General features: G+C 35.8%; 1 protein-coding gene across 1 annotated transcript; it reads left to right on the forward strand.

Annotated features, from left to right (window-relative positions):
- The first annotated feature begins 31,772 nt into the window (after positions 1-31,772).
- Positions 31,773-93,217, forward strand: LOC149786997 (uncharacterized). The gene is made up of 12 exons (XM_089976014.1): positions 31,773-31,818; positions 34,621-34,806; positions 49,243-49,305; positions 55,509-55,542; positions 56,358-56,439; positions 66,787-66,918; positions 76,322-76,454; positions 78,558-78,707; positions 79,390-79,586; positions 80,370-80,484; positions 86,703-86,782; positions 91,727-93,217. The coding sequence occupies exons 1-12, from the start codon at positions 31,773-31,775 to the stop codon at positions 91,748-91,750; spliced, it is 1,242 nt and encodes a 413-aa protein (XP_089832140.1). The 3' UTR covers positions 91,751-93,217.
- The last annotated feature ends 50,962 nt before the right edge of the window (positions 93,218-144,179 follow it).

The raw sequence follows: 144,179 nt of genomic DNA on the forward strand, positions 1-144,179 counted from the left end.
TCTTTTTACCACCGAGAATCCTGAAACCAAAGCCAGCATCGTGGAACGTTTTCAACGCACTTTGAAAGAACGCATGTGGAAATATTTTACGCATCACCACACTCTGAAGTACATCGACATCTTATCACACCTGGTGCAAGCGTACAACCAATCTTACCATCGAAGCATTGCCCCGCAAGTAGTGACTCCCGAGAACGAAGTGTTGGTGTTTGAGCGCCTGTTTGGTACGTCCCCGACAAGGGCTGTCCCCAAGAAAAGTGGAGTGTTGGCCGTAGGAGCTTGGGTGCGCATTGGCAAAACCAAACACACTTTCGACAAAGGTTACTTACCTAACTGGACTACCGAATTGTTTCGTGTCACTGGACGAGTGCATGGCCGTCATCCTGCCGTCTATAAATTAGAAGACATGAACGGAGAAGTGCTCAAAGGAACGTTTTATTTGCCCGAGTTACAACGTGTCACCCAAAACGAAGACGACTTGTACGACATCGAAAGCATTCTCGAACGCAGAACCCGTAAAGTGGGCAAACGACGTGTCAAAGAAGTCAAAGTACGTTGGAAAGGATATCCACCCTGTTTTGATTCTTGGATCGACGCTTCGCAAGTCATCGACTATAAAAAGAAGTGACCATCATGCCTTTTCACACAGACGCAGCTGCTACTGCTACCACTCCTTCATCCAGTTCTTCTCTGCAAGATTTACAAAAACAACCCTTGTGGGTGTGGTGTGGAGAACGTGTGCCTGAAACGCAAATCGTCTTTTTCTGCCAAATCTTCGTGGTACATTGTGTCATCGGGGCAGCCATTGCCAATTTGAGTTTGCAACAAGGAGACAAACAATTGTGGACCATTTTATTGAGCAGTTGCATCGGTTACCTGCTTCCCAATCCCTCCCTGAAATTCTCTTCCATCGGGAACAACGGGAACCTTGTGTCCAGTTCCAGTGTCAGTCACCACTCCAACAACAACAATAACAACCCCATTTTGAGCGGAGACACGCCTCTGACGTCCAGTAACCCATCGGACAGCCACATAACTCTGGAATTATGAGTCACACTAACAACCAATTTTACTTAACCTTACCCAGTGACAGTTCCATGGAGGTGTTTCCCCACAACACGTTGTGCTGTTACACGGCCAAATTACCTCAGGCCATCCAGTTAGATCACGAAGCCCATTGAGAAGTGGCTTTAGTAGAAATCATTCACCAAGTCCTCAATGTCCTTCCCAGTCAAAATATTTTTACGGTGGAAGTTCATGACGAGTCATTTCAACTTTACTTGGAAACCCACGTCAAATATGACAAGAAAGCCCCTAACACAAAAAATCCAAAGTGGACCGACTATCACTTGTCCATTCCTCCAGGCTATTATTTTAGTGGTCGACATTTGGTCAGCACCATAGCCTCCAGGTTTAATGTCGTGTTTGGGAAAGCTTTGGAGCATTTAAAAAAATGTCACCCTGGAGTACCATAACGTAGCTCGTCGCTTCCTGATGAAATTTCCTGAGGGGGGTAAAATCATGTATTTTTTATGTTGTTCTGAATTGTTTGCCATGTTGGGCGGGGACGTGGAGATGAAGAAGAAAGTAGAACAACAAAAAAAAGAATTAGTAGTCATTTCCGACAACGATTCTTTCGCCAAGTATTTTCGTACCCCGGTAGAATCGAACCAAGGACTGAATTTGATCTTTGTGTACTCCATTGTGGTGGAGTACAACGTGGTGGGACACACCTCTGTGCCATTACTGCGTGTCATTCCTCTCAAAGTGGATTCTGCCACGACCGCTGACGAGGAAGGTGGAAACACCTATCACGTCCACCGCGAATTTGTACATCCTCATTATTTGCCTGTCAGTAAGTCGTATTTGGACACGGTCAACATTGCTATAAAAGGAGATTTGGGACAAAATATTCCATTCACCAAAGGAAAAGTCACGGTGAAACTCCATTTTCGAAAACGGTTCTCTCACGACTCGTAAGTCATGTATCCAGTGTACCGAGGGGTTGCTCGACAGCGAGGACACGGTTTAGGAGATATGTTGAAATCGGCTTTTCGTTCGGTGGCTCCGGTGTTGAAACCGATGGTGACACGCGGATTGCTCGCCTTGAAAGATGCCGCACTGACGCAAGGCAAAGAATTTCTCCAAAATGTCATCATCGACAAATAAAACCCAAAAGAAGCCTTCTTGAGGGCAGGCAAACATATATTGTTGCAGACGGGTAAAGACCTTTTGGGCCGACGAGAAACACCTATAAATGCCCTGCACGCTACTGAGTCAGGCATTCAGCAAGGACAAGGCAGAAAGAGACGACGAAGAAAACACCCTTTCACCAGACTTCACACGTCTAAAGCTAGAAAGACAAAGAAAAGAAGAACCTTTCGAGACTTAGACGTTTTTGATTATTGAGAAAGAGAAAAAAATGATGCACCCAGAGTCTTGCGCTTGTTCCAAGTCGGAACTGGATCTGTTTGCCATGCCCCCCACCATGATGACCATGCAAGAATCCCAGTGGGTGGAATTTCACCCCGTCTCCTCTTTGACGGATTCCGCTCCCATAGAGTTTGAAATCAAAGGACAGCCTGATGATTACATCGATCTGAATAGCAGTTACCTGTATTTGAAAGTCAAAGTGATCAAAGCGGCGGACAACACCAATCCTGGAGCCAATGATAGAGTAGCTCCTGTCAACAATTTCCTGCATTCCTTGTTCAACAAAGTGGAATTATACTTGGATAACAAACTTGTCAACAGCAGCACGGATACTTACCATTATCGTGCCTACCTGGCAAATCTCTTGACGTACGGAAAAGAAGCCAAGAATACTCATCTGGATGCTTGCCTGGTATGAAAACCTGACACAGCGGGTGAGAACACGTTTAACGATACAGCCCTGCCAGAAGATGGGAATGGTCACAATGTTTGGTTTAACACACGTAGAAATACAATTCTGCAAGGGCGAAGTTTAGAACTGATGGATCGTTTGCATTTGGACATGTGGCTGCAAGAAAAGTATCTGCTGAACGGGGTGGATGTCCGCCTGAGACTGAATCGTAGCAGTACCGCTTTCCATTTGATGGCCCATGCCAATGACTACAAAAATATCATCCAAGAAGCCAGGCTCTACGTACGACGCGTGGAAGTGTTACCTAAAGTGGAAAATGACATCAGTCACACTTTGAGCACAACGACCGCCAAGTATCCAATCCGACGCGTGGAAGTGAACACCTTCACCATTCCCGCTGGACAGCGATCTATGATCGAAGATCATCTGTTTCAAGGACAGTTACCCAAACGTTTGATCGTTGGTATCGTCAAGAATACAGCCTTCAACGGAGCCCACAACGAAAACCCTTTTCAGTTTCAACATTACAAAGTGTCCAAAATCGAAGTCAGTCGCGACGGCAAGACCTTGTGTACCCGACCCTTTGAACCTAACTTTGGTGACAGGAATTACTTGAGATCGTACTTGTCCCTGTACGAAGCCACCGGAGAGTTAGGAACCAACACCAGTCACGGGATTTCGTACGACGAGTATGCAGAAGGCTATGCTTTGTGGGGTTTTGATTTCACTCCAGACCAAGGCAGCGACGAGGGACATTTCCACCCTATACAATCCGGCCAGATTCGTGTGGAACTTCAGTTTGCAAATCCATCTGCAGATCACACAGTGAACGTCATCCTGTATGCAGAATTTGATAATACCATAGAAATCAACAGTTTAAGAGAAGTCATTCTAGACTATTAGAAACTATGGAAGACTGTTATCCCTCTTTACCTACTGGAGAAACTTTGGAGATGGAATGTGAGGAGACTGTGGAAGAAGAAGAAGAATCCCAAGACAAAGACGAAGAAGCCATCATGATGAAGTCAAGATGACCAGAACAAGAAACCCATTTAGTCTCCTGTTTTGTTACAGTCCTGGCAGATAAAATGAAAGAAGTGATCAACGAAGAGTGTTATGGATGTCACAACGATCATCCAAGTCAAATTCAACACGACAAATGTATGATGTTGAGTCAAGAAGAAAAATTGGACGAGTATCTGGACGAAGCTTGGGGTCACATCGAGCAGCAGAGGGGGCGAATCCGACAACTTTTTAGACAAAATTTGATTGAGGCTTTAAAACGACAAATAGAGCCTTCCTTCGAAATCTCACTTTTCGAACAAAAAAAAAATAAAGTCTCCGTTTGGCAAATGGAGCCTTAGCGTTTTTTGCTCGAAAACGCTATATTTCGCCACAACATCTCGTTGGTGTTTTCCCGTGGTAATCATCGGGCGTCCCGCGTCGATGTCATCGCCCCCTCTGCTGCTATGATCTTACAAACAGAGTGATCACTAACTCCTCCTCTTGTAGGTCAATTAGGTTATTTGACTGATCGGTAAGTCTAAAATTAATTCTCGTTAAAAACCGATCATGGCATCGCATATAGACCGGATTAATCGGACTCTCAATGATCAAAAATCCCGGAGGGGCTGTTGGTGAAAACGAATAAAGGATATACCCCTGTTGAGCTTGATTTGATTGCTTGGTATCCACCTGGTAACTCCCTTCGATAACATCGCACACTAGATTAATCGCTATCACCGATGCAATATTTACGTTGTATGGAGCAATATGCCTACCACCATCTCCGTTATCGTATCTGAGGATAGTTGATGGGGGGGCGTCCGCGGGTGGATTCTTAGGCCATCCTAGTATGGTTCTTATTGAACTGTTATAAATATTAACCATATACCCCGGTGTGCTTATTTCAATCGTCGACGATAACGTCGGTTCATGAACCGTAATAGCGATTTTTGATTCTTTTCCTGTGATCGATTTTATCCTGCGTTGAAATTCCTTATTGATTTGTTCTATTTGGTATGACCCAGTTGGTATTGTAACCTCCTCCCAGTCTGGGGTCCCATCGGGTTTATTTGTCCGTGCAAAAACCAGCGAGTTATTAGGTTGTTGTCCATTAAATGCGTCCGCTCGAATATTAGGCCAACTGTGATATATTCGCAATTTTGCCAGTGCTATTTCCTTTACTGGAACCGGCGATGGGAAGTTCACACTGAATTCGGGTTTCGTTGACGTTATCGATATCATATTTGTTTGTACCGGAGTGGTATTCTCCGCGATCCGCTGAAGTAATTGAGACCCTTCGGGGTTCAGCGACATTATTATTATTCGTTGTTATTAGTGTCTAATTTCAACAACCAGGTGGTTCCGGCTTCCAGTTAAAAATCCTCGATTTTTGACATCGCGGAGCTATACAACTGGACCATCGTGGAGAATTCAACATCGGATATGAACAAATTATCAATCGATAATGAGATCAACCCGGATAATTTCGAGTACGCGTCGGATACTATTTGATGTTTTACTGTATACTCGTTGAGTTTTTTCTGAAAACACGATGATATCTTTCTAGTGATTGCGTTGGCGACTCCAGCAACTGTTGTCATCGCGGAGACAGCGATTGGAACAGTGATCGGGGCTATCGTGGTCACCGTGGATAAAATAACACCGGTGCCAGCTACTATACCCGACACCGATTACACGACCGCGTCGATGGCGGTTATTTTACGACGGTATTTTTTTATTTTTGCGCGGTATTGTTCGGAAAGCGTTTTCAAATTCGCGGAGAATTCTTTTGCGGTATCGAATCGATATTGATGTGACGTCGGTGATACCTCTGATTCAATTACCCTGGTGGTCATTTTATTCTAAAAGAGCTAGTGTTTTTAATTACTTAGATTCGCTACAAATTCCACATACCATGTGATGTTTGCCCGGGCTAAATTTCCATCAACGGCATAAATTGTAAACTGTTCAGTTGCGTTCTTGTCTATAATTGTTGATATTGTATTGTTAAACCCGGATGAACTCGACGATAATATATTAAACTGCATCATTGAAACCAGTGTCAATCGATAAATGCCCTTAACAGTTGCGGTAGTATTTACTGTATTCTGTGTAGGAGTCCAATCGAATGATCCATGCCGAATTGTGTATACTGTGTTGATGATGTTCTCATGAGGGATTTTTATTTTTTCGAATTGCTCTGCTACTCTCGGTAGTCCGTCTTTAATCGCTTTAACATCAGTTCCGATTATTTCTATTCTTCGCAAATTCGCGTCTATATTATTCTTGTTCGCTGCAACCCTAGTAATGAGTATATCTATTTCCTGTATATGCGCGTCCACATTTTTTTTGTTCGCTGCAACCTTAGTAATGAGTGTATCTATTTCCCGTGTATGCGCGTCCACATCTTTTTTGTTCGCTGCAACCTTAGTAATGAGTGTATCTATTTCCCGTGTATGCGCGTCCACATCTTTTTTGTTCGCTGCAACCTTAGTAATGAGTGTATCTATTTCCCGTGTATGCGCGTCCACATCTTTTTTGTTCGCTGCAGCATCAGTTTTGACTGTTTCTATTCTCCATTCATGCGCGTCTATATTATTCTTGTTCGCCACAATATCAGTTTTGATCGTTCCTATTCTCTGTTCATGCACGTCTATACTTTTTTTATTCGCTACAATATCAGTTTTGATCGTTTCTATTTCCCCTGTATGCGCGTCTATATTTCTTTTGTTCGCTGCAACATCAAGTTCGATTGTTTCTATTTCCCCTGTATGCGCGTCTATATTCCTTTTGTTCGATGCAACATCAGTTTTGATTGTTTTTATTTCCTGTCCATACACGTCTATATTTCTTTTGCTCGTTGCAACATCAGTTTTGATCGTTCCTATTTCCCCTCTATACACGTCTACACCCTTTTTGTTCGCTTCAATATCAGTTTTGATTGTTCCTATTTCCTGTGTATGCGCGCTCATATTATTTATGATCATTGTAACATCAGTTTTGATTGTTTCTATTTTCCGTCCATGCGAGTCTACATTATTTATGATCGTTGCAACATTAGCGCCGATTATTTATATTTCCCGTTCATGCGCGTCTACACTCTTTTTGTTTGTTGCAACATCAGTTTTGATTGTTTTTATTTCCTGTCCATACACAGTGATATCATTTATAGTTGTTGTAATCTCATCCAGCTTGGTATTTTTTTTACCAAAGAATTTATCAAAGTTGTCATCGATCCTGTTAACATTTTTTCGCAACGTGTAAAATTGGCCCGACAGCGTTGCAAAATCCAAAATAGTATTCCTTATTGTTGTAATATTCGGTTCGGTTACCGTCGGGGTCCCGAAAAAACTAGCGGTAGTGAGCTGTATATCGGTGATAGATTTTTTCACCTCGGTGGCAGATTTTTTCACCTGCGCGTCGAGTTCGGTCACCGATCTATCCAACCTTATAAAACCGTCTTTGACTAATGTTACCGCCGATATATGTTCACCCGGTTTGAGTCGTCCGTCGCCGGTATACAGCGCGATAGTGCCCTCGGCGGCGTCACGCTGTCGTGTTAAAACGTCATTCAGCGACACATTACCGGATTTCAATTTACCCTGGCGGTCTTGAAATACAACTATTTCGCCTGGGTCAACACTGGTTAAATTCAACGTATCGGCGATTTCATCCTCGATTAGTTTTTTTATGTCATCGGTGGCGAGCGTTTCCGTGGATTCCTTCAGCGCCGAAACCGGTCGTCCCCAAATATCAATCATCGTTATTGTAAAAAAAACGGCGTTTCTAATTAACCCGCCGGGCCTCTACGACCCCACTAGTGTATTCGTTTACAACTACATGAGGTGGTTTTCGCGATGATGAAATCGCCGCAAGTACGTTTAATACCTCACGGCCACATATCGGCGGGTCGCTTAATCGCTGTGTTGGCAACGTGGAATAAAACGCCCGGGCTGAACACGCCCGGATATACCGCATGAACTCGTTTGGCGGGGCTAACCCGTATGAATCAAAATAGACGATCGCGCGCGGATCAATCGCGTACGCAACCCAATGAGTTCCCGCTCCGGAGGACCCATCGAGGTTAATTATGCCTGTTTCAATATTCCTTGGTGCCGCCGGTAATTGATCCCTCATAAAAACACCTCTGAAGTTTTTTATCGCTAGCGCGTTTGCGGCGTCTATTAAATCAAAATTAGACATTGGAGTCATTGACTCAGGAGTCATTGACTCCCGAGTCAATAAACGGTTCCCGGTAGTCTTAGACCCTTTCCCGAGTACCATGAATACGGGGTTCCCGGTAGTCTTAGACCCTTTCCGGCCACGGGTCGTTTTTTTTTGTAGCCTTTCCCGGTTGCCTTCTTCAATGCCATTCCCGCCGCGGTACCAACGGCCCCCAACGCCGCCGCCTTAGCCACTGCTGGTGCGGCCGCGGCAATCAACGCTGGAATCGCAGCTAACAGCGGAAATATCCCACCGGTCTTTTCCATGTCTTTGATCGCTGCGGCCGAGAAATCTATTTGAACACCCTTTTTATTCTTCATCGCATCATTGAAATGTTTTATTTGACGCGCCGTCAACGATATCTTATGATTACCACCCGCCATCTGTGACGGCTTCAGCGTTATTGTGGCCCCGCACTGTTTAGCCGACTTTGATCGTAATTTCTTGACTTGACCATCAGTCAACTCTACACTGACGACACTATACGACATTTTATTGTAAACGTGTTTGTGCTTTCAATTACATGTTTTCCACTGGTGCATCAACGATTCTCATTCGTCCACCAACGCCTTCTAGCAGCATTGATTTATCGCTGAGAATGACAGCAACCGCTCTATAATTAACACCAGCCGGGTCTATACGAGCTCGGAAGTGTATATCAACGACGGATTGTCTCGTTAAATCAAGATGTTCCAACGAAAAATAATAAATCGGATACAGCTTTTTAAAATCAAGTTGTGATATTTGCAAACCGGTGTCGACGTTTTGATCACGACCATATACGACAGCAATCGATGATACACACGTGCGATATGGTTGTCGCCGTAATTAAGCTGTATATCCTCGGATGGTTCCTGTTGTCCGTTTATTCTCAGCGAAACATCCCTGACTCCTAATTGATCAAATATCATATGGCTGCGTTCTTGACTACCCAATCGTTCCCTATTCTGTAGCGCTATGAATATATGACGAGGGGCTGAAACACCCTGTTTTGATGCCAGGTGCCATGTAAACGTATCGGCGACGTTATCCTCTTTAGCATCAGTTGTTACCGCTAGCCAACTCAACAACGATTTTCCTCCCTGTTCCATAAATGCTAACAATCGTGCTTCCGTGGTAACTGATGGAGTCAGCACCGGCATCCACAATGCCATTTTAGTTAAAATGACTTTACCGGCAGCGACGCCAGCAGCATGCCATATTGCATTGTTATCATCGCCCCTTCGCGTCAGCGCGATTGTATGCTTAGCCCCATAGATAACCCTCCTGACATTTCTGCAGAATCCAAATATGTGATGGAGTGGAATCGCGCATGAAAACTGTCGGCGTGGTCTTTGCAACATTGTTACTCGTGCTGCGAATCCCATATTGTAATTATCGTTAAGACTTTTTATAACAGTGAAATTATCGTCTGGTCTTGCTCTGCGGTCTGGGTTATTTGCTTCAGCCTGTGGGTCAACTGCGGTATCTCTTTCCACCAGCACGTTGATGTACTGAAGATGATCAGCGTTATTAGTGGTATCCTTTGCAAACATCATAGATGGGCCCGCCGATCTTGTATAATCATCCGAGTATCTCGCTAACCCAATTATCGTCGTTGCAACATCAACCTCGCGTTCTATTGATTCAATTTCTCGCCCGTCAATAAGATATCTGGCGCTCTCAAATAACGCCATGATACCGTTGTTAACGAAGCCAACTCGAACACGATCGTTATCTGCGTATGGTGCATTATCGGCGGCATTTGTCACGAGTTCTCCCTCAATTTCGATAAACGCTTCACATGGCAGAAAGTATCTACTGGTATCTTGGACTTGAAGTTCAATTCGCGATCGTAGGTCGGGTTGCGCTGCATAATAAGAATAATATTGATAATCACGGACAGAATCATCCCTGCGCACTGGGGCATCCATATCAAACGCGGGATCAGCGGTTCGCGCAAACATTTTATTATTTATCATGTTGATGTTTTCAATTGCGATTTTCTTTGAATTCTGTTTAAGACCACCCCCCCGCTATTGTGTTCATGGGCGCTTTGGTGGATGACTGAGCCGCCAACGACTCTAGTTTTTCTTCCACGGCGTTATTTTTTACTTTACTGACATTTGCAGGCATCACCGTCGTTGATGGCATCACCGGTGGTTTCTGTTTTTTTCTCCTGGATTTCACCAACGACATTAGTTTGTCCTTTGCTGCAGAAAACGCCCTTCCGGCAACATCTCCAATGGCACTAATACCCTTATCACGAATAACATCAATAGCCTTCATTCCTAATTGTTTGGCTAACGGTGCTACTTTTGGAGCCATTCTTGTAAATAACCCCGCAATGGTGCTACCGAGACCATCTCCATAGTACGCGCGGTAAACAGGCAATCGCGAGTTTACCACGTAGACGAGTACTGGTTTATCATGGTTGTAGTGTATGATCATCCTTATTAAAAACACCAGTTTTCCAATTAATCATCCACGAGTTCGTCTATGAGCGTTCGATATGAATTAATGTCTATGATACCACCTGCAAATAACCGCTTGCAAATATCAGCGGCCTCATTGATTATTTCCGTAGAGTTATTTCCGGCTCGTTTTCCTCCGATTAGTACCTCTAGCCGTGATATATCACTGAGAACACTACCAGGACAGGTAACACTAGCGTTTTCAACTAGACCACTACCACTTGGATACCCCTCTCCGCTTGTTTTTTTAGAACCAGCTTTTTTTTGACGTTTTTCTCGGACTTCTCCTTTTTGTTGTTGTTGTATATCATAATCATCAATTCCCCTTCTAAATTCTTTATATCCCAATTCTTTTGTATCCAAGCGATCAACCCCTTTATTCGTTTTATACAACCAATTAACCCAGTCATTTCGTTTTATATTACTGTTTTTATACTCGTCTTTTAAAAGGTCTTTTCTTGAATGATAGCTTTGAGCGGCAAAATTACCAAAAACCTTATAATCGTCGATTTTCAGTAATTGAGGTCGTTTTATTTGTGCTATAGCCCCTTCAGTGAGTTTATCTATAAAGGGGACTCCTTTTTGAGTGGAAATTTTTTGAAGTTCACCAACATCACCCTGTTCAGAATCATCAATATCAGCTAATCGTTCATACTCTCGTTGGGTTTTTATATCACTGGAAAGTTGTTTTATCCGTTGCTGTGTTTGTTCTGTCTCTGCTGCTATCTTTTCAAGCACAGGAAGAAGAGGCGCCTCTTTCCGTTCGCCCTCCTTAGGAATATCCCCGTATATTGCTCGTTCTGTTGCAGCTGTAACATCCTTAGTCGCTTTAGTTACCGGGGCAAACAGTTGTTCGCTTCCAACAGTAAAATCGGTTTGTAGTTGCTGCCGCGTTTGAAGTTGTTCTCGGACCCTGTCTCGTAACGGTATGAACTTTTTAAGCGCCGCTAGCCGCTCTCTGGCTAGCCGAGTAGTGAGTGATTCGCCTACCATTATTGCAATTGCGAAGCAATTTCTAATTTCTCGCCGGAGGCTCCGTCTATAATCCTTCTAATGTTTTTGATCTTACTAGAAATCTCCCGGCGTCGTTCATAAACACGTCCGAGTTTTTTTCATATTATTTCAACGGCAGTAAATAGTCCAATGAATGCATTTGCGTCATTGTGGTACAAGTTTTCATTAATCGTATGTTGTAATCGTTTTACAAAAAAATACTCGCGGGCCAGGGTAAAACGCCCCCGTTTCGACTGTTCGTTAATAATTTCATAATCGGATAATATTTTTTCACTGTCGAGACCATCAGATAATTCAATTCCTTGATTTTTTAATTTTGAAATCTCGGCTAATATATTATTGATGTCTTCGATATTCATTATTCTTATAGAACATCTTGTTTTTAAATAAAAAAAAAATGAAAACCCGTGTATCAATCCCGAGGTGTTTAATAATTCGTTTTCTTCCGGAATGGACAATTTATTGTCATGGCGACTTCGTCAGCGCCATAGGCGCCGGTGACTTCGTATCTACATATGAAAATCGAATTCTATGCCCGGTCTTTTTTGAGATTGCTGTTTGATATACTCGTTCTGCTACTTTTCGTATTGAGGCGATACAAATGTCAAAGTATCTACTGGCTTCATTCATCGACTGAAATATTTTTTCCTCGTGAGTTGTTGTATCAAATGACTTTACGGGTTTTGCTTTCTTTGGGTATTTACCGGTTTGGCCTTTTTTGGTATTTTGACTCTGCGAGACAGCTTGCAAGTTTATAAGAGAATTATCAGTCTTATTATTATTAATATGATCAATCACAAGTCCATTTTCGATTAATCCGTTGAATACCTCAAATACCGCCCTATGAACATGGTACTTCTTCTTTCCGGCACCAAACACCAGATACCCCTGATTACTTACGGTACCAACCGGCTTCTTCAGTTTGCGGTTTCTAACAATGCCGTCGCGAGATGCCTCGTAATTGACGAGCACACGATGCGGCTGAAATTCTTGGTCCATTTGTATAATAATACTATTTGTCTAATTTATTATTTGGTTTAATTATGAATCTTTCAACATAGTCTTGGGGGGTTTTGATGACGAAGTCAGCGGTGGGGTCAATGACGGCGTTTTTAATTCGCTTGTCATAATAGCGTTTTAGTTCCCTGTATCGCTTTCCGCCACAATTGATACACAACTGCGATTTTCCTCTTACACCGACGTGGCAAACCAAGCACGGGAGGGGGCCAAGAGAACCATTACGAACGCTTTGTAAATGATATCCGCAGAATTCACCTCTACATGATTTATTGCACGGGGTTGTCGACCCAATCATCAACCATTTGCAGTGATTCATTATACTATATTCTTTCATTTAAATACTTGTTTTAATTATATGGATGAGTTCGAGAGATTGGCAGCAATTAAGCCCCGGAAAAATATTAAGTTCAATCTCGATAGAGTCCTCAAGGACACACCAAAAGCGTTAATAAACGATAGAACCCTGTTGAGTAAAATACGCGATTGTATCGATGAATTCAAGCGTGATGGTGCATCTCATAGTTGGTCAACATTTCGAATTGATGGTGTTGTTGATGCTACCATGAACGACAACCGCGCAGCCACGATAATATCACAACTTGACGGTAAAAGGTATTTCTTCAGAGTAAAATTCATTGTCCGGGTGGAATCAGGTAATTGGATCATACGTGATAAATTTGAACCAGTTCTCAGCGACATGAAAACAGTCATTGTTAGCCGCGACTCCAAGCCGGGGCTGTTAACCGGAATTGACAGACCATACTATGAACGAGCGTATCCTGAAACAGCAGTTGTTTATGGAATATACCCGTTAAATAAGAAACCTGATATCGGAAAACTGAAACCAATGAAACAGTCAACGGGGATAAATTGTGTAGCAGAACGAGTAATAGAGCATTTTACAAATGCGTGTCGAGGAAACAAATTGACTGATTTACGACGTAGCAAAATCAACCAGTGGGAACTAACCGTAAAAGAGCGTGGAGCAACCATCAGCGACATAGCGAGATTAGAAACATCGCTGAGATTTCCAATAACCGTTACAACGATAACCGGTGAAGTATTATACGAATCAAAGTACAAATCAAATGGGGCCCCAATCAAAATTATTGATCATAACGAACACGCATGGACGCCCGCGATCACAATATTTCCACGGGATAGAACAGTAAAGTATATCCCCGAAGAATTCCTGGGAGAACAATTCTCCAAGGACGGTTTTCTCGCGGAGAGGAAACTATTTGATGCTATTGCCTACTTGTGTAAAAACGACCCTGTATCAGTGTGGTTACTTCGCAGCGCTGAAAACGATGCGGATACCTTTGATCAGTTTGTAAGACCAAACGGTGAATTATATCGCACTGAAGCATTTCACAACAGGATGAAAAAAACCGCCATGGAATTTGAAGAGCATGATGAACAACTGCTAACAAATTGTTTTACGATTCCATCGGTTGTAGCTCATGTTGCAGCAAGGAAAAATGCGTGGAGACCAACGCGCAAGGAATTTCTGCCGGATGTACAATCCAGTTGTTTGGAATACTATCACGGTGGACTATGGAACACTGAATACAGCCGCGACGCTATGATCTCGGTTGATATGGTTGCCTGTTATCCAGCGAGTTTTCTCGGGTATGGATCCGCCGCTAAGTACTTTAGACGATTTGGACACCCCAGACATGAAATGACTCGTGTTGCTATTAATGGACCACTGCCTGATTTTGATTTAACCGGATTCGCTCGCATAGTATCATTTGAATTCGCGGCAGGACTCCATCGCTGTTGTTATATTTGGATCGGTAGACACATGGCTGAAAAGAAGTGGCTGCCAATAGCGCTGCTACGGTATATGATTGATTGTAGCATGCTTGTATCGTTGATTGTCAGTGACGCGATTATATCATACCGGGCGCAGACTGAAGTCTGGTTACCAGAACCGGAGCGTCTAGATAGCATAATTGACGAGTCCAGAAAACACATTGATGCCGACGAGGAATATATCATCGAATGGTCCAGGAGGATATTCAACCAACGAAACCGCGAGGCAAAAGATCTCGGTAGAAGAATAATTGGTAAGTTCACACAAGGTGGAAAAAACCACGACTACAAACGATATTGCTCACGGCTGATTATAGATGACGCAGAATATGATTTCGTAATCAAGGACGCAGTGGCCAAAAATAGATACGTGAACTGCAAAACAGCTTTCTTGTCCAATGGAACAAGGTTGGGCACAGTTGTTACTTACAGCGATGGAGACAGCCCGGCATATCCACATTTGAGGGCGTCTATGCTGGGTTACGCCGCTATCAATTTATTCTCGATGATAAATAGATTTCCCGACACCGCGGTTAGAGTAGCCGTTGATTCGTTTTATATAGACGTAGCGTATAAGGGAAACGTAGCCGAGTTTACTAGTCCGGACGAGAGTTGGGGTATATGGAGAATTAAAAATGAAATACGACGCGATTATTCCCCGTCAGCAGATGTCACCGTTGAAAATAATTACTTACGCGGTGATAAATTGTCAGAATGGTCTAATGCACCACCGTGTTCTGATCCAATTTGTAGACATAAAACAGTTTATTTAAGCGGCTGTGGCGGGTCAGGAAAGACGACTCGGGCAATTGAATTATTTCGAACGCGGGCAAGTATAATCGTGCTTACACCGACCCATAGACTAGCGCGAGAGATAAAACAACGAAATGTTGACGCCGTTACTTATCACAGCTTTTTTCGATACAGCGGCGGTGAGTGGACTCCTGATCGAATGGGTGAAAAATTTATTCCTGGGGTTATCATTTGGGATGAGATATGTACTGTTTCGTTAGATGTTTTACAAATGTTTCTTGATTGGTTGGTGCTCGCGAATACAGCGGTGATCATGTGTGGCGACCATGGTCAACCACCACCATTTGTCGGCGAGGGTCCACATGATTGGTTAAAGGGTTTTGTGGACTATTATGAAGAAACCGATACTGATTACCGAGCACTTGATGAACAACTGCGCGGGGTTAAAAAATTAATCAGATTACAGCCGGATAGAATTCAGTGTGAAATAATCCGCGAGGTGATTCCGGAAACGCCGTTAAATGAATTCTGGGAAACATGGAGACCAAACGATTTGATTGTAGCGAGTAGAAAGATAGTCAGGGACACACTTCAGCGGAAGTTGTTTACGTTGCATAAGGAAAAGTTTCCAACGCGTCCAGTGCCGTTATGTTATAGACCCGCGGACACACGGCGGCAGAACATTGAAGTTGAAATCCCGGGCCCGACAGCGTCGGGGACAGAAAAACAAATTCTCGTGCTGAATGATATTGTGCTCGTTGATATCAGCGTCGTCGAGGACGCGCTACGTGCTGATAAATCCCCGTGGACGCTAGGATACGCAACAACAATACATTCCTCGCAGGGACTAACCATCACGGACACAATTGTTTGGATGGTTGATAATCGCATCGAATGGTCGAATCTAGTCTATCTTGCAGTGTCCCGAGTACGGAGGATAAATCAGCTTCGAAGAATTGTTATTGACGGAGTCAGTGACGGAGTCACCAACGACAACGACATCATCGATGCAAGCGTCATTGATAGAAAACTCTCGGGTTACCGCCAACAGGATAAAAAAAAAACAGCGGCGTTTTGATATTGATGCCGAATTAATAATTGAGTTACGACAACAACAGAATAATCACTGCGCGAGTTGCAATTGTGTAATGCGCTGGCGTTATTCGGATAAAGACGCTCGCCAATTTACCGTGGACAGGATCGATAACAGTCTCGGTCATGTCAAAAACAATGTGAGGTTGACCTGTCTTGAGTGCAATAGACGCAACGGCGCTAGTTAAGACCACGCGGGGGTAATTGAGTATCGTCAGGTATCACTTGTAGTTGCTCGCGTGTAAATCCGCGCTGAGGAGCAGTTGAATCCAGTCCATAGATCGGTGGTCTATTAGTTGATCGTGTTATCGTTGATATGTTATGCGTGGTAACACTCCAGATAGGATCAGTAGCTCTTTTTTTACCGCCTTCAAGCTCTCCTGGTTCATACAGATATCTCACGGTGACATCGCCGAGAATCGGCTTGGAAACGCTATCTATTTTTGATTTTCCGGGTATATACTCGTATTTAATCGCGTCGCTGGGCTTCATGTTGATTGCTCGGGTAATCTCGTTATTTAACGCTGCAATTACGCCTGGCAACCTTTTAACCCATTCACGAGATCGTTTTTCTTGGATGAATTCCTTCGCGTATTGATATCCAAATAACCGTTCAGCAAGAGTCCGATTGAATCGTTCAACAATTGCCTGATCACGATGTAGCGCAGTATGACCTCGTCGTATCGCGACGCTATGATGTTTCAGCATTGATAGAACAGCGCCGCGAAATTCACTACCGGGATCAACTTGTAATAGATTTGGCCAGCGCAGAGGACCTCTTCGATAAATTCTTTCAAACGCAGCGGCTACTTCAGTTGCTGACTTTGTTTTTAACGGCTCCGCTTGTTTGTATCGACTCGCAACATCAACTACGGTTAGCGCGTATTTGTAACCGTTGTCATGCGGCAAAAATAGTATATCAGCCTGATGAACTTCATTAGGTACGCTGACATCAAAGCGCGAAAAGTTGATTGGTTTAGGCGGTGGTAGATAGATTTGCCATATAGCCTGTTTGGATAACCAATTAGCCGCAGTGGCCTTTGTTACCTTTGCAGCGCTTGCAAGCTTACCAATTGCGGCCTTCCCCTTCCAGTATCCTCTCGGAGAATAATAGATGGATTCCATGTTGTTATTATAAACGCTAGCGTATTCAATTACCAGCGCGAGAAGCTCCGCTTCCAATCATTAATTTACCTTTCATAGCCGATTTTACCAACCATGAGGCCAATTTTTCCTTGAAGGATTTATCGGGAATAGCATTTAGCGCGTGAATTAATTTTACATCCGCGATATGACGCTGTTGCAGATCGCTACTTTTGTAAGCAACATCATGAGCATGACACGCCTTATCGATAGCGTTTATTGGGTACTCACCGGGTTTGGGCTGATTTTGATCATCGAGTCTGATATCTAATCGCGTTCCGGGGCCACAGTAGCTATATCCTGGGAGGTGTTTTTCTCCTGGATACTTTGCCCACGGGGTTCCGGGGAGTTTTGATAACTTGGCTGCAATATCACCTCCTCGCTTTTTTTTAAAACATCTCCGGGTCTAATAGAAATAAATCTAAATTTCTTTGTACCGCATTGTGCACACTTGCCAGTAAGCGCCGATCTGTTATTTTTTGTTGTAGCGGTTGTCATATCATTTGTGCCAGTACGTACTCTACACTTTACACAATATAGATCCATAATTTATGTATAGAGACATGAATATAATTGACTTTTCAGCGACTAAAACAAGAGAACCAGTTAAGCATGTTGCAGCGTTACCAAACTCGATCCGGATGATTATCATCGGACCATCTGGATCCGGCAAGACGCAATTGTTACTCAATTTAATAATGAGATGGATGAAGTGGGATAAGTTGTATTTGGTTGCTCCTAGCGTAGATGATCAACGATGCTACGAGGTGTTGAAAGATTTCAACGAGAATGCATCAGCGATCGCTAAAAAAAATGTGATCGAGTTTATTACGGATATCAATGATGCGCCAGGTATCGATGATATTGATGGCGAAGTTAACAATCTAGTCGTGTACGATGATGTTATGTTAGACAATCAAAAAAACCCAGCTAGGATATTTTCCAGAGGCAGGCATAAAAACACTGACGTGATATATGTCACTCAACGATACACTCAGATTCCAAAAGTAATCAGAGACAACTGTAATATTCTTGCTGTATTCAACGGCGTTGATACACACACGCTACGAAATATTTGGCAGACATGGTGCGGCGGTGACATGGACTTTAATGTTTTTCGAAACTTTTTTAGTCATGCTCAGTCGACCCCACATGGATTTGTAACGATAAATTTACATGATCCTCGGACACGATATCGTATCCGACTTGACCAAATATTCGGTTAAATTGTAAATAACCACTTAGCAGCAGAGGGGGCGATGACATCGACGCGGGACGCCCGATGATTACCACGGGAAAACACCAACGAGATGTTGTGGCGAAATATAGCGTTTTCGAGCAAAAAACGCTAAGGCTCCATTTGCCAAACGGAGACTTTATTTTTTTTTTGTTCGAAAAGTGAGATTTCGAAGGAAGGCTCTATTTGTCGTTTTAAAGCCTCAATCAAATTTTGTCTAAAAAGTTGTCGGGTTCGCCCCCTCTGCTGCTCATCGAGATAGAATTCGTGTTGAATGAGTGGTATAAAGGCTTGGATAAACATTCTTCTCCTCCATTAACGTATCTGGAGTGCCGTCGCATCGAATCTCTCTTTGACCAGAGTAAGAAGTCGGAGCTAAACGCTTTTTACTTGTCAGACATTTTCAAGCAAAAAGTCAGGATCGAATTGATCACATATCATTACCTGTGCAGAAGAAAAAAAGCAAAAAATGGATACCTGGGAACTTTATTATCTTGTGAACCACAGTTCATACACTGCTTCTTGGAATCCTGTCGTATGTGCTAAAGATGAACTCCCTCATCGCAAACCTCAAGACCATCAAGCTTATGTGATCAACACGGACGACAGTCATCTCCCAGGAACCCACTGGGTAGCCGTCTACTTTCCTCATGAAGGATGTGTGGAATATTTTGATTCCTATGGATTACCCCCTTTGGAGGACGATATCATTAACTTTATGAGAACAAATGCTCAGACCACCCGATTCAATAATGTTAAATTACAAGGCACAGATTCCTTGGTGTGTGGACAATATTGTGTGTATTTTCTGCATCATCGCAGTCGGGGCTATTCCTTAGAATATTTAGTGACTCAATTTGATCCTCGTTCTTCTTCTAGAAACGATGTGAAAGTAGATCGATGGTTTTGTGACCATTATACTGGTCTTTTGTCTCAAGCTAGGAAACGTAGTGTCCATCAATGGCCTAATGACTTCCAACAGTGGAAATCACAATTTCATTCACAACGTTGTCAGCCCTGTCCAAAATAAGGTGTTAGTTGAGAAAACAATTTGTGATTTGAAACAAAATGTTTGATGTTATATTGTTTGATTATTCTTAAAATGTTATAGTTGTTTGTTAGTGTTAAGTGATTTCGAATAAAAATGTTGTGTTTTGAAGAAAAAATTCCTTTGTGGTTTGTTTGGCTATTGGAATCTTGATTCATGCTTTTTGACGTCTTACTATCCCTCTCATGACACTCATTGAACAGTCCGACTCGAAAACCGTGTAGGGATGTTTTCCTTCACGTCTGTGCTTTGACTTTAAAAACCGGGGCAGTTTCCAGTCTAACCATCCATTGTCGACTCATCCTTCTACGATGATGTGCTCCAAACTAGCTACGCTAAACGAAGCCTACATGAATTTGCATAGGGTCAGACACAATCTGATACCGAAGGCAGAAGAGATAGAGAATGTGAGAATCTTAAAAGTCACTGAAGACCTGATATAAGAGCTCTTCAGAGAAGAAATTAACAAGGAGAAAGAAGAATGGACAGAGAAGTAAAGACTTCAGAAACAGCAGAGAGAGCAGCAACATCAACAGCAGCAGCAGCAGCAGCAGCAGCAGCAACCTGAACCTGACAGAGGATTTGTCGATTGTCGTATCGATACCAAAGAGTTCTTCTTCTCTTTCCGAAGAAGCAGACCTATCGTCAGAAAGCCTATCATCAGAGGACGTCGCATTCTTAGAATATACAAGATCGCCATAGCAAACAAAAAAACAGCCCTTTTCAGGGCTACCCATACCTCTAGAAAAGAAATAACAATAGATTTGCCAATGTGTGTATGTAGAGTAGTGTGAATATAAACACTCACTCTTTTCTGATGTGATTGTATGTGTTTGTGATTGTAAGCGATCAAGTACGTTTGTGTGGATAGTAGATAATGATAATGTTTTTTTGGTGTTTGACGTGTGTGGATATTAGATTTGGGGTTTGTTTATTGCTGCTTCGCGTATGTGGATAGTATATTATTTTTTAATGAAATTTTTAAAATAATAATGGGTAGTAACAAGTGAGTGAGTGTTTCATTTAGGTCTGCGCGTTATTTGGTCATAATCTTGGTAATATAAGTTTTGTCTTGGGGATGTTTTCCTTCACGTCCGCGCGTTTTAATTGATGATCTAGGTAATATAAGATTTGAGTCTTAGGGGGAGTCTGCAGCGAACATAGAAGCAGCAACACGTATCAAGAACAATTGAGCTAGCGACGGATGTAATCCCAGCACAAGTCATGAGTGCACTTCAAGGGTTAGGGCTTAAAGTTGCCACAGGATGGAGTATTAGAGCTCAGTCCAAGCGAACAACTTTACTCCTAATCTGGGAAAACGACTGAGAAAAAGAAAGTTACAAGACAGCCTCAAGTCGAAACTCGAGACAGAGTAAAAACGTGGAGCGAGAGTTGCCCTCGCAACCACGTGACCCCTGCCCAGCGGCTACACAGCTCAACACTCAACAGCAGTCTACACCCTCTACCACTACAACTACTACAAACATTCCAGAGGCCAGGATAGAGGGAAAATCTGCTATACTGACTACACCCGTGTAGTCAAAAAAAAACAACCAGCTGAGGAAAAGGCAATACTCGGCAGAAAACAGGCAACACCAGCAAAAACTCCCCAAACGAAGCCTCCAACCGCTAAAAAATCTATGCTGGAAGAGGATCTGGAGCTGTTTACAAGCAGCGATGATAGCGAACAAGAAGATCTACCAATTAGTACGAAAAATTTGATCAAGGAATTGGGTTTTAGCGCAGCAGTAACAAACATAAAGAAAGAAGGCCATCTCATCAGTGCTGTTCAGTACTTGACTTGGCGCTCCCTAGCGATCCAGAGACCACGACCGATCCAATGGCACTACGGCGTACGTATTTTGAGCCAGTACTACCAAGATGCCTACGACTACTACAACCTTGATCTCGTCACGAAAGCTGCTCGACACATTGCAACCATACACGGCTTCTACTTCCCTGAGACAACCAAACAGGAGCATAGAACAGCGGAAGTATGCAGAAAATACGAGGACCAGTGGGGGACGTTTGCATAAACAAAAGCCCTTTTTAGGGCTACAAAATAGCCTTTAATGCAATAGGGAACCATATTGGCTTGGTTCCCTCCTTGGTTAACTATTTTCACAACCTGATATGATCTGAATTGGTACCTCCGTCAAATTCACCTACTATTCTTTAACTTAGCGTGATTCAAACTGATATAAGTCGTACAGACTTTACCGATTGGTATTTAATTTTTATTTTTATGTACACTCTGTACACGAAATTCCAACTTGTTCGTTCATATTTATTCTAAATTTTACAACTTATGTGGATTTGACTCAATTGCACAGGTGGCTTACACATTATTGATATTAGGTATGTCCATTAGAAAAACTGGACTTAATTTGAAGTAAGTACGGGCTGGCTTTTCGGGAAGTACACAACATCCATAGCTGGCTTGCCGAGCACCTCGTCCTCCTTTACCACGCACGGATTTTGTACAACGTGGCAAGATGTGGAACGATTTCCACTTGCCACAAGCCCAGGTGTCCTAATGTGACGTCATACCTGACGACCAATGGCAGCTGGCGTTACATACTGCTTCGGTTGACACCTGGGGCAGCTAATGCAACTGAAAACATGAGTGTGGGTTTGTACTCTTCCTACTCATGACTAGGCCTTACATTTAGTTTTGTTTGGGCACATCACTACTGTCCACAAACTAACGGCCCAATTAAAAAGTACTCTATGAGTACATAAATGCTTGAGGGGTGTGGCACCATTCCTCCCCTCAGGAGTAATCAAAAATTGCACCGTGTGCAAATATACCAGTGGTACATTCTCATTGCGAGCGAACACCACTTAAATCCAATTCAACAACAACAACAACAGTTGGGCTACCCATCGTCGACCTGTTAACAGCAAGACAATGAATACAAGAATTGTAAAACTTCTAGAACTCCAGATGCACCTGGAATATGCCAGGCGTATAGTGAATGAGCTGGCTGCAGAGGCCATAGTCGAAGAGGGAAGAATAAAGAAGAAAGAGGAGGAGAGAAGACAGAGGGAAGAGGAGGAAAAGAAAATAGGAGAGAGGATGACTTACAAGATACCAAAGACAGAGGATTGGGGTGATGAAGCCAATCATCCTCCCTCTGCGCTCCCAGTCAAAAGAGTGAAAGGAGACTGGAGTCGGAGATGTGTTTGCGGTGCCAGGCCGGGGCGGTGCAACCATTAACCAGGTGCCCTGGAATTCAAAAAACAAACAGCCCTTTTCAGGGCTACCCAAACCTTTAGAAAAGAAATAGCAATCAATTTGCCAATGTGTGTATGTAGAGTAGTGTGAATATAAACACTGACTCTTTTTTCCTAGTGTGAGTGTATGTGTTTGTGTATATGATTGTGTGTTTGTAAGCGCTGACGTACGTTTGTGTGGATAGTAGATTATTGGGTTTTGTAATCAATCACGTATGGTTGTGTGAATAGTATATTTGGGTTTCATTTTAATGCTTTGCATGTGTGAATAGTACATTTTGGGTTTGTTTATTGCTGCTTCGCGTATGTGGATAGTAGATAATATGATATGAGAAAAGTAGGGGATGTTCTCCTTCACGTCCGCGCTTTTAAAGTGATGATCTAGGTAATATAAGTTTTGGGTTTGGGGGATGTTTTCCTTCACGTCCGCGCTTTAATTATAAGAACCCACAGTATTCGTCGTTCACACCAAATGGACTTGGTCTGAAGATAGCCTCCGGCTGGAGCTTACGAGCTCAACATAAGAGAACAACACTCTTATTGATATGGAAAGAAAAAGAAATAGAAGAACGAAGAATTAGGGCCAGGTCTGGACGTGGAGGGAAGAAACAGCAGCAACAACAGAGGGAGCAGCTATTGCAGACCCAGAATGTTAGCAATCCTACCACAACGAGTACCACAACCAACATAAGACAGCAGCCGACAGTCTTGAATGTACAACCTATACCCACGGTCAACATTAACAGGGCCCAGGACTCTGACCCAGCTGCAATCTCAACAGTAACCTTGTCGGACATGTTGCAAAGGCTTAACGACTTGTTAGGCACAACCACCCCGACCCCCGGCAACCATACCTGAAGAAACCACTACAACGGCCGACGACATTGCAGCCGACCTCGAGGTATCAACATCGACCGAAGATGAACAAAGTTCACCGATCGAAGAATGGGCAGCGGAGGTAGCAGAAACAAAGGAAGACGATATCGAACCCCTAGTTGAAAAGTATACGGAAATGGAACTTGATCTACAGCTACATAATACGAAAATTGGTGAACAGTTTGTCAGAGCAATCCAATATGTAGCGTTTCGATCCCTGGATTCTTTTCAACCTAGACCATCACAATGGGGCTTCGGAACCAGAGTACTCCCTCAGCACTACAGACGGGCCTATACCGGATACCCACTCGGCCAACTGACTGAAGCCGCTGCATACGTCGCCTCCCACCACGGAGACCTGTTTCCGGATATCATCAAACATGAAAAGAGAACAGCGGAACAAATCGTACGATGGGAAGAGCGGCGTGGCACATTCCAGGAGTAAAAAGCCCTTCTAAGGGCTCCAAAGATTACGTATAATTAATACATAGGGACCCATTTTTGACTATGGTCCTTTTTTGGTTAACTTTTTCAACAAACAAATTGATTACATTGGTACCGCCGTCGAAATTCATGACTAAACACTTACCTATGCGTTGAAAAACTGATACAATAAGTCACATTGACTTACCGATTGGTATTCTATTTTTTACAAGTATGTACACTACGTACACAAAATTCAACTTGTTCGATCAAAATTTATTCAATATTGAAAACTCTCAAAAAGTTGATTAATTACAGAGTTGGCTTACACATTATTGGTATTATTATTGTCCATTAGTACAACTGGACTTGATTTGAAATAAGTACGGGCTGGCGTTTCGGGAAGTACATAACATCCATGGCTGGCTTGCTGAGCACATCGTCCTCCTTTACCACGCTCGGATTTCGTACAAAAGTGGCAAGATGTGGAACGATTTCAACTTGCCACAAGCCCAGGTGTCCTAATGTGACGTCATAGCTGGCCAATGGCAGCTGACGTTACATACTGCTTGGGTTGACACCTGGGGCAGCTAAAGCAACTGAATACATGAGTGTGGGTTTGCATTATTCCTACTCATGACCTAGGCCTTACATTTAGTATCGTTTGGGCATATCACTACTATCTACGAACTAACGGCCCAATCAAATAGTACTCTGTGAGTACATAAATGCCTGAGGGGTATGGCACCATTCCTCCCCTCAGGAGTAATCAAAAATTGCACCGTGTGCAAATAAACCAGTGGTACATGCTCATTGCGAGCGAACACCACTTAAATTCAATTAAACAAACAAACAACAATCGTTCACACCATTCCACGGAATAAACAAAGAAGATGGTAGCTGTATCTGACCTTTTCAACAACTTAAAGGAAACATACTACTGGATGATAGACAGTGAATATGTAGTGGAAAGAATTGAAAGAGAATGTCTGGACTTTGCTAACAAACTAAAAGTAGCCAGGGAGAAGATAGAGGAGTTAATAGAAGAATAAGTGAAGAAGTTGAGAGGGTTTATTAATCCTCCATATGTCAAAATTGGAATGTTAAAAGAGGCCTTGGATAATGTTATAGAAGTAAGGTGTTTTTTTTTTTTTTTTGAAGGAATGGTGAGATGGTTAGGTTGGCACTTTGTGAAAAGAGGCCTGGAAAAGCTGAAGAAAGCTGAAGAATTAATCAGAAAAGTGATGGCGGAAGAAGTAAAGAAGATATAGGAGACATGGAGTAAAGAAAGAAAGGATGAGGAAAACAAAAAGAAACTGTCAGAGTTTGAGAGGCTGAATCAGAATTGGATAAAAGTTCAGGAAAAGTTCAGAGCTCTAGGACATCCTGACTGGATGCCAGAAACGGGGAAAAAGAAGACAGGAATAGTGGCAAAAGTGAGAAGATGGTTGAAGAAGTGGAGGAATAGAAAAAGAAGTAGAAGAAGAAGAAGAAGAAGAAACCCAAAGGCCCTTTTCAGGGCCCCTCCAATCTCTCGAAAAGATCTTGACTTTCATTGCCTAACCCCATTTTTATTTTTATTTTTTGTTTAAAAAAAAATAGAGACCCCTCCCTGTTTCAATTTTCGATTGTTCCATTTCCATAGACCCATCAGGTTGGAACCTGTTTATTATAGGGTCCCGACCCTATTCCATTTGACGCTCAACAGTCCCAAATTTCCAAGTTAAATTTGCATAGATCCTATACAGTCCCACGGTTTTTGTCCATGTTAAATTTACATAGACCCTATACAGTCCCAGGGTGGTTAATGTTAAATTTACATAGACCCTATACAGTCTCAGGGTTTTTGTCCATGCTAATTCCCATAGACCCTATATCGTCCCAGGGGTTTTGTCCATGTTAAATTTACATATACCCATTATCGTCCTAGGGGTGTTTTTAATGCTAATTCCCATTGACCCTATATCGTCCCATATTATTACTCTCCTTTAAAATAGACTTCTCAACTTCACCATTAATGTCAGTCTGTAGACATGTTTTTTCTTCCATGTGTTTGTCTCAGGATCTATATGCGACATTAGGTCATACAATCTATTGGATGTAACATTTCCTGTCCATATTATACAAACACTATTATGTGCTAGCACAGAATTTAGAGATTTTCGCTGACAAGCTTTGAAAAATAAAATCCCCCATCGCAACTTGTATATGGTGTAGGAATACATCGCTGCTAATAATGAGCGTCGTCTCCAACATATACGATTTCTGTGAATTTATGAGGAAAAATTCATTCTTAATTTTTGGGTAAAAATTAATTGCATTTCTAATTGATTTTTAACAATTCTAATTAATTATCTAATTGGTACAATCATTATACACAAGTTGTGAAATTTGAAGTTTAATCAATACCGCCCTGACATGACATAGAACACAATTAATTTTACTATATGTTCTCTACATTTATTTTTCAGTATTGACCGTTCCTCTGTGTGACGATCAATACAAATCGTATCTTAATCTAAAATACCTTCAAAGATGACTATACGATGAAGTTATTGTCAAAGCTTCAATTGCATTTTTGAGAGGTTCGACTGTAAACAGAGCAGCATGCAGAGGAACACAAATCTCACTTCTGGATCATCACCAAGGCCTTATTACTCACTGTGACTGTCGCCGAAATACACACAGACAACAACACCCTGAGCTCATATTCTCATGAATAGTCTGATTCTAAATGGCATCAGGTCACATTTAGTACTTCCAGTTCAGTACCCACAAATGTAGTCCTAGTCTATTTCTAGAGCAATTTTCTTCACTCATTTTGGTGGTGATACAAGAGTTAGATTTAGGCATTATTGGTATGGATTTAAAGGTAATTGTTCATTCTTTAGAATATGAGCGTCAATTATGGTTGTTTGTGTGTATTTCGGAGACAGTGCATAGTGGATAATAAAACCTATTGTTGATGATCCAGAAGTGAAATATGTGCTCCACTGCACGTTGCTTCGTTTATAGTCCAGCCTCTCAAAGAAATGCCGGTGAAGCTATGACAAGAAGTTTACTGTGAAGTCATAGTTGAAGGTATTTTAGATTAACATATGATTTGTATTATTGTATTGATCGGTACACAGTGGAAATTTGATAAACCAATGTAGATAATATATAGTAAAATTAATTTTGATCTGAGCCCAAGTAGAAATGATCGATTTTGAAAACACCGGAAGTTTATGTGTGCAGAGCGACAGTAGGAGTGATGAGGTGTCCGTTTATGTATATAGTACGCCATTCTACGGAGATGTACTTCTAAATGTGAAGTTTGTGATGAAATGTTTGGACAAAGCTGTAATTTGAATGAGCACATGGTGATACATTCTGAAGATAAAACATTCAAATGTGACGTTTGCTAGAAAATATGTACACACATTAAAAAGTTGAAGATGCAGAAGCGTATACCTGGAGATAAACAATTTAAATGTGAGCTTTGTGATGCAATGTTTGGGTTAAATAGCTGTTTGAAGACACACATGAAAATACATACTGGAGTAAAACCATCCAAATGTGAAGTTTGTGATAAAATATGTGGGCTAGGTGGTAATTTAAAAAGGCACATGACAATACATACTGGAGAAAAACCATTCAAATGTGAAGTTTTTGATCATGTGAAGTTGGCAATAAAACATATAGGCAACATGGTGCCTTAAAGGAGCATAGGAGAATACATACTGGAGAAAAACGATTCAAATGTGAAGTTTGTGATAAATCGTTTGGGCAGGGTAGTAATTTAAAAAAGCACATGAGAATACATACTGGAGATAAACTATTCACATGTGAAGTTTGCAATAAATCATATAGGCAAAATGGTGCTTTAAAGGAACACAGGAAAATACATACTGGAAAAAAAATCATTCAAATGTGAAGTTTATGATAAAATATTTGGGCTAAGTAGTAATTTAAAAAGGCACATGAGAATACATACAGGAGATAAACCATTCAAATGTGATGTATGCAAAAAAGTATTTAGCGAAAATAGTGTTTTAAAGAAACACATGCTGGTACACACTGGAGATAAACCATTCACATGTGTAGTTTGCAATAAAATGATTAGGGCTAGTAGTAATTTGAAGAGACATGTGATTATATATACAAGATAATTGATTGAAAGGTGAAGTTTGTGATAAATAGAGGCCCATGATAATACAATAACATACATCCATTTCTTTTGGGTTCCTGAACCATCCTGGTTTTGACTATCACTGTTGGTAATTGGCTTATTTGGCCCAGATAATTATGGGCTGATTCGACCCATATCCGGGGCTGATTTGACCCATATGATGGGCTGATTCGACCCATATGCTGGGCTGATTCGACCCATATGCTGGGCTGATTTGACCCATATGCTGGGTTGATTCGACCCATATACTGGGCTGATTCGACCCATATGCTGGGCTCATTCGACCCATATACCGGGCTGATTCGACCCATATGCTGGACTGATTTGACCCATATGCTGGGCTGATTTGACCCATATGCTTGGCTGATTTGAACTCTAAGAATATTATTAGGTTTTTTGTGGGATCTGAGTGTGACATTTACATTTGCTTAAAATATGATCCTTCTCATTATTTCCAGATATAAAATATGAAATGAAATAATGTAAGACTGTATATCTTGCATCAGAAATTTAAATTTTGTAATAGTTAAATATTTTTAAAGCAACCCATTCATCTTTGTACATTATTTAAATAGTTTATTTTATACACAGACAAAATTCATGAAATCAGGGCTCATGCATTATGTTTGTTTTGTCTATGAAAACGGGTCTGAATCTGTTAATCCCTCTGTGAAATTTATATCAAATTAATCCGTATCCCTCTACATTGTACTATATATTGTTAGTGATAAATGACACAGATATACTATAAAATTGATGACATCCTGTCAAAATTAACCCTGGTAGTGTTGAGTTGTTTTCACAAGACATCCACTGACATGCTGAATTGTTTGTAACTTCTTAACCTGCCTATGGTATATTGTTTTTAGAATTAATAGTGTTTAGTAACGCCAGGATGAACGCTTTATAACCAGTTATATTAAACAGAATTATATGACATTTGTACAGATAATACTGCGAAGTTTTCTTGTTCTGTACATGTATTTTACAATCAAATCATCAGACTTATTACAGTTGCCATGGCAACCAAATTAAGTAAATTTAAAAAATTGGTGACCATTGTTATAAATTCATATTGAAATTATTTTTTTATGAATATTGTATTTTCAAAATGTACATTTTTCCTCTCAAATTAAATACTTATCATAACTTGTTACTTGTTTCATTACCCCCAGACTTCCTACAAATAATAATCCAACAAGAAACACCACATATTATTCATTATCTGCATAAGAATGAATTTTAAAGTTCTTTTTGCCACTGCATAGAATAATTGAACTTTATGTGATGGTTCAAGAATTGTGTGATACTTTCCCATCCTTATATCTTATTGCAATAAATGATACATATTCATAGCAACAACAGTGGTCTTAAAAATGAACAAATTTTAAAATCTATTGGTTGTCTATTGGATCATTACATATTTTAAAAGTTATTGTATCCAACATTCTTTGAAACCCATGTTTAATACTTGTACAAGTACATTTTTGATAATGAAGCATTATTCTTTGGCGTGTGAGTGTGTGTGTGTGTGTGATTTGGATTTTTAATGTAGCTTTAACAATTTTTCAGTCATATTAATATGATGTCTGCAATGTCACAGTTTAGAGTGATGTCTAGCACTGTGGCGTCATGCCGCAGACATGTAGTATATGTCCCACCCAGTCACATTATCTTAACACCAGGCCGACCAGTCCTAACACTAACCTCTTAATGCTGATCACCAAGCGAAGGAGCTGTAAGTACCATTTTTGTAAGTCTTTGGTATGACTCTGCCAGGGATCAAACCCATGACCTTCCATTTCCGAGGCAGATGCTCTAACCACTAGGCCACCAGAGCGGTCGATTCTTCGGTCTTGATAAGTATGCTGTAGAAGGAATATTGTTAGATAATTAACAGAAAAATAAAAATAACATTGTTGAAACAGTAACATATTTTATTGTGTAAAATGTTCAGTGTTGTTAGAAATCAATAACCAATACAAACAACAACAAGAAAAACTATCTGAAAGGAATTATAAACATAAATGATGGTTTACACTTGAAAATCTATTGCATATTCAATAAGACAGTACTGACATGACAATGAATCTGACTTAATATCTTACTAAACTTATAAATATCTTATTGCATTTTTTTCCAGAAATACAATTCTGCTAATGAATAAATATAATGAGAAATCATGTATACTGTTACACTACATTAAAACTGAAACATAGAAAGCAGTTCATATCATATTTCAGGTGGCCGAAGACATGATATAGATAGTGGTAATATTGATATGATATAGACAGTGGTAATAGTGGTGCTCACTTTTTCACCTGTTTGTGTTACAATACATTGAAATATTTTATAACATTTTATATACTTTACTTTTTTTTCTTCATATTTAAGTGTCTTCCATATCTAAGATGAAATTGTCTTATTCATTGTTATTTTGTGTCAGTCTCATTTTCTTGTATTATATTATGTACTCCTTCTTTGTATGGTATAGTTCAAAGCAATGTGTAAGACAAAGTAATTCTCCCAGCTTGCCTTTTCTGCATCCTTTTGGAGGCATTTATTTGCTTTTCTGCTGGACCACAAACTGCACACACCTTTTCTGATTATAATCAGAATTTTGATTAATGATTTTGCATACAAAATGTTGACCCTCCAGCCTCATTACGACTTCTCAAGATGATCTGATTATCCCTCTTTTGATTTATGCAACAAAACCAGCAGTTTCAGCAATCTGAGATATTAAATTTCATCTAAAGACACAATGATGCGATTTTACATGTGTAGGTGATATTTTATATATTATATAAGCATTTAAAAATGTTGAATTGAGTATATGAAAGAAAGCTTTGAGTGTTCTCAAATTAAAGCATTGATACAATACCCTTTGATCTGATCTATCTACCCCCCCCCCCATATTTATCATAAAACTTGACTATATCTGGCCGTTCAATAGCTAGGCCAGTTTTCTGGTCACTTTTGCCAGTCTGAATATTCTGTACTGTCCCTGTTGTAACAAGGAGAATGACTTCTTTTTATCATTGTATTTCATGGCTACTAATGGACCAGTGTGCATTGTGTAAGTCTCTTGTTGAACTGTAAGTTTCTTGTCTTTAATAGTTTGTGGAATCACTCATCTAGTGCTTTGAACAGTCCCAATGGCACTTGTTCCTAATTCTCATAGGTCTAGGAACAGTCTGGGAGATGAATATTAACTGTCCATAAACAAAGTATAACCCTGTCCCAAAAGGTTGCACATCATGTCAATAGCCAGGTCATATGTTTTACCATTTTCACTTACAGGTGTATTACTTTTACCAACATACAATATAAAATTGGAGCATTAGTAGAGTTACGGATCATATAGGACTTAATCCCATACTGTATGGGTTTATCAGGATTATAATCCCAGAATGACAGTTTCCCTCTCCATGGGATCATCCCCTCATCCAAAGACAGGTATATATTTGGTACAAAAACACAACGAAATCTACTGATTATGTTATTAAAGATACAGCCAAGTTTTCTGGCTGGATTGTAACTAGAGACACCTGAAATAAACATTATACAGTATTCTACAAAATAATAATATTAAATGCAACATTCTTTTATTTAAAAATATGATTTTTTAAAAATATATATTCGTTCACATTTTATTTCATGTCATTCTTCTTGGGACAATGTTATAACATAATTTATATTTCAACCAAATCAACATACTTATGTATTATACTAGTTATCTAATAATTAATTTTTTATTATATAATATGATTCAGACATAACATGCTTTCAGAAGTGTTAAACATTTAATTTTGTTTATATTACCTGTGGCGACATATTTTGCATTGCTGCAAAGATGAAAGAAGCTCATAAGGATGAGAAATCTATCCCTTGACATCACATAACAGAAGAAATAATGCTGTTGACGTCACTGGATCTATGCTCCAATAGTCCTACATATACAGAGCACATGACAAATAAATTTTGATATATTACAATCAATTATCATAAACATTACATACTTTTGTTAAATGATAAAAGAAGTTGTGAAAATGGAGAAATATAATTATTGTTTTTGTTGGTATTACAAAAATTGGGGACCCGAGTGGCCGAATAGTCTAAAGCGCTCTCCGTTACGGATCACTGCCATCTCCCCTCTGTCTGCGTGGGTTCGAATCTTGGATTTGGTTAATGTGGGTATGTGAGAAAGCTTCCAGTAGCTTTTCATGGGTCGGTGATTCTTCCCGGGATTTTCTCGAGTTCTTCCTCCATCATTAATACTGGCTGCCATGCATAGTCTATCGTGTGCTGATAAATGGCATTAATAACAACAACAACAACAACAACAATTACATAAAAAAATAAGTTTGTTTTTATACATAAAAGATATGCATATAGATTAAGGTACCTTAAACCATATATATATGGCTTTTTCACTACCAGGGTTAAGATTTAACTCAATACAATATGATTCATCTTAATTATCATAGCAGTATGGACCCTGAAATAATTCAAATGAAGAAAATGATTAATGAACTAAAATGGTGGTATTGTCTCTCTTGAAAGATGAAATGCATTTTATGAATCTTTCTTTGAAGAAGAGAATGTATATATATATATATATATATATATATATATATATATATATATATATATATATATATGTGTGTGTGTGTGTGTGCGTGTGTGTGTCTTAGTGCTTTTCTTACATTTTTTTTTTGTATGTATACCATTCTGAGTATTGCAGTACCTTTATGAGATTTATATAAAATCTGTCATTTATTTCATATTGTACTGTATTCTAAAAATAACAAATAATGTGTAGAATAAAAAAATAAAATTGGGTTCCTTACAATATCACACTTTGATACCATACATCTATAGTCTTAATTTTATGGAACTTTAAGATATATATTTGATAATCTTTGTATAAAACACTGTATGTTAATATTCGTTCTCTGAATTCATGTTGTATCAGTTTATAGTGGATTATTTAATGCTTTTGTTATATGCTAACACTGAAAACAATTAATATAGTTAATTTGTTTTACCAATATATACTCAATATATACTTGTCTGAGTATGCTAATGCCTTCAAGAAATAAAATTGTGTAGAATATTTGTTTCTACTAAATAAGCCCTGTATACAATGGAACACAGATTTCAATTCCAGATCATCACCAATGCCTTATTACTCACTGTGCACTGTCACCGAAATACACACGGATAGCCACACCCTGAGCTCATAATCTCATGAATAAACAATTACCTTTAAATCCGTATCAAAACATGCATAAATATAACTCTTCTGTCACCACCAAAATGCCAACGGAAACAATGTTCTAAATCTAGATTATAACTTCATTCGTGGGTACTAAATTGGAAGTACTAATTGCGACCCGATTCCTGACAGGGTTAGACAATTTCACCTCAATGAACAAAACTGCCATCCATAATCAAATCAGTGTCTCTTAAACCTGCCGCAAAGTTTAAAGGAATTTCATCCATGAGTAGGACAGTTACAGGCTTTTAGCTGACACCACTGTAACACAAGTACAAGCTGATTGCAAATGATCGAATGAAAAAATGTACGAAACGTAGAGTTTAATTGTGATTTTGCTAATCAGGATAAACACGTCCAAAAATCTTTAGTTAGTTTTGAATCCGAACACCAATCTGGAAAGAACAAGATATTAAACTTGACTGTTCAACCTTTCTAGAAAATGTAATGTTAAAAACTGACATATATTTGTATTTAAAAATTTAAATTTAACTTCAATTTTAATGACAATTTAAAACTGAAGTTGACAAATTTTAGTATATGGCAAAGTTTTCTCCTTTTCTTTATTGTGAACATCAATGGTTGTCATTATCAGGTGTGGAGCAATTAAACCATAATTTGTCATCAAAGGTAGCACTTGAAATCTAGTAGCATCTAAATACTCTAGCTAGGGGTACTAACCAAGTACATGACACCATTTACACACATTAAGTGGAGGAGTCCTCAAATGCTAGGCTTCCAATAGTATTGAAGATTTGGTGTAGTTCTCTGAAACCAATCTAGCATGCCTTTTCCTAGTTATATAAGTCACAGAGAGAGGATGCTTCTTGTATTTACATGCAGTTATTGTAACTGAAACCATGAAGTTGTATAAGAAGAGGAAGACAACGTTTTTAATCCTGGATATATACCAAATAACAAAGGAGTCACGTATCTGACTGACAATATTATATCAAGTTCCAGTGCTACATCTGTTCCAGTGACCAGAATAACGGATGCAGACAAGATCTCTCTCATAGCAGTGACAAAGCCGACCAACTGTGGTCTCCAGCCAATTCAGGCACCAGACTGTAATGCAACACCTGGGTCTGCAATATTTCTACGACCATCATCCAAAGCAAAACTGGACATGAAAGAGACTGAATTGGATGAGTACGATGGGATACGTATGATCTGTATGAAGAGAAAACATGTTGAAACGTGGAATCATATCATTCTTCGCCATGGTATTCAAGTCAACATATATGGCAGACCAGAGTTCCAAATTGCTAATGAAAGAAAATGGGGACTTGCTTGGAAGTATATTATGATGTGTAAAAACTGCATATGTAAGTCACCAGAGTATACGTTGTATGAGGAGAAATAAACACGAGCGAAATCCTGCTGCTGTAAATATAATGTTTAAAGTTGGACAACAAAATACACCAATGAGCAACACTAGGGCTAGATACTTGTCATGGTGTTGCAGCCACTGACATTCCGCCAGCTAGCAGAACATATATGCAAAGGGCCTTCAACACTGTAGGCAAAACAACTGTGGAGCTCAATAAAATAGATATGACAGACAAGCTGAAAGTAGTAAGACAGGTTAATATCATGCTTGGTGTTCAGCATCCGGAGCAAATATATGTTGCTTTTGACGCAAGATACAATGTCATTAGCTTTGGACAGGAAAATAAAACTGGTCAAATTGCATCGCAAGCTGTTGGAATTACCTGTGAAACTGTTACAGAGAAACAATACATTGTGGGGACTACAATAGGAAACGAACTGTGTTGGACTGGAGTATAGCTGAAGGGGAAAGTTATTGATGTGCAATGTCCAGGAGGCCTCTTTGACTGCACTGCAAATCTGTCACCAGTTGTACCACATTCAAAGTATGAAACGACAAGAGAAATGGGCAAAACGTTTTTGCTGCAAACAAAATTTGATTAGACATGCAACAACATATGGAGATGAACAGACTGATTCTGGCTTCCAAGATAGTTATAACATTCTGCATCTAATGTGGGGAAAAAGAAGGACTGTCGTATCACCTCCATTTGGGGCGTTAGTTCAAACGGTATAATTCTGCAATATTAAGTGAAAACATGTTTCCATGAATAAGAACACGACAATGAAAAAGGTTCAAACAGAAAATTGTCAGCCAAGACATTGAAGCAGTCAGCTGTTTGATCTTCAAGCAAATGATGAAGGAAAATAGTGGTGATGTTACAAAAATGCAACGTTAACATCCCGAAGTACTGGATTCCATTCTGTGCTGTTATTCAGAAGACTTCTCGAAATGCCGGCATTATCCAAAGGTCTGTCGGGGAGGAAATATTATCAGCTGGTGGATGCGATCAGCATACCTGGGCCATCATCAAGTGACTCATCTCAAAATGACAGTGAATGATAAGAATATCCTGCTAAAAGTTCTGAAAATGAAACTCTCCTGCAATAGTGTAGAAAGACCTCGACTGAACACAAACACACAGAAATGTGAGGCTGTGATTCGACTAATCAATGTTTCATTACCTACAAATGTGAACTATTCCAGAAACTTCGAGGCATGAGTGAACTCAGCAATACACAGACTTAATACCAGCCTGGGATCATCCCTAAAAGCAAAAGTGACAGACTTGGGAGGTAAACTTTCAACAAGTACTATCAGATCACTGAATACGATGCATAAAGACTGCACTTATCATCAGTTGTATCAAAAGTGTCTACAAAGCAGACAACGTATTCTAGCAAGACGAGAAAATATGATCAAGGCCCATCTGAGGTACAGGACAAATATGATAAAGGCCCATCTGAGGTACAGGACTCGGCAAGGCAATATAAAGTCTGACTATTGCAACGGACTGCTAGACTCCAAGGGCGGTCAATCCTATGCACAGGTTTAGTATGAGTCAATAAACACTGCATATAGAAAAGATTATATTAATTCCATGTGCAAAATGACAGTATTCAAAGACACCATGAATAACACATGGTACAGAAGGGAAAACTGTAGTAAGGAAATTCGTAGGTAACACAACGTATGTTATGTGCAGTTGTGTTACTTAATACCATCTGACAAGACATATGGAGAGGTCGAAACAGTTTTCTCTGAATATGAAGACACAAATAACGAAATTAAATAGCAAAATAAAAAAGCTTAAAAGTTCCAAAATATAATAAACATGACAGGACTTGCTAGCTTAAGGAAAGAAAGAAGGAAGGAATGAAGGACAGTATTTAATACAGAACTGCCATGCCAGCATGGTCTACTTAAATAAAGACCACACTCTTTCGTTTCTCCTTCTTACTCAACACATCCATCCATCCATCTACCCATTCGTCCTTTCTTCTTCCATGCCAGACATATTTCGATATAGATGTGGTGGGTGTATATGATATATCACGACGCCTGTATTAATCCATGGTACAATTTCAACTTCATCATGCACTTTGGAAAGTAACCATGGCCAATGCAATGCCCATAACTTTTGCAGCACTGCCTATTATTGTTAACGGAATGAGGTTCTAGAATCAGGTGATCCACATTTGCACACAAACTATTGTGGCATAAATGAGATGCGTTGAGCTCCTTTAGAATAGTCAGACTTCTCAACTTCACCATTAATGTCAGTCTGTAGACATGCTTTTTCTTCCATGTGTTTGTCTCAGGATCTATATGCGACATTAGGTCATACAATCTATTGGATGTTACATTTACTGTCCATATTATACAAACACTATTATGTGCTAGCACATAATTTAGAGATTTTCGCTGACAAGCTTTGAAAAATAAAATCCCCCATCGCAACTTGTATATGGTGTAGGAACACATCGCTGCTAATAATGAGTGCCGTCTCCAACATATACGATTTCTGTGAATTTATGAGCAAAAAATTCTAATTAAATATCTAATTGGTACAATGAGTATACACAAGTCGTGAAATTTGAAGTTTAATCAATAGCGCCCTGACATGACACAGAACACAATTAGTTTTACTGTATGTTCTCTACATTTGTTTTTCAGTATTGACCGTTCCTGTGTGTGACGATCAATTCAAATCGTATGTTAATCTAAAATACCTTCAAAGATGACTATACGGTGAAGTTCTTGTCAAAGGTTCACCTGCATCTTTTGAGAGGCTGGACTGTAAACAGAGCAGCATGCAAAGGAACACAAATCTCACTTCCGGATCATCACCAAGGCCTTATTACGCACTATGACTCTTGCCGAACTACACACAGACAACAACACCCTCAGCTCATATTCTCATGAATATTCTGATTCTAAATGGAATCAGGTCACAATTAGTACTTCCAGTTCAGCACCCACGAATGTAGTCCTAATCTATTTCTCGAACAATTTTCCTCACTCATTTTGGTGGTGATACAAGAGTTAGATTTAGGCATTCTTTGTATGGATTTAAATGTAATTGTTCATTCTTTAGAACATACGCGTAAATTATGGTTGTCTATGCGTATTTCGGCGACAGTGCATAGTGGATAATAAAACCTCTTGGTGATGATCCAGAAGTGAAATATGTGCTCCATTGCACGTTGCTTTGTTTATAGTCCAGCTTCTCAAAGAAATGCCGGTGAAGCTATGACAAAAAGTTTACTGTGAAGTCATAGTTGAAGGTATTTTAGATTAACATATGATTTGCAGTGTTGTATTGATCGGTACCGAGTGGAAAGTTGTTAAACAAATGTAGATAATAAATAATAAATATAATTTTGAAAGTTGAAGATGCACAAGCGTATACCTGGAGATAAACAATTTAAATGTGAGCTTTGCCGTTGAAAGAGAAAAAGTAAAACATGAATTTTGGGATATTAAGAAATGACAATTATCTGACAATATCTAAGTATTTAAAGGTCGTCGTGATATTGCTTCTAATTGCTACATATAAGTTTATAGAGCATAAGCGTATATTGCAACCAAAAATGCGACATGAACTAACGCATCGTCACGATACCTGTTGTACCAAATGCATGATGCTTTGTTCACACGTTACAGATTTGGTGAAAATTTATAATGATTGACATAAACATTACCGTCTACGCATGTGCACTTTGCTGTTTTAGAGACCACAGAGGACCAGTCAACAAGCATGAAGATCATTTCCTATAGACTAAATTCAGGTAGAGTTTTCAATTTTCGCGGCTTACATCATTACGAAAATGTAAAAAAAAATTGTCTGATAGAATGAATACATTTTAAATAACATAATGTTCAATGGCACTCCAGATCTCATATCGATATTACGATAGAGCTAAATAAATATATTCGTAATGTTACAGCCGTAATCCAAAATAAACCAAATTTTGTTTTATGTATACTAACACTGACACTATACATTTAACTGAATAAAACCGTTATGGTTAATATAAAACCCCATTTCGTAAAAATTGGTCATATACTGCAAACTTTTTTTCCCAACTCAAAAGAGGACAAATATAAACGTTTAGATTGCATTGGTACCAACTGCCACTATCGTTATTACTTTTCAATATCTTCATTCTCAGCAGTAAATACATAAATAAATAAAAGATTTATAAAGCTCGTTTTCGTTGTTTGCAAGAGTATTTAACTTAGTAATTAGGGAACTTAATATTATTTATGATAATGAGTGGATTCTTATGTAATCCTGTCAATTAACCATCAACAGTACATGTTTAATGATTATTGGGTAGATTACATCACATTGATATATTAGTCTCTGCGTTTTGTAATATCTGATAATGTTAACAAGCACAAATTTAATATATCTATCTATCTATCTATCAATCTATGACTTCCGAAAAGGCAACAGTTCTCAACTATGCGTATGACGCACAGGCGCCCCAAGCGTATGATATATATATATATATATATATATATATATATATATATATATATACACACAATTACACCACATTAGTATGGATACCTCACTCATTAGTATGGATAACTGACTCATTTCTAAGTAATTTCAAAATTTTGTCAGATTTGGTGTAATTTATGACGTATTATCTTGTAATGTTTAATTCACATTTATTTTGGCTAAGTAAACAATATGCCTTCCACTCATATGTTTATATTTTCAAGTGCACAATGCTGAAATGAAGGAAAGATAATATAAATTGAAATTAACGAAATTTAGTAAAATGGACATAATATTTTACCATGAAATTAACATTATACGGAATACATCTTTCTGATAACAGGGTAGTCCGTTAGGTGGTGAATAATGTAGAGAAGGTATCACAAAATAGAGGGCATATTTTGATAAGCATGATATGGGTTTCAAACACACTTCTTGTCAAGTAAAATAGTACACTGTTACGTTTAAAAAAGGAGACATCTGACGATCATGAGCAGGTCAGTCCATCGCAGTGGTAATGTCGAGACTACAAGTTATATGGGTCCTTGAGATCAATGAGATTGTGCTGTAGAAGTACTGACTATGCAATGTGAATGTCAAAAAAAATCTAAAATTCCACTTATTTTCTCCATGTTCTCTGTTTTCCCTCACATTACCGAATGTAGGACATAAATGACCCGTTTAGTTTTGGAAGGAGTCATGAAGTGTCACATTTTATGCAGCAATCCGTATGTCAAATACACAAATAAAGATATTATTTCATTATCTTTGTTTCTTTCATCTAAGGTTTCTGATAGATAGATAGATAGATAGATAGATAGATAGATAGATAGATAGAGAGACTGACAGACAGACAGACAGACAGAGAGACAGAGGGAAAGAGAGACAGAGGTTGCTCACACTACGTGTGTTGAAGATGTGTTGAGAAAATGCTGCTATTCAAGACTTATGTTTGAACTACCATACGCGTGAGGAGCAGGAAGGAATTCCCACGTTGCTAGATTTTCGCAAATGTTTGTGCAAATAAGAGGGCTTAATCGGTTTTAATGACTTAGTCAACATATTCGTTTGTTCACATATTAGTTGGCAACATTATTTGTCTTAACTCGTCACTTAACGCCTTTATCTAATGTACACAGTTGGTCAGGATATAAACAAGACAACAGTGTCAAAATGAACCTTAGCATTAAATTACGGCATAACTAACTCTTTAAATCGAGGATAGATGCCTGCATTTGACGGTACGTTTAATCAACACACGTATGATTGCCAGTATTTATCTTTATAAAGTATTCCTCGATATGAATTATATTGTGTTGAAACATGCATAATATTTCATCATTGTATCAATATCATAATTATATTAAAACATCGTCCAATATATATGCAAGCCATCGTCTTATTACGATTTATTCTTCACTCTTACGTTGCATATTTTAATCAAGATCCATACATATTTAAGATAAATTTTACCTATATGATTTTATTTATATATTTTGACTGTGCTTTATCTCTCTCTCTCTCTCTCTCTCTCTCTCTCTCTCTCTATATATATATATATATATATATATATATATATATATATATATATATATTTGTGGGTGGGTGTGCGTGTGTGTGTTTGTGTGTGTGTGTGTGTGTGTGTGTGTGTATTATTCATCCTATGCAATAAAATTTATATTAATAAAGATAAAATTGCCCTTTACATTCCTATGAAATACAATTTGCTAATTTTAATAGTTGACAAAGTGTTCATTCTAAGTCTAAGAACTAAAACACACCTAAATTTAAGCTAGCTTTTCTTGTAGGAAATATTGAAGGCATATTCTTACTGAGAATATAGTTAACCAAATTAATAACACAGAAAGTATTATTATAATGGCAAAATAAATATTAAAAGTATTTAATATTTATAAATATTTATATACCATAGTCACTAAAGTCCCTATCCGATATATTGCTGAAAGAGAGATAGCAATTAAGGTTTAATATGCATGGTACGTTTCCATAAAAATCTGGCTATGAAATACATTCTGCTGAACTCCATTTTTGAACAAATGATATTCTATACATCAGCCGCCAGTATAATAGGTGGAGCCATAACTCGGAACAAAAATGTAAGAACCGTCGACACCCAGGATGCTACTTACAAACTTTCTCACGTAACGACATTGGTTAAGCACAAGGCTCGAACCCTGACTGACAGAGGTGAGATTGCATTGATCGGTAAAGGCGAGAGATTTAGAGAACTCGCCAAAATGTTGACCAATTTGCAATATGTATTCTTTATTACAGAATAAAAATTTGAATAAAAAGGAACTTCTATCTTCAAGTAAATCTTATATGACATAACATTTGAGCATTAAAGCAGTCAACTAGGATATATATATATATATATATATATATATATATATATAATGATTGATGCCGTGCCAACAGCTATAATCCAAAGTATGGGTCTTTATGCGTGAACATCGGTAGCACTACATATGATACATGACAATGTATGCAATATCAATCTGGTACCGGACATATCCAACGTCGACAATCTGCAAGAGCACGAGGGACACACACATTTGCAGCTACTCACTGGTCTTTAAATTTTTGTTGACGACGTATAATTGTTTGTGTACCTTTGCCGCAAAGGTATTGTAGATATCGAAGGCAATGTGCTCTATACAACCGGTCTGCCAAATCAATTGTCTATATCCTTTAATGACCACCTATACGTTTGCATTGTGTGAATAAAGTTGGTCTTGGAAGCAGCGGAATAATAGTACGATCGACAATTTGGCAGATATAATCCGATGGAAACAAACTTTTTGTGACATAGTTCCTTGAACAGATTGGTGAGGGGTATGCCTCGAAATATAGTTGATGCATATTTGTGGCCGAAGTACTCACCATCATAGATATCGACACTCTTGTAGTAATTTGTGTTTGTTGGCGCTTATACGTTCTGCATTTTATATTCGCAGTACGTCTGTAATATGGTCCACGGAGCCCACACGTTGTATTGCTGATTCGAAGATTTCAATAAGCCTGCATACATGTCCCAGTTCCTACTCTTTTGCTACTTCTACCTTCTTCCAAAATGTTTTCCCTCATTAGTTCTGGTGGAGCAAGCACAAACCATCATCTCTAGTAGGAAATGCCAGGTTGTTTGCGAGTTGATAATGTAGAAGATCGACGATGTATTAGGTTTTCTTCGTACAAACGTAGAACGGTTTCTAGACCTTTTGTGGCCCTAACTGTGTGTGTATACCACTCATAGTTCAAACCATAAACATATAGAAAAACTTTCGCAGCAGCAGTGCTATCCTTGTTGCGTCGCAATCCTCTTAGCCGTCCTTGCTTGATTGTTTGGACGATGTATTGTTTCTTTTTTGTCCACGGTGCTTCATATATCATTTCTAGAGCTCGTTTGGAATATATTTAGTTGTGATGACAAACAGGGTTTGTTCCAAGTCCTCTATCTCCTTTCTTTGTAATCGCGACTGAGCAAGTGCTTCTAATGTCTCGGGTTGCTATAATTACAACGTTCTTGCATCTGCAGTCTCCAACAACCCCTTATGTCTATTTTGTGTCAGAGAAGCAAAATCTTTCCATCAGTTGCGAATTCTTCTAGCAGCCAGACTGATACTTCTATACCGATAGCATGGCTCTTTCGATCACACCAAGTCGAAAATAAATGCGAAGAATATGGAAGTAGTCTAGAGCACCGTGCCTTTTCACTGGAGGATTTTAAACGGCCAGTATTGTTCATGCTTCTTGGTCTTTTGTATAGCGTCGTAGGAGTTTTAGCAATATATCATCGTCGTGCCCTGGAGGTATATTTGCTCGGTCAGTAGGACAGGAACTAAACAAAGCTCCGACAATGCTTATATCATGGCCTGTTCCAATTTGCTTTCGACTTCGATATCCGCTTCTGCAAGACCCATGCTTGTCTCCGAAAAACGGATGATCTTTTTATGTTCATTCGAGGCTATGTAGATTATGCAGTTGTGCTGATTGGCTAGCGCCATACAACAATCCAACGCGTTGGTGAGATTTTCCCACTGTCGCGATGGTAGGTGTACAACAAACTGTTTTTGTTAGGATATCAATTGCAATACCTCTTCTACAACAATTAATGAAGTTCTTGAATTGAGTCTGAGAGCGTATCGACACGCATACAGCGATACCCCTTGTACATGCTGGTGCAGAAATGCTTTTCGTAGGTGCACGTTTGGACAGTTGGCATATTCTGCTAGGTTGTCTCCAAATAATTCGCGAGTGTCTCGTAGATATGGAGAGATGTATTCTCCAACACCGTTTGTATTGTCCAGAATTGTACTTATTGCACTGTACACATGTGTCGTCGATTTTGCTTAATAAACACTTGACCAAGTATGTATTGTTCAAGACACTATCGATCGAGAACACCAGAAAAATCGGGTGTGTAGTCAATGAAGTAAAGTCCATATCCATGGGCGAGTAGTCGTCGTTCAAAATCTATCAAACACGTCTGCAGTTGTTCCATAGGGATTTCAGACACATCGCCTTTTGCTAAAAATACAGCAACTATTTGAGTACCAGAAATGGAGTTATTCTGAGATTCCATAAAGATCGAGCTCATTAGCCTGTATTTGTATTATATATGCTGTATTGTCCATTGTACTATAACTGCGCGTATGTTGTTCGTTCTTACTGTAACTGTGCTGCTACCAAGACTTGTATGCAGAATGCAAACGTTTGGTTGGATATTGTTGTTTGTTGTAATAGATTTTTCAACACTCCAGGATATCGGCAAAAACTGTTCTGGTACATCCACCAAACCATATTGTACAAATGCGCAGCCTTTGGTGTATACAATATATTGTGCTGCTAAGGTATCCAGACACGTCCACATCGTCGAAAAATGTAGAAGGACCCGCGAACGTGTACAAGTTTGTTTGACACTCTGGCCCTTGTATGCGTTTTCTTTTAGAATATATAGTGGTGCAGATGTTAGCACACGAAGACCCCTATTTTGGAAAACAGCTTATATATTTGGGGGATGAAAGTATTTGTATTTTATTACATTTGTGGTTTGTTCTATGAACTCGCATTGTATAGCTACTCTGTTTTCCCTTTTTGATATGCAGGTTACAGTATTTTTCAAGTTGTTTGCTTGTTGTTTTGTGGAACGAGGTTTGGATTTTAGGTGCTTGCTTCAATGTTTTTGAGTTGCGGTTTTGGATTCGAATTTTGGTTTTGGTGTTTGTGTTTGGATTTTAATATCGAAATTCTAGTTGCACCTCCGTGACAAAATGGTAGTCCAATGTCATGGCGGTTTCCGCAAAAATGCGCTCTAATAAATAAATATGTGTGCCACGTGTACATTACAAAATCGATTCTGCAGAATGAAATCTAACTTTCACTTATTAAAGAAAAATTTTCTCTGCAAGTTTGACTCGAATCAGCGGTGTTGTGTCTGATGGTATGGCATATTAGCTGTCATGGCTACCCTTCTGTGATCAGAGTGTAAATGAAGATACACGTATTCAACGTTAAGAAAAAGTTTGGAAAATACGTAATTGGCCCCTCCCATAATCAATTAATATCGCACAATACGTAGTTACTAAACATAAATATTAATTTTAGGTCAACCGGATATTTCATATTTTTTCACTATAAATATTTCAGTTATTTTTCAATACCAATAGCTGTTTTAACTCTGTGCAGATTAAGTCAAAATAACTTATCTTTCTCCGAATGTAATGCATGTAGGGTCGACCGGTTGGATAAAATGTGTGTCTGAATAGCATAATCACGCAGCGAGCTTATATAGCCTCGGAAGTATCGACCCAATACTGGCTACCGGCACCAAGATTTATAATGATACTGTACGCAGCCCCATAAACATGGATTATTAATGCTGGTTGCACATTGTATGCTTTATTTTGGCTAAGTCATGGATAATATAGGCTATGGCGATTAGTCTGATCCCAAAGGGGCAAAATGGGGCAAGACAACTAATCTGACAGTAATATTCATCTCTGTTTACACTTCTAATGTTTTGAATTGGTAATGCTTAATATTTGTAGCCTGTTTGGCCTTATACTAGTTTGATTCTGAACAAGGGAGGGTCCAAGGAACAATTCATGTATTTTCTATACAATTTTAACTTGAGTAATCTTGAAATAAGCAGTAGCAAGTAAACAAGACAATCAAATCAAAAGTGTTCTTGCAATTTTGCTGCCTGAGTAAAGAACACGCGGTTTTTAATCAAAGATTAAAAATCATCATGAATAACATTTGATCCATGTATTGTGAAAAAGCATCATATTTATAGCCAAGTTTTCATGATTGCAACAATAACTCCTTGTTGTGTAGACATGCTAGCCTTAATGACATTAATCAGACCTAGACCATTTCACCAGATTCCACAACTAATTGAACTTTTCCACTACCCAGTAGGCTGATTCTGGCTGGAGTTTGTAATGCATACATAGAAAGTGTAAACGAATTTCTTTCTTTAACCTTTTCTTTAAAACATTCTTTCACAAAGCGGTAGATTTAAAAAATAAACCATTTGTGCGGTACATGGTGTTTGAATATTGTGTGGTAGGGCTGATTAAGTCACATGTTATTTAAAACCGAGTGAGTGCTAATTGTGGGCAACTCCAGCAATCTATTTTCCATCGCTAGGTCATAGGTCTCACTTTGTACACAAACTTTGTCCTTTGATAGAAGCAAGACACGTAGACGATCTTTATCAGGTGCACACAAGGGAATAAATGTTAGTAACGTGTGGTTCTTCAGCAATTTAAACACAAATGTTCACATTTCATCAGCGCGATCAAAATGTTCAGCTGCAAATAGTTATATATTTTCAACAAGCCCAAAGGGAACATCGTTTAGAATATAGGAGGTGCCCGATCTGAAATTAGAGGGTCCCAGTCATCAGGCTATTGAATTCGTTAGCACTGGGTATGTTGTCCATCCATATGCCTGTTTATATTTTAGTCTCAATATAAAAGCTGAAGATGTCTACTGTCTACTGGTGTTCATCGGTAGGAAATAATAACTTTAGGTAAAGAATGAACCCTGTCAATTTGAGGGTTAGACGTTCTGGAGTCAGGGTCTCTATGACACAAACAAGAAAATGTTTTCCGTACAGTAACAACTCGAGTTTTCAAAATCTGCAATTAAGAATTGCCGTAAATGGCTTGCATTTTGGACAGGTGATAACCTTCTATGATTGTGGCATTAGCTGATGAAAGGTCAGCGTCATTTGCGATTGAAATAAAACAATTTCACTCTTTAATTTACGTTTTTATCACAGGCTTGCATTTCGCATAATTAATAATCCTGTTGATTTTGGGGCATCGAATGAAAAAAATATGAATGGTTTCAATGAAAAATCCTGTTACATTTTGGCGAAATGGTTAAATACAAAGGTCACAGTAACTGGAGTGGACATTATTTTGTAAATTTGTTAGCTCGCAATGTAAGTACAAGAATTTCAGCTCGGAGGAGTTCCGGTACCAATCCTAAAGTTTTCTAAATATCCTTTTTTATTCACATAACCTGATGAACATGCTACATATATTTAACATGTAATTCATGACGTATCTTTATGAAAACTTGTATATGCAGGGATATAGTATAGAAGTTGATGCCATTCACGATACGTCTCCAACCTTTCCAAATTATCGAACCTATTATAAGTTGCACTCAGTCCGTATTTTTGAAACACCAATTTAGTCAAAGTTTATTTCCATATGATTGGCATTGTACATAACTTTATCTTATTTCGGTTCGGCAAAGACGTATTGCAAACCACCAAAGGAATCTCTGTGCTGCAATTTCAGCACTATCAAGGAACATATCACATTGCTTTTACGATGTCGTGATACCTAAAATGCCCAAGAAACAATTTTACTTAATATATTTAATATTAGGATCAATATATGAATATTGTAATCCTTAATTGGTTATAAGTGTATATTGATGCCATTTTAACTTTTTCTCTAAAGATCATGAAATGCATTAGAGAACGTTTCAAGTGAATAATAATGAATTTGACAAATTTCAGTTGACATACTGTTTTAACATTATTGTTTTGTAGTTTAACTTGATTCGTATTCTATTTTGTTTGTTTGTTTTATATAATTTAAATGTTAGTGTCCTTTGTTTCATCCATAGCATTGATGCTTTTATTTCTTGTACACACTGTCTCATTGCATAGTCTCATGGAGGTAATGTTAGGATGAGTAATTTTTTAAAACTTTCTCCTCTTATTTCAGGTTAGTCACATGTTTCGTTAGGAGAAACATGATGTTAAAACCACTTACACTTTATCACTCCGTGGAATGGGACAGTTATGTGCATATTACATCTTGCCATAACGTAATGGATTTATCAGCAATACCTGCATGCGATAATACTCTTTGTTTGTCCCTGAAGAATAACGTATGAAAGGAGCCTCTGCTTAGTATCAAAACGTGTTCTGTAAGCTTGAAATGAAACGTGCATCCCACTGGACATGAAAAGACGCTACTTAACTAGCATGAAGTTTGATAGAAAATCTAAAGTCCTTGAAACCAGTTTTGTCACTTGTACTATTTCTTCTGTATTTTAGATGAACTTAGAACTTGAACTGAATTAGTTCACCAATTTCAAACAAATTATTTCACTTTCCTTTTTATTTTGGCAAGAACTTCACACAAAAAGATTTGTTTATTACAGAAAACTCTGCTGAGAAATTTGCCAGACATCCCTCTCCATTGCCAATTTAAAAAAAAATGCCGTGTATGTGGTCAAGCTCTTATAAATTGGAATCATGTGGATAAATCATAAAATAAATATCTGTGATTTCTTTGTACGACATGTATAATGAATTAGGTAAACAAAATGTGCTATCCTTGCAACATTGTGAATATACAGGATATGCAATAAAAGTATCCGATTTTGAGACATTAAACGTTTAGCACGAACGTTACGTCCCTCATAGTGTGCAAAATAATTTTGGAATTTAATATTTATCTTGTTCTACGAATTTCTGCGTAAATTTCAAATGTGTTTCATTAAATCTTGTCAGTAATTTGAATGCTAACAGAAGATAGATGTAACTATTTAGTGTATGGCGATGTCATTAATTGGAATATGTTTGTTTAAACTATGACACAATTTTTACCAATACGTCTGATATTTGTAATTTTTATGACAAAACATCATGCAAAGTCTTGATTAAAATGAAGATATTTTAAAAGAATTCTTTGAATGTCCAGTTGACTGTAATATCACAAAAAAGTCGCTGATATGACATTTATCTTGAAAATATTGTTATTGCAACTGCTCCTGACTGGATTGTCATGATTGCAGAGTGTTTGTAAAGCAGTATATTGTGATGCTTAGTTGGCTATAAATGAATTGAAAATAGCAATGTTTCGAACCGTGATGTCCTAAGAGTAATATCTTCAAACGATAAGGCGAATGAATGGCATATATGAATTTACTGATGTAAATATATTAGTCAGATAGAAACTAGGTTCTTTCTGTTTTATTGTTCTTGAACATTCCTTACAAATTTGACTAAGGGATTGGAATTTGTTTTTCTTGTCAGCTTGCACACATGGATTTATATCTCAGCTAAGGAAACTAATGCAGTAGCGTCTAATAATTATTATATAATTGACATTAGATTTACCCTGCTCGTGTCTAAACGTCGTTGTCTATGATACTGCGTCATAAGTGCAACTGTATTTTCATGTTTGCTTTCTTATTCAGAAACCATTTCGTCGGAGTCGAAAGCTGTACAGGAGGAAAGTCAGACTGGCAATGTGGCTGAAAGTGAGTTCATATATACAAGGGAAAAAGTTCTACTAGTTAAATATTCTGAACGTTGGTATTTCTTTTCTTTGCTGTCATGACAGAAACACCTCACAATAAATGGAGGTACATAAGTTTGACCAGGATTATTCTAGTATAGGTAGATAACGAAGTGCTGAACAATGCCTGGACATTTGTCCGAACATTCCCTTAGACTGATGTTGCTACTCCTACTGGATACTAATTCCAAGATCTAGATAGTTCTAAATTTAAAGGGCTCCCATTGGGCATCAAATATTCCCACCGCCGGTTGGAACATTTTATCATCATTACCCCTTCATCAAAGATGATCACATCAACAAGAAGTTTTCACTAAATTAGTTCTTATGATTACGTGTTGGTTCTACATTAAAATAGTTATGATCTGGTATTCAGTTTTGGCCAATCTGACATCCATCTTAAAACTCTTGTTATTATTACTCCTCCTGATTATCATAGTAGTATGACTCTTTCAATTAGAGACCTATCGTGATGTCCAGATTATTCTAAATGAAAATGGTATCCAACAGAGCATACCACAACGGCAAGGCCATTCATACAATTGTGTCATTGTGGTTTTTGTTTAAAAACACCGGTTGCATTTATAACAAAAAGATCTCAAAAATACAGACATCTTGCAAAAGTGACTTTTTCAGAATTGATTCCTATACGATCTTTATTAAAACAAAAGAGGGAAAATATTTACTTTCTTGAACTATGTATCGTGTTGCAGTATTAAAATGAATCTGATAAAACCTAAATGTTGCCATATTGAAAATCTGTATATAGCTAATACGCCTGAATTTACAATTGTATGGATAAGGGCTTTACACTTAAGACACTCTCGTAATTGTTTGTAGTTGGTTTTATTTGGTTCTAATAGCGTTCATCTGCCCTTTAACACTCCACCATAACTGTTTCAGAACTACTGTTATCGCTAATCCTCTTCCATCAATGGTGTTGTTGAAAATGAGTTGATTATCAAAACTTTTTTTTTCTTAAAATACTTCTTGTAATATTCAGTGAATGAAAATAATTATGATACTTGCCCATACAAAATTAATTCGGTCCAGATTTTGTATTTAATTACATTCTTGCAAGCTTGATGGTCTTATTTTAAAATTAGCGGACATGACTTGTGATTTTAACTGTACTGATTTTGAACCATGATAACCAAGGTTCAACATTTGCAATTGTGAATAGACTATTTTGGTTTTATTGCCTTTTAACATTTACATAATCTTTACCGGTGTACGTTCCAATTAATTTCCATACTTGCACGTTTCTCTACTTCAGTGCACTGTTTACTAGGTTACTCTAAATTCTGTTTCTTTTATTACTGGTGAACTTCGCATCAAATGTGTCTTTGACAGGGATGGGATGAAGTCAGATTGTATACTAAGGGATGATACACACCGCAGAGATTGTCATTTCGACGAATGCATGATATGCAAAACAGTAGTATCAAGTGTCTATATTTGACTTTTAATACCTGCTTCATCGTAGTTTCATCAACTTTGCCCTTTCCTTGATAGTTGATATTCTCCCGGATGCAGATATAGAGAGTTACTAGTGAGGATATTTTTATATTCATCACAACATTATTTGATATATTCTTTTTAAATATCCCATGTTTAGAATTTTAAAGATGCTTTCTTCAATAAAATAACTTTGAATATTCGCCGAAATATGCTCTTCTGCGACAAATGGGATCTCGTTATCGATCAGATACTGTGCGTGTATCCACATCGTATTTCTTTAATCTTTTAAGAACTGGTTACAAATGCGACTAAGAATAGAGAAGTATCAGAAAATCCAGAAAATGGTAAGTATTGGACATTTGTTTTTAATCAATTTGAATATAAAAAAATGACTCAAAGACAGTCACCTCATGTGAGAGTTCTGTGATGAATTGAATCAAAAGGACTTGTTTTGGTTAACTATTTTTACCCATCAATCGGATCTTCGCCAGTCATTTCAGACCAGTAATAAATATTAAATGACTTACTAACCGAATGAAAGGGGATGTAAATCAAAATGTTTTCATCAGAAATAGCTTTAGCTTTGGAGCTATACGTGTCACACATGTGCAAAGGATGACTTTTATTTTTGTTGTGAGAACACAAGTAATTATCCCAGCATCCAACAAATGAATTAATTCTGCAATCTGCCAGAATTATAAAACCTTGGTTACAGTTGAATCTGACTCTGAAACTTGCCCAATGTGACTAGAGTACGGTGAGATATAAAAAGAAAATTTTCGCAAATGCTTCACACAATATTCCTTTATTTGACCAAAGCATTCATCATGAAGTGAAAATTTACACTGCATAGACCGAACAGCCACTGTAAGTACGACTCAATCTCAGACTTTGGCAGGGAGAAAACATTGATTAGGAAACACCTGACCGCTGACCACTTAAAGGAGCTACTTGGTTACTATAACTGGCAAAAATTAAAATATAAGATGATGCAATATTTGCTTACCATTTATATGGCACTCTCGCACACACCTTTGATATGTACGTTTTCCAGGCAAATAAGAAAGGTAAATTATACTGATTTTATGTAAGCACATTAAATGTGATTGAACAATGTTTGGAGAAACAAAGAACAATAGGAATAGTTTACGTGACCTGTATGATATCATTTGCTTTCCGTTTTGAATGTCATGTTGTAATGTGCATCAGCATATATTTACATTTAAATATATACTAAATATCCATACGAGGACCAAACTAATTTCTGTGTATACTTTTACCGCTATTACAGTAGGAAAACCAATTGAAATACACTCTTAATATATCAAGAATTGTAAATATGAGACAAATATGCTCACATATGAGGTTTGATGGAAAATAATGTTTAATTATAAATAATTGTTATGAAAGTAAGACTTGATTTTAGGTCAAATGCATCTAATATTTTGTATGATAGACAGCATCAATATGCATTTGTATTTCAAATCTCATATTTTCAGGGATCAATGATTGTAATGTAACTTTCAAAATATATTAGGTTTGAATCTAAAGCTAATTTCATGTTATTGATGTTGATGCAAGATGCTACGGGATTGATATTGTATATATCACCTACCTGGAATTTATAGGCGGCTCCTTCAAGGGAATTTACTCAAAAACTAGGCCAGCAACATTATATGATTTTCATCATTAAAATATTACCTCTTAGGTAAATAGTTCATGGAATGTAATACTGATCATATCATACGGACAAACATTAACAGTTAATTGGAATTTAATTGTTTGTCTGTGCCTTTTAGAAACTATCTTGGGTATTCCTATGAAAGTCGAAGATAGAACTATTTGGTAGCACAGTTTGTTTTTGTTGTTTCGAAATAAATTGGTTTCCACTAAATGATTTGAGTTATTCACCATCTACATTCAGTATTCTTTCTGGACCGATTCTACTTGGGATAAGGAAGATCCTAACGATTTCAAAGTAAATATTAAGGCCACTGTAATGAAAAATGAAACGAATGGTTTACGCATAAGACTATTAGTTGCCTACTACAGTTTTGCTGATTTCCACTTGGGGTTGAGGTACAATTATATCAATATGGTTTGGAGAGATGAAAGTCGTTGTGACTAAAGACAAACAGCAGTTTCTCCATTATACAAAGATACTAATGTTTGTAGAATACTATAACTGATGGCAAGGAAGATTACTTTTGAATTTAAAGTGAAACGGCGACCGTTTAAGGCAGCTATAACATAAGAAATATGGTTTCGGCACAATAACATTTGTTCTAGTTTGTATACTCATGCCACACTAAGGAGACGGTTTGTACATGGTGTATGGAAGAAAGCTATTGATTGTAGTTCAAAAGGGAAAAGTTCAAGTTAATTGACTGAAACAAGAAAAAATGTTTCCGCAAAACTTCATAGACTTGGTCCATACTTTGCGGCTTACTTGCACATAGGATGAAACGCCTATGGATTTTGGGGTCAAATAAATAATGGTCACACTAAGAGAAGAAACACGTTTCAAATGCAGAAACATTTCACAAAGAATAAAGAAACACGGGGTGGGTGTATGGTTTTCGTTGTTTTCTTGTTGATAACTAAAATAATTAAAATGAGTTCTGAACATCACATCCATTTTCACTTGATAGTGCCTTTAGACAAAGAATTTGTACAGTGACAGATCTGAACAGTGCGGTATTTCTTGCAATTTATATGGAATGTTTTCGAAGATAACTGTGAAATCATTGATCCATTTGACATACATATTGCAATATACTTTTTACTATTCACAGCAGTACAGCATAAACAAATATATATAAATCAAACTGCGTTACATGTATTAATCAACTACATATTCATGTCATAAAGCAGATTGTATTTTGTTATGACGTACTTTCTCCCATTATTTTACCAATCTGATCTCAGCACAATAACTAACACTGTTCATTATTTCCACTTAACAAACGTTCTGGATGACTTGCATTTAGGGCGGGAACAAATCCGTTTCAGGGTCAAACAGCTCATTGATCAAGTTCACTATGAAATGGAGGAAGAAAAGTTGTTTTCACAGAATATGTCGAAATGCCAACCATGTAGTTGTGGAGTACTATTAAATGTTTCAGTGGGTCAAACGTCAAGAGTACAAACTGAAGATGAAAAGACGATTTGTGAAGGGCTTGCACCTAAAAACTTGCAATTAAATATTGACATCGTTTAAATAATAATGACTGTATAACTAATACAAAAAATTACTTCCATAAAGCAAATTTATGTATGTTAGTAGTTTTTGAAAATAGAAAATATGTACTTTTATACAGATAAACAGAAATTCATTGGGCATCACCCATTCATTTAAGTAAGGCTAATTTGAAAATCTGTCATGTTGATGCAAAATTTTTCTTGCCTATAATCATTCAAATAAAAGAGAAATCCTTGGATGAGATGCAGTTTTCATTCATGAAATTTTGCTCGTCCTATGATTGTTTCATAGAATGAAAAAGACAACAACTAAGGCATGAACTCAGCATAAAACGTCTACTATTGCTAGCACTATGCAGCTACAACTAAACAACCAAATGTAAGAAAGTGTGAACGTTTCTTGGTTTCTAATGTATCAACCCATCCGTACCCAATGGAAGACTTGGATCCGGTGATTTTCATCCAAAGGTATAAAATCGTACTTTTAATATTGAGCCATTCCATTACTTTGATGTCTTGGGATTTTCTGTTCCTTTACGGGGACATCTCTGTTTCTGAAGCATCGTCCTCACGTTCTGAAGCTGCCTTTGCTTATCAAGGTCCACGTGAAGCTAGCTAGGCAGTGGTTTATGAAGCCTCCATGTATAATGAGCACTGTGGACTTTAATAATTTGGAACCTAAAATCTGGCATGCACATGCTGAGCTGGAAGTGGAAATATACTGAATATGTACTTTAGCAGACTTTATCATTCACAGATTGATCACATGGCTGACTTTGAAAAATCAATATCAACATGAAAGTAGTTGCACTGGTCACTGGTATCACCAGGTATGGTACAAAATATAATGGCGAAGTGAGTTGGTAATTATTCGGCATTGTCTTAATTATACACCCCAAAAACGATAAGAAGTAAAGGTGTCATTGAAGAGTTAGAAATTTCAGTTATTGACACATTGTTTATTTAAGAGAATAACATTAAAATAATTGGAAATGTAAAAACATAGTGATACTGACGCAGAATATATAAATGTATTTTAAAGATACCGTCGGCTGAAAGAATATCATAGGTGGAACATGATGATAAGAGGCCCCGAGGAGAAAACAAAAAATTGTTAACATAACATTGTTCTGAGTATATATTAAAAATTGCAATACCTGATCCAATCATTTAGCAAAACATTAACCGATCCTTCGCAAAATGTGACACAATCGTTTCCAAAACTTGATAAATCTTTTGCAAACTCTAGAGAATGCCTAGCAAAACATTTTACGATCACATGAAACACTTGATAACAATCATTTGTAAAACGTGATAATAGTTTTTTTTTATTTACGATCTCATACAAACATTTAAACAATAATAAAACCTTTTTGATCTGTAGTGTATGAGTATAAGTTGGAAATCATGCAAATTTTAACATAGAACACTTTTGTGTCCAAATGGTTTCGCTAAATATAAGGATTCGAATCTATGACCAATTGTTTGATTTTATTTTTCTAGGGCCTCCTCTGAATGATATCAACAAGATTTCAAGGTATGGATAGGAATGGTAATTAAGTGTTATAATCGTCCAAAATTTAACATAACTAGGAACAAACTTATATGTATATATATATATATATATATATATATATATATATTTATTTATTTGGAACTTTTTATTAACATTCATGGCCCGAAACATCTCTTTTTATATTGTTTATATGACAACGAAGTGTATGTATATATATATATATATATATATATATATATATATATATACATATATACACGATATATATATAGATGTATATACATATTGTATATAGTAAAAGGTAAATTACACTAAATTTCATCACAATCATTGAAATTTATTTGCTAGAAAATCTGTTTGAGTATCACAGAAAAAGGGCATAAATTAATAAACAATATTTTATAGTGGCTGTAGAGGAGAAACATAGACTATTAGTGTTTTTACAAAGTAGTTGAACTTTAACCATATGTTTGTTACATGCAGTCAACTATATAAAATGAGGTGTTCCTGACATTAAATGTTAATCAGATGTTTCCAATATATGATTTTTAAAGCAAACATATTGCGACAACTCCAGATTTTATCATTAATCATTATAACATAACCCTTGTCAACAAAGTCAAACATGTCTTTAATGAATAAAGCTGCTGTAATTTTCATAATGTATTTGTATTAGGTTTTATAAATACAATCAGATTGCAACTACCTTTAATTGATCGTAATTGTAGTTTGGTCAATGAGTTTTTTTCCTGTAATAACATGGAGAAAACCTCTCTAATATGCACATCTGTGAACCATCTGCAACATAATGTGACTGTTATAATCGCGTTTTTCAGGACTTTGCACGAGGATGTTGATCTTAGGGCTGCAAAAGAGAAGAAAAAATTAAACAAATATGTTGTGTTCGACAGAGAAAGGGTAAGATTGTTGCTCGATTCCAGCTTCCAAATCGTCATGCTCAATATGAGATTATTTTTCTGCAAGTCATTTGTAGGTAACTAGAAATATTGATCTGATCAAGTGTTGTCATCAATAGTATTGATATAAATGAAACCTTTTGTTCAAATTCTCTGAAAGTGTGAATCTCGAGAATCACTGCTATTGTCCACTGATATCATACAACAGTTTAGTGGAGTGTTGACTTCCCACCAGTGACACGGTGTCATTTGATGTTGAAAGAACCTTTATGATGAGGTACCACCCAGAAACATAAATATGGGGTTTTAGCTGAAGATATCTAACACTTTTTTGTTGCTTGTCAGATGGTAAAATATGGCCATCGCGTTGGTTGTCTTAAAGATCTTGATATTGGTATTTAGCAACAAAGGGCTTTGAGTAATAATATTTCTAATGATGTTTAGTTGGTCCTTATGATGAAGGGAATCTTGAATGTTAACAAAATACTTCCAATTCTCCTACTTAAAGCCTCTTGGCAAAATGACAATGATTATATGCTTCTCCACCCCAGTCAGTGCCCATTCTGTGGGCGCCAGACTCTTTTTCCTCCAGCCGTTCATCAACCTCTGTTTTCAAATTCTTTTTTTTTTATTAAACACTCCTTTCATTTCCCCACTTCATGATGGAGACCACATACTATTCTACCAAGGTAGATATGTTACAAATGGAGCCTTGACTGTCGTAGGACTCTGTGATTTTAAACTAAGTGACACTAAGTAACAAAGCCAGCAAAGTTTGTTAAACTTAACAAGTAATTTAATTTGTATCTTAAAAACTGAAACTTTAGGATGAACTGACATTATTCTGAATTAAATACTAAATGATTGTAAAAGGTATATTACCCAATATATTAGTCTGCACCATTTCCACAATTCGGTTGTCTGCTTCCATCGAGATGGCTGTGTACCTGGATGATATACTGCAATAATATATCGTACATTCTGTTATAGATTAAATTATACACCACCTTATCTCTTCCTCTGCAGATTAAGATGGATAGTCTGTTAGGTAATGATAAATCAGATGATTTATGCCATGAAGTTTACTCAGCTCCCTGAAAGCTCAGTCTGATTGGAGAGACCCGTTGTCTAGGCAACCTTAGATTGCGCTCTTTGCAGGTGACCAGTTTCGTACAGTACTTCTCACTCAGTGTCTGTTCCAAGGTATCACTAGTGTTACGTATATTTGATTTAATATATATATATATATATATATATATATATATATATATATATATATATATATATATATATATATTATTTGTCAGTTTTTATTCTACTATAGGCTATTACAATGTAATTGTATTCACTATAGATGGTACTTTTTCAGGAAATGGTTTGACCTTGACTGTTAGTTTATAAACAACAGGTGTTGACCTACATTCTGACCTGTGTCTAAGTTTGTAGCAACTGTTGTGAACAGCTGTATCTTTGTTTTAAAATGATTGGTTGTTATCAATATCGTGATGAAACTACGTGGGTTAAGAAGTAAACATTTTTTTAATTTATTGTGGGAATAAAATGATTGGTCTAGTCAAGGCCATATTCTGTGTATGTAATATAATCAAGATCACATGACTCTTGTTGATGTTTTAAAAAACCCATATAACTCAATGTAAAAATAGCAAATTTTGGTATAAGTTGGGCAGTTAAAGTGCTATGTTGTGCTGTTTAGAGTTATTTTAAATTACTTGTTTGGAATTATTTTTGATAACTTGGATTCAAAAATAATTGATTATGTTATTGTGTCTGAACTATTCTGAAAAGTACTCACACAGGTAAAGACATTGCTTACAAAGAAATATATATAGATATATTACTCACTACAGCATACGTCATCGTCATTCATCTTGGATTTTATATCAAGATTTGAATTTGGAATTATTAGAACATTTATTACTAGGACATTTGCTATTTAATTCGTGGATTATTGGTAAATTAATTTTGGATTTGACTCTTCAAACCGTAAGTCTTCCCTTTTGTCATTGTTTTACAGAATTTTCAAGGAAAATAAATTTATTAAATTTTAAAAAGATTGTTGTTTTCATTCTTTTTGTGTTACTGTTTATTCGAGCCTAAATACGTAGCATAGAAATCTGGGCGCTCGTCCTTGGATATTTGAATTTTGTCTAAAATATTTTAGAAAAGTTTGTTTTTTTAAATTTTAGTTTCCCTTGTGTTTGAAATCTTTAGTTAGATTGAAAAGCTTTTTATACAATGGCATCAAAAGTGGAAATCTTTCTGTCAAATCCTACCCAAAAACAAGTAGAACTTTCAAAAAAGATGATTTGATTCTACTTGACAGGAAATATGACCTTTCTGAAGTAAAGGCTTCCTTAACGAAACAGGAATAAGAAATATTTTGGTTCAAAATTTAGTGAAAAAGATTGTTTTGGATAAAAGTGCTTTGGTTTCAGTCAGTACGTCTGTATCAGTCTCATACACAAAAATGAAAGGATTAAAATTAAAATACAAGATGGAGTGGAGTTGAGGAAGGTGGAACTTCAGAAACAAGAAAGAGAAAAACCAATGCAAACGCAGTTACAGTTGGAGAAAGAAAAAGAACAAATGAAATTACAAGCAGTATAAAAAGAAAAAGAAAGACAAATGAAAGGAAAACAAATGCATTTGCAAGCAGAAGAAAACGAGAAAGAAAGACAAATATAAGAAAAACAAATGCATTTGCAAGCACTCGAAAAAGAGAAAGAAAGACAAATGCAGTTACAAAAAGAACAAATACAAATGGTAGAAAGAGAGAAAGAGAGGGAATATAAATGTAAAATGAAAGAACTGGAACTGGCAAGTGAAAAACACATTCATACTTCAAATTCAAATTTGAATTTTGATCTTGCAAAGTATATTAGGTTAGTGCCCCCTTTCGGAGAAAGAGAAGAAGACGATTATTTTATTCGTTTTGAAAAAGTTGCTGAAAATTTGAAATGGCCAAGGGAGCATTGGACTCAGCTATTACAATGTGTACTCACTGGTAAGGCTATGGATATTTATAATTCGCTGTCAGTTCACCAAAGTGGTGACTATGATTTGGTTAAAGAATGCATCCTAAGGGGTTATGAGCTAGTCCCTAAAGTTTATCGGCAAAAATTAAGAAACTATAGAAAAAAGAGCTGGACAAACTCATGTCGAATTTGCTAGAGAAAAAGAGCAATTATTTGATAGATGGTGCTTAGCCAAGAAAGTTGAGCGAGATTATGAAAGTCTCAAACAACTTTTATTACTTGAAGATTTCAAAAACTGAGTCCACAGTGACATTAAGTCTTATTTTGATGAACACCAGATTGAAACCTTGGAAAATGCTGCTCGTGCTGCTGATGAGTATTCTTTAACTCATAAAGTTCCTTTTTGTAAATAAGACTTTTACTCAACAGTCTTTTGACAGAAAAGTATTTCAGCCTAATACAAGTCCTTCTAAAACTCAAACTTGCACAACCAATAAAAATCAAACTTCGGAGAAGCTTGATTCAAGATCCTTGCCTCTTCCTACGTGTACCTATTGCAATAAAAAGGACACATTATTTCTGATTGCAACAAATTGAAAATTAGGCATCATAATCAAGACAGACCTATTCCAAATGCTCTTATTTCTATGAAGTCTCGGTCATGGTCATGTATTGAAAGCAATACATTTGCTGGCTCTAACAAACCCCAGTCTGATTTGACTATGGAGAACTATGAACCATTCATATCGAAGGGTTCTTTATCTCTCTTGGGTGATTCGGCCAGTAATATCTCTATTACACTTTTACGGGATACAGGAGCTTCTCAAAGTCTTTTATTGTCGGGTACTCTGCCTTTTTTTGAGAAGTCTTCTTTTAATGAGAGTGTTCTTATTCAGGGAGTAGAGTGCGGCTTTGTTGATGTTCCTCTCCATTGTGCAAATTTGTCATTAGACTTAGTTTCAGGACCTGTGACAGTCGGAATGGTCTCTGTTTTACCCGTTGAGGTCATTGATTTATTAGTAGGCAACGACATAGCTGGAGACAAGGTTGTGGTTAATCCACTTGTAACTGACAAGCCTTGTTTGGATCAGAAAGTCGATCCAATTGAAAAAGAATTTCCTGATGTATTTACAGCTTGTGCAGTTACCAGAGCTATGGCAAAGAAAGCTATTGAGAATGATGTTGATAAGGGCAATATTCGTTTAGCTGACACATGTATTGGTCAGGCTTTTGATGAGGTCAATTTTATTCCTTGTTTGGATCAGTTAGAAAGTATTGGTCACAGTGATCCTCTTTTAACAACTCATTCTCTTTATTCTAATCAGGGTGACAAACGACAATCACTTGTTGTCGAACAGCAAAATGATTCTGAGATCTCCTGTTTGTTTTAGAAGGCCTTTAGTGAAACTGAAGCTAGTGAAGTTCATGTCTGTTATTTCATAAAAAATGGAATTTGTATGAGAAAATGGAGACCTCCCGAGGTACCTGCTGATGACGAATGGTCAGTGAACTATTAAATTGTAGTTCCGAAACCTTACAGACAGGAAATACTTAGTCTGGTCCATGAAACTCCACTGGCTGGTCTTTTATAATCAATAAAGCTTATCACAAGATCTTATCTCACTTCACTTGGCTGAAAATGGAAAGTGATGTTTCCAGATACTGTAGATCCTGTAATACCTATCAAATGGTAGGAAAACCAAATCAGAAAATTCCCAAGGCTCAGCGACAACCTATTCATGCCTTTAACGAACCATTCAGTAGAATTATGGTAGATTGTGTTGGTCCCTTTCCTAAGACCAAGTCAGGTAACCAATATATGTTGACCATTATGTGTGCATCAGCAAGGTCTCCAGAAGCAACTCCCTTAAGGAATACACAATCTAAAACAATAGTAAAAGCTTTGATAAAGCTTTGTTTTTTACTCAGTTTGACCTTCCCAAGTCCGTACAGTCTGATCAAGGCTCAAATTTCATGTCTGGAATTTTCCAGCAAGTTACGTATGAATTAGGCATTCAACAATTTAAATATTTTGCCTATCACCCTGAGAGCCAAGTGCATTAGAAAGATTCTGTCAGACTTTAAAAAATATGATTCGATCATATTGTTTTGAGGCGGGCAAAGATTAGGATGAAGGCATTAATTTACTATTGTTTGCTGTTAGGGAATCGGTTAAAGAATCTTTAGGTTTCAATCCTTTTGATCTGGCTTTTGGACACACTGTGCGCTGACCGTTGAAGTTATTGAAAGAAAAACTTCTTTCTAATGAAGTTTCTGAGATTAATTTTGTTGATTATGTTTTTTATTTGAAATACAAGTTGTCAAAGGCTTGTGATATCGCAAGAGCAGATCTGCACTCTACTCTATCAAAAATGAAGTTAAAATTTGACAAAATCTCGAAGGAAATGAGATTTCAACCTGGTGATAGAGTCCTGGCTCTTTTGCCAATACCACAAAATCCTCTTCAGGCAAAGTATTATGGTCCCTACACAGTTGAAAAGAAATAAATGATTTAAATTACATCATAAATACTCCTGGGAGGCGTAAACAAAACAACTCTCTCACATTAACATGCTAAAAGGGTATACTGAAGTTAAACATGCTATTAATGTCGCAGAATAGAAACCGAGTTGGTTTTGGACCAAATGAATAATACAAACACAATGTGTGAAAGATGGAAATATATGAAATTAATTAATAAAGAAAAAATATATGATGTATAAATACAATGATTCTCTCACGCTCTCAACATACGATTGACTCAATCACTCAATACAAACAATAACACATTGAAAATAAACAAAAAATATGAATTCAGTATGAAATACAGATCGAAGATACTTCATGGACTGCAGATACGTTTAAATAATATTATGTACTATGAGAGAGATTCACATAATCTCACGTATGGTACTACGAATAGGATTCAAATACTGTCAAGGTATTCAAATAATGTTATGCATTATGAGTTGTACATGTCCCACTGAGTGAAGATTTAAGTGAATAAATACCATCAGATTCTACTGACAATGGAGTGACAAATCTTCGGAATTCAGAAATTATGAAAGATCTGGACCAGAAACTTTCACATTTGCAAGAACATGATAGAAATGAACTTAAACAGTTATTATTTGAATATGAACACTTATTTGCAGATGTTTCTACAAGAACAAACAAAATTTTCCATGTCGGTGAAATTGTATATTTCAAACCTGTCAAACAACACGCGTACCAGATGAACCCTCTCAAACAGGAATATTTGAGAAAGGGAATTCAATATTTGCTGGAGAATGATTTTTATAGAGCCCAGTAAAAGTGACTGGAGTTCACCATGCATACTTGTTCCAGAACCAAATAAAACGTTCCCTATGTGTACTGATTATAGGAAGGGGAATAGAGTGACAAAAACAGATTCGGTCCCATTACCAAAGATTGATGACTGTATTGATAAGATGGGGAATGCCAAGTATGTTACCAAATGTACCTTCTGAAAGGATTTTTGCAGATTCCGCTAACGGAAAGAGCAAAGGAAATTTAGGCATTCGTGACTCCAGATGGACTTTACCATTATAAAGTAATTCCGTTTGGGATGAAAGGTTTGCCAAGTACATTTCAACGCCTCATGAATATGACCACCTCTGGTCTAGACAATTGTGATTACATCGATGATGACATCATCTACAACGACACCTGGAAAGAACATTTAGCAACGATTTAGAAATTCTTTGACAGACTCACAGACGCATGTCTGACAATTAATTTATCTAAAAGTGAGTCCTGCCATACTAATGTTATATTTCTGAGACACATCGTGGGACATGGACAAGTTAAACCTATCGATGCTAAGGTCAATGATATCTTTGAATTTCCCGTGCGTGTTAATAAAAAGCAACTGATGAGATTTTGGGGTATGTCTGGATACTATCGTAAATTTTGTTCCAATTTTTTTAGCATTGCTGAACCCCTGACAAATTTATTGAGCAAGAAAAACAAATTCCTTTGGAGTGAAGAATGTGAGGAAGCCTTTGACAAGTTGAAAGCCATACTTAAAAGTGTGCCAGTTTTTACAGCTCAAAATTTTAAATTTCATCCAATCATTTCAACTGTTTGTTGATGCAAGTGATGTTGGGGTTGGAGCAGTTTGATTCAAGAAGATGAAAGTGGTATTGATCATCCAGTGTGCTATTTTTTCAAGAAATTAAATGAGCACAAAAGGAATTATTCAACAATCGAGAAGGAATGTTTGGCTTTAATATTGGCATTACAACAGTTCTAGGTTTACCTTAGTTCACCTCGTTCCTCGATTGTTGCATTTAGTGACCACAAACCCCTTACTTTCATCGGCAAGATGAAAAATAAAAATCAAAGACTACTTAGATAGAGTTTGTTGTTACGGGAATATAAACTTGACATTAGGCACATCAAGGGGAAAGATAATTTAATAGCAGATGCACTTTCTCGTGTATAGAAATATATTATTGTTTTGTAATTCATAAGAGTACTTCTTATGTTAAAACTCTTCTATTAATCTATGTTAAATAAAGCTTTATCATATAAATTTTTCTTTTTATGGGGGAAGGTGTAACGTATATCTGATTTAATATATATATAATTTGTCATTTTTTATTCTACTATAGGCTATTATAATGTAGATTTATTCACTATAGATGATACTTTTTTCAGGAAATGGTTTGACCTTGACTGTTAGTTTATAAACAACAGGTGTTGACCTAAATTCTGACCTGGTGTCTAAGTTTGTAGCAACTGTTGTAAACAGCTGTATCTTCGTTTTAAAATGATTGATTGTTATCAATATCATGATAAAACTATGTGGGTTAAGAAGCAAACATTTTTTTTTATATTTATTTTGGGAAAAATGATTGGTCTAGTCAAGGCCATATTCTATGTCTGTGATATAAACATGATCACATGACCCTTGTTGATGTTTTAAAAAGCATTTATAACCCAATGTAAAAATAGTAATTTTTAGTATAAGTTGGGCAGTTAAAGTGTTATGTTGTGCTGTTTAGAGTTATTTTAAATTACTTCTTTGGAATTATTTTGGATAATTTGGATTCAGAAAGGATTAATTATTTTATTGTGTCTGAAATATTCTGAAAAGTGCTTACACAGGTAAAGACATTGCTTACAAAGAAATATATATATACATATTACTCACTATAGCATACGTCATCGTCATCCATCTTGGATTTTACATCAAGATTCCAATTTGGATTTATTAGAACATATATTACTAGGACATTTGCTATTTAATTCGTGGATTGTTCGTAAATTAATTTTGGATTTGACTCTTGAAACAGTAAGTTCTCCTTTTTTATTACAGAATTTTCAAGGAAAATACATTATTTATTAAATTTTAAAAAGCTTGTTGTTTTCACTCTTTGTGTGTTACTCTTTATTCGAGCCTAAACACGTAACACAAGATTATGACATTAACAAATATCCACCATTTCCTGTGTCAGTCGTCAAATCAGGAAGGTTTAGCTACTTGACTTCCTTTAGGAGGATACCCTTGTGGAATCTAACTTACAAAGATGCCAGTTTATCAGGATGTGGTACACTTTTTGCTGTCATCATCACCTTTGATCATTAAATATTCTAGCTCATACAACAGTAAAATGTATTGAAATAATTAAGCGTCTTGGATATGTATTACGATTAGGTTATTGCCGTGACATTTTCATGTGATATATTTTTTTCTATCATTATACATGTTTTTATATTTGTATGACAAGAACAATGAAATAATAAGACACATGCGGATAATACCACACAGAATGCCTTAAATTTGTTGAACATTTAAGATTTGACAATCTTGCGCATCATTATTCATTTCACCAATACGCTGAGGCCAGATTAATTAGAATCAATTATCCAACTTCCGCTGTTAATAACGGAACCTTAATTTGAGCTTTAAACTACAGCCCGCCTAGTAAGATGGCTTCGTGTTAGAAACGCAGCTTTCCCATGCTGAAATTGACATCGTCTTGTGATGCTAGTTTTATAACGGTATTTACAATGGTCACAATTCGTAGAACATCCGCTCAAGCTAATGCTTTATTAATGCTTTATTATTTATCTTTCTAAAGGGTTATATTATTTGAAACCGGTTTATCTTTTGATGAAAGAAGAAATTAAAAACAAAATATGTATCCGTTAGAAACAAACATAAACTAAATGACCAGTCCAGTGGAGAATACATGCAGTTAGAACTGAATTAAACTAAGAAGCTGTCTACATTTATGTTCAGCGTCGTGGCTGGGTCATTACTGTTCAAGGACTAAACACGTGGTTTGCATCAAAGTGTAAATTCAATTTTATGTTGTTCATTTTGTGATATGTATGTATGTTTTAAATAAGGCGGTTGTCGCCGGGAATTTAAATGTACACACCTCTGATGATTACTGTTCATGCTTAAACAGTAGCACAACTTTGCACTGTCTAAGAATAGATCAACAAGGTATCTTCGAGAATGTGCATAAGTTTATTATGATTTCTTTGAATAAAGTAAAAGCATAATCATTTGCAAACAGTGTTAATCAGCCTTTTGTAAATGTAAACGTCCGGCAGTATTAGTACAGTTGTCGAGGCATTGCAACCATGTTAATAGTATCTAAAATGTGATTTGACGTGATATCCATTACATAGTCTTCACTATATCTAGGAAATGTTTATCATCATCTGATGACGATGTAGATAAATTGGCAAATATCCCTCTCTCTCTATCTATCTCTCTCTCTATCTCTCTCTCTGTCAATCTCTCACTCTCGCTCTGTCTCTCGCTCTCTCTCTCCTATCCCCCTTATCTCTGTTTCAAAACAGTACGCTTTCATGCATCATACACATTAAGCCACGTCCATTTGTTGGAGACCACGTGCCGCGGCTATTCCATCAGGACGCGATGAGATGGATGAGGTTTTATTTTCTTAATCCTTGCCTTGCGTGGGGTCCAGAACATACACCTGAGCAGTCTTGTGTTGATAATATCAACAGAGTCCACATTGGTGTATTAGTTATATCGTTATTTTGTAAGGGTCACATTAATGTCAAGGGTTGCACAACATTATGAAATAAACATTTCAACATGATATAAGAGTAGGCATATTTTTTTCCAGTTAACTAATCTTTTTTATGTAATGGAAAATGTTTGGAAATTTGGTGATTGAAATAGTTGGGCAGATTTTACCTGTAACCATTTGCAGTCTATAAGCACCTTCAAACCAATCTTCAAAGAGTCACTCCGTGTTATATAACATTATTTTCCATTATTAATTCGATTGTTTATAAATTAAAGCTGTAAACATATTAATTTCACAGTTATGTCTTTTAAGGTTTGCCTAGAAAATGATGAGTACATAGAAGGAAGAGATTATACGATAGAAAAGCACGTAGGACGAGGTTCTTATGGTAGAGTCGTATTGACAGAAGACACCAAACTAAAGAAGAAAAATGCTCGGAAAAATGTAAGCATTAGCAAAGTGGTTTTCAGTCGGAAAGGTTTCTAAACTTGTCGTAGACCAGTAGGTCTCATATATCCATAACCTCTTGGCATAAGTTCATTGTATCAGCAGTGCTCTGAGAGAACAGAGAGGAATCTTATATACACATTCATTCCTAAGCATAGTTGTAAATGAAAATGGTGCTTCCGCACAGCACATAGTATGCAGTTGCCACAATGAAACTCTTCTTATCTTTACTGAATAGATGGGCTTATGAAAGTGGAATTTTCCATATTCTTTTTATGTTGTTTAGAAAGTAATCAGATATCCAAAATAGAAAGTACGGATGCCATCTTGAAAATATTATCTTGCACTGTTTCATGTTTATGTTTATTTATAAGGGTTTACATCCTAAAACGTTTTGCAATGTTTCATAATAACATATTTAGGAATTTGCTTTAATGTTCATCATAACACAAGTGTAGTACTAACTTGCTGTTAAAACCAGATATTTAATTACATACCAAAATCACTTTTGTATATATCTGAATATTTACGTCATCTTGAAAGTATGTTATTGCTGAATGGGTGCCAAGATCAACACAAGCTTTTCACGAAAGTCATATTATGATGTCTAGTTGATCGTAAATTAAACTTGTGCTAATTTAGACCTCTGATATCACAACAACTGTATCAGCCTTAAAATTCATGTTACGGCTATTCTTTATGAACTGAGAGTAATTATGACATGGGACATTCACTGGCAGACCTTGGAAATGAAATTAGTTGAGAAAAGAACTACAGCATGACACCTGGGTCGCCATCTTGAAATTTTTTAAATCAATTCTTCTCCTGAGCAGTGTTAAAGAAAAGCTAATATTAGTAGACGTGACAACCAAAAGTACATTGGAGGATGGAAGGCTGTGATGCGAATGCGCAGTTAGAAAACGGTATTACATTTATACTGTACATAACCGGCAAAATACCAACTAGTATAACCGTTAAATTAAAATAAATATCATAAACAGTGACAAAATTCTCTAAATCATTAATTTTAAAATATAGGTTTTAACACTTTTATGACATACCATACTATCCGAAATAATGCAGTCTGAATAAAGGCTGTCTGCAATATTGTATAAGTTTTATAATTAAGGCGAATTGAAAACGTCCGTGCTGTGATACTTTCATTAGAACAAACAAATTAGACATTATTATTAATGTTATTATTATTATTATTGTTATTATTATTATTATTATTTTACAGAAGTAACAATAAACACATGATATGACTGTAGAATCAAAGTAATAATCGTAATACATACGAAAATAACAAAATCCAGATGAATCGGGAGTATCAATTCAAATAGAAATAGTATTGCAAATATGTTGCTAATATTACTAAAATAAATTTGAGGTAACTAAATATAAGCAAATATTGAAATAAAGGAAAAATTGCATTGATTATAAGTTCTATGTTTATCAGATATTTGCAATTATAGTTAGGAATTATTAGTATTACATGTACACCAAAAATGACAACTATACTACTACTATTACTACTACTGCTATTTCTAATGCCAAATACATTCTTTCTAAATATGAATATTTTGGCGTGCTAATTAATGTCAGCTAAATTTAAACGAAACATATTTATATGGTTATAACTCCTCTGTTTGTACAGTTTGAATTGTTTAGGATATATTATCAAAATTATATGTTACGAGTCTATGCTCTTAAAATAAGGAACATAAAATAGTGAAATACAACAAGCTTTGTAATATTTAACAAAATATTTATTTTCATAGAATGCAAAGTGAAAATGAGAACACATAACTAACGGTATTTCGAATTATACCGCATAATAATATATAAATTACACACACAAATCCTAATAACATACAGTTCTGAATTAAACTCAGTACCTGTCCTGAAGAGATCCAAAACTGAAGTCGATTACGTGTCTGTTTTAGCTCATTGAGCGATGATGTGTCACAGTCTTTTGTTGAATCACATTAATATAATTCCAAGTTTGCATTCAGTATAAATTCCAGTGTAAGAATTGTACCAGAGCACGTTTGTAATCCCAGAGAAAATAAGAACTTGAATTCAATAATTTGAAGAAAATAAAATTCAGTACAAACTGGTCACTGCATGATATAACTTGAAACTGCTATACGTTAAAGCACGAATGACCAAATCCTCAAAATCAAAGGATTATATAGGTCTCTGCTTGACACCAGGTCACAATGAACATTTTCTCAACAACCCCCACCCCCAAAAACCCATTACCAAATGGAAAATAACCCTATACGATGATCTTGATGTTTAAAATATCAAACCGTAACCAATATAAGTTCACTTAGGAAGGTCCATATCCCTGAACCAAATCAACACATTTACTCCTTCTATTCATAAACATCCTGATATAAAGCCCACAAACATGGAGAATAACTTAGTTATGTAATAGTTGTTTGCATAAAATGAAATACAAAAATTTAATCAGGTCAAGCACAAATGAACTCAGTTTTGGACAGGGTCAAGTCCAGCATACAATGTTGCATTACAACAGCATGTAATGAAATAAAATGTTGAGAAACTAACAAACAATTAAATTAAATATACATAACATATACAAATCTATGATCTGCTTATATCGCATATTGATGATCTAGCGAATGACTTGTTAATAGTTTAGATAAGTTTGTTTCTGTATCTTTATATCTCTTTATCTTAACTATATTCGTTAGAATGGTAGATATCTTGCATGGTTTAGCCAATATAGATTCACATCACAATTATATTATAACTGGATATTCACTACTAATTTAGTGTTTAACAGCTGTGGTGACGTTTTCCATGGAAAGGCCAACAGGGACATGGATGAATGTCCATTAATAAAAGGTTGTAGACGTATTTGTTACTTGTCTTAAGTTCAAACATTTTGCTCGGGGCGGGGGTGGGGTGAGGCATATATGGTGATGATCATTAGTCTTCCTCCAAAAAGGAACTTGTAGCTGTGCCAGAAATATTGACTGATCAGCATCATCAGTTATCAAGGTGGTTATGTTAAGATCATTCTAATTAGACAGAAATTCCAACAAGATTTCATCATAGCTGAAGAACAGGCTGGTTTCAGAACCGGACGTACACAATATAACAGATCTTACAACTTAAAATGATCTGGAAAAATCGTTTGCAGCATCGACTTGACCTTGACTTCATTGACTTTACAAATGTTTTTCACATGGTAATGCATGCAGCCTCGTGGACTACCATGTAGATATACAACATAAACGTAAAGCTAATCAGCATCGTATATAACCTATATTACAATGCCACTAGCGCACTAGCGTAGTCCTCAGCGATGATTGTACAGGAGATTTGATCAGAACCACATGGCTTAGTAGGAAATGAACAAGACCTGCAATCCGTAGCACATGACAAAGAACCCAATAAGAATCCAAACTGAAATAAGAATGACTTGACAGGAGTTCGGAAAATCGACAGACTTAAAGTACCTAGGTGCTGTCTCCTATGGCTAGGCTGAAGCGCAATTGGAAGGACCGTAACATGGCGTCTTGGTCCAAGATCAAGCTTATGAGCTCCCTTGTCATGTCCATATTCCTGTATGCATATGAGACATGTATCCTGACAGCAGTACTAGAGAAAAAATCCACGCGAGAGAAAAGAAAGGTAGTGGAAGCCCACACAACTAGCGGAGAAGAACTAATGCATGGAAACCATAAGTTTGTTTCCTTCGCACTTCACAACTCAACTGTTTGCATAGTGCATATTTCTAAGCTTTTCCTAGTTGGAAGCATTGCATGCATGAGTTGTATGCTTAGAGCGGGTGTATTAGTTCTACTAACAGAATAAAAAGCCCCAAACGCAACAACATAACCTTTTGGTCACGGCATCTGTAGCTGCCGTTGGATGGGATAACATCGTGCTGCAACTTTATCCGCCAAGTCAGATTTAGATCGTCCAGATAATACTCAGGAATACCTTCATATCTGTAGGCTCAGTTTTATGATATATAGATTGATGACTAAACGTTTTGCTGGCAATTAGGAAATCCTGAGATGGCCGGACATATATGCACCAATGAGAAAAAAATATCATTGGTATTTTAATGAAGACAGAGGTTTTATGATAACTTCTTTCATGTATCTCGAAAACGTATCATCAACATTGATACCCATTTACTTCGTTGACCACCAGACCTACCATTTGAGCCTTTAAGTCTTCGTGAGAAAGTTTTCTGGCCAGCAGGTCTACTTTATAAGATAACAGAATGCCTGTTAGCCTGAAATTTACGCATTCAAAATCGGATTATGAATTTAATCTTCAATGAACTAAATGTGATCCATTATATTCAGAGCTTGCTAATATGAGAAAACAATATATATTTCCACATTCCTGTTAAAGATGGAATATGGTTAAACATATATTTAACATGGTTTAGTAGAGATGTAACGCTAATAGCTTTCTCTGGTTTTATCGGGTTTGCATCAGTAGAACCCTGTTACTGGACATGTTGGTAGTGTTGGTTGTAATGGTTGTTGTGGAATAGGCACGAAAACTCATGGTGCTATTTTCACCAGCAAGGAAGTCACAGGTTATTTATTCATTAGTATCTCCAACAGTCTAGTAACATATTTTGCCACAGTAGAATATATATTTCTAGGATCCATTTGAACAGACTAACTCATGTTTATTATTGAAACGATCGAGCAGCCAATGCCCTGGAGGGGCCCTATATAGACTAATCTAAATATCATTTTTGATTGTTTCTCCTCATCAACTACTTATCAACTTTGAGGTTTACGATGTTTCTAACGCAATTGCTAGGATACGACGTAGGACAGTGAGATTTGCGAATATCTCCTTTAGTCCAGAAATTGTTACCATTGACCAGTTTTGACTAAAAAGTTACAGACATTAGCACTGTAACCAGTGTGGCCACACCAGATTGGCTCGGAGAAGACACGACATTGTCCCACCATATTGGATAGGGTGAGCTTCTATAGACTTGATTGTGCCATTAGCAAACGATACACCCAAGTCACCTGTCATAGTGTAAACATGTTTGTTTACAAAATTTATGCTAGCTGTTGCAGTTGCACAGGCAAAATTTGTATGCATTTATCTCACAAGGAGATGGTTGGTTCAAAATAAAAATGGTGCCGGTCTTACGTATTATATAGAAAGTGATATCTACATAGGGTTTTCATCAAAAGAATAATGGTAGTTGACCAATGGGTGACTGAACTGGGGGTGAATGTTCAAGGATAAATGACAGGGAGTAATTGTCCTATAGCCCCAAATGGAATGGTATACTAGTGCTACATATCCCATATGGCTGGCATATTGAAACTAGACTTTCACCAAAAACGTATCATAATATAAATTGTGCGCATATGATATACAATATGGTCACCATATGAGTCAGCTTGCAAATTTTGTTATTGTTATTAATACTAACTGGAAAGTCATTTTGATATACGGATTGTCACCTGAATCAGATTTCTGATACTGCCTTGTTAGTAAAAAAATAATAAGCTGATGCTCTGGTTACAATCGGACACATAGTTTATATCTGAAGACTTCTTATGGTGTCACATCGTTCTGCAAGGAAAACATGGAGATTCAGACTGAATGTATGCATCCTTTTGTCCATGTAGAAGATAGTATGTATGTCTTTCTCAAGTGCATGACTCATACACCTTGTGAGTTTCGCTAACAGACTTGTGGAACCTATTTAGTGAGAATCAAACAAACAACATGACTAACACATCATCCGTCGTGCTGTCACCACATCCCCTTAATAGACAGTCATATTGAAGAAGGGTTTTCACTAACGGATTTCCAATAGTGTCTAATTTGTTCTAGAGGTAAACGGAGTCAATCTGAGATGCAATATCTCCACCACAGCAGCGAATTCGAAGCTTTGGTAATACATGATGAAGTGAAGTAATCGCTTCAACACATATAAAGTTAAAAGGACGATTTTTATATCTTGAATTTCTTTATAGCTGAGTAGGGCAGATCATCCATCCACTTTTTCATCACTACAAAGGTTTGTCAGCTACAGAATGTTTTCACATCAACTGCAGACCATTTCTATATAAGGCTGAACAAACACATGTATTTTCTGTATTTTCAGCCCTAGAACAGATGACATCGTTTGAGGGTTAATTCAGTCTGATATGGAATCATCTTTAATATATCACGTTCTAGCCTTTAAAAGTATCTCTCATATTCAATACAGAATCAGGATATTATGTCCTGTTGGTAGTCGATCCCAGGGAATTGCCACTGAATATACATGATCAGACACGTGAAATGGACACATGAAATATAGTCCCTGCTACACACTAATCCAAATGTTCTCAACTTTACCATTAGCTTATATCAGATGACCAGATAGCAAAGAGTTTTGTTTGAGCAAGCTTGTCGTATTCATTTCTAGGTCAATAGGCAATCAACTCAAATGGTTATGCCAATTGAATAATGTTCTGTATTCCATATCACAAGTATTAATAATGTCATAATTTATTCTCTGTCTTTAAGAGATAAACATGCTCAGTATCCACCATTAAAGGCGCTATGACAGCCTTCTCTAATATTCTAAAGCCCCTATGTGCTTCCCTATTGATGTAGGCACAAGACTGTCACTTGCGAAGTACTCCAAAAATACCTAGATATGTTTTTCTCATTATATACTGCCGACATGGAGCCTTGTATGCACTCCTTGTACATTACGTATGTATGCTTAAGTGCCCCTTTCTTTCTAAACGTTACTTTTAAAGCAATCTTACTTTTTTCAGTTAGATTGGCGAGGGCGAGTAAATGCATGGATTATTTTATTGTTGGTTCATTTTGGTTATGATATACTTTATGTAATTTGCCATGGCTATGGAGCAGTACACTCGACAGCTCCTGATTCTTTGAATTGAAATTTCCAGTTTTGGTTGCATCTGTTTTTTTCGGCGACGAAGATAAGCTCCTTTTTCTAATTAAAATATACGGTTCTCTTTGGCTGAATCAAGGAAAATAGGAGGCCAAACAGTCCTTTTATCCTTCACAAAGGTTCTTTGACATACCAGCTGTAACGGTTTCAAAGTGGATAATTTCGCCTATTAGATTGCGTATCATTATATCCCTGAATGAAAGCTTCAATGCGTTCCATGGTGCAGGCGTTGATGAATTATGTCCAGCTGTGCCAGCCGTCAAATTGGCAAGTATCCAACTAATGTGCATCATTGTATCCTATTATCCTACATCAGCAACAAGCAGGTTTACATTCATGGTTTATATCTAGGACATTAACGTTCCTCTGGGGTGTTAACCACAACAACGGAATAATAGTATATAATGTAATGCTATAATGTAATGGGTGTGGGGGTATTTATGTGATACTCATGTACTGCTATTGTAGCTTGATTTTCTTTTTCTATCCCTTTGTTGATGTTACTCATTGTTGCTGCAACTAAAAGTGATAACAAATAAAAGAATGTGGACAGGGTGGATTCATGTTTTATTTTTCTTGGTTTCTTTGTAATCGACACATCGAGCTACAAATTGTACGAGGAGATATTCATCATTGGTTGGACACAAGTGTCAGGCAAAGAGATAGCAGCTAAAATATTTCAGTCTATTATCATGTCACGTAACATTTTTACTTTGTGATTATTTCCCAATCAATGATGCACTCGTGGACATACAGCTCTTTGATAAAATTAATTATTTCTTACTGTTTTAGTAGCATTTGGTGCATGTATAATTCACACATATACTAGTTGCAGCTATTAGCGGGCACCTAGAATGTATTATCGTCTAATGGCTGTTATGAGTCACACCATAAATAACAAGTGCAAATGTCTTGCACTTTAACCACGTTCTGTGCACATGCATGCATGGAAACGGTTTTTTTTGTGCATTTGCTATTCAGCCACGTTGCATTCAAGATGTGGTATTTGGTTGTGGTGAAACAATTATTGTTTACATATATATATATTGCAGAGGAAATCACAAAATTAAATTAGTCCGTTGGTGGAAGTAAAAGGCCACCAACGTTGTGATTGAGAGGGGACATCTGAGGCAAGGCACAGCGAAAACTCTATTGAATATTCAAGAAAAATCTTGTAAGAGATAGTCAGGAGCCGTGAAACTCTAGTTGTTTCAGGAAATAGGGTGTGTTGTTGACCTCATGTTGCAGATACTGGAAGTCTATTCCCATATATTATATGCATTCTGTTGATGGAAGGCTGTAACTGGAAACATCCTAGCCTATGTATTATGTGCCGACCTAATTCATATTGTTTATCTCGGCACCAATTGCAATTATTGGCTGACATTGTTTAATGTCAATATATGCATGGATAGCTTTATTCGCTTTATGTGCGTTGTGAGAATTTACGAGACATTGCACTTCATAGACAACACTTGTCAAGTCTCTGAACATTACGCCATTCAGCTACAAGTGCATGTTATAACACGTTCGCCTTGTTCATTTGCCACTCAGCCATGTCTTGTTCAAGCCGTATAATTAGTCAATCATTCTGAGTCCTGCAACTTTACTTCGAACCGTATGAAAATTATATAAATAATAATAATTTTATTTGCCAGCCCAGCCGAACCCAACACACCACACCACCGTTTACTTATTGTATATTTAGCACAAATGTAGATTTGACTAATTTGAAGGACAATGTAAAAGGGTACATTTCCATATTACATGTGACGGAGAAATATCCTTCCTCGCCTATTTGATATGCAACAGAACGAAGGCATCATTCCTACATCTTTTTAGGCCATTCTTCTATATGCAGTGACGTGACCCACTTCCCTTATGCAGAACTAAGCAAGTCTATTTTCATAGCCTCCCGTTATGCCATTAGCCTCGCACAGGAATGGTAAATGCAGCAATGCAATAATAATGAGTAATGGCTCATGTTGAAGATTTTTATTGCTTCTTTAGTCTACTATTCTCATCACTAAATGGAGGAGAAAATATTCACCAAAAATAAACACAAGCGTCAGGAAATTAAAAATCAGTTAAAAATTGGCAGAGAAGAATTACAAAACAGGAATTAGTTTCACTTCCCATTCTTTCACACATCTAGACCTAATGTAATTTAAACCAAACAAAGAAGAAGCGAACACGTCCCCCCCCCCCACAAAAAAAGAAACAAAAAAGGAATACAAAACACTAGAGACAAAGCGACCAAAGAAGAAATTTTACTAGTCCGAAGAACATTGCAATAATGTATATGTATGTATATATGCTATGGATAAAAATTCACTGTATACCGTTAAAATATTTGTATTTATGCATCATATAGGCCCGTAGATGATGCATTTCACATATAAGTTACTTATGCGTATATTAAAATCTTTGAAAATATCATTTGCAATTCAGATAAAGAGTTCGAAATTCAGAGAGGATGAGTTAAAGGCTATGGAGGCTCTGCAAGACAGAGCGATCTCTCCAGCGCTTTATGCTTTCGTGCCAACTAAAACTGAACGCCATATATTCATGGAGTTTGTCGCTGGTAAGTTGGCAATGGAAAGATTGTTGATTTTAATGTAATATGCAGATAAATGATTAAGTATCTTACATAACATTCATGCTTAACGAATATTGCATGAATTTTGCAGACATTCAGAAACTGTATTAATACCTTTACACAAATTAAGTACTGAAATGAAAAGATAACAAATAACGATAAAATAGGGTAATATCAAATGCTGTGAATACGTATGACATAATGTGTATTTTATTGGCCGTGTATTGTACGGATGCATTCTCTAGCGCGTATATAGTAAGTTACAAAATATAATCAGCACCCGACGTATATATTTCCATCCAAATTATTATCAGTATTAATCTGATTACAAATGCAGTAATATAGAGTGGTAATTGGTAACATCTTTGTTTAGGTGTGTGGATATGATTTGGGGATTTAACGCAGATATCTGCTATTTGTTTTTCACCCTCATCAACTAGTCAACCGTAGGTTATGATGAAGAGTTTTGCATTCCTTTTTAAATTTGTGCAGCATATGAAAGTGATAAAATTAAAAATTGCTATTCTCTCTCCCACTCCACATCCATTCCCATCTTCATATTTTTTTTTTTACCGCATCCAAGTCAGTTTCAGATGTCGCCTTGATCCATTGCAAAGTCAAGCTTCGGTATTTAAAAATATTTATTTAGTTTATTTAGTTTCACCAAATATATTAAATTAACTTTACTATTAAGACTCCTAGCTGCAAAGAGTGTAATAACATCACTGAAATTCGTATGCCTTTCGTCTAAAAAAAACCCAACAATGATAATATGAAATTGCCCATTGTCCTCTTGTGACCATCAGAATCGCCTATATGATATGCAACATGTATCAGTTTTACTTATATTAATAATTCCATCCATATGCGCACACTGGAATGACGTCCAGTATCCCAAACTCTAAGTCGGAAGAATTAATGTAGTAAGTATCTGTTAGCTATCTGATTTCTTCGCAATTTCCCAAATTCGTTTGGAGTAGATTTTACATCATCAATGACTAGTTTGATTTGCACATGTTCAAGAAGCATGAACATCGTCTCCAGTGTTGATCTTTAAATGGGAACAAGTTTGTGATCATTTCAAAAGATATTAGACAAAATATTTAGGTATGCATTATTTGAACTAAATGATTCCCGCAGCTTGGAGTCTGTTTTGCACCCAATATGGTCACCATTATGCTGTACATTTCCTAAGACCTTATAGCGATGCATTTAAAACATTTAGTTTTTTTCTTAATGATACATTTTCCAAACACTGTAAGTTGCCATCTATGCTTACCCGCTATATTTGACCCATAATTGGCAAATATGATCATTTGAAGTATTCAGAAAAAAAGGAAGGTCAATAAAAAAAATCCTTGAAATTATCGATTTGTACAAAATTAGATCGCCTCACATACTATATCTTTCATTCACCTACCCTTGAATCTACTATTTATTTTTGCGCATTGTATATATTACATGAAAAATACTTACTTGCGCGTAAACACAGAAATACTGCATGATCTAATTTGAGAGAATCGAAACCGCTGTGCATGCAAAACTTATTTTCAGGACTCTCAGTAATTCCAGTTTCATGTGTTTAAGGACTGAGATGCTTCTTATCGAATATTTGAACCTTTCTCTTGTTGAAATAATACTACATATTGCAAGCTATTCTTATTTGCCTCGTTTTGTCTTCGTGTATGCCATTATCTTTTTGTATAATGACCGGATTGCTAAATGTAGCGTTCACTTAATTTAGCTGTTAAAGAAGACCGATTTTAAAATTAGTGTAGGGTCAATATTGTCCCAAAGAAAGTTAGAACTAAGAAAATATTCTACCGAGATGTTAAAGTTTAAGAATAGTTGATGAGATATCTTTTATACTTAAGTTTGCTTATGCCGGAAGTTTGTATTTATGTTGATGCCACAGTTATGTTCCTTCTTTTTCGTTTTCATGTTCACTGATTTTAGGAATGTGCATTAGGCTTTAAGATGAGAGGTAAGAAATAAAATACGAATATTCACTATAATGGATCCATAATTCTTAAATAAGTTAAACTGTTGCACAGTCTTTAAGTAACATGCTATTATTTCTATTTTCAGGAATCACACTACATGAATTTATTAAAACCATAAAAGAGCAGAAAGAATTTTCAAAGTGCTCTAGACAGATTGCTTTGCAGATTGGCCCTGACTTGTTTGAAATGATATTGAAAGTTCATAACGAAGGATGGATACACCGAGATCTAAGTGGTATGCTATATATAGAGGTTATATTTTTATTGAAACTAATTCAATTTCGTAAATAATCAAGGAACTCTAGATTTTAGTAGTTATCGTTACTATTTTCAATTAACTATATACACAAAAGTATAAAACTACGTTATATCCGATAACAGATTTTGGAAATGCGAGAATTTAGAAGTTTTAATCGATTCTGCAAATTTTGTACAAATTGACTCCCGATAATAAAAATAGATGTAATGTCATTCTTGAGAGTATCGTGATTCCTTATATTTGTATTTTATTCTGAGAAAAATTAAGACAATAAGAGATACAGTCTTAAAAACTGCATCTATTATTAAAGACCAACTTTGGTATTATTTAAGTACCCTATGTATTGTTGTTCATTATACAAATGCAAACTGGAAACTATTTGATGAGAATTTAAATATGCAGTCTATTTTATCAGATACATAATGTGGCATACAATCTTTGCAAGAGCAGAGGATAGGGACAGGAGAGTCAGATATGATGGTGGTAAAGTTAATATTTGGCTAAGAAATAAAGACCGAAATTAGAAATTGGAATAAACATATTGTCCATTAAATACATACTCAACAATATTAAGGGAAAATAGTTTGTATGATATTTATTTTATATCAAAAGCAAGTTATGGCATTAATTTTGAAAACATTAACTATCTTTATTTCAGCAAGAAATATCATTGTACAGCATGGGAAGCTAAGTTGCAGATTGATTGATTTTGGAATGGCACAGAGAGAATCCAAATTTAGCAACTATTGTAAAGATTGGTATAAAATGTTGAGCCATTTTATTCATTTATACTCTTGTTGTATGGTGGAGGTTTACAGGCCGGATACCTCTTCTTGGATGCACAAGTTAAAGAATGTAAGTTGATACTTCGCTACTGTTTGTTCATGAATTTTGCGTCCTTGTTTATTCCTACGAAACATGGCTTACTCATGGATCATTTTGGGATAGATTAATATTTTTCTTGTCTCCAGTAACAATTTTTAAAAAAAAATTCGGAATATGTTCATTTTTGATTCGTTTCTTATCTTGATATACAGTTTGAGAATGTAACTGTACTTTTGGTTTTCATTTTTAAAATATATGATTTGTACCGTACCTTGGTTTGCCTTTTATTACAATTCATTCTGTAATATGTAAATTCCAATTATTAATGTACGGTGTAGCACGACTGCAAACGAAATCAAGTTTTAACAATATGTATTTCATTAAACAAGATATAACATTATAACTTGTCTCTGACTGGTAAATATGTTACGATTACAAGCAATACTGTTTGTAAATAGCAATCATTAACATCTAAAGTCACAATAGTGGTCTGGTGACAATTTCGCATGTACGATTGCAACTCGTTGAGATCAAGGATGAAGGAAAATAGCCGTGCAAGCTGTGACAAATGATTATCAGATAGGGTTTTGTGTAAACAATACTAGTAAGAATGCAAGGGAGTAAATTCCAGCACAATATTTCCCATTGAATTAAAAAGAAGGACTGCATATTTTGTAAAATATAATTTAGTTTCTAAATACACCCCTTTTTACAATACACATTATAGGGCATATTCGTATCTATGCAAAAGTATCCAAAGGCAAATTCGATATACATTATTAATTCCTTCTCAAAATATTTTGTTCTGCCCAGTTACCTGAGAATGTTAAAGGGCAGCTGGTTCCTCTCATCAACCAAGCATTGGCAGTGCAAAGCCTTGCTGATATGTACGAGTTTAGACGGCAGCTACAGAAGGAGTCTGCAACAGGTGAGGAGGAATAAACAAATATCCAAATATATGTTTAAGTGTTTGGTAATAAATCTGGCAATTTAGCTGTGGACCATGATATAAATTACATCAGAAAAGTCAAAAGCTTTGCTGCTGTCGACAGACTTGCAAGGTGTAACGTTGGCTTGTATCTGGAATATGTTAGATAGGCTTGGTTTAGTAAACTTGTGCGTTTCCTTGACAACTGATTCTAACACGTGTTTGAAATTTTACTATCTGTATACTTACATTATCTGGCTTATACAATTATCTATCCAAGATTCCTGTACTAGATGGTGAATCACGGGTTGCATAAATGATATTCCTCAATGAAAAATGTGTACATTTTAGCAAGATTTATACTGAATTACTAAAAAATAAGTACGTTAAGTTTGAATGATTTGTAAAGTTCATTAACCGCCAGCTAACCCGATATCAAGCGGGGACATGGCGTGGCCTTTCCAGCAATTTCAGTTTATTCTTAACAATCAATGAACCATTTTCAACCAGATATGGCGCATATTATTCTGGCGTAAGGATATATTAATTCCGTACAAATGATACCAATCGGCTATTAAATGCTGACACAGTTAATAAAATAAAGATTAAATGACTTCTCACAAAACGATGAGTAGAAATTGTCCAAATTTGTCTGTTATTGCTATTATTAGAAAAATCTTCACAAAAAATATGACATACAAAAAGATATTAAACATAATACAAATGATATTACTCCACCATCAACCCGGCATTAAAGACAATATAAAACATTGAAATAACTTCTCTAAAACTACAGTAGTATTTGTCAGCAATCTTGCATATTGACTTACGTTGCTGATTATTAAATGTGTCTACTCTTAGCTAAAAATAGAAGAAAATATTTAAAGACTTTTAAAAAACCATACAGGTATGATTTAACCAGAAGAATCCTATAAAGAATGTATGATACATTTTTGCAGATGATAATAAATTACATTTGGGGGACTAGTGGACTTTAGCTACCTGTCCTAAGTAGCTGTTCCATAGAATTGTACCAAATTTAAACGAAACTTCTTTGCCGCTCAATTTGGCACACATTATACTGATTAATCAGTATGACTGACGATGCTGGAAAAGAAGAAAGAAAAGTCTTTATATGAAGTATTGTAAAAACAATCAGCAGAATATTATTAGATTGCATGTAAAGCATCCTGGCATCCACTCTGCTTACAAGATACTGATTGGCATTTTAATATGGCTACAGTTACAGTTATACAACCTTTTAAATATGAGAAGACATCAAACTAACCCAGATTTTTGGCCAACTGCCTTTGCAGTTACCTTTCAGGTAGATGGCAGATTGCTACTAAAATAGCTACTAAAGTTATAATAAATAATGTGGTAAATATCAGGTAGACCAGATTGTCACGACAGGGGAATTACAATATCCCAGACTCTAAGATAAGCATGTTTATATGAATAAGATCTGAATGTGTAGACGACACTTACAGAAAAATATATCATACTGTTTACGAAAATTAATAACCCAAGTCATGTACAGAATGAACGTGATTTTGGACAAGGTCAATTGCAAAGTACAAATATACGTAACACACAGTCATCAAGATAAGCCAGCAAATGATGCAAATAAAATATACATAAGGATATCATTGAATTAGGATCATAACTCATTGATTGACAATATTCTTCGGTCATCGAACGTTGAAATAATTGATTTCAAGCAAACGTTTTTAAACGGGAAAATGCTAGTTTGTGCAGCAATGTGTTTCACAGTATGTGTTGTACTTGAAGCTACCTAGGAATATGGTCCTTCAGACAGTTATAAGGAACTTCTTGACATATGCCCTTCAGAGGTTCGGATGATACATTTATAAATGTTAGTAGTGAGTTAATATTAAATAAAGGTAGCAAATGGAAAGTTAAATATCCATCTAAATTCCATGTTTTCAGAAATAAGCTGGGCACACTTCGGCCTATTTTCTGTCTAGTGATGAGAAATGTATGATTGCAATTCTGTTGTTACATGTTTTAGTATTAAAGTAGATCTAATACTTCGTTTGTATGATACATATTGAACTCCGAAATTGCTAAAATTATTTACAAGTAGAAAAGTTCTCATTTCAAAATATCGTTTTTGTGTATATATAGTTCTACAGTCTTGTAGTCCGAAACTTTTAAAACAGAGGCATAATTACATGTAAAATAACAGATAATGCTTGGTTAATTAATGTGATATTTTAGTTGGATAGATATTACATAGATGAGTCCGTCTCTGTATATGTAAAACCATTATACCTAGGACATGCATAAATAATACTTGAACAGTATGTTCAATTTCAGGACCCGTTTTTATTATAAATAGAAATCTAGCATAAAACAACTAGTGAGGAATCATGACTAAGATCTACAACCTGCAACATATATATATATATATATATATATATATATATATATATATATATATATAAGTATGCATGCGTGAATAAAATAAATGAAAAGATTTCTCCATTAAATACAATTACCACTCACGCTAATATTAAGTATTACTTCTAGCTGCTGAATCCAGCTGTCCTATATATTCAAAAAGTGTGTTAGTCTATACTAGTATCTCTTGCAGATTACCTCCTGTTCCTAGGCTAAATTGTTTCCCTTATCCAGGATATCATCAGTTTTAACTTTCTCTGCAAACTGTAACCTTGACTCAAAGTATCCGTGGATTTATATATTTAGTTATCCACGCAACAGTCATTATTTGCGGTACAGAAAGTCAATTAAAACATGTGGTGCCTTTTACATTTGTATATTCCTCTTATTGTTGAATTATGTGTGAATTCTTTACCGCTCGTAATGCATGTCTTTACATTAGTAACGCCATATTGGAGCTACATAGTAACAGAGTGAAGCTGTTCTTATTCATATGTTCGCATATTCGCACATATAGTAACTTTGAGTCTCGATGTGCTCTTTATGGACAGAAAACGTATGATCCACTAGTCTTAAAACAACCAATAGCTCATGTACAAGAACAAATGTTTGATCCAAATCTAGTGATTACGACATTTTATGTTTACACCCTCCCTTATATTCTAACCTCTATGGAATATCCTCCATCCTCCATTACAATTACATCTTAGAGAGTCAAGGATTCGGATGATGATGATGAAGATGCGTATATCTGTTCTTCAGAATTTTAACCCTGTATTTGATGATTGTGGAACTAGTCAGTCGCTGATTAGAATCAATCAGCATTCCTGATAATAACAAGGTTTTTTGCCAAGTCAACTCCCGGTCACATTTTCTCGCTACCAGTACATAACAGATAATAACGACTCGGAGGTGCCAGGCATTGACACAGATTTTACCGTTGTAAATTATGTCGTTTCTTGTGTATTACAACGGGGATATACATATTTTCAACGCCACATTCAAGATTCAACGGATTGTGCATGTTATTTCCTCTCTATTGAATTTGGCCGCTTTCGTGGGGTACCGCTTGGCAGGGAGTTAAGGTAACGATCACGCTTGGGATGCAGTTAATTGCATCATCAAAAGTCATTAATAGGGAGGTCCGTCACTCCATTGGTAAGGCCTTCTCTATGCTAGATGTAATATGAAAAGGTGCTCCTTTGTACTCTGCATCGCCCACATTGCAAGAAGTAGCATCTCTCACTCCCTATAGGGTCCCAACTTTACTTGAGGGACGTTTAGAGGAAATCAGAAACCAGGCTTAATCGCAGTCGCGTCTCACCTATAAGGGATCATTATATTCTTTCCGCCTCAGCCTTATCCCGTGTGCTTTCTTTGCCAAACATTGTGTTCGTCATCTACCTTTCCTGCAAAACATTGTCACCTGTAATGTCAGCGTACCTAGACTACATCCTACAGAAATGCTTTGTAAATTTGGTTCTGTTTGTCGAAATTCATGATCTCGTCAGTCTCACTTGAAGTTAAGGATGGATAGTAGATAAAGACAAATCAGCTTATTTTCCTTCCCACCATTTCATTCATTGCTCTTTAGAGTTCCTCAACCATATATATCTTGTCCACCTTCCTCCCAAAATGCATCGACGTCATTATCGTAGCATCGGAGGTAACATTTCCCCAAAAGATCCTCGACCACATCGATTCGGCAGCATATCGCATAAATCTTTACCGCCTATCTTGTCACCTATGCAGATGGCGTATGTGTGTGATTTAGAGTTTTAGCTTCCGTTTAATACTTTTAGTGATATCGCTACGATATCTGCAGTGTGGAATTTTGGTGATGTCAAGCACTGGGACATCATCCCGGAAACACGTAGCTTCATGTCCCATCCAGTCCTCATATTATCACACCAGTCCGACCAGTCCTAACATTGATCTCCTAATGCTGAGCGCCAAGCTAATGCCGTTTTTATAAGTCTTTGATATGACTCAGCCCCAGTTCTAACCCGCGACCTTCATTATCCGAGTCAGGCTGCGGAATTACTTTAATTACCGGAGCTGTCACGCAGATAGTAAGTATCCTTTAGAGCAGGAGATAGAGATCTCATCAGGAATCAGACACTTCCTGGTTCATTGGCAGAACAGATAATAGCCTACCGGGAATTCCTTTGGAAGACCTGCAACCACTGGTTACAATCTGCCCCGATGAAAGCGTGTCAATTGGAGTGGAGGAATTTGCTACAGGGCATCGAGAGGGACAGTGGCAAGAGACCCAAGAAGGAAGAACACTTCGTATGAACCTCTTTATGTAGAACAATTAAGTGGTGACAAATTACCTTCAGAAAAAGTGGGAATGAAGTAATTACAGGCATATGTGTTTGTAAGGGATTACCTTGCTTGGTGTTCCCAATATTAAAACAAAACTTTTCGGTACGATTCAATCCGGGTAAGCTCAGTGTGCAGGCCGATTATCTATTGAAAGAGGGCTCATCCTCTGCACACATAATGATCTCTCCATCCATCTTCCATCGAGTGTAAAACCCGTGAGGTCGACTGATATTATAATTGTATGCGACAAGGTGGAACAAGAACCTGTCCAACTTTGTCTCCCCATTCTCTGATACGAATGCATGTCTCTCGTTGCCGTTTCAGTTGTATGGGATAGAAGCTGGGTCTAAACCATACCCTCTCAATCATTTCCAATTTAGAAATTAATCGCGGAAATGAGTGGAACAGAAAATAAATAATCCTCATAGCCTTCTCTGATTGGAGAAATCATAGGTGCCCGATCTGCTTTACTCGAAACCAAATGTATTCAAGGAAATCCTTGTGACCAAAAATCTTCTGAAACAACTGTGGTCGATAATATTGCACTCCTGTCGGCCAAATTGAAGTCCATGCAGGCATTGCACTGGAAAAGCATCCAGCTTTTAACTCTTGATATTATCTAATCAGATAAACAATCCCGTACTTTAGAATTATAGGATTTTAAATGGTCGTTTTGTGACTGTTATATTGAAAATAATATCACACCACTATCAGCATCCATTTCCAAGCTTGCTAACTTCTTTCGTTCTGTCCTTGAAAGTAAGAAACTAGAACCAATAGCTGTTAAAGGATATTGGTCCTTGATTTTTTATACACTCAGTCATCAGAGAGTCTTGACTTTATCCATGAGCAATGATTCTCAGACTTGCTAACCAAGGTTGGTCCATACATGCTTTGCTCGCATTGACATGGCTCAACTCTAGATTCGAACCTTTGTACACCGGTGAGCTGAAACATTTATCATGGAGGATATGCTTCCCGTTGTAATTGAAGAAGCGATTACCATGCTCTGTCTGCGGTTTCGCTTCAACAGTTCAGTCGTCTAATTGCACAATCTGATTTCATCGCTAAGAAGAGACTTCCTTTTACTCATCGCTGAATAGTTCGAGCGAGGCAAGGTTATAGGTCCCGGTATGCTATGAATGTTTCTGAAATATCCATCCGGTTCGGAGAACAGAGGCTTTTAATCCAAATAAAACCAGGTACACAAGACATAACCCACAACTGACTATTGACGGATTTAAGTAAAAATAACTCGACAAGGACCATTGTATTGGGCAATCTCATTTTGTAAACATATATAAATGTCATAAATATATTTTCACAAGTTTCATAATCTTTTTGACTTAGACATATAAGTCAGGAATGAGGAAATAAACGTTTTTGAAGCACAAAATGAATCTATTTACATGAATGATATTTGTTCGGTAAGAAATACTTGGACATTACATTTTGTTCATAAACAGCGCTGGTGCCAACGGATATCATTAAACAGATTTTTGACTATGCAGCGGGTTTTAATGAGATCCACCCTGGTGGGAAAATGGTAAGTGTTTTACCTTATCTAAGTTAGGTCATACCTTTGCTAGCAAGGGTCAAAAATATGCTTTAAAAGTAATATGTATGTAAAGAGGTGTAAAGAACAGAATTCACATTGATTGTAAATCTAATACGAAATTACATTGAATTTGCTGTATTGGCTGGTTGAAAAAGTTATTTTAACATACTTAAATATGTAAGATACTTGTTGCATATAGTCATGTTTCTTCCATGGTTACATGTGCATAAATACAGTTATGAGGCATGACAATTGCATCCATGTTGGATGGTAAAAATCACTCGAGGCAAAGTCAAATTATGATACCGTCTAATCACGCTCCTGGGAATTTGTATTTAGAACCATTTCTCTCGACAGTGTTGTACATACAATGTCATACATCGTGATGGCAATATTCATTTTGGAGAGTACTACACACCATGAACAAAACTACAAGCTCCATTAATTATTATATGTTTGTATAAGGCTGCCAAAAGTGAAGCATATGATATGGTGTCAGTCTGAACATTTATCGATCCAACTATCCTCATTTCTCTATTTCGTTTGTAAACAATAATTTCAGTTCTTCGCCTTCAGCTTTTACCAAGTTTTGTATTTACTGTGCATATCAGTATTTGTCGCAAAAGCGAAACAAATCCGTTTGCATTGGAGGTGGAAGGAAGACATATCAATTTGGGTGGACAAAAGTGAAATTGATAGGTGAGTGCGACTGAAACAAAAACAGTTGTTGTATGTAGTGGGGACAAAGCATGTCCATTTTGGAGCCTAAAAGGTCAAAAGTAAACGTTTCTTAGACTAAATGAAGAACAATGTGTTCTGCACAATAACATTAGGTCCTCATCTCAGACTTGGAAAAAAACCCGTGTGGATGACTTACAATTGCAATACGCACACTAACTATGAAATCAAAATCAGAGTCACTGTGACATATGGGCTTTGGACAGTTTTCCTTATTGATCTTAGATTAAAGTTTATAGAGAACATGTAGGGCAATGAAAAGGCGTATTCATTTTGGGACCAAAAGGTAAAATAGAATAGTTTATGCACAGTAAGATTTACTCTAGAGTAAGCTCTATGACCATATATTCTAAATGGATAGCAAATAGCATGAAAGAAAAATACCCGTAGATATGCTTTTTAACATTAAATGTCAAAAGTTAATGTTCGAGTAAATTTAATAAGGAAAGATCTCTGCATTAGTGCCTGCAAAGAATACTGAAATGAGAGCAGCGTTCTGTTCACGGTACACTATTTGCATTATCTCAGTTTATCTGATGCCATAGCACAGCCATCAAGCTTAATAGATCTTGGAGATTACTACCCGCAATGAGTAAACCCGTGTCAAGTCAATATGCTGTTATGCTCCAATCATTGCACTTAATTTTTGAATTTAGGCTATTATATTTGACTCTGCTGTCTGAGTACTCATTCACTTGGACGGGTATGGTTATATTTTAAATCTTGATCAATCACGATAATAACTGCTAAGGAGACAATGCTTAATTTTTCTTGTTCTAGTGACCACGCAGGGTTTTAGTTTCAACGGTCATAGAACGGAGGAGCTTATTCAGTGGCCAATTGTCCGTCGACTGTCCATAATGATTAGCATTATATTATTATAGCTGCTCCTTCTAAATTTCCTGTAGGAAATACCATGGATTGTTATAAACATATTCATCCTAAATTCAAGTTGGTCCTATAGAAAATGGTATCGTTCATGAATACAATATGGCCATTTGCTAACCATTTGCTTCTCTACCTTCGAACCATCATTGCCATTTGGATGCAACTATCTCCAACAATAGCCATTTGCAAAAATTACAGAATTATTCGCTTCTGTATTAAGGTCAAATGCAACCGTGGCGGGAGGGCATCATTGTAGGGCTTTAGTTAGTTCTGGAATCAACACAAACTGCACTTCTGATGAAGCATATCTATATTGTTTGAAACTCTAGCAATGTTTCTGGCAGGAAAATAAAACTTGCAGTACGCTGCATACAACATCCTTGCCATAACTTTATTATCTGCATGCATTGTTATATGTCCTTCAAATTATATTGCCTTTGACCATATTTTCATAATAAGTATTTGTGACTGCTTCTCTATATAAGACTTCAAATAATATCAGCTATTTCAATGGAATACAACTGTTTGAAAGCCATAAAGAAGTCATTCTTCACAGGAAAAAAGTGTCTGCTTATCCTCTCATGGAAATCTGCGCGTTTTGAATTAAATACCATTAACGTAGCAACTGGGAATAATTGAAGCTAATCTGATCTTGTGATCTTTCAACCATAAACAATCAAAATGCGATTCCGATTAGGTAGAAATTGTTACCATATGCATAAAAGGGTCCTCTACGTAATTTGAATATAAATGTACATAGTGATGATGCTGTTGTTAAAGGTCCAATGTATATCCCCCTGTAGTGCGAGACTGTTTGAGAACCTAACTTAAATTAAGAAAGTTTTGATGAGGATGATTGATAAATGTTAGCTGCAGTCTAGTTCTCTACCCTCCACTCACCAGATGGATGGTTGCTTGATCCTGTAGATTTGTATTCGACACATTTCTCTTTGCATGTTACCATTTGTTGTAACTGTAAGATGACATCGATGGCTGCACAACAAATTAAGTGAGGTAGACTGTTATTGAGCAATGAGGTGGTTGATGTAGTGATTTATCTCCACCGACAAACATTAATATGTTGAATAGATTTGTAAGGGTGCCAGTGGAAACCATGGTTGCATCTGCCATCTCCATACTTAGCAGTAGTTCCATCTTCTGAAATAGACATGTCATCATACAAACTCAACGTATATGTGAGTACGTACAAACGAGGAAACGTCTTGCTTGTAACATTGTCAAGAAAACAATTACATAATAAGTACACCAGATTTAACCATAATGGCTCTGCTTCACGTTATTTGATCACATGGATAATTTCCTTGTATTAGGAGATACATCACATTGTTTTTGTCAAATATGTATGTGATTTACTGGGTTTACAATCTGACTTTTATTATTTTGTTCTTTAAATATTACAAAATTTTGACAGGTAATGTTGTTGAAGATGCGAAACGAATAACTGGATCCGATAGGGCAATTGTAAATTGTGAAAACCGTTACATTTTATCTTTCTCCCTTTCAAAGCTGATGTGCATTGTTGTCATTCATCTGACCTTAAAATAATATTAGCAGAATGATACGCAGTTGCCGTTGGAATTGTACTTAACATAATTACATTTTGGTTTATTTTGAAAAATACCTCATTTAACAATATTTAACGTTGCCATCACTTATACAAGACCTTGGAAACACGAGTGTTCTGTTATAGCTAAATGGGTTTTAAATCCATATGCAGTTGGAAATATGTTAATTCCATATTCTATCCATGAAGATTGCACATACATCCAACATAAAGGTAGATTATGTATTAGTTCTTGTTAAAATAAAAATACAGTCATATTTTACTGACGATTTCAACATACATGACATTAGTTTTAATAATATTTGTATGGGTTATAATGTTAACATATTAGAAATTAGTTTTAATAACGATTGTCTCAGTTATAAGCAAACCTTGAATAAACATAGAATATATATATATATATATATATATATATATATATATATATATATATATATATATATATATATATATATATATATATATATATATATATATATCCAAACGTTCACAATGCTACTCACACAATTTTAAATTCTCCACAGCCGTTAATCTCCTCTTGTTCTTGCCTACGTTGAAGCTTCTTGGTAGAGAGGTTGAGGGTTGGACAGCTACAAATCACCATCGCAACTCAGGTCGCACGTCAGGTGTAACTCTACCAAGGTGGTAGATTTCTCATTAACATTTGAATAGCCAGTGATTGAAGGGTACCTATAGAAAGACTGAGACGGTGATTGGCGATCGGATACCAATTGAAGAATCAATTGTCTTTATGTCAAATTTACATTATTTGTTTTGACATTTTAAAAGTCTTGTATATTTAAGATACCTTCTACAAATCAGAGAGAGATATTTAATTTTAAACCTTTTAAATATAATCCCACCAATCTTCCTTGCCTTGGCAAATTAAATATTATGTCCATAGTAGAAACATGATTTATTTTGATCTTCGACAACATTATAAGGCAGTAGCCATTATCAGCTTGTTACAAAATTATGCCACACATTAGCATCATAAAAAGAAGCTAAATTTTGTTTCGGAAGAAGTCGTTATTCATAATAAATGAACAGTCTGACATGGAGGCATCAATTTTAACCCATGGATTAACCTTAGAAGTGCATTAATTGTCCCAGGTTAAACTGAATGAAGTTTCTTCCTTAAAATAATTTATATTATTGCGGAATAGTAATTGTTCCAAGGTCAATCCTTCTCTCTATATCTGTGATAATTAGGTTGCAAAGATTCGCAGATTATTTTCTGTACAAGTAAGAGAACCACACCACAATATCAATTATATCCCTCTCTTTTGATATCTTGCACCTAGATAGATCTCAAACCCATTAATAAAATAGGGTCAGGCGTGGTTCTATTTTTCACTAGAGAATTTAGGAGATTGGCCACTATTAGACGAACACGAAGAAACTCGGGAGCATAATTGCTGAATGAAACCTTGCTATATCGCTTGAAAATATTGGTTATTGCCCAGAAATCTGACCCAAAATGAATGCCCATAAATCTGTCCCAAAATTATTGCCATGAACAGCTTTTGATAAGTCATATGTTTATTTTGTTCCCCTAAAACAATTCACAACATACTGCATGCAACAATATTTGATCAATGACAATGGCTAAAATGCCTGTTGCTGTCAACACTTCAAGAAATAAGTACCAATTAGATAAGTTAAATACGTTTTCTCAATTGAAATTTGTACTTTAGTTGTATATTTTAATTTGGTTTCAGTGTAGGCAGTGCTGGCTAACATAAAACGTGTCAGTCTACCATCACAGCAATATCCATGAGTGAGAAGAAAATTAAGTGCTAGCCGTGTCCTACTCAAGAACTTTCGGAAGTGTTAGTTGTATCGTTTCAATTAGTCAAACGCAGACCTTATTTCTCTTATCAACGTAATTACGTCAAATGAAAAAATGAGATAACATTATTTGAAAAGTTGAAGAGGGATGCAAAAATGAGATAACATTATTTGAAAAGTTGAAGAGGGATGCAAATCATGCCTGTGCTAGATTTATTGGTCATTGTCTTTTGTTAGGTTAATTAACCAATTAAACTCTGTTGCAAATATAATTATGTAACATAATTAAAGCATCATGATTAAAGCAGACATGCTTTCTCTTATCAACGTAATTACGTCAAATGAAATAATGGGGTAACATTATTTGAAAAGTTGAAGACGGATTTAATTCATGCCTGTGTTAGATCTATTGGTCCTTATCTTTTCTCATGTTAATTAACCAATTAAACTCTGTTGCAAATATAATTATGTAACATAATTAAAGCTTCAACCCTCAATCATCTGGTTATCCCATTTATTCAGAACGCAATCAAGGATAGCAAGGGAACCAAGCGAAAGGAGTACTTAGTGCATGAAAAGCTTAGACACAGTTCATTAAGAAGTTAGTTTTCAAGGTTTATAGTGAACTTAAAGTTCCCAAAATGGGCACTCAGAGTTTTGGTCAAACATGAGCAGATTTTTAACTATTACATGTGTAGCAGGAATGTTTTACGAATTGAACAATGTTAAAAACTTGAGCTCAATATTGACGGTTTTAGTTATACAAAACAAATACGACTAGGTTTGACAAAAAAGGATTTTGCTTTATTGTATATGAAAATTAGCATTCGAATATACTAAAAAAGAACATATGTAATACAATGTTTTTGCTGGAATACACAATATGTATTGAGACCTTTGCAGCGATGTATTTTAAAGATCTCTTGGTGGTTGATAATGTTTAAATAAAGGAAATTTACACTGAAAAGCCATTATCTTCACCAGAGAAAGGTATTTTTATTGACAAATATTCCCAAACCAATCACACATTAAACAGCAAACGCCACCCTCTTCTCACTCGGTTTGGTCATCCAAAATCACAATCTCTTTTGATGCGCTAAATAATTTTCTAGTTCATTAAGTTCACCGATCTATAGAAAAGACGAACTAGGCAAACAACTGAACAATGGGTTATTGTCAATTTTTTAATTTGATTTCATTTATGTTTCGCATGCAAAGAAAAGTAAAGTTTCATGGGCAAGGCCATACCATGTGGACACTCTCAAAATGCATCAACACCGAAATTTGGCATAAATTTTAGGGGTTTGGAGAGCTAGACAGAGAGTGTAAGCCGGCCCAGAATGCATGTGTTGATGTTCCATAATTCCATAAAATCCCAACTCTTATAAACTAATCAGCTCTGCGATCAAACTCTTAAAGTCATGCCCGATGTCTTCCTGTAGAGTTCTCCTAGATGTCTTCCTGTAGAGTTCTCCCACATTTTAATGAAAATAAGCACTATCATGTTGCTGTCAATCTTTGGCAATATTATTCCCCGCTCTTACTGAATAAAAATGGAAGATTCGGTAAATTGTATTTTCAATTTACTTTTAGCTGATAATGACATCGAGTGTTTGATATTCTATTATTGTGATGTTGAAACAGTGTGTTCCCACACGTTTTTCCCTCTGGTTTAATCCTTTCCTTTACCTCCTTATTTCTGTTATTCTTGCAGTTAAACTCTATACCTTTTCCCTGTTAATGTTTTCCAAAATAATGGCTGCCAATAAAACGCCATAATCTAACATATGATATTGTTTACATGTATATACTTTCAATAGTATCATGGAATATGCCTTTGGCCATACGTGTCATCAACGATGAAGAACACAGTCCTCCATCTCTGATATATACCTTGCAAGAGAGTATGGTGATTTGTTACACATGACTTCCATTTGTCAAAACATTTTATTTTAGACGTAAAATTTTAACAATGTTCGTTAGCTAAAAGCATGCTAATGTTCAAATGACTAGGAATCGGGACATGGGGACCAAAATGTCCGTAGAAATACGGAAGCACATGGGGAATTCTTTGGCTGACTGAATGACAAAATCATACCTTATTCATAGTTGTATAAATATTATACCTTAATACCCAGGGTGATTTATGAAACACTTAATGTTTGTTTTTAAATGCTAAATATTGATCACCCATGGTGATAGACGCTTTAGTCAATCATATTTGTTAATGAGTTCCATATGTTGAATTGTGTTTGATTACTTGTTTATGTTAAGTGTTCTGATTAGTTCCTGCTAGGTCCGATATAATTTTCTTATTTCAGTTTTTTAATTCCATGACCTACATTCCGTTATATGTGTTGTTAGAATTGATGCTCACAAGTATGGTGTCAGATTCTCTCATAATTCAATTAAATTGTAAATTAACATTTCATTCACGAAATTGTTTTCAATGCCTTCAATAAAGACTTATCAGAACCTGGCTTCATCTTGTTACATTGGGAAATTCGAGATTAGCGACACAACATTCTCACAGTTGTGTTTTAAGCTGGATCAGTGACTTAGCAATTTCTTTTCCTTCCTATATTATATTCCTCCTTTTGTTTCTCATCCTCTCACTTCCTTTCGCTTTTTATCTACACATACGAGTTAAAACATACGCAGGATAACATGAGTAAGGTATAGTTCTTTCTTAATGTCTATAATCGTCGATAGCATCCCTGTCATTCACGACTAATCTCCGCACTTTACTTCTCATTTCTCACTGTCATCCAGAGATAATAAGCAGACTTCCTTTCTAGAGTGTGCAGATAGAAAACAACAATTCCAGAAATTGTGTAGCTGAGTTGTAACTATATTCATTTTATTACTTATTTATATAAGTTATTAGGTTATCAACAATATAATATGTATTTGTTCCTTTTCTGCGCCCAGCCCTTCTCTATCTCTCACTCTCTCTCTCTCTCTCTTGTATTAAGTACGTCCATACTTGCCTTAAACAATTTCAAGAAACCTTACTCTGAATCATTACAATGTATCAACTCTCTCCATTTGAATGATGATGATCATGGCACTTGAAGTGTGCACAATTTTATACAACAACTATCCAACATACATAATTATCTAGTAGTGTAAAATAAAACTCTGTTTTCTATGTATGTAAACGCTATGGAGATTCCAAACATAAAAACGTCCGAGGATATGCTACAATATTTCAGAAATGCAGTAATTAAACTTTGGAACTTTCCTCAGCAATATTAGGACAGGCTTGTATTAGAACATTTCTAAACAGACACAAATAAATAAGGCGCTTCATAATCAGTTGATTACTGTTTCAGTTCCGATCATATGAAATTGATTACAGCTTTTAGTTAATCTACAGTTCGGCTTATGTTGCTTATGTATACATATATATTGATTTTCCTCTCTTTTAGATGATAAGTTTATTAGTCTGTTGTTGTGATTTTGTTTATTTTGTATATTCTTTGCCACATGTGCAATGTTATTGTGTTTTACGTTTTTACTTTGCACATTATCTTTAGTTGCTTAGCGTATTGATGTGCATTCCGTACGTTCTGTGCATTGAAATTGCAAAATGTGGGTAGGTACCTGTGTACTATTCAGCATGGAAGCACGATTCTTATTACTAGCTGCCAAAACATATTTATTTGTATTTATTTGCATTTATGTATATGTTGAAAAATTAATCGTTATTTTATTCCTCTTGGTTCTGGTGCATTCCACCACATCAAGACCTGTGTTGTGTGTTAGTCAGTGTTTATGCAAGAGGAGTATATTGCCCTGCCCAAGGACACATCACCGTAACTGATCCAGGCGTGTCCGTTGGTAGAAACCCGCAAGCTTTTGGCTTTGAGTCTGGCACGATAAATACTGAGTCACAACTGATACTATACTGCTTATATTCAGTTAAAATGTCACAACTGATACTATACTATTTATATTCAGTGAAAATGCTTCAACGAACTATTCAGACTCATTACGTAAACGTCATTCAGACTCCAAATAAAGGTTGCCTATGTCAATATCTTTGTCTAACTTTTCCGTAAATTATATGCTCGACTCATTAATACAGTATCGAAGGAGACTGGATATTGAAAAGTCTGTACTGACTGCTTTATTATGTTGAACATTCTACATGATTGTCTTAAAGTCCAGATATGCCTGAAATTGTACCACTTGAAGGGTTTCAAGAAACCGCTGTCTCCATATTACCTCACATTATTGAATAGTACGTACCATGCTGGATTAAAATATGTGGATCCATTACAGCTCACTAGTCATAAAGTTTCAGGTAACTTGTAGTCACCCAAGCATCAAAATTAAAACATTGTACAAATGAAATATTGGGTTTTCTGGACAAACATTATTCAACAAGAGTATCCTGGAAAGCAAATTATGCCTACCCCGTGCTTAATGGTCTATATTTTCGAAATTTAATTAATTTTCAAGGGAATTCCGAAATATGACGGATATATTATGTGGTGAAGTATTTGACTTAGATCAAGTTAAGATGTATTGTGAATAAGAATAAACAATTATTTCGTTTAGCTTTTTTGCACCTAATACATCATAATTTAATATCTTCGTGGTTAATACATGCGTTTATGTTGCCCATGTAAGGTACTTATACTCGTATATTGCAAGAGATGCATTTATGCAGGGGTTATTTATACTCATATGTTAAAAAAAATGGTGTCATGGTTCCTATGTAAGGTACTTTACACTCGTATATCTCACGAGATGAATTTGTTGTACGAACGTAAGGTAATTATACTCGTATATTTTGAGCATCTCGTTTATGACTCAGTGTATCCCCCAGGGGTGTAAAATTGAGGGACAAAAAACCCCTAGGTGTCAAAACTGGGGGTCAAATAAAAAATGTGGGGGTCAAAAATGTACTGACAAATTTTCATACGACTCGTACTTTTTCAGCTTGAAATAGAATATTGCAACTTGCACAACATACTCTCTCTCTCTCTTTCTCTAAACATGCAAATACACCAACATGCACAGTTACAAACAAATGCATTGTCCATTCAAAGAATACTTTTATTAGTTCATTTTTCTTTTAAAGTAGTACTTTTAACAGTCTCCTCAACAATAGTATAGCCCAACACATTACACATAAGCCAATACAAAAAGCCAAATCTTTTTAACCAAATGGAAGTTAATTTACTGCCTTTCATCAAATGTGTACTATCATAGGTTTCATTGTACTTCGTCCTAGAACACATTTATCCAAATATCAAGGAGGATACTGATTCATCTTCTTTATAATAAGTTACACTTGAACTTTGAGATCTTTCTTTTATTGCAGTAAAAGTTAAAAACCAACAAAATCTGCAATGACCCGCTGACTTTGTAATTAAAATAACGCATTTGTCTCTGCAAGTTTACTGATTTCTTCGTTGTGAAATAATATCTTAGGTTATAATGTGTTCTCCAGATATCTTATGGCGAACGGGGGCCTATTTTTAAAAATTTTAAAATCCTGCCACGAGAGGATTATTGACTTTTGCAGTCTTTGCAATCACCGGTAGTCATAATGAATATTCCAGTCAAGGGAATAATTATCTCCATTTTTCATTAAAGTTAGACCTACAGTTACTCTTTTGTGTTCTGCTTCTTTCACTTTCTTCTCTAATGCTTTTTAGTGCATGACGATTTAATCTGGAGGTCACTTTCTAGTGCAACGAGCCTTGATGTTAAATATCTAGAACAGCTTGCTGAGCTCGATGGAAATTGCAAGAAGCTCGCGAGATTAGGGAAAGCTACTCCGTCATAACATTGCCTATGCTAGTCTGGTTTATTGTTTTATATGTTCCCTGCGTTGCACTTTGCTATACGAATAGAGGAGCGCAAGGCAGGAAGCAGACAAAGCGAGGAACCAGTCAATGTCTATGTGCGAAGTATATACGATGCCATCCATCGTCCAATGCATTGGGGATTAAATAAATCATGATCATATTATGAAAATCCTTTGCGTCAAAAAAACGCACGGTAACAAAATGTGTGCATCAGTTTTCTCCAGCGTGCGTCCCTGACGCACAAATGTGCGTAAAGGGAAATACTGCTGACTCCTATATAAGAGATATACAGTTTTATTTTAACGAAATGCGCCCGCCGTGGGGACCATGAGATTCGTATAAACCTATCGTTCCAGCTTGTATTGTCAAAGCTACTACTTTTACTTGATGAGTTTGTATTTCGGGTCCTTGGATGGAAAGCAAGTACAAAATTGTATTTTAGACAAAATGATCCTTACAGCAGTAGATGCAACTTTAGCAACATAAAACAATTATTATGATTGTATAGTCATGATAGTACAGTATGATTCTTTACTGGAATCGAATCTATTTTGTTTTAGACCCTGTTGATTGCTGCAATACTTAATCAACAATGCCTCCTTGAACACATGTTTCTCATGAATATGGTTACCCAAGGATTATTACTGTGCAACTGTGGATTCTGGATTTTAAAAAAAAAAAGCAAATTGGGAACTTGGCGTTCAAAAACGTCTACACGCTGTTTTCAAAGATTAGCAATTATATTCATTCCCGAACTTACATCCGCAAGGCCATAGTTCATTGATGTGCCAGTGCTCCAAGAAGCACCACAGGACAGTTTGGCAACATTTGCGCCTATGACTGCACGGAAATATGTCAGACTGGGGCTCATGATGTTTCTGTGTTTCAGTTGTTCCTGCGTTTGATATTAGCCATGTTGTTTGTTCTCACCTCTTCATAGTAGTGGGTGTATGTTTTGGTGACCAATGTCGACTTTCAAGTGCAATAGGATGGCTTCCTCTGAGATCCAGATACTCGATAAAGGTCTTCAGGATAGGTTAGAGCATTAAAAATGATTTGTCCCAAATGATCACTGGAGTAAAATATTATTAACACAGTCATTTGTGGCAACCACTGATGGAGGTACTCAAGTAAATAAGCTGTGCTATATGTACACTCCGACTCATTTCTTGCAATGTTCATTGGCAGGCCGGTAGATTAGTATAAATACCAAAGGCTCATACTTTCCTAACCAGACATCGCTATTAAGGTAGCTGGGTCTAAGTACGGCGCGCTTATCATCTATTCATGTTGACGTAGAGTCTAGAACATTCAGGGAATGTAGGTAGCATGCACTTGTGGGACAAGAAGCTGCTTATCCTTGGCATGTCACTGAAACGGAGATAATTCTTTGGACGTCCACTTTTCTTCTTTTACTACGTCTTTAATATTGCCATAATTTAGTGAATCTTATATTCTGTTCTGCCTTTTTTGGTAGCGGTTCGTGAGCAAACCTTTTTCTCGCTTACGACCGATTGAAAGTGCCGGGGCAAGATATCCTACATAGCGTTTCTTGTCATATAGAGACAATAAACCACAGTTGTATCTGTGTATGCTTTCTCGTAGTTAGACCAATCAATAGCTACAAAGGCACACATGTTTAGAGTTTTGGACGTTTTAATTATTTTGATACTAGTAATGTTTCAGCACCCGTAACGTTCGATCTTTACCGAAACTTTTGACGCTTTACCCCTAAATGCAGATGTCACCCTATGTTAGTAGCCTATGTTTTTCATAAAGTTGAAGGCCGGTTATGGCTCATTTGTTAGAAACCTAACAACTGCATCACTTGATTATTAACCTTTACCCATTAACCTTTCACCTTTACCCCAGGCATATGGATGAGAGAATTTTACTGAAAACACAGTCGCTAAGATTCATAAATATTTAGGGTAATTTCAAGAGTAGTGGCTGTCAATTGTATAAGAGAAAGTAAGTCAACACCCACCTCTCTATAAGGTTATAACAACAATGTCCTTAAACAGCTGTTACAAAAATCGTAGTAGAAGTAAGACTAGGCTCACTAAAACCCAAAGTGCCACTATAGTAACTGCTGGTTCGGTGATTGTCATTTTTGTAACACAATATTTATGAGACAAACTTGGTCATCATTATTGTATGAGAGAAACCTCATACAATTTTGTTAACTCTATAGCTATGAAGCTTTTCTGCTACCTAAACATCTGCCTGTTACATAGATATATGAAAGAAGTGGAGATGATAGAGTTTCCTTTGCGAACTAATGTATCCTCATATAGGATTGTTTGTGTTATTAGTTTCATCCAGCTCTTTATAAAAGTCATACATGGATGGGGCCAACACCTTATCACATCCCTTATTGCTGACCTTGGTTACTTTATTTGTAAACATGGTCTTTGTACATTTGTGTACATGTACACCTGCCCAGTATCATGCATACTGGCCGGATGCTTCATCAAAATTTATATACCAACTTTTACGTTTTGGTTTTTGATTATTGTTGTTGCTAAATACAACGTGTAGTGTTTTGATCTTTTAATTTTGTATCACTTTTACTACCGCTAATTCTAGGCTGTAAAGTGGTTCTCATATATATATATATATATATATATATATATATATATATATATATATATATATATATATATATATATATATATATATATTCATTCAGTCAGTTTATAAGTTATAAGATTGATGTTGGAGCAATTTGCCTATCACACTCATTCAATTATACTGTAATATCTTGCCATGATGAATGATTAGCCGTGCAATAAATAAAATGATAAATGTTATGGACAACATTTCTGTATAAGCAGTCATAACGCCGTACCATTTAAGTATCCATATTATATTTTAATGCAGTTTATTTGTTCTAAGGCTCATAGCTAGTAATTAATATATGCATTCAATAAACTAAACCCGCCTACAATAGATGACTTGTACCCAAGTCAACGAAAAGTCGACCTATATCAGTACGGTCACATACAATATGAAATTCAAATAGTTGGAAGTACTTAGTTATTATGTAGAGAAGTAGCCCTCTCGACTTGAATATTCGGTATTGAGGATCTGTCTGGTACTATCATAGACCATTAAGACTCTATGTACTTAACGTAAGTAAAAGAAAAGTATGAAAAGCAACAAGCTTTGTAAATTTCAACAAATAATTTATTTCACTAGATAGTAAAGATCAATTCAAAATATGAATTTATTGTTATGAGAATTGAATTACAAAATATTCATAGATTTACAGAAATAAGTCCCAATAATAAACGTCTGAATACATTTTATTGGAAATCCAAATTAAGTTAAACTCTGAATGTGTTAATGTGTCTGTGGCGGTTTGTATTGTGTTGTCGTACCAACAGTCTTTTGTTGCAATACAGTAATCTAATTCCAGGCTTGAATTCACTATAAATCTCAGTGAATTCCTAAGTCCACAATATTTTCATGAGCACTCTGTATTTCCAGAGTATAAATAACTGAATGAAAGAAATTAAAGAAATAATTTCCAGTCCAAATTAACTATTGGGCACAGCAATAATGTAAAATTGATTCTTTCATATCTTAAAGAGTGAATGAATAAATTTTCAAGTAACATGATTATTGTCTCCTATCATTTAATACGAAAACTCTTTACCTAATGGAAAAAAAAATCTTCACAAAATAAAATCTTAGTTAAATTAACAGACAGTTTCTAAAATATCAATATAGAATGTGTAGCAAACAACAGTTATACCCGGCAACGCATAATAAATTTCCAAAGTTCTGGACTGAGATAAACTTGCTTACTACAAAATTGAAATCGACACTTCAGGCCATATTGAAAATGAACTTAACTTTGGACAAGGTCCAATCCAACATAAAATATCACATTACTAATAGCAAATAATGCAACAAACAATAAACAAATAAAACACAAACTAATAATCGTTGTTAATTAAATAAGAAAGCACGAGACACTTATATAATTAAATATAATTGAATTTGTTTAGATCCTGCAAATGTCTGGAGTGCCACCAGCTATAAGTATAATGAGGGAAAAATAAATGCCAAACAAATGGAGCCGTTTAAAATAAGAATTATTCCTACGAAAGTTGGGAATTATTATATTATTTCCTATCTGCGCGCTTTTTGATACTGAACTTCAGATATCTAATATAAAGTTCTCCACGAACATCACTTTGCTTATAGTGGGTTTTTCAAAAATGCAAATATTTTAAACGACATTATGTACATTTAGTTATGAAGCTGACGAAATTTCGATTCAGTGTTAAAAATGTAAAGCAATATTGATAAAAATCTATTTTAGCTCTTACAGTCAAGTGTCATGTTAAAAGCGATTTAAATAAGTTACTATTATTTGGAGCTATACATATGCTTACATATATATATATATATATATATATATATATATATATATATATATATATATATATATATATATATATATATATATATATATATATATATATATATATATATTTATATGTACAGATGCACTTTGAATTAACATATTACATTGCCAGATGTGCGGCCGCATACAACAAATACAATGATATACCTATTTGGAATTATATTCCTGACATTCAGACTCAATAAACACTATGTGAAGATTGTGTCAGCAGAATAAATTGTCATTGGTATTAAACACTCACATAACACTACTTTGCTGGAAGAAAAAAAGGAAAACAAAACACATAAATGTTGCGTCAAAGAGAGTATAATTCTGTACATGAAATAGTATATGTTAGAAAAATATCAAAAATCTGAAAAATGAAAATTGCTTCTTCCTCTAATTTCGGAAGAGACAAAAAATGAATGGAATATTGCTAAAAGGGACTGTCGCAATAAAGAAGACGAAATCGCATAATAATAAAATAATAAAATAACATTGATTTGACGCTGGTGAGAAATATAACTGTACATTGTATCACATATTGTTTATGCTGAAACACTAACAATATTTGCTTGCTGCAAACATTTGTGTGATGCACATGTTCCTGCGATTGGTTTTTAAATGTCAAATAACATGATGTTGGTGATGGCATTGATGCTCTAAACAAACGGAAACGAAAATTCACATCCAATAACCAGAAATCAATATGAATATATCTTCCACATCATGGACAATTTTGTTTACTCATGTATGGTGTCAGTGCTAATATTATGCCCTGCTAACTAGACTACTTAATCGCATTCGTAATATATCTTCGGTAAGAATTGAATAACTATACTAATATGATCACTTAAAATGTTGATTCCAAACACTCTGAAATGTATGTTTAATATCTTTGAATTATGATATAATATAAAGGGTCTGACTTACATGAATGAAATATATAAAAGCATTCAATCCATTGCTGTCGTCAATCAACACTAGCACCAATCTAGAACCAAAGCTTCAGTTCGAACATGCATGCCATAGTTGTGCACATTTAATTAATTTCCCATAACTTAAATTTCAGTCCTCAGGAGCAAAACATTTATGTTATAACGAATTATCACTGTAATTTGTAACACTTTTAGCCCAGTACGCACGCGTGCAGCTTTTCGCGCGTATGCAATATAAACTTTAGCTTTGAGAATACATAATAAACCTTTGAAAAAAGATACGATTGGAAAATTTTTCTACAATGAATATTGTAATATAGTCACTTAGGATTTAAATATCGGTCTACTTTCTTTTCTACTTATCAAACTTTTAACAATATTGAAATTGTCCACCGGCATTTTTCGACATTTCCTATTCAGAAAGATTATTAATTTCCAGATAATTGATATCTCTAGATTCCTTGTTAAAATTGTATTGTTATTGGCTAACGGGTGCACATGGGTAACGACATTGATAACTCCCAGAATTTCTTTCTGGCAACAAATTAACGTATCGACATCAGTAAATAAATATAACATGACACCCCATATTTTCAGAGCAGTTCCCAATGATACTTCTGGTGATGAATGCCAGCATGGATCTAATCCTTATAATCTAGACACACATCCCTGAAATTTTCGAAAATACGAGCGAGCAGCAGCACCTCCGGCATTAAATATAAATCGTGATAATATCCCGTAGTGGTCATCCCAAGGACATCCCACACTTTTAACGCATGAACACATTCTGCATCGGTAATATCTGAGTATGTGAGAGCACCGTAAAACATTTATTTTGGGCGGTAGTGATATTTCCTCGAATTTTTTCAATCGTTCATGCATTCGTACGGACGTGTTTGATATGATTTCCATGTCTCTTTGGTGTGTCGAAATTGCTGCTTGCTTTTTGACAAGGTTATCCAGCGAGTCTGCCATGAACTGAAAACTATTGATGAATCTCAGTTTGCCTAAAGAGAACGACATGTTCTTTTCCTTGGTGATGCATTTAACTTTTTTCGAAAATTTGCCAAAACATTTGATGATGAAGTGCGAATCGTACCAGCTTAAATTATGTATCACCACAAAAACAAAATTCTGGTTTTTAAAATTTAAATTACTCGCATAATGAGCAGGTCCTCTGAATTTGCTGGTGTGCTGACATCGATCTAACATAAAATCGTTTCCAGGACTCATGGTACTAATTCAGTTCCCATAATAAACATATGCAAACAACATGATATTAAAAATTCAATAACTTAAATTTATGGGTGCTCATGATGAAACCTATATTTATTAGCATATATGAAACCTGGATGTGTAGAGAAACGGATATGAGCCGCGGCATTTCTGGATCTACATGTGGTTGAAAAACTTGCCTTCAATTCCATAACAAAGAGGCAGGTGCTAATTTCAGTAATGAGTGTTCCAAATTCATGACTGTTAAAGGACTAAAATTCCATTAATAAAACAATGTCTATTTTATTTTGCTACAATTAAAACGAACTTACATTATTAACCAATGCTGGCCAGCTAACTCTTTAAACTCTATTTTATTTTCACCCATTTCCAGGCTGGTTCCATTTTTTCATAAAATAGGTACCGTGTGTCTAAAACGCGTTTTTCCACATATGAAGCGATCTACAGCACGTTCGATATCAATTGTTTTGATCTGTAAAAATCTTTTTCAGCGGGTAAAATAGATTATAATTTATCCAATAAATCCCGTGCAAAGTTTATCATCATAATCCGGCCCACGATATAGTTTTACATGGGAATTATAATTTTCGTTAACGCACACGATTTTGTACTCAAAACTACAGGCACATAATATTGATACGGGATCGTGCATGATTTTGTCAGCGAAAACATCCTGATGAGGCATAGGATTATCAGCGCTTCAAAGTCAGCACAAACTACAAAAGGAATCCTTATTTGGCAGTGAAAGTTTTAAAAGACTGCTTTTGATTTTTCTCTTTGATAGGCTTCATAGCCATGACGCTGACACAACTGAGGTCATGATGAGTTATTTTGATTTTGAGTTGAAAGACCTGTCAAACATTTGTTACAAAAAAAAAACAAAAACAAAATTTGACATTTTTTGGACACCTGCCCGCTCATGATCCTCGAAAAATTCTTAATACTGCAATAATGACCATTGTTGTTTCCCCTGTGAAAGTACAAGCGATTGATCCGCACTTCATAATTTTCATTTCCGATTGACCTGAGTCGGTAAAGGCTATCGAAGTGCCCTTTGGCACCATGACCCGTGGCGCCACACCCAAACACAATGTTTCCGATATAATTTTGCTTTCGAAAATTTAGAAATATGCTGATCTGGACTGGAAAGATGTTCCCGGTAAAGTCGAGTTTGCTTTCGTAGGTTTTATAATGATTTAGACGGACCGGACTTTTTGCTGCGGGATAAAGTGCAGATAATTTCGCCACATGAAACATTTGTTGTCGGTATTTTAAAAAACGATGCACTCCTGACTGGCGGTAACCAGGACCTTTCTCTGAACGGAATATGCCACCACAAATACTGTCACACCCACCATCACCCACACATAACCGTTTCTCTGAATTTTAACAAAATGTGCTCGTTGGTATGGGGCAAACTATTGTGCTTTGTCAAGGAACAACCCAATCATACTTGCTAAACACGTCGGCCGCTTCGTCTACCACTTCTTTGAAAAAGACCATTGTAATCACAATAAACTGAATCCACCGATATTCCTCCAACAGTGATACTAAAACTCTTCTTATACCCAATCAATCAGCATGTTTGGGTGTCTTAAAGAACATTTACCATATATATATATATATATATATATATATATATATATATATATATATATATATATATATATATATATATATATATATATATATATATATATATATATATATATGTATATATACATATACATACATATCAAAGTCTTTACATGTTTAAGTGTCTTAAAGAACATCTACCATACAGACGTATATAAATGTGTAAACATGTTTGGATGTCTCAAAGAACATTTATTATATAAATAATAATAACGTATACATATTTGTGGGGGTCGTAAAGAACATTTACCATTTATGTATATATATATATATATATATATATATATATATATATATATATATATATATATATATATATATATATATATATATATATATATATATATAAACCAATGTGTAGTCATATTTGGTATTTGGGCCCTTAAATACTATTTCACAGACACATATCAGTGTTCGATTGCATTAATAAACATTTCATAGGCATTCACTGCAAACCTATTTGGATGTCACTGATATATTACAGTGTGTTGATCGGCTTTTCCGTAATGAATATCATGTCACAGATGTATAACATTGTGTGAACTAATTTTTCTTGAAGGAACATATACCACTGTGTATATTTGTTTGGATGCATTCCTGAGCATTTCATGGAAATATATATTGCAAGCCTCTTTGGGTGTGACAGGTGCATACGTGTATAAGGACGTTAAGAGCTCACTGACAGATAACACTGTATAAACCTGTTTGCATGCCACAGATATATAACAGTGTGCACGCACACACACACACACGCACACACACATATATATAACTGTGTAAACCTGTATGGATATCACATACTTAATTTTTGGTGTTGCCTTTTTCTCCTTGAATTTTCTATTTTATCTAAGTGTATGATATAGCCATTATTAATGTTCAGATAACTAGAACAAAATGTAAATGTAATTAAACGTATCCGTATTCATCAAAAGATGGAGATTACATATGTTATATTTTGAAGAATCGCATAACGGTTATATTGAGCTCTGTGGTTTTACCAATCTGCGTCTGAAATTAATATTGCACACGGGCAAAGGTTGAAACTACATGGACCATACTTCTTTAATAAAACTATAGAATATATTGGTTTTTCAAACCGCCCATGGAGACTTGATCACTAATGTGTTTCCATAGGCGTAAATGCTAGTAAAATAAACAATACAAATACGGTCTCCATTAAATTGCATAGAAACTACAAATACTTCCATTCCTTTGAGCCTTGCAAAAAAAAAACCTAATGATGTTAGCAGGTTGCCTTGGTCTGCATCTAATAATATGGCTTCTTATGTTTCTATTTTTTTATTTAAATACATTTTATTTAGTCTTGAAAGAAAATCTTGAGAAAAAATAAATTAATTGTTTTGATGTCATTTACATTACCTATATTTCTGTTTGTATAATAAATGATATAATATAATTAAATACATTTATTAGTTAATCAATCCATGTAAACTCATAGAGTACTATTTTGTATTACCTCAAGAGTAGACCGAAAACGAAGTTCAAGTACCTGTACCGATCAACAATGTTTGACATTTTTTCTATTATCAACGATATACATAAATTATGCTAAATACAAATTTCGGTAGTATTTCGAGCGTATAGAGAGAAACAGGAGAAAGAGAAATGTAAAAGCAGAGAGTAAAATAAATAAATATGCATGCAGCATGAGGACCTGGATTGGTTGAGATAAAAACGAAACGATTAAATGCAATGGAGAGATAAAAACAAAATAGGAAATACGAAGCAATGAAGAGACAGGAGAGTGAAATGTTATATAGATCAGAAAATTGAATCAAGCGGATCACGCTCTCAACCCATTTGCACACATGTTCAGTCTTTATTGCTACCAGAAATATTAGGCTAGTAAACACATTTTTAAAAAAAATGACGTAGAGGTATAATTTCCCTATTTGCGAAAATTGCTTAATACGCTATATGCCCAAGAGAACATTTTACATTAATTTTCCAAGGTGCAGTTACTGGTAAAGGTCGCGAAGTTTGTATTGCATTGAATGTACATCAATGTGATGAATATATAATGTGATTAATGAAAGTGTCTTGAATGTCTATGAGATAGTGTATGAGGCATACTGACAAAGGTTTAGAAAGTGTAGAAACTAATGGTTATAGCATACACTTAGACAATGCCATGCCGAAGTTGCGAGGGCAAAATAACAACTATTTGTTTGGTTATAAAGATTACGATAACCTCTTTCAGCTCATGTTAGTTAAAGAACTCAATAATTACATCAATAATGATCTCAAGACCTATCGTAATGAGAAAAGGTTTGAAACTTTCGAAAATTATGATCGAACAGCTGGTGATTATCAGGTGGCTCATACAGTTTGAATCTACCTCTCAGCTGTTGTTTGGTAAAGTAATCCTTTCAGTCTCATGTGAGTACTTCCAGATTTCAATCTGACACAACCTTTAGAAATTGAACTTCTGAACTCATTGCCCTTCATACGAGTATGTAAAAGGAAACGGCACGCTATTTATGACTGCCATGTGTATAAAGTAAGAAACTTGATATAGACAAATGTTCCAAGCAACTATCATATAAAACTATTAATAGACACATCTGTTGCTCGGAATCTTATGTTATTAGTTACATTGTCTTTTGTCTGAGAAATCTTCATGGAGTGAAAGTCTTCTTATTCAGGGAGTAGAGTGTGGATTTGTTAATATTCGTCTTCATCGTGTAAGTTTGCATCACAATTGGTCACAGTAACCGTGATTGTCGGACTAATAAATCTTTTACCTATCGAATGTGTTCATTTAGTAAAAGGCATTGACAAATGTTTTATTTTCAAAAATGTTCAAGATCCTGAAATCTAGTGTTTTGTTCAGATAGCTACTAGCACACGTGAAGCCACACAAGTCACATGTTGTTATTTATTGAACAATTGTGTCACTATGAAAAACAGAGACCACCGAAAATGCTCTCGTCTGCCATGCCAATCTATTCATCTATATAACGGAAAAGTGTTGGAAGAACGAATAACGAATAAAGTCTACCGTCCTTGTGATGAGAAGCTTTGCTGAAAGACATGTATGTCTAAAAAGCATACAGTAATATGGACTCATATTTTCGTTTGAAGTTGTACGACAGAATAACAAAAGTAGTTTATTTAGACCTGCTGCAACTGGAATAAAGTTCCTTCACTTGGACATATCACAGTAGCTTACCCAGATATATTAAATGGTAGTATTCCACTTCACATTGATTGAGGTTCCTGGACCCTTGATACCGAAAAAATATCAAGATGGAGATAAGGGCCACCAACTACATCTAGAATTAGCTAACAACGTTCAAATTCAGGGTCACACAATATTGTATAATTGGTTTGCAAATTGTTCTAACCAGCTATCGACCTAAAGGGAAACCAGTTATTCTAGAATAAGGGAACACACCACTCAAAGCAACTGTCCATTTCAGATTCACTTATTGCTCTAGAATTATCGTGAACTCTACTCAAACCGACTGACCATATCATGGCCATCCAGCATTCTAGGGACAGCATACTAATCATTATTGGCAGTCTTCATAGGTTATGTTTCAAATCTTGTATTTCTGTGAATCAAAACAAACTTAAATATCTCCCTCTCTTCACTTTGCAATGCATTATTGTATTTATATTTGTGTGTTTGTTAAGGATGCAAAAGGGGCACATCCAATGACAATGCGTATCTCAAAATGATGACGTCCCGTTTATTATAGTTCTGGCAGAAATGGATCGACCTTAGTAAAATAAACCCCAGTATTTAGACTAACTGTGTATCAGTATATCCTCTTTACTTTGGTACTTTCTCACATCGTACCATGCTCACAAAATGAATACGTTCCGCTCGACTCAAAACTGTTTTTTAGTCAACAAGTTGAGTCTCCGTTTACAAATTAAAATTCTCCGTAGTTAGCTTAGCGGCCTTCTTGTCCACTTTTGTATTCAAGATTTCGGGGAGAAAATCTCACATAATTCAAATCATTCATGTAAGAATATAAATTTATGTATTATATATATATATATATATTTCGTGTTAACATATGAAAGAAATGATGACCCATTGATCGTCACAAACTTTCCCTAAAATAGACTTATTTTGAAAGAATGAGAAAAGAAAACTGGTTTTACACCACGTTTTCAAATTAATTGAAAGGATTTATGCACATTCTCCTACGAGTCAGTTGTGTTTGTAGATTATATATTTTAGTTTTATGTGAGCAGCTGGTTTCGAAAATAAAGATATCACAAAGTATGAACGCTTGAAATGTACTTAAATTTAGAATTCATTATACATATTATCATCGTTGTGTCATACTATCAAGGATGTGTGTTATTAGGAATTTGTAAGGAATGCGATTATACATTCATGCAGATTAAATATTTGTAGTAAGTTTATTACTGCCAACACTCAGTCTTCTATTAAAAGCAATATTGTCATCTTCATTATCATCAAAATCATCATCATTATCAGCATTAACATCATCATCCTCATCATCAACAACACAATTGCGAAATTGAATTTACTAAATTACCTTTTCATATTATATGAGTGAAAATCTGTTTGGAATTCGTTGCCACGTACAACATTACCTGGAGGTGATTATGTTCATCCTTTATATTTCGAAACACTGCGTTTTATTCAACTACCTCCAAAAGTAGAAATTGCTGATTTTGAGGTGCGACGTCCGACACCCTGCAAGTACAGCATATGAACCTACAAATTTTCTCATGCTTCCTTTGCTGCAATATATAGCGCTCCACTCACGGTTCTTTTTGTCAGCAGTCAAATTTCATACGTATATAATGAGTGACAAGAGCTTACTGATTTAATTCAGCTTACACAGATCAGAAAATAGTGGTCGTACAAGTTATTTTACCTACCATGTCTTCAAACATTAAAGCAGTTTTACATATTTGCGGCACATAGCATTATAGATTCATCAACATGTCCTGACAATATCTTATATTTAGAAGTTTGACAATGACCATTTTGATAACGCAATCCGTGCTACCATAAAGTATCGTGAATAGTGTACATTAATTGTTGGTAAACCACTCGTTTCAGAAAGACCCCCCAACATTGACTTCCTACTATCAACAAATGATCACCGAAATCTAACAGACCTGTAAACGGAGAGACGTAAATACATACACGTTACGTGTGTTACAATATTTCATTTTGTTTTAAACCTAAGCAAGAGATCTAAACTAAATCCTTCTTATTAATTTAAATGACTGAAGGTCTGTCTCTCTTTATGTTGACTGCTCAGTTAGCATATTAGTTTACCATCAAGGAATTCAAATGCACAAGTTCCCTCTGTGTCTTTGTCTGTCTGTATGTCACTCTATCTTCTATCTATCTATCTATCTCTCCCTCTCTCTCTCTCTCTGGACATACGATAGTAACCTTGCTTATTAAAGTGACAAAGTGGGGTGTGGTGGGGTTAAGGGTGGTGAAGTGTACTTAAATAGTTCATAATGAAATGATCTTCTTCACCCTGGATACGTGTATCATTCGGCTAGAATCGAGCTACGTGAGTTAGGAATCAGAGATAAAGTTTCGTATTTAATTAATTAACCACTATTATTCATGTGTGTCAGCGTGTAGACAAAACTGAAGAATATATGCCCTCAACGGTTGTTACTGGTTTAGCAATTTTAAGACTTACTTTAGAACCATATAGTCGTAATACTTGCTCTCTCTCTCTCGCTTTCTATATATGCATATATATATATATATATATATATATATATATATATATATATATATATATATATATATATATATATATATATATATATATATATAGTCAGTTATGTTCAGAACATGCAATTTGAATTTCCTCTTTATTTTTATTATCGTGTTCAATGTATCCCTACCACTGAGTAATATGTACTGGACAGTTAACAGGTGCACTCTAGTACGTAGTTTTTGATTGAAATATAAATCAATTGTTTGCACATATTAATAATGAGAAAATTAAAAGTAAGGAAGAGGATAAAATATTTTGAAATTAAAATACAGGTAAGTAAATTATTTGCATACACCTTGAGAACTCCATGCAGGCTGGTTTAGGTGTCGTAGCTTGTGTTGACATACGGTGCCATATTGTAGCAATGCTTCACATCTCAAAACAAGCTGCATTAAGTGTCAACGAGGAGTAAGTGTTGACTAGTTAAAGAGGACAGTTCAGATCTCTCTCTCTCTCTCTCTCTGTCTCTCTCTCTCTCTCTCTCTCTCTCTCTATATATATATATATATATATATATATATATATGAGAGAGATAGAGAGAGAGAGAGAGAGAGAGAGACAGACAGACAGACAGACTTTTTGGAAGATTTCTTGTGACAATTTCTTTCAAGATTATTTCTTATTTGGCTTTAATAATAATAATAATAATAATAATAATAACAATACTACTAATAATAATGGAAATAAAGTAGTAACATATACATACATATATTTATTTTACAAATCAAGTGAAACATAAAATAAAATTAGGCTAAAGTTTGATATAGATCAAATTGACAGATTAACAACAACGATGATGAATATAAACCACTCAAATCAAATTGGTTGTATTGTGAAAAACTGAACATTTCATTCTTTCGTGTCATTTATCCGATTGGTAATATAGTAACAAAAACATATCATTTTTTTCTCTCAATAATAACTGTTCTTGGAGAGGTTATACAACTGTATACATTAGCTATACTGTTCCATTCTCTTAACATGTGTGTCCTGGACTGAGTTTTTTTGCAGATTAATAAAACACAAATGTAATTGCTCCTGTATTACAAGTAAACAGTACGATTAAACAAATTATAAAAATGCCAATCCTTACTTGAATCGTAAAATGTCGAATGACTTCGAACATATAATGATTATGAAGACCACTGTAAGTGTCCGTTACAATATTTATATTGCTCTTTCTTAGAGATGTATGAGTGCTTTACTCGGCATAAATCAAAACAATATGCTTCTATAATATGTATCATGTTTCTCAGTGAATAGTGCATTGCATTGAATTTGATTTAATGCGTAATTAAGCAGAATTTTCCTTGCATCTTGTTTGCATACATGCATGTTTTTACTAGTTCTGTTTCAAATGATGGACTCAAAATATTCGTCACAATTTGCACACGGGTTAGCATCTTAGTTTGAAAGATACCAAAGCACTTTCTGATAATAAAAGCCACACCTGCGTTTCCTACTAAATCTTGGGATGGTTTGGGCAATGACATTCCAGCATTTCTCAGCTTTTAATGTTAATTCCATATCGGTGTAATGACTTGAAGCTTTTTGAGAGAGGGAGGAGATGTACAGACAGACACAGATTAGAGTAGAAACATTTTATAAATTAAAGGTTATCATGTTTCTTTGAGATCAATGTGGTAACGTTCACTTGCATAAAAATGAACCAAAACAATGCACATAAATTATTGATTAGACGATATTAGTAATGTTTCATAAACTAATATCAATCAATTTATGACTGTTTTTTTTCAAAGAAAACATTCTCTTCGATCCTAGCAATTCAATGACTAAGAACCGGTTTGAGTAGTCGATGCCTTCCTTTTTTCTCTTTGAAATACCTGCATACAAGGAGCTAATGAAAGTCATTACAACGCAATATTTTGCAAAAACGATGACACAGCCTCTCCTGCCTCTGCAATATTTCGTATCGTCCGTCAAATCATTGCTTAAGATAGATTATTATTATGTTACTATTAAGCTCACGGTTAACTTTTTCTTTACCCCTTAGCTGAGTAAAATACCAGATCAAGAGAGGAAACCTAAATCATTTACACAGTCTCCACAGCATGATCGTCCCCAACTTTAAAGCACCAATGCAAATAAGGAGGGATGTAACATGATACGTGTTTATACTGATTTGTTTTCATTTTAACAAAACCCGAGTGTTCTTACTGGAGATTGCACTCATAGTTTGTTTACGCATTAAACATACCTGATTGAATTACATTTTTGTGTTATATCATTATGTTTAACGGAGCATGTCAGCTTATTATTAAGACCGCTTGATTGTATCCCGTTAAATAATGTATGTTTTTGCATAAGATAACACGTTATTGATCCATCGTGAAAGATCCTAGATACGTTAAGTGTTATTCTCATGACGTGCTCTATTCTGCTAGATAAAGTATGTCCACAAAATGTAAATAAAAAGGTACCGGGTCCAATCTTATGAACCTTTATGTAACATTTCTCTAGAAACTATTTTCTGTATCATAATGAAGACTCACGACCCATTGAGAGATCAGTGTCCACTCCAACATCTTAATAATCGATAAATGCATGTTTTTTGCTATTTTTGTCGCTGTTCCTTACTTAGACTCTGCGATGATGAACATATCCATATTTTGTCAAGGTACTAACGGACTTACTGACAATCCGGCAGTAATGATATGTAGGACAGATTCGTCATGATGTATATTGCTAGACAAATATACAACAACATATATGTTATTATCTCTGTTACATGAGAACTCCTATCTGGCCTTCAAAATTACTGGAAGAATATGTCAACTGCTTTTCAAATTTTCATGTTGAATCACAGCTGTGTATCTACGATAGGAGCGGGGATGCACAATGGTGTCCAAGCGCTATTTATAGTTTTGCAATTGTAGTACCAGGATGGAGAGTTATACTGATGAGAAGACTTTATCTCTCTGCCAGCTCGGATTGGACTCCACGAATACTAGTTGCTATGACAATAACACGTCAGAACCATCTCATCATTCCCGGCAGCTGAAATTCCATAGTGCTCATGCTGGCCCTGACTTAACTGTGGCAAGCTCTCTATCTAATTAGGCAAACCTAGTGGTCTATACGTTTCGCAGTCCATTAAATAGTAGAGTAGCGTATTGTAAATCATGTACTTAAAATATAGGAATGTAGGTGAACAAAATTTATACTTGCTGTAGGCTGATCTACGTCTATGCGCAATTGCAAAAGAGGGAGAATAAAGTCTAAATTTTAGTAATTTACTAACATCTGACGGTTATACATGTGCTGAAGTTAAACGTTCCCAACTCCGCAATAACACGAGCCACAGAAAAGTTCTCATACACTTAGATTATGTCTCTTTAAACTGTCGGCTATCTTGTGATTCAGTTACCCAGCTACCAAGTGCAAAGTATCAATTCAAAAGTGTTCTCCATGGTATAGCAGTGTTAGGGACCAGCTTCGCACTGCTAAAAGAGACCGCCGTAAAGCTGAGAGGCTTTGGCTTTCCACCAGCAAATCTATGAAGCCGCTAAGAAGAATGTCACAAATATAGTCCATGCAGCGAAATCAGCGAAATCAGCCCACTACACTACTAAGATCATGGAAAGTTTCAGCTGCAAGGAGCTCTTCGAGATTACTAACAAGCTAATGTCAAGGAATAAAACTACATCACTTCCAACTACCTTCTCTCCAGTCGACCTTCCGGACATGTTTGCAAATTTCTTCCGTGACAAAGTACAAACCATTAGAGATAAGCTTGACACCACAATTTCAATTGACTCGTTCGTCGCCACCATACAGTTGAGTTACAGTATTTGAGCAGCAACCATTAGCAGCATTTGAAACTGTCTCTATGGATTTCGTACGTAAATCCATATGAAGAGTGCACCAAAGTCATGTGAACTTGACCCAATTCCAACATCACTGCTGCTTAAGTGCATAGATCCCGTATTGCCTTCACTAACTGATGTTATTAATAACTCTCTCTATCAGGGGAATTCCCATCATTTTTCGAAACTGGCATTGTAAAGCCTTTCATGAATACACCAACACTAGACCATAACGGTTTAAAGAACTACCTCCCAGTTTATTATCTCCCATTCATATAAAAGATCTTATAAAAGGTTGGTCTATCCCAGCTTGTATCTCAAGTGAATTTAAACAGTCTTTTTAGCAATGTACAATCTGCATATCGCCATTGCCACAGTACTGAAACTACTCTTCTAAAAGTAGTTAATGACATTTAGTCATATCCCTATAGTGTCTGCCGTGTATCTGTTTATAGTGCTGTCTAGCACTGACATTATATGAACCATTTTCATACAATCAAGAAGTGTCACAAAGGCAAACTGGCATAACGGATGTATTGCCATTATTCATTCCGCGTAAATAAAATCGTATAAAATGTAGCAATTATTAATTGATTTTAATCCGACAAGAAACAGTAAGATCGCAGATAAACTAACACTCAATGGGATTATAAACCGGTAATATGCACAATATTGTTAAAATATTGTATGAGCACTTCAAAACTATACAAGCCAGTATCAAGATTTTTCCTCAGCAATCCTATTTCCGAGATATTTAGTTTTATTTCCATTTCTTTAAGTCTTGAAAAAAAAATCATAATGTGTCGACAGGAGTGCAGGTGGAGAGCAATAGCAAGATTTTTTAATGTGGCAGACATATTAAACGCATAAGTGGCAACTTCTTCCTTTAGGAACCAACCTGTTTAATGTATGTGTGCATGCGCACAGTATCAAGCAGTTCAGGAGAAATATCGACGCTAACGGATGGACAAGCAACAGAACATCAAATACGTTCTTCACGTCTATGACCACTACAGCTTAAACAAAAACCAAAGTGACAGTTTTGAAATTGTATACAGTACTGCTTGTTCAATTGTAAAATTGATTTCGTGTGGTAACACAACTGTTTCGGCAGTACAAATGATGTTTCCTTCTAAGGTCAATTTCTAAAAGAAACAAAATCAACTGAAATAATTAATATACATGTAGTCAGACGTTGTAATTGTTCACACTAACTCATCAAGCATATATATTCATGATAAGGTACTCTTTTAAATGTATTTCAGATTCCAGATTTGAAACTGACATAATTGTCCTCGAAGAAACCGTTGTCTTTCCGTAAAGTTAAGCAGAAGCGACAAACCACAGATGAAACAAATGGTAACTATAGAATTAAGATTTCATAAGGTGACACACTTTTGACTGAAAGTCCTGAAGTTAAATAAATCATAGAGATACATAAGGTCGTAATTCAGAGTAGATGAAACGAAATTTAAGGTTTAGAATCTGAAGATAAAACAATTCAGGGATACATTCACAATTTAGTTGTATGTAGGTTGGTAATTATTTTTTTTTGGGGGGGGGATTGTTACATTCTTTTTGTTCATAGCCAGCGTTAGTTTCCCAGTACACGTAGCATACATATCTTAAGATTTCTAAAGTTTGGCAAAATTACGCCGCCTTTATCTGCGACTAATGCTGATCACGTGGCTTATTATGGTCACGTGATACGAGGTGACTGGTGAAAAGCCGTTTAAAGAAATTTACTTGTCTGATAATTTCACAAGATTTAAATCACTTTCCTATGTTGATGAGATGGATCCACTTTAACTTACGAGAATAACTGGTTATATCCTGAATTGTTTAGTTCAATGGACAAATAAAACCCGTGTCATTTGCAACAACTGCAAAAGATATATTGTCTTCGGAGTCGATGAATTCAAGCCATGGGCAATTATCAACATATTAACTCTCCAATCTAATCAAGGCACAACCCCCGCGTAAATACAAAATTGCCGAATGACATTCTAGCAAATGTAGAGGGTGATAAGAAATAATTACAGTATATACAATCTTACTTCATAGGACGACAAAATACATTTAGAAGCATATTTACAGCATGCACAATCTTAGTTCTAAGGACTGCACAGTACATATTGTAGCATAATTACAGTACACACAATCTTAGATTTATGGACCGCACATCATATGATCTAAAGAAGACACAACACTAACTTATTATATATCTTAACTCTATGGACGTCACATATACGGAACCTTCTCTACCTTCAATAAATTTCAGGACATCCTTCTCCATAGTCAACCCCGAAAAGGGCAAAAGAGCACACACCAAGGGATGCCATGGTGGGAGGGTGTGTTTGTCTGTCGAAGTTCGAACAAATGGGGTGAACTCCAATGATAACACGGATCGTATGCTCTATTAGATAACCAATACTAAAAATCCAAAAGTAGCTCACGCAATTGCCGTGTCGTATTCGCTGTTTGGTTTTCTTAATTATTATCGCTGACAAAATCTAGCGGAAGAAATAACCCTGACCGATTCAGAAACAAAGGATAATGTATTTAAAAATCGCAACCAAAATAAACATTGTTCATTAGCAACTAGAAGTTATTTATAAGATACATGTTCTACATGTATTAGACATAGTTATATCCTTTGAATTTTTCCAATGACACAGTCAATGACGTTGAGTGTCACTGTCTAGTAATAAAATTATACTTTGAAGAAAGATACCTTTATCTGCATTACTTTTAAAATACCGATTTGGTTTTATTGTTTGCAACATTATGGTAAAGACATTAACCAAACAAATAATAATTTATTTATAAATAAATAATGTTTTAATCGCTCTATGTTTTACTCGACAGAATGATTTTCCGTCATCTGTTTGCACCTAACAAACTATGAGATATTGACATTTAATTTTTTATTTATATTTCTTCGAAAAAGCCGAGTTACCTATATTATTTGCAAACATGTAATTAACTACAGTGAATATCTTAATATTTGCCAGCTGCAGTCATTGATCGAAATATTATTTCTTCGCCAGTCTCCATGTTCACATATTTAATACCCTCCTTGTAAATTATTTCATCTCCCACTGTGTCTAAATTTGCAACTTTGACTTTGTGTAATGGCTCGTAAATTAATCATATACTTATCTTTTGGATCTGAATTAATGTGATAGATCACAATACCCATTTTGATTAATCTGAGAAAACATTCATAGGTAAATTTATGACACAAATAATTTTTTCAGCAGAAACAGGCGGTTTTATTGTATCGACAGTTCCTGATTAAACCATCACAAAATGTTTTTATAATTTTTGATAATAGCATGTTTAACACATTCCTTTTTTCCATTTTGTATAATACAATTATTTGTCAAAATAATTATTTTCAAAGTATGTCAAAATAGTTTTCAATGTTCTTTTTATGAAATTATCATTGCAGGCGTTATTTTATTATCATAATCTCGTTTCAGCTCTCCTTATCTTTTATCACCACATTGTACACAACACTGCGTTTCTCTAACTCCAACACCACACTTTAAACACGGATTGGGGTCGTCCATTAATTATGTCAACAAAATGGGGGGAGGGGGTTTGAAGAAGTTTGACAATTTTTGACATGGGGAGGGGCATTTCAAGATAAATTGACGTCGATCGGCAAAGGCATTCGAAATTCTTCCATATGATCTATACTGTCCTTCCATTCAGTTGTCGATGCTTGAACGGATCTGCAAAATGTATCATCTCTATATTGCTTCACAAGTCATGTTGAAGAAGCATGTTCAACAGCACCGACAACGCGATATTGGGTCTAGGTAATTACCACATGCTCCTCAATCGCAAAGAATTCGGCCAATACGAGTGGCTGCCAAAAGACAGAGAGAGCTGATGGCAATTATTGTTCATGGATAGATGTTAAGCGCAGAATGGTTAGATGAAGATGATGTTGATTTGTCGGGTGTATCGGTTTCACAAGAAATTAATGAATCAGCCAATATGCCCATTATAACAATTGAGGAACAGTTGGCTTCCCCATGAGAAGATGATAGAAGCTAGAATATAAACTCTTGATGTTTTCATGAATTAAAAGGGGTATAGTCAATTTGAAATCTGTTAAACAAGTATAAAAAATGTATTAAAATTTATTTGTAGACCTTTTAATTTCCATAATTCTATTTTTAGCATAAAAGCCAGCCGTATAAAATATTGTTAGTTTGTAGGCAGGGGGTACAATTTTATTAGGGGGGTTGCTGAAAGTTTGACAGTTGTTGACAAGGGGTGTGTGTAAAAAATTGCCCAAAAAATATTGACATAATTAATGGACGTCCCCTTTGGGTCTTAGACTTCCGCGACGCACGCTTTGTAGGTGAAGTCCACATGATTTGGTTACGTAGGCTTTGTTACAGGGAGTTGTAGAACCTATAATTAACCATTTGGGGTGATTCTTTGTTTAAATCATTATATACATAATTTTATATCAATTTAATTTTTTTTTCTTAAATATACTATGGAAGAGTTGGAGAGTTTATTTACAATCGAACCATGTAAATCTAGATTCGATCTTGACAGAAGATCCCGTGCCTGGCTGAGGAGAACTCTTGTTTATCCGACGAAAACTCTGATTCACTGTATCCATGACGCCCCAAAAGAATGTTGCGACGATAGTGCATCTCATGTGTTGTCAACATTCGGAATTATTAGCAATACCGAAGTGTTATCGATGCTACAATGAATGACCAACGAGCAGCGATGATTATTGATTATCTCTACAATCAAAGATAATTTTTTAGAATACATTTGATTGTAGCAGTATGTACGGCGAAAGACGATACATGGATTATCCATGAAAACAATGATCGTGTCCATCTTCCCACTGAACATTTTGATACCTTAAATAAAAAATCCAAATAAGGAATGTTGACTGGTATTGATATACCGTATTATGAACTATTGTATCATGTGACTGCATTCCTTTGTGCAATATATCCGATAAATAATAAACCTAGCGTTCGTAATCTCAAACCGATAAAAAAGTTCATAAAAAAAAAACTGGCTGGCCGAGCGAATTACTCCTTTGCAAACGCGATACGTGGAACTAAACTAAAAGATCAATTACGTTATACAATAAACAAATAATCTGAATCAGTCAAAAGTAAAGGACCTAAAATACACAACGTTGGTAAGTTAGAAAAAAACCCCACTAAAATTCCCTATAATTGTAATTAAAATAACCAGATAAATTTTTGTATAAATAGAAAGGAGCGCCGATAAATATCATTGATCATAATGCGCACAGGACGACATCTGCGGTAGCAATATTTCAAGATTGAACTTAACAATTCTATAATGGTAACATGATGGATTTTATCAGAAATATCAGTAAAAGCGATCCTGTGTCTATATGGCTGTTTAAAAGTTCTGATGATGAAAACTACAATCCGTTTGTACTACATAATGGATATATTTTTCCTACAGAATTTCGCAATGAAGAAATGAAACGTCTTGCGTTGGAATATACCTATTACGATACTGAACAACTTCTGAGTCATTGTTTCACCGTTCCGTTAATTTCTGCCCATTATGATCCTAAGGAAAATTTATGGAAACCAGGACGGTTAAAATTTCTTGGAGAAATACAGCGCAGTGGTGTGGAATACAGACACGGTGAATTATGGAATACCAGATACGATGATAGTGATGTTATCTTGGTTAATATGGTAGCATGTTATCCTGGAAGTGTTCTTGGAATGGGATAGTGTTCGGTATTTTGTAACAGATTAGGATATCCACATACGAGATAACCATTTTATCGATAGACGGACCATTACCAGATTTCGACCTGACTGGATTCGCTTGTATCGAGTCATTTAAGTTTGCTGAAGGTCTTCATCCGATTTGTTATGTCTGGCTTGGCAAAAAAAATTCAGGAAAAAATGTGGGCACCAACAGTATTATTGCGGTATATGCTTGATGTAAGAATACTATTAATGTTAATAGTAAGTGAAGCAATCATATCATATAGTCTGCTGAAACAAGTATGGCTACCCCAATTAAAGAAATATTATGTTGATGAAAATCTGATTTAACCAATTTTGAGAATACGAGGGCAAAATATCTTGGCAGAAAAATAATTGCTCAATTTAACCAAGGAGGGTCAAGTGATCATAAACAACATTGTGAAAGATTCATAGATGATGCTGAACTTAATGTCATAATTACTAATACAAAGAACATAAATATATTTATAAGTCGAAGTAATGAAAAATTATAGGACGGAACTAAATTACGTACAATTGTGAGTTATATTGATGGTGAGTCACTGCAGTTTACTCGTGAAAGATTTCAGTGCTAGCGTACGTTTCGATAAATGTGTTACCGATGGTAAATATATTTCCTGTTTCCTTAGTTAGAGTCGCAACACATTCATTTTATATCAATACAAAATATAGAGTTTCTGAAACAACTACATTAAGCCGCTAAAGCATCAGGGGGCGAATGGAGAAAATGGAGGATAAAACAAGAAAAAATATTTGTTCTGAATTTGCCGACGTTAAAACCAAATATATAGTTACAAACCAGGGGTCTTTACTTGACCGAACGGTTGTCAAAACCCTGGCACGATTTCCGCTAAGAGTCATAAGTTTACCCTAAATTTCCTAAGACTTCTGTACAACTTCAGTTGTAAATTAGAAATGCCAACGTGTCCGTTTTATACATAAATTTCACTCTAATTAATGCAAGACCACCGATAAAACAACCTGCCAAATAAGTATCTACCGCATATCTGGGTGGTTTATCTTCATCAGGTTTCCGTACCGCCAGCCGCTCACACCGTAGAAACTATACTAGTATCCCATAACACTGATAACTATTTTAACTTAGACACCTTAGACCAGTCAATGTATGCTTTCGGGGCACATTTCGCTAATATAACTACATAACATTTGCCACCATGGCAACATAAACGGTATCTGCCGAGCCCCTTCTTATTTATTCCTCTCTTTTATTTACATGTTTCCTACCGTTAATACTGCACTGCAGTCACACCACCAATATAAACCACTAGAATTTGATATGGACTCTCTTATTCCAGGGACATTCATTCGGTTATGGCCTGAATTCAGTACTAGTAAACCATGACATCATAGAAGCTCACTAACACTACACTCAGTAACGTTTGTTCCTAGTACTTGGCTAAATATTTCGGGCTAAGGATATTTCCATTGCGCCGAATTACAATAATCACACAAGTAATCACACAAATCTAAGAATTCCTTAAAACTGAGTTCTATAATCAAATGCGCATACTCCAACTTTATTAAAATATGTATTTTAAGAAAATAATCAAATATCAGAATCGTCATCTGCACCATCAGTATATGATCATGTAACTTGACAAAAGACTGCTTATCATAATGGGGCAGGAGTTTCTGGTAAAACAACAAGATATAATTGTTTTAACACCTACACAAAGACTGGCTAAAGAAATAAACGCACAATCAGTTAAATCGCATATGTATTAGAGCTTTGTTTGGATAGCAGTGAGTTGCTTGGACTCCTGCGCTAATGGGCGAGAAATAATTTCCAAAGACTATTATCTCGTATGAAATATGTACAGTGTCGCTTTAGACATTAAAAACGTTTCTTAATTGTTCATTGACAAATATACTGCTTCGTTATATCTAATTGAAATGTCAACGACAGTTAACGCGTATTTGTATGTGCGTGATTGACGTCTGCCAATTTTAATAGAATCGTATGGTAAAAACATATCTGCTTGATGAACTTCATTGGTATCGCTGACATCAAAATGTACATGCAGATATTGATAATGTGTGGTATATAACTTTGACATATTGCCAGTCGTGCTAACCATAGTGCATCAATTGAACCTGCGACATAAGCCGCATCAGTAAGTTTTACTAATCGGTGATCTACATCTCCAATTTTCCCTTGGAATATGCTAAATCGATTCCATTATATAACTAATCACTTTATGAAAACTGGCCACTAATGCTAGCTTACGTTTCATCGCAAATCTTACCAAGATGGTAGCAAGGTCTTCTCTGAGGTTTTGGTTGATCTTGTTTTTCAAGTCGAATATAAAGTCGGTTACCAAACGCGCAGTAATTATATCCTGGAAGGTGTTTCTTGCCAGGATATTTAGCCCATGGAGTTCCTTGTAGTTTAACAATGAAACAGGGATATCACCTCCTGTCTTCATTAGGGACGAAGTAAATTATTATTTTTTGTACCAAATTTCACACACTTGCATGTAAGCACACGCCTTTTACTTTTTGTTAGTATTGTTGTTAATCCACTTGTGAGGGTAGACGCTCTACATCAAACACAACATAAATTCATTGTAGTTAACATATTTCTACAATATGGATGTCATTGATTTTTCAGCGACACGAAAACATGAGCCAATCAAGCATCATCCAGCGCTACCAAATTCTATCATATCAATTAATATAGGTCCACTTGGGTCTCGTCAGATGCAATTGCTGCTTAATTTGATAATGAGATGGTTCAAAAGGGATAAACTATATTTAGTGGCAACATCAATAGATTATCAGAGATGCTACGATGTACTTAAAGTTTTTAATGAAAGTTTTTAATGAAAATGCAAAACTTTTGGACGAGGCCGGCAATAATAATATTGATCCTATTACCGATATTGATGAAGCCCCATATGTAGATGACCTTAATGGATTTATTAATGATGTGATTCTGGACAAACAATCAAATCCAGCTTGGATATTTTCCCGAGGCAGACATAAAAACACGAACGTGATTTATATTACTCAGCGGTATACACAAATACCTAATGTGATCAGAGATAACTGTAATATTTTAGCTGTGTTTACTGGAGCAGATACACGTATTCTGTGAAATATTCATCAGACTTGGTGTTTAAGTGATATGAACATGATTAAATTTAAAAACTTCTTTTCAAAAGCACAATGTACACCATACGGACTTATCACAATACATGTACTTGGTCCTTGCTCGCGATATCGTGTTGGTCTTGATAACAATTTTGATTAAAAATCAGAAGCAGAGATGGTGCGGCCATAAATGAGTGTCCCGGTGGGTAAGCGAATCACAAAAAACAATTTGAAAACACAAACAACAATGATTAAATAACAAAAGGACATAACCCGATTAGAGAAAATCTCGGTGGGTTAGCAGCTTAGATTTGGTGTTATTGGCCTTATTGGTCTTATATTTTCATTTTATTTCTTTTGAAGCTTTATTTTCGAAAAGGGGCCCCGAGTGGCCGAGTGGTCTAAAGCGCTCTCCGTTACGGATCACTGCCATCTCACCTCTGTCTGCGTAGGTTCGAGTCTCGGATTCAGCCAATGTGGGTATGTGAGAAAGCTTACCAGTAGCTTCTCGAGGGTCGGTGGTTCTTTCCGGTCTTTTCCCGGGTTCTTCCTCCACCATTAATACTGGCCGCCATGTATAGCCTATCGTGTGCTGAAAAATGGCGTTAAACCCTACAACAACAACAACAACAACAATTTTCAAAAAAGTACTTGCTCCAAAATTAACGAGGACACAGTGCAAATTGATACGCATTAAGTTGTTTACTTTTCTAGATATTGTATCGTTTCAAAACTAGACAAATCATGTGCTCAGAGGTGGGACTGTATAACATGATTTGATGGGACATACAGTCGGTTTGCAACAGCTCATAATCTTGGCATATGAACAATCAGTATTTTCGTCTCCTTTGTGAAGATTTGACCATTTCTAGTGATTGTGTACGTGAACGTTACCTTTATAAGTACCTGTAGCCAGATATAATTTTGTTGTTGCATATTCCATATAATAGAGAGTATTAACTACAACTAACGTGGCTCAGATCTATTTGTATGCCTAAACATGTGTAGCATTGTATTTCTGACCAATAGGGATCCATCTGTTTTGCACAGTGTCCAACCAGTTGGTTGGTTCGACGTGAATTCAGCTTAAGACAGTTGTGGCTCTTTCACAAATACGAATAGAGAGCTAAAGTCTCGAGGACGCAGCCGACCCGGTATTGCCCCAGGCGATATTGATATTGCGATCCTTAAAATACAGCAGGTCCCAATTGCAATATAAGCGCTTAAACGATAATTGCTGTATTTTCAAGCATGCTACTTAGGAAATATTTACTTGATTTTTCAAGCCACGTCAAATGTGAAGAAGAAAACAAAATAATACTGAAAGACGATTGCACTAAGATGATCTTCACAATTACCCTATATTTACAATACTTATGATTTCTGACAATATTATAATTAATACAAATTGTATATTTGTTGAACACTTAAAGAAAACCGTACTGATTTCCAGACTGTATTGCAATGTACGAATAAATGCAATCAAAAAGAGTAAGAAAAGGCACGCTCGTCATTTGATAACAAAGTAACCAACGATGTCCTCTATATTAACCACCGCTTCAACAAACTACTCATTGATCACGTGGAGACCTACACTGAGTGGGTTAAGTATCTGATCTAAATGCACCATGTATAACTATCGTACCGGTTATCGTCACTTTAACGTTCTTCTATTGACAAAGCCACTATCAGGACGGATGAAGTGTAAACACGGGTCTGATAAAACTTGTATACACTAATTTAATCAAAGTCGTGAAGAACAAACCGTACTGTGATGGAACATGTTTTTGAAATGCTACCGTATGTCTCCAACGTATCTTTATATGCTTATAGTTTTGCTAGAATTATATTTTGGTAATTTAATTCGCTTTACTGTGTCATAATTCATTATTCTCAATAAACATGCTTAGAAATAGCGAATTAATGATTATGGTCTGATAAAGCTATAACTAAATATGTATAGTGTAAAGTAGCAAATCAATCAACTTTATTACCACAGCCCTCACTGAATATCAATATTTTGAAATAGTAAGTTAATCCAATTTATTACGGAAACTTTTATTTCTCTTTCAGAACATTTTAATAACGATTTGAAGTTACTTTATCATACGTACCATTTTAACTGTAGTAGTAATGGTGACTTTATCAATCACCGCTATATAATGTTTTAACTTACTTACAGCACGAGCAGGATCTCTTTATAATGATTGTTCTCACTCAAGCATTTAAAATCGCTGCCAAAAAGATCATGGTTCTCTATTACTCAACATATTAACCTGAATTAATATGTCATACACTAGCTGTAGTAGTGATTAAATAAAAGGAAAAGGAATTTTGCCAAACAAGACAATACCAGCCGCTGAATGGGACAAACATGATTTACCAAATAAATACAATGTAAAAAAAGTTGTTGGCTCTTAATTATAATTTATTTATGAAATCCAGAAAGTGAAAATGACAATGTGGAACTCTCAGTCTTTGACACATGCATAACTGAAGCAAGGCCTAGATGTATACTATATAACTCATAGTACACCTATCCATTATTTACGAAAATAAAGGGGTGTAACCGTTCCTTTTACAATAAATAAGATATATTGGGTCGGGTTTACATAGCCATCGTAACCTTTCACGAAAACCCGAGAGAGTTCCACATTTAATTGTTCTCATTCCAACATGTATTATAAGTAGTAACATATTTATGAATCTCTCTTCACAAACAATGAGGTGAAACTCATATCAATGACGCATGTATTCATTCAAGTAGTTATGTATTAAGTAAACATTTACAAAATATTCCGAGTTTATAGTGCACTTTTAGTTTATGTGTGTGTTTGAAAGAAATAGTTTATGCCATTTCCCTTTTCATATACCTTTTTGAGGATTTATCTTCAGACTTGTTTTTTTTTTTTAATGTAATTTGAAAATTATATATTATTATTGTCTCAGTCGCACTATATAGTCTGAATTATGCTTGCATGTCGTCCATCCCTCCACGTATGAATACATATGAAACTGGAATCACTTACCACGATTTGCAGTGGTATTATACGATTACAAACAATACTGCTGCAGGAAAATTTGGACTCACTTTTTAGACCTTAACCCTTACTATTGACTACACTCTGTAAAGTTGAAGTAGCAATGCACACTCTCCTGGATCACCAAATTTTAAATCTGTCTAGAACATTTATCCCATTCTGGATTACCCACTTTAACGATTATGTAGGTAATACATTTTATCCTGGATTGCCCACTGTAAAGGTAATGTAGGCCATGCACATGATGCTGGCTTGCACACTATTTGTGTGTATTGGTGTCTATATATACAGTTGAAGCATAATTACAAGCTCTTACATCTTTACAGCCTTTGTGATCCCGATATATGGATGCTCCGAAAGAGATATAAATCAAACTACAACAACAAAAGCAACTATGGCGACCTTGATGGACAGCACTAATATCGCACGAGAACCCCAAACTGTCAATAAGGGAGGGAATAAACTTAAGAAAAATAGAGAAAAGGGACAAGGGAAGTGTGCCAGTTAATTATTTTTGAAGTAGGAATATTCACTTTAGTTTGAGCAGATACAGGATAATTTTACGATGATAAAATATGTGTGACAGTAACATATAAATAGTTGTATAAGTGATGTTAACATGCTTAGTTATTAAATTAGTTGGGCACACTATACATGATCTGCATTGAAAGTGATATCATGTTACCGTTGTGTTATATAAATTTATCAATAATTAATTTTGACAAACAAGCATGGACAGTATATTAGAAAGTATAGGGTTACAACTATTAATACTTAGTTCAGGCAAGAATGAAACAAGCTGGTACAGGGAAAGATTGTTACTGGTTCAAGTTTAATCAGCTACCATCCTCAATGTATGGCCTATCAATTGTGACAATAAAGGAAGACTATGTTGTAAGCAATACTTTAATAGCGAAATAAAACTAAATAAATGCATTGCTTACAGAATTGGTTTATAATTATAAGCTTCACAAATCAACACCATGACGGTAGGGTAATACATGTTCCAAGTTTCAATGACAATCCCTACCCCATTTTTGATGTTATATAGAGTCAGAGCCAGTTACCTATTGAAAAGTTGGAATTCGTTATCATCGCATGGTGGTTGTATCAGGTGGATTAATGCCTTTGGCGGAACTAGGCAAGGCCAACATAGGGGCCCTTAGCCACCCTGCCTTGTCCATATATATGGTTTCAGTGCTTTTAACAACACTTAATGCGAAATCAGAATATATTATACAGGCCCCAGTGAGCCTCGGTAGAATATCCGTAAACTCAGGCACTGGGCACGTTGCCTCATTTGCCCTATTGGTAGTTCAGCCATGGGTGACATACGGTAGCTTTTAACTTGTGGACCTAGCAAACTTAAACCACCTTACATTCGGCCTTACCTGTATGAAATAAATAGGAAGCTGTTTTTTTTCTTAGAAATTGGGAGCAAAAACATTGGTTATGTTTTTACCTCACATACAAGATGAATCTAGTTTCGAGTAAATCTGACCTAGTACTTGTCACTTATATAACTAGTCACATGACTAAACTGATATCGCAACCTACATCTCAATGACTTGAAATGTTAAATGATTGCGTGATGTCAGGATTAAGCACCTTTCCATTGTTGTTGTAAAAACATTCGAAAATAGTAAATGAAACCTAATTCTCAACATATTTTTCTAGAACAATGGCTGAAAATTTGTCACAGCAACTGTAAGGAAATCAGATTCATTGAGATGAGAGCATATGTCAGGGAGACATAATTATCCAGTATGTAAAAACCATTAAACCACCTAAATCTAACTAAGAGATAAGCCAACTCATATTGACATGGGCTCAATCGTCTGTCAATTTCTAGTCTATTATTGAACCGTTTTATACAAACAAAACCTATATAAGGCGATACAAATAATATAGTTTTGTTTTTAACCTTGGCAGTAACGAATAATGCCATCCAGGATAAACGAATACTTTTAATATTATTATTATTTAAAGAAGAAGTAGCAAGTCTAAACAAATTCGCAAGTCCTATGCTTGGAACTCTCTAGTTCAGTATTGTTTGTCCGCTACCTAATCTTGTACAGAATAAACACACTTTAATCTCTTTCACAACTGTATGTTACATTGTAATCGGGGGTAGCCTCTTAATCTCATTTTCCACACTAGGTTACATTGGGATTCCTAATACTAGATGAAACTGTCTGAAATTAGCTTCATGTGTAGTATAGAAGAAGATTTATTTTCTTCATTTTCCTATAAATATTCATACAAAATTATCTTTCACATTTGCATCAATAATCATGTTATCCATACACATAATAAGTCCTCTTCTTACACATGCGCCGAAAGTCCTAATCTTAAATACGCATCAAAGGCCCTCTTCATACACATGCATTAAAAGTCATGTTGCACATGTATCAACAGTACTCTTCTTACGAATACGTCACAAGACGTCTTTTAACACTGGCGTCAAAAAGTCATATTCATTGATATTTTAATATTTGGTGTATTAAGTCGATGTCACTTTGTCAAGCCGAAGTCAGGTTACCTTCTTTTTTATGCTCACGCCATGGCTGGAAAAATTGTCAATAGTTGGTTTTGTTTGATTCATCATTGAAACTTTAAAACAACAGTACTAAATACAATTCAAAAATAAACTCATGGATTACATGTACGCACACATCGCAACTATAACCCATGATTAGAGAATCAGAAAGCATCAGTGATAATGTATCTTCGAGTGTCATGCTCTCAGCTTGGGGAATAAAATGAAGCAAATATTTCCCTTCCATTAAATGATTACCTAACTGCTAATTGAATGCTACATCTTAGAAATAAGATAAAGACTGTTTGTAGAATTTCTTAATTGGCAAACAAATAAAGCAAACATTTGTACATGTTGTAGTATAAAAAACGTAAAGTTAAAAAACAAATTTCAGGATAACTTTAAAAGTAACTAATGATCAATAAATATATTATGTATATGCTATGCTAAATTAATAATTCCGAGACTAAGATATCCTCAAATTTTCCAAATATTGCCAAAATCTTAGACTTGATGAACCTAATTATAATAAACGCCATTCCATAAAAAACTAATGGTGCGAGAATGCAGACATCAATTAATATGGCTATTTGCTTATATGTATCACTACAATAACTGAACTAATCGCTCTTTATTACATGTTATTAAATGATATCACTGTTATGTCTTTCTTCCTAACAATTTTGCGAGATGCTATTGTAAACTTTTTCGATGATATTCAGGAACATAAAAGCCACAAAATTTGTTTAACTGCAAAACATAGTATTATAATATAGACTGATGTACGTTTCTGTGCCAGCTATGGTGCTGTAGTCTGGATGATTGTGCACTCATTTTATCAGCCAGCTATGGTGCTGTAGTTTGGATGATTGCAGACTGTTTTTCAGTTTTAAATATGGTCGTATTCATTATTGTATAATTATATGTTTAGCAATATCCAATGTTAGTGAAACCTACACAGCTGTGTGGCCTCACTTATGCAACACATCGCAATGTAAATACATTGCTCATATCTTCTGTATGCATTTACATTAGCAAATTCATGATCAGTTACTTTCACAGATCGGTTACTTGAATGATGTCTGTTGTAATTTCCGAATGTTGGCTGAAAAAAGGTCAATTATGTAGTTAACGGTGATAAGTTTCATGATAACTAAACTTCCCATGTCATAACTGTATATTACATGAATTGTACTCAATTATATACTCGATTTTGTAGAACTGGAATTTGTACCATAGTATATCAAACTAGTCATCCGTGTCTGAAGAAGATTTTTAACTGCTGTAGTTTTCATTGTAATTCTGACAAGTAACAAGAATCTTCAGTATAAATTTGCCAGATTTATTTTTTTATCACAACTTGTATAACTAGCATCATGCCAAAGTTGTATAGTTTCCATAGGACTAATTATGCCACCTTGTATGAATATAGCATCTTTTCCTAAATTGAATAACATTGATAAGATTAAACAGACTAACCTGTAAGAAAAATATATCAAGGTTCATTTTGTGTTTTCTTTACATTCATTTAAGAGAAATTGTGCATTGTGCAACCAGAAAAACACTATCATACATAAGATTTAAAGATTTTGATGTGATTGACTATGTAAGTGATTTACAAAATGCTCAATTCACTGCCCTGTCTTCCACTGTTGACTCGGAATCTTTCAATTCTGACAGTGGTAAGTTTGGTAATATTCTGTTAAATGTTATAGACAGACACGCTCTAATAAAACATACATATCAACATAATAAAACATTACATTATATTAACGGTGAACAAAGGAAAGCAATAGATGCAAAACATATGTTGTTAACAATATAAACTTAGTACAGATCATTACAAACCCTGTGAAAACTATAGGAAGCAAAGAAATAAAGAGTGATGTTCATTGGGTAGAAAAACTATAACACTCTGGTCAACTATTATGAAATATTATAATAACAATAATATCATAAATATTCGGTTGGCCAATGTAAGATGATACTGACTGAAGATACACAAATTCTAACGAATGAAAGAGGAATCTTCAATAATAAAAATGTAAGTGTAGCATTACACATCGGTAAGGATGTTCCTTTTGATCCTTAAACTAACGAATATTAAGGGTATGTAGGATAATAATAACATTGATACAGTATTTGAATTTAAGCTAACTTACGATTAATAAGTGTAACAAATTATATAATAAGTTTAACTCAAATAATTAAAGATGTCACAGACTTGTATATGTGCATCGTTTATTTATTGTCTGGATTAAATACATGTACTCCGGTTTTATGTTTTGTGTACAACATTACCCGATGGTGGTTTATGGTGTATATCGTTTATTATTTCGAAATGGTGAGTTCAGTTCATCATATGATGCGCGGTTAAAGTGCTTACAATGGGAAAACCGATGTACCTTGAGCGCACAGGCAGTGTATGGCTACATGGAATGTGTATAAATTACCTCGTCATAGAGTAAAACATCATATTACGATGAGTCTTGTCAGTGAACAGTCTACTGTAATGTTGTGCAAGAAGCTGTAGAGCTGAATGATTGGTGACGGATTGATCATTGATGACTGATAGGTGATTGATTGATGGCCGATGAAGTCTGATAGGTAACTATGTTGAGTGTAGTGCCGAATAAGTGAAGGAAGGACGCAGTAACGTCGTTTCTTCGTATATGCACTGTATGCACTAACAGATAAAGACAACGTCAAAAATGAATAGTACAAAAATCAGAACTGCAGAACAAACTGAATAATAGGGCCGTAAAACCAGACGTAATCGGCCTACATGAAACCCTCATAACACAAGAACACAAACGCCTGCGCAAGCTACAAGGCTATACCCAGGGAATCTTTAAAAACAGACCCAAGGGGCAGAAAGGGGATGGACTAGCAATTGTTTTGATAGATACACTAATCTACTATGAAATAATAGAAGTACCCCCTAACCTAAACATCAATAATAACATTTAATAATGTCAGTAATGATAAATATAGGACCCACAAACATTCAAATAATAAATGCATACGACCCAGGGGGTACCTTCTGCACTACAAACCTAATCTCACTAAGGGCAATCACTAATGACAACAACAATCTAATTATCTGTGGCGACTTCAACACACACAGTGAATTATGAGGAGGTAAAAAGAAAGATCAAAGAGGGAAAATGGTGGAAAAATGGATAACCGAGAACAATTTGGTCATCTTAAATGACGGATCGAACACTAGATTAAACCCTGAGGATTGCACTCTCTCAGTCATAGACCAAACCATCACTACCCCAAAATTGGCTCAAATCACAAACTGGTGGTTAGATCAAAAAGATACGTTAGGAAGTGACCATTTCCACAGCACAATCAATATTCAAACAAAAACTCAACACATTTCAAAAGAAACCCCATCTAAATGGAGGTACCAACCGGTAGACTGGGACCAATTCCAATTATTTCTAGCTAGAGTAAATCCAGATAACTTAGAAAGCCCAAATAATGATATGTATTATGATAACATAACATACAGTTATAGAGACAGCTAACCGATGCATCCCAAAGACAACTAATATCCAAAATAAAAACCCTGTACCATGGTGGACTAAACAGTGCACTATAGCACATAAAGACAAAAAAGGGCCTTAAATAAATAAAAAGCACCAAAAATTTTATCTACTTCCAGCAATATAAAGATAAAGAAAAAGCACTAAAACCAACTATAAAAACTGCTAAAATTTATCTATAGCAAACCCTTTTCTCTAAACTGAGTCTAAAATCAAACTCAAAACAAATATGGGACAAGATAAAAGCCATAAAAGGAAAAGCAACTACCTCAGCCCCTAAAAATTAAAAATACCATAACAAATAAAGATAAGGCAGACCTCCTAGCGAAACATTTCTCGAACATGAGTAGCAACAATTACCACACCAGAAACTTTCAAGAACACAAAAAACTAATCGAAAAAACCCATCTTCAAATGTTTCAAGACCAAGGAACAAAAGAATCTCACCGAAATAACGACATCACAGTACATGAATGTGAGATAGCCCTACGATCTAAAAACGAAATATCCCCTGGTAAGGATCAATGAGGTTACATTATCTATAAATAAAAAAAAAACTATCTCTATAACAATAGCCATAATCAAACTCTTTAATGGGATATGGGATAAAGGCCAACTACCCACCAAATGGAAACAGCCCATCGTAATACCAATCCCCAAGCTAGGTAAAGATCCCAACAACATAAATTCGTACCGACTCATCTCCATTACAAACAATATTTGCAAAATAATGGAGACAATATTCGCAATTAGGTTAAAACACCAACTAGAAACTAATAACCTACTCTTGATAAATAAACGTGGCTTTCGGAACAAACAGTCCACCACTGACCAACTTCTCAGATTGGAAACAGACATCAAACTCGCTTTTAACGACATAGGAAAACCGATCGCAGCCTGATAGCGGTTTTTCTAGACCTAGAAAAAGCGTTCGACCTAGTATGAACCAATGGACTAATGGCCAAATTAAACCAGTTTGGAATAAATGGACGCTTGTTCAACTGGATTGGCGATTTCCTCACAGGCCGGACAATTGCCACAAGAATAGGCAACACCCATTCGGAAGATTTTTCAATTGAAAATGGAACACCGCAAGGCAGTGTAATAAGTCCCCTACTATTTAACCTAATGGTAAACGACCTTGACCTCAATGCAACCTCCACAAAAATAAACTTGTCACAATTTGCAGATGATAGTGGCATATGGAGGAACGGAAATCCTGCCAATAAAACAGTAGTTAAAGAAATCCAAGAGAGCCTAGACAACATATGGAGATGGGCGGACAAATGGGGTTTCAAAATATCTCATGAAAAAACTGTTGCAATTATGTTCACCCCCAAACGAAATAACAGCTTAGTCTATCCAAACTTCAGTATACAAAATCAATTAATCAGATACGTAACAGTAGTAAAATTCCTAGGAATGTTCTTTGTCAACCACCTCACATGGAAACAGCACATTGAACAACTCACCCAGAATTGTAACAAAGATCTCAATTTACTCATGAACATCACAGGGACTGACTGGGGATCCAACCAGGAAACCCTCCTCACGATATATAAAACCCTAATTAGATCAAAACTGGATTATAGTTGCCAAGCATATAATTCGGCTAAGTAACCTGTACTACACAAACCTGACACTATCCAGAGAAAAGCTTTAATATTATGCACAGGAACACTCCCCTCAACATCATTAGAAGAACTACAAACACTAACAGGAGAAATACCCTTAAAATTACGTCCATAAGAACTGCTCCTCAGATGCTCCATTCGATTAGATGCCCACCCAGACAACCATCCCACCAAAATAGCTATAAACAAGTGTAAAGTTTTCTTCAAATCCAAAATCATACCCACCACATCAAGTGGCAAAGTAATCATTGAACTAAGAGAAAAGATACCTCTAATAAAAAATTAGGTAACAAACAATACAGACCAGAACAAATCACCATGGTTATAAAACCCACCAAGGATTAACACCGAAGCTACCAAATTAGACAATAAAGAAAGACTAGAAAACTTACTAAAACCTGTACTGGTAACGAAATCAACCAAAAATACCCGGATTATGTTAAAATGTATACCGATGGCTCAAAACCAAACAGCCCACCAAGAACAGCAGCAGCAATAGTCATCCCTGAATTCAATATACAAATGGGATCCAGATTACCTGACTATTGCTCCATTTACACCACTGAATTCTGGGCTATACTTGAATCACTACAATGGATCAAAGACAACCAAATACCTAAAGCAGTCATTATAAGTGATTCCCTAAACGTTATCAGATCGATCCAAAATCGCAGTACAACACTCTAGGGAACAATTCCTCGACAGAGCATGCCAACTAATCGACGATATCACCACAGCACATCAATTAGTCGAGCTCATGTGGATACCGTCGCACATTGGAATCTCTGGCAACGAAACAACAGACAAAGTTGCAGAAACCAAACAAGGAGACTAAAACTCTATCAAGCTTAACTATAGCTCTACAGAAGCTCTAACTTCACGCAAACATATCTAGACCACAAATGGGAAGATTTTTGGAACTCCTCCACAAAAGGTAAAAAGCACCATGAAACCAGAAAAAAGGTAGATAGGAACAGATAGCTACCTAAGGGTACCTATTTAGAACAGAAAATCATAAACAGGATAATAACTGGAAAAAACCTAAACTAGCAAGCAGTTTTGGAAGGTTTATAGGACCCAAACCAGCAACCATTAACTGCTTTAACTGCCACACCACCAAAGATCTACACCACGTATTCAATATATGCCCAAAATATCAACCCGCTAGAAAAATATTTATCAAAAACCAAAAAGAGATTGGATCACCACACACATGCCCAGAGTTATTTATGGACTCTAATAAAAATACACAATCAGCATATAAAAATATAAATAAATTCATGGACTCAGCAGGACTTAGGAATAAAATGTAATTACTATCCCCACAAAACGAAAAGACCCAGTAACCCGCTAAATAAATTTAGAATCCCCCACATAAAACCCATAACATATCATTCAATTTTATACAAATATTAATAAATAATTCACTTACGAAGCACCTATCAAAAAATAAGGAAACCGCAAAATCGGATATTCTAGATGTCCTTAAAGAACCGAGTAATCAGCTAGGACTCTGGTCCTAGATGTCCTTAACGAACCGTGTAATCGGCTAGGAATCCGGTCTCTTGCTAAATAAACTATAAATAACATTCAATCTCTAAAAACATTAATAAATAAATAACTTAAAGAAGCAATATCTAAAAACTTATAAATAACATAATGTAGGAAGCACACCCTAATCACCTCGACAAGTAATATCATAATAACCTTGAAAATCTCTCTTCATACATGATTTCTACTAACAACCTCTATAAACAGCTTAGAACACCCCCCTTTTTTAGAACATTTTGAGAAAAGAAAAAAGAAAAAAAAAACGCAAGAAACACCATTCAAATGCAACAAGAAACCAGCGATGTGAAGCAACCACGACCGTTCCCGAGCTCTCCTTCCCACTAATGACAGCCAACCATTCATCTGTAAGGGACCTCTATCGTCCCACATACTGAGGCCAAACTATCAGGGTTCCTTGAACCCATACAAGTCTGGGGGAGGTGGCACCATTCCCTTCCCTAGAAACAACTAGCTGGCTGCGGTGCAGTCAGAAAAAGTGGTCCATGCACAATTGTGTGCACGCCACTATAAGTAAACTCTACAATAACAACAACAACAACATCCCTCTCTCTCTCTATCTCTCTCTCTTTCTCTTTCGCTCTCATTCTCTCATTTTAACCGTCTAATATATGAATCTCGTGACGAACAGAGGTTAAAACTAACAATTGGAGGACCGAAGTTCAGAATACGTCACTCAGGTTAGAAAGCTGTACGTTTAGGCATCGCGGATATTTCAAAACAATGTGAATATTTTATTTGAAATTTGAAGATTAAAAAAAAAACAAAAAAAAAAAAAGAACCTTGCACTGGAATGTTGTCTACGCGTTTTGGTTCAACTTAATCTGTAAGTATGAGAGAGATAGATAGAGAGAGAGATGAAGAGCAGGGTCACAAAATATGATGTTCAAAATCTTATCAACTAACTGCAGATTAATACAATTTGTATCAGTTTAAAGCAATACACTGGTAGCATTTAATCTTTGATCAAAGATATCAAGACCAACATCATCATCATCATCAACAATAACAACCACAACAACACTAATAATAATAATAATAATAATAATAATAATAATAATAATAAAACCAGTAGTGTCGTTACATTATTATTATTATTATTGTTATTATTATTATTATTATTATTGTTATTATTATTATTATTTGTGTTGCTAGTAATCTGTTTCAGCAATGTAATCATTGCTTGTGTGAAAGTTATATTACATATACATGCAAGCTACCATCTCTATCCACATTACCTCGTATTTCTTGGACAGTTATAATACGTAGACATGAATCACACCATCTCCGTGCATAATATTACTGGAATTGTGGGAACACTGTTTCTTACCTGCAATGTCGAAATGTAGTAGTGTGTTCATTCTAGTCACGGAGTGGTAAACTAGCGTCTTAGAGCTATGTATAGCAAGCTGGGTTTAATTTAAATACATATATCTCTTTAAATGAATATTCTGATGTTTGATACTTGTAGAAGTGATGGAAGTTCCTTCTTGAAACCTGGAACTGGTACAGAATTTTTCCTAAACGCACCTTTGTGAGCTCTACTGCCTAACACACTCGCTATTATATGCAGAAAATAAAAAATCATACAATTTCCATTGTATTTGTCATTTCCATGGTAATAATGTAATTTACTGGCACCACTCAAACGATCCACTTTTGATTTCGACAGGATCACCCCTTGAGGAACTTGGTCGATTGGAAACAGAGATACCCATTCGCTATTGGTTTATCAACTATATATACAATGATTAATAGCACATTTAAAAAATAAAGTTAATGTTTAAAAGATTAATTTGCATGGGCAGTCTCCATAGAAATTATTTCCTACTGTACGACCACTTGCGTCAGAAAATAATTAAGTAACCTATCTAAAACCTAAACATTTAATTGAAAATGATAAACTTGAGTTCGCTACCTTTGAATACATATTTTTTAAACGGCTACTCATTAACACCACCACCCAGCTTTAATACTTAGACCCATACAACTATTTCGAGAACTTTGCCACTGACAACTTCATTTTCCAAGACCCATACAACTATTTCGAGAACTTTGCCACTGACAACGTCATTTTCCAAGACCCATACAACTATTTCGAGAACTTTGCCACTGACAATCTCATTTTCCAGTGTTCTGTATATCTGTAACGTTTGTAATTTGTATTGCTAACTGTACATTGTACTGATTATCAACAGTAATATTTTAAAGTAAAATTGCTGGCAATAATATTAGTACTAAGCATGTTGATAAATATGAGGTTGTTTCCCATTGTTTAAGTCGGTCAGTTGGATTCTTAGATGAATTAAGTTATTTAACATTGGAATTGTTATGTCGGGGTTTTGTAGTTTATTTTACAATTTGCAATATATTGCGTATATATGAATAGATGTAGCTAGGATTTGACAATGTGTTCATCTTTGTCCTTGTGGTCTTGTAACATCAAATATGCACATGCATTCTATACTGTATTAAGATATTATTTGACAGGAAATATTTGGCTATATTATTTACTGGATATTTTTATCTACTTACAAGAGTTCTCAACAACGTCATTTGACACGTCAAGACAATTTGCGGATCAGTTCATTTGACGATCGGGAATTTATCCAGAACAATTTATTATAATCGGCATTAAACGATGATTTTCATATTAATTTTGGATTCAAATCATAATAATGAACTTTCCTCTTAAATTGTGATTTTATAACTTTGATAGTTAAATTGTTTGTTAAGATTAACAAAATATGTTGCTGTTGCTTCTCGCTGTTAGTAAGTTTATGATCATAATTGTGTAACACCACAATAATTAGGTAAAGTACCTTTAAAGCCACAAAACATGATGTTTCAGTTTTTGTGTTCTACTCAATATTATGTATTTATTATAAAACGAATTCAAAATTAAATCTAAATATATGTATAACACACAATGTTTTATACACTAGGCTCTTTGAATATTTAATTATTTACCTCAGATTATAAAATACAGGAACTCCAGAATTGCATGAATGGGGTAATCGTTGATTACAACTAATAATGTTATGTTTCATTTCACATCTTGAGTATATAACTGTAAACAAAACTCACACCATCTGTGTATTTTGCTGAAATGCCTATCCATACACTTCGTATCTGGTATCTTCTCTCCTCAGCAAAGTATCAGTCATGCATTGCAAATGACAGACACCCAAGTAAGGAGGCTACGCTACTCTAAGTTTTTCATTCGACATTAGTGTTTCTCACACATTAAATTTTGATTGGATCCAGTGAGAAATCAGAAACTATACATTTTCTAAACGATTGATCACACTAATTGCAAGCTCTTTAACCTAGTGGAGATCTCTGTGTATAAATATAAATCATCAGTCTTAATAAAATCATTAATCGTAAAGTGCTGGTTTGTGTAGTGAATTTTGCATCATCATCATCATCATCATCATCATCATCATCATCATCATCGTCACCTTTAAAGTTAGGTAACTTAAACACTCGTTTAGTGGGAGTATCAATTAGAAGCCTAGCAAATAGTTTAGAAGTAGTTGTAATAGTAATAGTAATAGTGGAAGTAGTAGTAATAGTAGTAGTAGTATTAGTATTAGTAGTAGTAGTAGTAAAGAAAGATGGAGGATGGCATAATTGGTCTGTTGGTGAGGGCGTTGCGCCGAAGAATGCGATTAAGCTTCTGAACGTATATCATGGTGCAAGTTTGGTATATCATAAAAATAAACCTTTGTTTGCAAACTTTAATACTGGATACTTACGTTAATACCAAACAATCGCCAATTGTAACAAATGTAGTTATTACACTGGAATGTTTGCGTACGTTTGTGAGTGTGAGTATGTGTTCTTTTTAAATGAACAACTTTAAAACCTCACCATTGTATCACCAGGTTATACGCGTATAAACAGAAATTGTAATAGTCGCAAAGGTTAAACGTTCCTTTTAGTAATAAAGGTTGCTGATCCACATAGAGTTAATGTATGTGGTCACCCATTATCAATTTGATAACACGTACCTTATTGCTTTGCTAGCTAGCTTGTACAATCATAGTTGCACATGGCACTATTATAATCTGTCAATTATCTGCAGAATAAATTGAAGATGTAAAACTGCTATCATTTGTAATCAACACAAATACTACACAAGTTGGTAGGCATTTTAAAATCTGTATTTTAGAAAATAACAATCAACTTTAGTTCAGTATTATGGACACCTGAATTTTTCATTATGATGATGATGATGATCATCATCATCATCATCATCGTGGCCTCTAAAGCTGGATAACTGAACATCAAATTATATCATGATCTTTGCAGCAAATTTATTAATATTTTTTTCTGCGTGTTCTTTACAATGTCAAAATCGTTCAGCATTTTACGATACAGAAGACCTTTATTGCACGCATTTGTCCGACACGTGTAAATAAAACTATTATCGTGTATTAGGAACATCATAAACAATTGAATGCATAAACCACAGACTGGATACTTTTTTGCAGAAAAATTGTACCAGATGTAAGAATCGATATACTGTAATAGATTATGTTTGCAGGACTCAGGTTGAGATAACCTGAGCTTTCTTCTAAAGCATAGTCTATTGTTTACATACTTACAATTTCTCACGGTTTACCTAGTAAACACATGAGTGGATATATTTATAATAAACTATATTGTACAATTATATGATATATATTATATTGATATTGTTGACAAGAGATATACAAATCATTTTGTTAAGAATATTCACATTGAATTTACTGAATTTAAACATTTATTATGGTATGTTATTTTATTTGTTCTATAGAGAAAATACATTGTCAGAGGCCCATTATGTATTATTATGAGAATATATTTAGCACAGCACATTTGATATCTAATTTGAAATTGTGGTTATATTTGTACTTCTAAACTCTCGCTCTCCGACTGGACTGATCGATCGACCGTTAAGATGGTAAAAATGGGTTGAGCATCCGCCTCGGATGCAGGAGGGCGCGGTTTCGAGCCCCGTCCGAGTCATACCAAAAACGTACTAAGATTATAATATTTGCAGCTGCCTCGCTTGGAACCAAGCATTAACGGGCTGGTGTTAGGACTGGTCTTTCTGGTGTCTGGATCTTGTTACCGGGTAGGATATGATGATAGATAGCTACGGCGTGAGGCACCAGTGCGAGGTATCAATATAAACTGTAGCAATGCAGATAACCTAACGATATGACTGAAAAATAGATAAAGCTGCGTTAAAACTCCTAATATCTATCCATTTAGTGAACGTATGATTATGTGGTTGTAGTAAATGTGTATGTAACGGTGAGTATTGCTTTGGAAGTATGTATACGTCAGTGATCGTATTCATGTCATAGAACTGGTGCAACATACAGCCTGGTTTGTAAGTTTGGTAGACGGTTTATACATATGAATACTGTTTGGCATGCTAAATTTATTTGTGCCATTATGTGTGTATTACCTGGCAATACAACTGATTCCGTGCCAAATGCCCATAGAACTCCAAACTTAGCTTTCTCTCACCTTTTCCAATGAATACTAGAATTACCAGCTGTGTTGAAAGTCGTACAAGGGTACAATAGTGGTCCAAAACTTACTGTAAATTTAACATAATAGATATCCCAACTGATTATTCTAAATTCCGTCAGACGACCATATAGTACAGTTTCATGTAAAATATTTTAAGTGATTATAGTGACATCAATAATGTTAATTTCTCATAAAACGCCACATAAACCGGAACGTACTCCCATAAGCATAAAGAACTCAACGAAATGTTACATTCATTCTGCCAAGAATTAAAGTTAATTTATGATAAGTGAAAAGTTAAATTTTCAAACCCAAATAGAGACCCTAAAGTAGTGTTAAATTTCCAAAAGCCTCAAAGTGGCTAAGACTTAATATAAATTCACACGAACAGTATAATGAGTACTATTCACATATATATCGTTTAAGATATCACTGAAAAAAAAAACCTCGATCTGAACGAATTAAATTGCGATATCAAATTATTGGATTCGTCCTCGATTGACCATGTTTTAATCTTGATCTCTCAATATTTATAATGTTTATATATTAAAGCCCTAACGATGATTGATTTTATGCATTCATTTAACGTCTTAACGTCTTAACATTATATAACTATTATCATGATATTTCCGAGGGCAACACATTATTTCTATAAATTATCCAGTCTAAAGGTGCTGATCCATAAAAGATAAATTCTAGCCAACATGATACTGACTTTGTTTGGACAAATCCCAAAGTCAACAGCGACGATCCTCTAACGATGTGTGTACCGTTCCGGATACGGGAGGTCGTGGGTTCGATCCCCGACCGAGTCAAACCAAAGACTTACAAAAGTGGTACTAACAGCTGCCTCGCTTGGCGCTCAGCATTAAGAGTTTAGTGTTAGGACTGGCTGGCCTGGTGTCAGAATAATGTGACTGGGTGGGACATCATGCTACATGTCTGCAGCATGATGCCCCAGTGCCAGACATCACTATAAACTACCACATTGCATACATCGTAGCGATATGACTGAAATATTGTTAAAGCTACGTTAAAAATCAAAATCACATCTATCAAGGTGTACCACTGCATGACATTCAGACAATTATATAATTTAATTTACAACCCGAAAAAGAAAATGAGTACTGACGATCAGCTGACATATCTATTTTTACTCGCCGTGATAATGACCTTGACTAATCCAATCCCAAAATCACGAGTGTTCTTCCAATTTAGAAAAAAAAAAAACATTCTATGAAGTTACACGACAAGCAGACAAATATAAATCAAGATAGCATCATGCATCAAATATATTTACTGTGAAAACGGATGACTACTTTTAGTCAATTTAGTCTTACTATTTGGGTGACAACCCTCCAAATGAACAGTTTTAATTCGTTATCAGTTTAACAGAGGAACTTAGTAATATATGCCCTGTAATATTGCAGGTGAATTAAAAAAGTAAATATAGATGAGTGAAAATTGGCGGATTCAGAAACAAATCTATTGTTATTTTGTGAGACAATTGAATTACTGCAATGAATTTACATTCCATATTCATAATACGTTGCAACAGGGTATTAAGTCTTCATTTATTCAATGTTCGATTTAGATGTATTTGTGTGGAAAATATCTTTAAATGGCCAGAGCGTACACGTCGTTTCCTACTTATCGGTTATTATTTTGGGGCGGTAATCTGTCCAAATCCAGTGTAAAGGAACTAAACTTTAAATATTAGTTACATATATATAATTGCAAACTAAAGCGTCAGACATGAATTTATAATTTAGAGTACTTACCAAAGCCAAGAGTCTTTACAATAGACTAATGTCATGTTTATAGAACAGGAACTTCAGGAATTCAATATTATACTTTCATTTTTTAACTCTTTAGCTTTGAAAACCGCAATGATATTTTGAGCAATTACAACATTTTCAAATTACTTGCCGTGGCTCTCAGACAGGACATGTTTTGCGTTTTTATAAGCAG

The sequence above is a fragment of the Sinohyriopsis cumingii genome, chromosome 12, assembly GCF_028554795.1.
Source record: "Sinohyriopsis cumingii isolate HCF-2022 chromosome 12, ASM2855479v2, whole genome shotgun sequence".
NCBI classification, from domain to species: Eukaryota; Metazoa; Mollusca; class Bivalvia; order Unionida; family Unionidae; genus Sinohyriopsis; species Sinohyriopsis cumingii.

Excerpts from the sequence above, each read along its gene's own strand:
- LOC149786997 (XM_089976014.1), top strand. The coding sequence starts at position 31,773 with ATGACAGTTTCCCTCTCCATGGGATCATCCCCTCATCCAAAGACAG. Across the intron at positions 78,708-79,389 it reads GATACACCGAGATCTAAGTG|CAAGAAATATCATTGTACAG; the intron begins GTATGCTATATA and ends TCTTTATTTCAG. Across the intron at positions 86,783-91,726 it reads TCCACCCTGGTGGGAAAATG|TGTAGGCAGTGCTGGCTAAC; the intron begins GTAAGTGTTTTA and ends ATTTGGTTTCAG.